General features: G+C 33.5%; 17 protein-coding genes across 21 annotated transcripts; 9 read left to right on the top strand and 8 right to left on the bottom strand.

Moving 5' to 3' along the window:
• Window positions 1–16,731: 16,731 nt before the first annotated feature.
• Window positions 16,732–18,078, top strand: LOC18604946 (strictosidine synthase-like). The gene is made up of 3 exons (XM_007037667.3): window positions 16,732–17,016; window positions 17,139–17,408; window positions 17,514–18,078. Exons 1-3 carry the CDS (start codon window positions 16,757–16,759, stop codon window positions 17,986–17,988), a joined length of 1,005 nt encoding a protein of 334 aa, XP_007037729.3. The 5' UTR covers window positions 16,732–16,756; the 3' UTR covers window positions 17,989–18,078.
• Window positions 18,079–23,808: 5,730 nt separating this feature from the next.
• Window positions 23,809–24,835, top strand: LOC148763763 (uncharacterized). The gene is made up of 2 exons (XM_088804615.1): window positions 23,809–24,168; window positions 24,254–24,835. The coding sequence occupies exons 1-2, from the start codon at window positions 23,809–23,811 to the stop codon at window positions 24,833–24,835; spliced, it is 942 nt and encodes a 313-aa protein (XP_088660741.1).
• Window positions 24,836–26,700: 1,865 nt separating this feature from the next.
• Window positions 26,701–28,041, top strand: LOC18604947 (protein STRICTOSIDINE SYNTHASE-LIKE 11-like). The gene is made up of 3 exons (XM_007037668.3): window positions 26,701–26,965; window positions 27,136–27,405; window positions 27,508–28,041. Exons 1-3 carry the CDS (start codon window positions 26,709–26,711, stop codon window positions 27,980–27,982), a joined length of 1,002 nt encoding a protein of 333 aa, XP_007037730.3. The 5' UTR covers window positions 26,701–26,708; the 3' UTR covers window positions 27,983–28,041.
• Window positions 28,042–29,708: 1,667 nt separating this feature from the next.
• On the bottom strand, window positions 29,709–33,433 carry MIS12 (minichromosome instability 12 (mis12)-like protein). The gene is made up of 7 exons (XM_018116924.2): window positions 33,137–33,433; window positions 32,980–33,037; window positions 32,417–32,536; window positions 31,560–31,655; window positions 31,311–31,449; window positions 30,115–30,252; window positions 29,709–30,016 (listed from the first exon to the last, which is right to left on the bottom strand). The coding sequence occupies exons 1-7, from the start codon at window positions 33,256–33,258 to the stop codon at window positions 29,955–29,957; spliced, it is 735 nt and encodes a 244-aa protein (XP_017972413.2). The 5' UTR covers window positions 33,259–33,433; the 3' UTR covers window positions 29,709–29,954.
• A 4,382-nt stretch (window positions 33,434–37,815) lies between these two features.
• Window positions 37,816–42,504, top strand: LOC18604949 (2-aminoethanethiol dioxygenase, putative (DUF1637)). Its single transcript, XM_007037670.3, has 5 exons — window positions 37,816–38,110; window positions 39,780–39,922; window positions 40,324–40,486; window positions 41,897–42,097; window positions 42,237–42,504. The coding sequence occupies exons 1-5, from the start codon at window positions 37,891–37,893 to the stop codon at window positions 42,356–42,358; spliced, it is 849 nt and encodes a 282-aa protein (XP_007037732.3). The 5' UTR covers window positions 37,816–37,890; the 3' UTR covers window positions 42,359–42,504.
• A 400-nt stretch (window positions 42,505–42,904) lies between these two features.
• Window positions 42,905–46,951, bottom strand: ENO1 (enolase 1). Its single transcript, XM_007037673.3, has 7 exons — window positions 46,345–46,951; window positions 45,903–46,210; window positions 45,453–45,607; window positions 45,051–45,368; window positions 44,063–44,209; window positions 43,910–43,960; window positions 42,905–43,280 (listed from the first exon to the last, which is right to left on the bottom strand). The coding sequence occupies exons 1-7, from the start codon at window positions 46,764–46,766 to the stop codon at window positions 43,215–43,217; spliced, it is 1,467 nt and encodes a 488-aa protein (XP_007037735.2). The 5' UTR covers window positions 46,767–46,951; the 3' UTR covers window positions 42,905–43,214.
• A 738-nt stretch (window positions 46,952–47,689) lies between these two features.
• LOC18604952 (tetraspanin-11-like) lies at window positions 47,690–49,364 on the top strand. The gene is made up of 2 exons (XM_007037676.3): window positions 47,690–48,716; window positions 48,859–49,364. The coding sequence occupies exons 1-2, from the start codon at window positions 48,216–48,218 to the stop codon at window positions 49,162–49,164; spliced, it is 807 nt and encodes a 268-aa protein (XP_007037738.1). The 5' UTR covers window positions 47,690–48,215; the 3' UTR covers window positions 49,165–49,364.
• A 3,317-nt stretch (window positions 49,365–52,681) lies between these two features.
• Window positions 52,682–55,125, top strand: LOC18604953 (tetraspanin-8-like). Its single transcript, XM_007037677.3, has 2 exons — window positions 52,682–53,380; window positions 54,744–55,125. The coding sequence occupies exons 1-2, from the start codon at window positions 52,877–52,879 to the stop codon at window positions 55,053–55,055; spliced, it is 816 nt and encodes a 271-aa protein (XP_007037739.3). The 5' UTR covers window positions 52,682–52,876; the 3' UTR covers window positions 55,056–55,125.
• A 4,541-nt stretch (window positions 55,126–59,666) lies between these two features.
• Window positions 59,667–65,920, bottom strand: CDF1 (cell growth defect factor-like protein (DUF3353)). The gene is made up of 5 exons (XM_007037678.3): window positions 65,758–65,920; window positions 65,528–65,622; window positions 60,799–61,181; window positions 60,069–60,145; window positions 59,667–59,949 (listed from the first exon to the last, which is right to left on the bottom strand). The coding sequence occupies exons 1-5, from the start codon at window positions 65,808–65,810 to the stop codon at window positions 59,799–59,801; spliced, it is 759 nt and encodes a 252-aa protein (XP_007037740.3). The 5' UTR covers window positions 65,811–65,920; the 3' UTR covers window positions 59,667–59,798.
• A 725-nt stretch (window positions 65,921–66,645) lies between these two features.
• On the bottom strand, window positions 66,646–77,995 carry AAE17 (acyl-activating enzyme 17). The gene is made up of 14 exons (XM_018118256.2): window positions 77,664–77,995; window positions 76,759–76,888; window positions 76,375–76,643; window positions 75,683–75,887; window positions 74,113–74,153; window positions 73,879–74,004; window positions 72,999–73,072; window positions 72,000–72,220; window positions 70,866–70,960; window positions 70,467–70,683; window positions 68,821–68,946; window positions 68,460–68,558; window positions 66,973–67,185; window positions 66,646–66,885 (listed from the first exon to the last, which is right to left on the bottom strand). The coding sequence occupies exons 1-14, from the start codon at window positions 77,915–77,917 to the stop codon at window positions 66,775–66,777; spliced, it is 2,181 nt and encodes a 726-aa protein (XP_017973745.2). The 5' UTR covers window positions 77,918–77,995; the 3' UTR covers window positions 66,646–66,774.
• A 2,069-nt stretch (window positions 77,996–80,064) lies between these two features.
• On the bottom strand, window positions 80,065–83,749 carry CAS (calcium sensing receptor). The gene is made up of 6 exons (XM_007037680.3): window positions 83,351–83,749; window positions 82,842–83,087; window positions 81,625–81,817; window positions 81,221–81,362; window positions 80,518–80,649; window positions 80,065–80,426 (listed from the first exon to the last, which is right to left on the bottom strand). The coding sequence occupies exons 1-6, from the start codon at window positions 83,603–83,605 to the stop codon at window positions 80,195–80,197; spliced, it is 1,200 nt and encodes a 399-aa protein (XP_007037742.3). The 5' UTR covers window positions 83,606–83,749; the 3' UTR covers window positions 80,065–80,194.
• A 477-nt stretch (window positions 83,750–84,226) lies between these two features.
• On the bottom strand, window positions 84,227–87,278 carry LOC18604957 (putative disease resistance protein At1g50180). The gene has a single exon (XM_018118055.2). The coding sequence runs from the start codon at window positions 87,131–87,133 to the stop codon at window positions 84,455–84,457; it is 2,679 nt and encodes an 892-aa protein (XP_017973544.2). The 5' UTR covers window positions 87,134–87,278; the 3' UTR covers window positions 84,227–84,454.
• A 1,369-nt stretch (window positions 87,279–88,647) lies between these two features.
• BUG22 (cilia/flagella-associated protein) lies at window positions 88,648–95,028 on the bottom strand. 2 transcript variants are annotated; one of them, XM_007037682.3, is made up of 5 exons: window positions 94,868–95,028; window positions 94,726–94,757; window positions 94,389–94,630; window positions 89,092–89,328; window positions 88,648–88,991 (listed from the first exon to the last, which is right to left on the bottom strand). In XM_007037682.3, the coding sequence occupies exons 1-5, from the start codon at window positions 94,918–94,920 to the stop codon at window positions 88,983–88,985; spliced, it is 573 nt and encodes a 190-aa protein (XP_007037744.1). In that variant the 5' UTR covers window positions 94,921–95,028; the 3' UTR covers window positions 88,648–88,982. The 2 variants fall into 2 exon arrangements, with proteins under 2 accessions (XP_007037744.1, XP_088661165.1); XM_088805039.1 differs by lacking the exon at window positions 88,648–88,991 and having other exon boundaries at window positions 89,131–89,328; window positions 94,385–94,630.
• Window positions 95,029–97,681: 2,653 nt separating this feature from the next.
• LOC18604959 (uncharacterized) lies at window positions 97,682–98,848 on the top strand. The gene has a single exon (XM_018117264.2). The coding sequence runs from the start codon at window positions 97,898–97,900 to the stop codon at window positions 98,702–98,704; it is 807 nt and encodes a 268-aa protein (XP_017972753.2). The 5' UTR covers window positions 97,682–97,897; the 3' UTR covers window positions 98,705–98,848.
• Window positions 98,849–107,908: 9,060 nt separating this feature from the next.
• Window positions 107,909–108,671, top strand: LOC18604961 (uncharacterized). Its single transcript, XM_007037686.3, has one exon. It carries the CDS (start codon window positions 107,911–107,913, stop codon window positions 108,421–108,423), a length of 513 nt encoding a protein of 170 aa, XP_007037748.3. The 5' UTR covers window positions 107,909–107,910; the 3' UTR covers window positions 108,424–108,671.
• Window positions 108,672–110,902: 2,231 nt separating this feature from the next.
• Window positions 110,903–111,827, top strand: LOC18604962 (EF hand calcium-binding protein family). Its single transcript, XM_007037687.3, has one exon. The coding sequence runs from the start codon at window positions 111,161–111,163 to the stop codon at window positions 111,644–111,646; it is 486 nt and encodes a 161-aa protein (XP_007037749.1). The 5' UTR covers window positions 110,903–111,160; the 3' UTR covers window positions 111,647–111,827.
• Window positions 111,828–112,881: 1,054 nt separating this feature from the next.
• Window positions 112,882–121,621, bottom strand: LOC18604963 (putative phospholipid-transporting ATPase 9). Of its 4 annotated transcripts, XM_007037689.3 has the most exons (13): window positions 121,346–121,620; window positions 120,129–120,507; window positions 119,920–120,005; window positions 117,832–119,183; window positions 117,549–117,659; window positions 116,850–117,126; window positions 116,530–116,618; window positions 116,333–116,441; window positions 115,269–115,478; window positions 114,786–114,911; window positions 114,583–114,681; window positions 113,976–114,167; window positions 112,882–113,803 (listed from the first exon to the last, which is right to left on the bottom strand). In XM_007037689.3, the coding sequence occupies exons 2-13, from the start codon at window positions 120,310–120,312 to the stop codon at window positions 113,174–113,176; spliced, it is 3,465 nt and encodes a 1,154-aa protein (XP_007037751.3). In that variant the 5' UTR covers window positions 120,313–120,507; window positions 121,346–121,620; the 3' UTR covers window positions 112,882–113,173. The 4 variants fall into 4 exon arrangements, with proteins under 4 accessions (XP_007037751.3, XP_007037752.3, XP_017973497.2 ...); XM_007037690.3 differs by having other exon boundaries at window positions 119,920–120,507; window positions 121,346–121,621; XM_018118008.2 differs by having other exon boundaries at window positions 119,920–120,507; window positions 121,215–121,347.
• Between the last annotated feature and the right edge of the window lie 2,801 nt (window positions 121,622–124,422).

Below are 124,422 nucleotides of genomic sequence, written 5' to 3' on the forward strand. Positions count from 1 at the left end.
TTTCCTCGCCATTCACTCACTTTTTTTTTTCGTTTTTTCACTTCACAACTGAAGATTGAATCAACCTTTCCAAAGTGAAAGGATTCATCAAGAATGTTTTCTTTCTTAATCAACCACTCAAATGAAGGTTCAGGAGACAACTCTTAAAAATAAAGGTTCCTTAGAAGCCTTCAAAGATCTAATATCAGAACAGCTTCTCATGGTCAACTCTTTTAAGAAACACTTTTGCTAAATGAGAAGGGAAAGAGGGCTATTTTTTAAAGCTAAGGTGTCTTGAAGGTATTGGGGAATCTTGTTTTTGGTCATCATGTCCCAGAATAAGATCAAGGATGATTTTGAAAGGTTTACATTTGGCATACAGTTGATAGAAATTTGAGAGGTTTTGGCATATTTGAGACTTTAACATAGTCTTGACATTTATTAACCACATTCAGAGTCTTTACAAGAATGCCTGATTTGCTTGATTTTTTTTAAAAAGTTTTGCAAAACAATCAATTATAACATTGGTCATTGCCTAGACAAAGATCATTGTATTTTGGTACCACATGATAAGGTTAATAAACCATCAAAACTTTGCTTCCTTTTGGACTCAAGTTCTTAAATATCTTTATTTGAATGGTCTGGGGGTCCAAAGTGCTTAAAGAAATGGTTAGAAAATGTTTGCAAGGACAAGATTGTTCCAAACAATAACCATCAATTCTTTCGAGATCATGTGCACATTTTATTGCCTAAAACCTTTTTTTCGTTTATGACCCTTCTTTCTTTATTTCTTTCTCTTTTTTTTTTGTTGTTTTTTTTAGTATTTGTTTTTGAATTTTTTTTTATTTTTATGATCTTGAAAACATGTTATAAAACCTTTATTGAATCAATTGTATCACATCATAAAACTTCAAAAATTTTCATTCAACAAAAACATTACTGCTTCAATTACAACTCTTAACAAGATCGTATTCATGCCATGCATCTAACTACAAAATAAAAACTCCGAATCATCCATTTTTCCTTGAGACTTGAGGCATTCTCAACTTCCTAACAAGAGCCCACTCTATGGCACGACCGATTTCAAACATTCCATAAGCTCAAGAGTCAAACTACTATCTTTGATGAGATTTTCAATTTTCTCTTTCAATTGCCTACACTTCTCTGTTGAGTGTCCAATTGCCCCCATGTGATAGTCATATTTAGCATTAGGGTCATAATTCTTTACCGATGGGTTTGCAAACTGTCTTCATTGGCACCAGGCTGAGGTATTGATTCTCAATTAGTATAGGCAAAAGTTTTGAGATTGGCATGGGCAATTAGCGAAGGTTGGGTTTTGGCAATGATTGAGGCATAAATGGAGGTGTGAGCACTTTTGGGTGAAAAATTGGTTGTGGACTCGATTGATAGGGATACAAGCTATGGGAAATATGATTCCGAGTGAGGTAGGAAGGTTGGTATGCAGGATGAAGATGGTATGGATTGATGCCCCATGGTTGCTCTTCACATGTGATAACTCGTGCCTCCCCTTTCCTTTTTTTTTTTGAGGCATTACAATTTTTCATGCTACTGACACTATTCTCTTCAATTTTACCCCTCTTAATTGCATTCTCAATCATCTCTCTTGAAATCACTATGTCAATGAAGGTCCTGGTAACATTTTCGATTAGCCTATCATGGTATGGTGGGGGTAGAGTACCAATAAAAAACATTGTTATTTCTTTTTCAGTGAGAAGTGGTTGAACCTGTGCAGCAACATTTCTCCATCTTTGAGCGTATTCCTTAAAACTCTTAATGTCTCTCTTTTCCATGTTCTACAAAGAAAACCTATCCGGGGCCATGTCCAAAACATGTTTATACTGAGCTACAAACGCCCGAGCAAGGTCCTTCCACGTATGGATTCAATTGCGATCCAGTTGGACGTACCGCTTTGCTACAACATCGGTGAGGCTGTCTTGGAAGCAGTGTATCAGGAGCTTGTCATCATGTGCATGTGCAGCCATCTTTTGACAATACATAGCGATATAAGCTTTTAGGCATTTGGTTCCATCATATTTCTCAAAATCTGGTACTTTGAACTTAGGTGGGATAATCACATCAGGTACCAAACACCAATCTATTGCATCAATAGAACCATAGATGTCCATCCCTTCAATAGCTTTAAGGTGCTCATCCAAAAGGTCATGCTTTTGTTGCATTTGCAATTCTTTCTTTAGCTCAGAAGATTCTCCTTTCAATTTTTCTTGCTTTTCAGGGTTATTTAAGTCAGGAGTAGGAGTTGGGTTAGAGAAATTTACCCCCGGAAGTGACACAGCTTGCCTTTTCAAGGGCAATTGGCTCTGTCTTTGCAAACCTGATGATCCTTCGAAAGACCTTTCCTCTTTACTAGTAATCATCTCCATTAACCTTTCCAACTGTTCCTTTATCTCGTCCTGACGTTTCTAGATCTTGTCCATTCGTCTTGACTGCTCATCTTCCATGATTTTAATTTGAGTCCACGTATCACACAAACAGCCAAATGATTTTCTCGAGCTTTTATCTTTTCACAAAATGGAAACAAATCAGATTGAGTGATTAGTTCTTCCTTACTAGAGATCTTCCTAAATGTACTCCTTCTTTATAAAAAACTTGGAAAAAGATTTTTTATTCCATGAGACCAATGACATTATTGCCTCTCCTTTCATTGTATGTAGCGAAGTCAAATGACAGTACTTACAAAAAAGTGAATGAATGATAAATGCATCGGTATCAAAATCAATGGATGTTTAAGTGCATGACAGGATGACTTATGAGTCAATAGATGATGAATGATTCAGGGCACCTTTTTTTTTTTTATGCATGATGAGATTACAACAAAATCTAAGTTGTGTAAAACATTTATTTTTCCATTAATCATTATTTTTCATCATTTTTCATTTTTGTTTTTGTATTTATTTTTATTTTTATTTTTATTTTTATATTTTTATTTTTATTTTTTTGAGAAATCCTCCTTGTTGTTATGAAACAAAATTCAGAATATGCTTAAATGGAATCTGAAAAGTCAATCATTGACACATTTGATCCAAATTGTGATAATTTTCTTACACCATTCAAGGAACATATTCATTTTCTGATAATTGTTCACTAACATAAATCCATTTTTTACAAACTTCAAAAGAGGTTAAGCATAACCATGACTAAACATTAAATGTCTTAAAACCCAAAAACTTTTACTCAAAAAGAAAAAGTCCCAATAAAGTCCACTTTTGCCAACTAGACGCCTATTTGGACACCTTATCACATTGCCCGACCATCTTTGCTGGATCAAACCACTTTGCATCTATCAATGTTTGCACCTTATGCTTGAATGCAGTACAATCTTCAATGGAATGTCCCATGACTCCTCCATGATAATCGCATATTGCATTTGGATTGTACCACTTTGGATATGGAGGTTTCAAGGGTTCTATAGGCATAGCAGCAACAAGGTGATCATGAACCAATTGGTGAAAAAGTTCTCCATAAGAAATGGGAATGGGATCATATTGCTTATGTTGTTTCTTTTTGGATTGTTTTTGGATGATACCTAGGCTAGGAGCAGGGGTGATAGGTGATGGTGTGAACAATTGGGCTCGAGGAGCTTACTGAGAAAGTGGTCGAAAGGTGCTTGGGCAAGGATGCAAACTTGGACGCAGACCAATGTTCATGGGTTGAAAAGTTGGTCGAAAAGTGGTAGGTTGGAAGTATGTGCTCGTTGGCAAACCACTATTTAAAGGTGGTGCAGGGCTTAGAGGTCCCATCTTGGATATTGAGCTCTTCAAATCCATCATCTGCATATTCAACTCGTCTATCCCTTTTATAACTTTTTCCAAACCCAGATCTTTGCTTAGGTCACTAAGTGAAATGTTCGCCCTATCAAGGACAAATTGGCCTTCCTTCAATGGTTGCTTGAGGAGTGGTTCAGCTTGAAGCGATTGGAATTCTTGAGGGTAAATCCCATTGGTTCTATTGAGACATTTAACCATTTCCATCAATTTGACAATCTGTTCTTTCATCTCTCGAAGATCATGTCCGAACTCTTCTTGATTGCGCTCTAGTGCACTTATCCTTGCTTCCAACTGATGTTCCATATCCTTTCAACCCCCCAAGATTCAAATCAAATAAATTAGAAAAGAATTTTGAAATTTGACTGAAACCTTTATAGATGTTTTCCATAGATGTGGATTTGTTCTATTTCCTTCAAACCTAATAAAACTGTGTGGTTCTTGATTATGGGAATAAATATGGCTAGAAATAAAGAAAAGATGAATATATGGATATGGATGCAAATATGTCATGTGTATGAATGCATGAAATGCAATGATGCTTTGATGAATGGATGAAATGATATGCAATGGAGTACCCCGAAAATGTAAGAAAATTTAAACACTGTACATGCAATGCAAGTACAATAAAAACTATTTTTTTTTAATCATGTAAAATGAGAAGTGGAAGATCTATTCAAAATTAATATCCTTGTGTCTTTTTTTTTACTCTTTATTCTTTCTTTTTCTTTTTTCTTTCTTTTTATTTTCATAATTTTTAAAGAACAAAAGAAATAAAAGAAAAGACTTTGTTTGTTTTCTTTTCCTTACTATTTTTCTCTTTCTTTTTTATTTCCATAATGTTATGCAAGAAATCAAAATAGAGAGACTGAGAAGTAATCATTCATGTGTTCCTATTTAAGGTTACCTCCTTCACAGTATGTTGGAATGGCTCAACCTAAAGGAAGGCTAGTCACAAGTTTCTATATGCTGAGTTTGGGTTACAAACGAAGTTAAAGGTTCCCAAATCGTTTCTCACTATCGTCCATGCGGACTAGTAAGGCACCCCCGTCCTCACCCATTACAGGCTTCGAACGGACTAGGTTCGATCTGAGTGGGAGTCTTCACTAGCTCGTGCAGAAGTTATCACCTCACGAGAGCGTAGCTACTAAACTCCTTCCTAACAAGGATAGAACCCGGGTAGAAGGTTCATGCATGAATGCAAAATGTGCTGTGTGTGTGAAGGAAGACATCGATTTTGGACCAATAATCTCACATCCCTCTATCCTAAATCCCCACAATTACTAGAAGCAATAAAGTACGAAATAAAAAAAATGCATCAAACAAAACATGCACAGCAAGTCATTAATACTAAGGAACATTGAATTATTTAAAGCCTTAGATAACCTATTATTATTTAATGGTTTGACACTCGACAGTCCCCAGTGGAGTCGCCAGCTGTCGTAAAATGCGGGTCCAGGAACCCAATAGCCAGACGAGAATGAAAACACTAAGAAACTAGGAGTTGCCACCAATCTTTTTTTACTAGGTGTGATTGGTCACCTATTGACTCGATTCTAATCGACGAAATCTTAATTAGATTTAAGCCCACCGAAAGAATCTTAAACTGGTCTACAGTTTTCTAGATCTAGGTTTGGGAGTACGGTTATGCCCGGAGAAGGATTAGCACCCCTGGGATGCCCGTTCCATGAACGGTACCATTTTTTTTAGATTATCCTATTAGGCTTGATTTTTAAGTTCACTATATTTCCTTAGTTATTATTCTCTTATTTTATCTCATATTTAACCTAAAATGGAATGCAAATGTGAGGAAAGATGAGATGCATGGCGTGAGATAAAAATGTTGGACGAATAACCTTTTATTGAGGACGTTCTCCCGAATCCGTCCATCATACTGGTGGGATCCGGGGTGTTCTCTCACCTAAGGAATTATCCGAAAAATTCACCTTCGCAAATTCGACAAATAAATCCCATCATAGGGGTTATCATACGTTTTTCTTTCAAAAATAATATTTTCATGAATAATGAAGCTAATACGAGCGAAAGCCTTTTATTAAAGATGTTTCTCCGAGCCCTCCCATCATACTGGTGGGACTTGGGGACATCTTTTCACCTAAGGAACTTTCTGAAAAATACTCACTTTCGCAAGATCCTCGAAAAATCTCATCATCGAGGCTTAAACTCGAAAACAAAAATATTTATGTGCAATGATATGCATGATGCAACAAAAATATATGTTATGTTTGTGAAATTAATTATTTTTTTTATTTTTTATTATTTATATATTTTTTATTCTTGACTAATTTTTTTTATATAATAAAATTTTATTTATTTAAAATAAAAATCTCAAAAACTCAGAATCGAGGCCCTTCCATCGTACTGGTGGAGCCTTAATTCGGATTCTGAACTTAGGGAAAATTAGCTTAGGATTACGACTTCTCGCGTCCCGACCAATCATCCCATCATCGGTATAATATAATGTTATCTTCAATACTTATATTATATATATATATGTTATTTCCTACTCTATTTTTAATAACCAAAACTTTTCTTATTTCTTTATACTTATTATATTATTATACTTTATTACATAAACATACCCCCTTTTTAAAAAAAAAAACACATAAGAAATTCCTAGGTTCATGTTCCATGAAATTTTTGAACCACAACGAATTATTCTAATTTAACTCCAGACCCTTCACTATTCCTTTCAACAGACTTTAGAAACAAGTCTCCAATGACACTCAGCAACTAATATATGCCACTCTAACCATAAAGTTATGAATTTATTATACTAAAAGTTAATAAACTGGAAAGTAATCCACCTTTCTTATGCTTCCTAGAAACAACTAGAGGACAATAGACTTCTTTACAAACTTTAAATGTTTTGTATTCACAAACACAATCAAGTTAACTTCTTTGTAATGTCGTTGACTTAAAAGTATCAATACTAAAAATATATATATATTTCTACAGTTTTTCTATTCATTTTTATTTTTTTATTTTTATCTCTTTGTTCTTAATATCCATACTATATATATATACACATATAATAAATCTTTCTATGTTTTCAATTTATTTTATTTCTATAAAAATCTTATTTTTATTTCTTTATTTTCCTAACTTTGCTAGACTCAAACATATATAAATCACATAAATAAACTCAAAATCTCAAACTCACAGATTAACCAAAAAGAAAAGAATTAAAACTTACCTAGAAATAGCTTGAGACTACTAGGCTTTAAAGACTTTCAAGCCTCCTTCTGTGTGCTACATGGATCTAGCCTTTTTCCTTTAATACACTTCCCAAGCCTCCATCTCTCCCTTTATTCTCTAAACAGCACTCTTTTACTCCACTTTTGCTTCTAAAACCAAAACGGTGTCGTTTGATAGAGAAACCTTAGTCAACAAACCCATTTTCCCATCTTCCTTTCTCTCTTCTTTTTCTCACTTTCTCTTTTTGTTTCTCTCTCTAGCCACTGATTCCCCTACTTTTCTCTAAGTTTTTCCTTCCTCACCTTCCTTTCACCGCAGATAAAGTCTAGATCGGTCAAAATAACTTTGATCTTCCTTCCTTTCGCTAGTCGTGCAGTCACCAAACCCCCACAATATTACTTTGCCAACCTTCTACCACCGAAATCCCTCACTAAAACCAAAAATAAAATTTAAAAAAATCCCTAAAAACTCAAACTAAAAAAGATCATTCAACCAAGCTACTATGTTTCTCTACTTTATCATTGTGTATTTTTTATGGGTTTTTTACTTGTTTTGGGGTTGATTCCGGCTGCTAAACTAAGGTTTCTTTTTTTGTGTTTGCTACTGTTGTTTTTTGATTTTTTGCTCCCGAATGCCCCCATTTTGTTGTGCTACAATGGGGTTTTTATACCCCATTCTTCATGCTTCATTCTGCAGGCTCTATTCCACTACACTGCCAGACGTAAATTTTTCGCGTCTGGCACTGTAGGGGTGCCTGGTACTGGCAAAGCGTCCGTGCCCTGCCAGTACTTTTTTTTTCTTTTTTTAATTTTTTTGTTTCGTGTCTAATTATTTAATTAATTAATTTTTAATTTTTTTATTTATCTAAGCAAAATTACAGTGTCTACAACCCTCCTTACCAAAATCTCCTCCACTCGGTGCTGTGATGGTGGCTTAGTGTTGATGGCAGCTCTTGTGGCTCGATTCTTGCTTGCATCTGTTGGATCTACATGGAACGGCTTCAAATTGCTGACATGAAGCACAGAATGTACCTTTATCCACTTGAGTGGATCGATCCTGTAAGAAGTCCTCCCCACCTTGGTTACAACTGGTATTAGACCTTCATACTTCTATATAAGTCTTCGATCTTTCTTCCTTAGGAATCAAAGTTGTTCGGGTACCAACTTCACAAGCACTAGGTCTCCCACCTTAAAGTGTTGTTCCCTTCAACCTCTATCTGCCCCTCTTCTTCATCCGGTTGGAGGCTTTCTCTAAATAAGCTTTAGTGATTTTAGTGTTTTATTTCCACTCCTTAGCAAAGTTGAATGCCTGTGGACTCTTCTCGCCATATGATTCCATTGAAGTATGAAGAAGTCTAGGTTGTTGTCTAGTGATGACCTCGAAAACGAGTTTATTGATGGTTGAGCTCTTCTGTGAGTTGAAACATAATTGAACTAGATCTAGTAGGTTGGGCCAATTCTTCCGATTCGCTTGTATAAAGTGTCGTAGGTATTCTTCCAATAAGCTATTGAAGCGTTCTATCTAACTATCTATTTGTGGGTGATAACTAGAAGATATGTTAAGTTCTAACCCCAATAGCTTGAACAGTTATTTTCAAAAAAAACTTGTAAACCTTGGATCTTTGTCGCTAATAATGCTCTTAGGAACACCCTAATATTTTACTACATGTTAAAAAAACGTGCGAGTTGTTTCTTTTACAGAGCTAAACTTTTACACTAGAATGAATGTTACATACTTGGAAAACTAGTCCACCACTACCAAGATTGCTGTCATATCTCCCACTTTAGGAAATCTTATAATAAAGTCTAAAAAAATACTTTCCCACGATTTGGTCGACACTGGTAGAGGTTTGAGCATTCTCTTCGATCTCTGTCTATTTACTTTGTCCTGTTGGCAAATAAGGCAAGTCTTCATATATTCCATCATATCTTGTTGCATATGAGGCCAATAGTAACCCTGTTTCAATAGTGCAACAGTCCGCTGCCAACCTGAATGTCCTACCTAAGAAGTGTCGTGACATTCCCGCTTTAATTTTTGCTTAAGCTCTTTCGCTCTTGGAACAAATATGCGTGGTCCCTTCATTAGTAGAAGTCCATTTTCCACCTAAAAGTATTTCGACTTTCTACTCTCCACCAACTTTCTAATGGCCATTACTTTGGGGGTTAATAAAAGTTCTTCTCAATTAGATTACAAATATCTATGGTCATTCTGCTGGTTGTCATTTTCGCGATCACCCTTTATCGTAACGTGCGAGTCCGAGAACCCGACAGCCAGACGCGCGTGAAATTTTATAACTAGGAGTCACCATCAATCTTTTTTACTAGGTGCGATTGGCCACCTATTGACTCGATTCTAATCGATGAAGCCTTAAATTAATTTTAAGCCCACCGAAAATAACCTTAAATTGGTCTACATTTTTCTAGATCTAAGTTCGGGAGTACGGTTACGCTCGGGGAAGGATTAGCACCTCCGGACGCCCGTTCCATGAACGGTACCATTTTTAGATTATCCTATTAGGCTTTAATTTTTTAAGTTCACTATATTTTCTTAGTTATTATTCTCTTATTTTATCTCCTATTTAACCTAAAATTGAATGAGAATGTGAGGAAAAATGAGATGCATGACGTGAGATAAAAATGTCGGACGAATAACCTTGTATTGAGGACGTTCTCTCAGATCCGCCCATCATACTAGTGGGATCCGGGGTGTTCTCTCACCTAAGGAATCATCCGAGAAATTTACCTTCGTAAATTCGACGAATAAATCCCATCATTGGGGTTATCGTACGTTTTTCTTTAAAAAATAATATTTTCATGAATAATGAACCTAATACGAGCAAACACCTTTTATTAAAGATGTTTCTCGAGCCCTCCTATCATACTGGTGGGACTCGGAGACACCTTCTCACTTAGGAAACTTTTTGAGAAATACCCGCCTTCGCAAGATCCTCGAAAGATCCTATCATCGGGGCTTAACTAGTAAACAAAAATACTTATATGCAATGATATGCATGATGCAATATATATATGCTATGCTAGTGCAATTAACTATTTTTATCATTATTACTTTCTAATTATTATTTCATATCATTTATTATTTTATTATTATATCTTTTATTTTATTTTTTTTATGTTTTATATTTTTTATTCTTTTTTTATATTAACTATCTTATATCATTTATTAACCTACTATATTTTATACCACAAAGTATTTGAATTTTAATTGCAAGTTATTTATTATTTTGAATTTTCCACCATTAACAGTTTTTGTTATTCATCTCTTTATTTCTTGTCATGGGTATTAATATTTTCACAAAATTTTATTATTATTATTATTATTATTATTATTATTATTATTATTATCTTTTGGACGGATTAAATATAGCATCTATTTTTTATATTTTTAATTTTTTTGTTTTTTAACTAATTTTTATGTAGTAAGATTTTATTTATTTTAAAATAAAAATCTTAAAATCGAGACCCTCCCATCATACTGGTTGAGCCTTAATTCGGATTTCGAACCTAGAAAAAATTAGCCCAAGATTGCAACGACTCGCATTTCGACTAATCATCCCATCATCGGTACATTTAAATGATATACCTATAGATAATACTATGATATTTTTTTGAAAGTCAATTTTCTAATGTTGATTCTCATGCCTATCTTATTATAATTATTTAACTAATTCTACCATTTTTAATACTTGACGTGATACTCTTCTTTTCTTCCTTTTCTTATTTTTATTTAACTAGTTACCTTAAAAACAAACTTTTTATTGTTCTAACATTTGCATCTTTGCATCTTTGCACACGCTAATTTCTCAAATTCAAAAATATTATTTGAAAATTTTATGTATTATACTAAAATGTTTTAATTTTGTTGCATATCATCAAATAATACAATAAACCCAATCCATTCAAAACACAATAAATTATAAAAGAAGCATGATTTTTACCTAGTTTGGAATTATATGATGACTCAAGTGGAACGTCACGGCCCACCGAACCTCTTTTACCAAACGCACCATGGGAAACTAGAAGAATGACTTTGGTCCCTTTTGAACGGCACCATTTGAAGCCCTTTCTCTACATGGGATAAAACTTCTTTCCTGCCCCCTTCGCTCTTCTTCTTTCTACTCTCTCAAAAGCCGCCATACTCCATTTCCTTTCTACTTAATCTTCCAACAAAATAACAGTTTTATTCTCCCTATTTGTACCGTCGGCCAGATTTCCTCTCTCTCACTCTCTTTCCTTTCGTAGGTCGCCCAAACCAACTCTTCCCTCACTGCCCAAATCGAGCTTCCTATTCTCAAAATCGATCTCTCTCTCTCGTTGCTCGAGTCAAGCTTTGGCCCCTTTGCCACCAGTTTTCCCCAGTTCTCTCTCTTTAGGGTTGCCCCAATCAGGCTTTACTCCTATCGCCGTCGACGTCTTAAAACCCAGCTCTCCCTTCTCTTTCTGGTGTCCTAAAACCCATCTCTCCCATCATTGCCCGGCGCTGGCCCTCTCTCACTACCCGACAACTTCAAACATTTTCTCACCCAAACTCTAACACCCCCTCCAGCAACACAAAAAAAACAAGGCTTGTCTATCCTCCAGTTACCAAAAACCCCAAAAATCAAAATCTCTCCCTAAAAAAAACCAAAAATCCCCCATAAAACACAGCTTCTCTCTTTCTCTCATTATGTATTTTTTTTTTTAGTATTTATTTTTTTTATTTTTAGATTGTGGTTGTTGGCTGCTTAGATTAGGGATTTTATCTGCAAGTTGCTAAGGATTTCTTAGGGTTTTTCTTCGATTGCTCTGTTCCCCCTTGATTTTTGGCTCTAGTGTCTCTTTTATACTCGATTTTGCAACCGAGTACCATTCCAGCCGGATGCCTTCTTCCCACTACTTTGCTAGACGCGAGTGTTTCGTGTCTGGCACTGTAGTAGTGCCTGGCTGGTACTGGCAGGGTGCATTCGCGCCTTGCCAGTATTCTTTTTTTTTTCCTTTTTTTTTATTTTGTTTCTAATTATTTAATTAATTAATTTTTAATTATTATTTTTTTGTTTGTCTAAGCAAAATTACAGTGTCTACACCCTTAGAGCTGCAATTTGGCCTTCCTATTAAAGGCATCTACCACACAGTTTGCTTTTTCAACTTTATGCTCGAATGAGAAATCAAACTCGATTAGGAACTCTTGTCATCTTGCCTACTTAGCTGTAAATTTTGGCTATGTGAAGAAGTGACTAATTGCCCATAAACAGTGAATCACTGCAAGTAGTACTTTTTCTTGTGTTGTATATCTCCTCTTAGTTACATTCAACTTCTGAAGAACACAACTAGGTGCCTTTCTTGTAGCAACACTCTTCCAAAGGTAAAATCTGATGCATCTGTCTGTACCTTGAAAGGCTTTACAATATCGAGGAGTGATAAAACAGGATCCGTCAGCATCATGTCCTTCAAACCTTCGAAGGCTTCATGGCATTATGGCGTCTAGCTCCACTTTTGTCCCTTTTTCAGCAATTCTGTCAGTGTTACTGTCCTTTTTGAATATCCTTCAATAAATCTCCTATAATAATTAGTTAGCCCTAAGAAAGAACGAAACTCAATTGTATTCTTGGGGTCATTCATTCTTTGATAGCCTTTACCTTCTACATATCCATTCAGATGTGCTCTTATTCAATTATGTGGGCAAGAAACCGAATTCAAGTTTGTGTGAATGCACATTTCTTCTTTTTTACATTTAACTGATTGTTGCTTAGCCTTTGGAAGACTTGCCGCAAATGCCATTGATGCTCCTCTAAGGTCGAATTATACACCACAATATCATCTAAGTAGATTACCACGAGCTAGTCTAGATAATTATGGAACACTTAATTCATCAGTGTGCAAAAAGTAGCAGAAGCATTGGTTAGTCCAAAAGACATAACAAGAAATTTAAATGTGCCATATTACTTTACGCAAGTGGTTTTCGGCTCATCTCCCTCAGCCACTTTTACTTGATGGTAATTCGATCTCAAATCTAATTTGGAGAAGTATTTTGCCCCACTTAGCTAGTCAAAGAGATCTGTTATAAGAGGGATGGGATATTTATTCTTAATTGTGACTTTATTCAAAGCCCGGTAATCCACGCACAATTGTAAACTCCCATCTTGCTTATTCTGAAAAAGTACTGGCGCTTCAAAAGGTACTTTTGATGGTAGGATAAATCTGGCTTGAATCAGCTTGTCTAATTATTTCTTTAGCTTCGCTAACTCTAGGGAAGCCATCCTGCATAGCCCTTTTGCGAGTGGCTTGACTCTGAAAGTAATTTTAACTCGTGATTGACAGCTCATCGAGGCGATAGGACCCTTGGTAGTTGTTTTGACATCATATCTTGAATTTTTTTCAAAATAAGTTTCACTTTTTCGAGTATTAGATTTGCGTTATCTTCACCTTTGTAGATGGGCATAGCCACGTAAGAAGGCTTAACTTTCTTGATCCCCTTCTTAAATTGTATAACTGATATCATCTTTTTCCCACTTTTAGGTAGAATTGTAGCCGGTACCACACATGGTCGTTCTCCAAAAAACATTAAACAACTTGTAGTATGGAAATGGATGGCTTGTGCTTTCGTCATAAAATCCAAGCCCAAGACAAAATCAAAGTCATCTATAGTGGCTACAGTCCAATTTGTCTTCCCTTTCCAAGAGCCAATCTTAATATTTACGTATTTGGCATTACCCATCATAGCTGAAGCTGACAAGTTAACTACTTTTATCTGTCTAAAGTCATTCTCAACTTTAAGACTGCTTTTCGTTGACTCTCCCAAGGTGATGAAAGTGTCTGAGGCCCCCGTGTCAAGTATGGCTTTGGTACTTTTTTTATTTAACAACACCTTTACATACATTAGACCTCTTTGGGTTCTTTTTCCATCTTTTCTAGTTATGCTTATAAGGCATTGAGGAAACGAATAGAACCCATTAGTGCTGGCTCTTCCTCGACTTCTTCAACTATAGTGTGGGGTGGGGGTGTCTCAACATTGACAGTGTATATCGCATTGAAAGCTACACGGTGAGGACAATCAACTATTCGATGAGGTTCTTTGCATAGAAAACAAGATATCGGGGGTTGTGGTTTAAAGTTCCATGGCTTGTTTGTTCTCGGTTGGGGTGAGTCTCTAGCAAGTGGTCTCCTATTGTCTCCCTTACTCGAGAGTCTGCTTACTCTTGAAAATTTTTCCCAATGTTTGAGATAGAGCTATTGGATTTGGATGGATGGTCTTTCTTTTTGTTAGAGTTTTCACTATAATCAGTAAGGCGTTTGGCAGTCGCCACCACAAAAGTCACATTCTGTACCTTCTGTTGTTGTAACTCCACCCTTGTCCATGGTTTTAAACCCTCAAGAAAATAAAACAGTCTATCTTTTTTGGTCATATCCCTGATATCTAGCATTAACGTAGAAAAGTTCCTCACAAATTCCTACATTGATCCCGATTGTGACAACTCCCGCAACTTTCGTCGCGCCATATACTCAACATTCTTAGGAAAAAATTGGTTCTTCAATTCCTACTTTAGGTTAGCCCAAGTGTTGATGTGGCACTCACCATTTATGAATTTGGAACGTCACCATAACTTCGTATCCGCAACATGATACATCGAAGCCATCGCCACTTTGTCCTCTTCTGACTCCGTACGCACAACTTGAAAATATTGCTCTATATCTAAAAGGAAGTTCTCCAACTCCTTAGCATCTCTGACCCTTTCATATTGCTTGGGTTTCGGCACTTTAACCCTTTTACCTTGATCTCTTAAACTTCCATTAGCATTACCTGTAGTAATAACTAAAAGAGTTACTTGAGCTTTTAATTCTTCAATCACGCCTTGGAGAGTGCTCAATGCATCCCTAGTCTCATCAATTAGGGAATTAATCATCTTGGACAGTTCTCGTTATATTGTCTCAATTTTATTTATTCACTCGCACGGAACCATCTTAGCTTTTACAGCGGCCTCTAACTCATCAATCTTTTGATGGTCTTCTGGTGCACTCTACGTGTTTACCATTTTTACTCTTTAGATCAGCACCTCTCGCTTGTGCTCTGATACCAACTGTCACGAGCTATGCTCTTTCACCTAAGTATGCAATAGTCCGTGCAGCACTCAAGTAGATGCTTCTATGCAAATCAGTTGATATTCAGTTATATCTAATCAAACATTAATAATAGTAACAAATCATACTGAGAAAATGCGCATCAAAATCATAAGGCATATCGAATGTCATATATGCAACCACTAAGTTATAAAACGAAAAAATATTTTATTAATATAAAAATAATTACAAAAGGGACTAAGACACATCATAGGACCATATCATCATATCACATCTACATATCACGTTAACATCAAATAACATTAAATAACAAGTCACATTTTGATTAAGTTAGTTGTAAGGGCTTATTTGGTTTAAAAGTATAAAAACTTATTTAATTAAAAAAATATAGTATAAAAGTTTAATTAAATGTAATAAAAATAAATTTTTTTTAAATAATTAGAAATTTTTTAGATATTATGCTAAAAAAATTAAAAATTTGAAAAATAAAGTTCAATAAAAATGAAAAAAACCAATTGGTACAAAATAGCCTTTCCATTTGTTATACAAACATAGTTTTATTATTAGTGTTATCTTATCTTAATAACATAACACTAATAAATTTCTCATAAAAAAAGTTAATGGTTTAATGTGGATGGTCTTAATTTGTTAATGTCACCTGTCACTAATAAATTTGTTTGATTTAATTTGATTTTTTGAATATAAAAAATTAATTTATTTTGATAAATAATTTTTCATTATAAATTTTTTTTTAAGACTTAACATGAGTTATTTCGTGCATAACACAAATTTCAAACTAAAAGAATTAACTTGAGTTATCTTGTGCATAACAGGAGTTTCAAACTAGTAGAATTTAAAAGTAGGAATTAAATTTTTTTTGAAGGGTTTAAAATTGGAACCACTTTAAACAAAATGAAAAAAACGAAAGAGAGAGATAATCAAGGATGTAAATTTATCACTTAGCATTTGAGGATTTTTAAAGTGAACTTAGAATAAATTATTATTTACTAATTAAATACAATAATTATTTCTAGACTAACGTGTTGTTTGATGAATTACAATTGAGTAACGATAACCCTTGCTTGATTTCGACTTTCTTCTGTTTATGTCTCTAGTTCACCGTTTAGATAAGCAATTAAGGTTGGAAAATAAAATAATGAAATCTAGGGATGGACAAGGGAAAGAATGTACTCTGTTTAATTTAATTTTTTGTAGTAAATTTTTTTTTAATTTTTAATTTAATTATTTTAAATACTTAATTAAATTAAATTTCAAAAAAATCTATCTCTGAATATTATTTTATTCATAGTTTTGAAAGAGGTTTTTTTTAAAAAAAAAATCAATAATGATTTATAAATAAAATATGGTCAAACTTTAAAAAATTAAGGGAAAAAAAAAGTCTAAACTCATGCACTAAATATCATTACGGTATGATACGGAACGATAGTAATTTATTTGATAGATTAGCAACATATAGGCGCAACCCCATTTCTATTCATTGGAAGTTGGCACAAGTTTAAAACCCCTTTAAATCAACGAAGGTACCCCACTACTTGTAATTAAGTTACAACGATGGCATGCTAGACATCGCACAATAGCCTTGCCAAAACTGCGTTACAAATTCCTTGTAAATTGCTCAGCTTATTTGCACCTGAAGGGAATATACCTCCTCCTTTCATTTCAAAAATGGCTACCAGCATCATGAGAGTCCATACTCTAGCAGCACCCCTCTTCTCTACTTTCATCTTCCTCCTTTGTTTTCCTTCAACGGTCCTTTCTGTTTCCTTCAGCAAAATTCAATTGCCACCAAATGCCACCGGCCCCGAGGCACTTGCCTTCGTTTCGGGAACCGGACAGTTCTGTACAGGTATAGCTGATGGTAGAATTCTGAAATATCAAGGGCCAACCACTGGTTTTGTAGACTTTGGATTTGCCGCACCTAACAGGTGATTTTCTTTTTACGTATCAAGCAAGCCATTTCATTTATTTTATTTTTGCTCTTTCTTTTCTTTAATGGAAAAGGAGCTAGTTTTTGCATATTGATAATCCATTTTTAACTGTAATTCAGGTCAAAGTCAGTGTGTGATGGCACGGACACCGCCAATCCAAAACCTGTTTGTGGGAGGCCATTGGGTTTGGCGTTGCACCATGCAACAAACAGGCTGTACGTTTGTGATGCTTTTTTCGGCTTCGGAGTGTTGGGTCCGAAGGGAGGACAGGTAACCATACTTTCCACCGGTGCAGATGGAGAACCTTTCCGTTTCTGCAATGCAGTGGATGTCCACCAAAGAACTGGAGATGTCTATTTCACAGATAGCAGTGCTGTCTACGATATAAGGTTCTTTTCTATGTCCTATCTGTTATCAGTTTTACCGATGTCTGATTGATGATATAAATAACGTGGACCAAACTAAAAGCAGGCATAGTTTCTCCAACCTTGCAGACAAATTGAAACAGCAATAAGTACTAACGATTCAACAGGGAGGTTGATGAAGTATGACTTCAAGACTGAGCAAGTGACAGTGTTGTTTAGGAATCTTTCCGGGGCAGCAGGGGTTGCAGTTGATGAGGAAGCCAAATTCGTCCTGGTTTCCGAGTTCATTATTAACAGGACTATAAAGATTTGGCTACAGGGTCCTAAAGCTAACAAATTTGAGATCATAAACTTACAGCCAATGCCGGATAACATCAAGAGGACTGCATCGGAAAATTTTTGGCTAGCGGCAGCAATGATAAAACAAGGCACACAATCACTTGTGCCTATAGGGCAAAGGATCAATGCATCTGGCACTGTTTTACAAACAGTGAATTTTGAGCGATGGTATGGAAATAAATCAATCAGTGAAGTTCAAGAGTTTAATGGTCTGCTCCACGTAGCATCACGGTTAGTGAATTTTATTGGAGTCTACAAGCATTAAAGTTTCCTGAAACTGTAGGTAATAAAAGCAAATGGCTGCAAATAAAAAGCTAGTTTGAAACGAAGGCTGGCTGCCCCTGCTTGTCTACCATGTAATAATGTACTAATTCTCTCTTCTGTGTTCGATTGGCAAGGTATTTAAATAATTGGTATTTGATGCAAAAAGAAAATCAAAGCACTTGAGTTGTTATTCATAGCATCCTAAGGGACAAGTTGAAACATTACAGGGTAAACTGACTGCGGAACAAATGATTCGAAGGTCTGATTTCAAACTTGAAATGTATAGTAATCAGGCTTTTTTCTTTTTTGCTGGAAAGAAACATAACCCTTTCAATGTGCTACACCAATTTTAATTCAAACTACGATGTAGCATCATGCCTTCCAAGTGATGCTCTATGGAAGTAACAATTTTTCTGAATCAGTGGTAACATTTTGCTTGGTAGGATATAAATTTTGAATCTTCATCTTAAGCAAGGTAACAATGAACACCCACTAGGCCGGCCAATCTATAAACTGTATTAAAGCAGAGGTTCAAACGGGGCATGAATATTGAAACCTTCTCCCACAAAATAGTTTTTCTCGTAGCAGTGCAAGGTTTTACCTGAGTTGTGTTTCTTTTTTCATTTACTTCATCAGAAAGAATATGGTTTAAAGGAGAAAAAAAAAAGAAATCCATCTTGCAGGATATATATAGTTTTTGAACTCCACTATAACCGTATGGTGCAACCTATAACCTCCAGTTGAGACCCCAATTCGATGAAGCAATTTTATCTGTAGTGTGAAGTATCTTGTGGAAGCTAGACTCGATCACAGCCCCAACTTGCCTCTGGTCATGAAACCTGACTCTACTTGAAAATTTGGGTCACGATTGATCTTTCAGAATTCAAACATGTCAACTAATAATGGTAACTTGGAGAAACGTTTTCTCGTTTGCCTTTCTGAATCCACTTAGTGCAGACCAAAACCCAGTAACTCATGTAAGAACCTTATATAACTATAGTTGAACAGTTAAACGCTCAACTGCCATCATCCTAATTCACATTTTAGAAACCGTAGCACAATTGCACCAACCCTTTATTACCACCAGCGTATGCCCTCTTAGACACAGGCAGCAAAATCAAATTTTTCCGACAAACCCTTCTTCGGCTTTAAACTTTCTTTCATAATTTGATATGCTTTTGTAATTTGAAATGGCTTTATTTGATACTTTTAGATATCTTTGTGAGTTACCTTTTAATTCTCTTATAAAATTGTAGTATTAGAAATGAAATTTGGTATATTAGATTATTTATATGGGATAAAAAAAAAATTTGTGACATTTTAAGTAATTAATATCATGTATGTAAAGGATGTTGGTTGAAATTATCCGAATTATCTCTTTTTGAAATTAGTTTTTGTGTCATGGATCCATATTCAACTTAAAAGGCATTCCTATTAGATGGAGAAAGGCAGCTCAAAATTCGTGCCCATTGCACACGAACTCTTTCACACATGAAGGAGAAAGATCCACTTTGATCAGAATCTATCTCGATTTTAATATCTTTCTTAAAACGTTTGACAAATTTTGATATCACTTGTTTCAGATTTATATTTTCAACTCAAAAACATATCTATTAAGTGGAGCAACAAAACCCTTACTGCATGTTTGGTTGGGGGAATGGCTATTCCCATGCCATTCCGTTTCCCTTGTTTGGTTGTCAAACAAGAGGGCGGAATAGGCATTCTGAGGAATAAAAATTCCTCAAATATGGCTTTGGGGTGGGAATGGCTAATACCCGCTCCCCCCCCCCCCCCCCGGTATTATCTATTCTTTGACCGGGGGAATAAGTTTAAATTATAATTTGACTATAATACCCTCAACTGTTTAATTAAATCACCACTTTATCCCTATAAAAACTATTTTTTCTCTCTCTTCCTCCTTCCCCCATCTTCTTCAGCAGATTCAACCTTCCCCGAAAATCATATTCTCTCTCAGCCGACCGTCTTCCTCTCCTCTATCAGCCACCCTTTCCCTGTGTTCATCTCCTCTCTCAGCCAGTCATCCTTCCTTCGTCTTCATCTCCTCTCTCAGCTGGTCATCTTCCTCTCTCTCAGCCGTGGGTCTTCCCCTCGCTCTCACTCGTGGGTCTGCCCCTCTTTCTCAGCCGCTCTCACCCGTGGGTCTGCCCCTCTCTCTCAGCCGCTCACCCGTGGGTCTACCCCTCTCTCTCAGCAACTCTCACCGGTGGGTCTGCCCCTCTCTCTCAGCCGCTCACCCGTGGGTCTGCCCCTCTCTCTCAGCTGCTCTCACCCGTAGGTCTGCCCCTCTCTCTCCATCGTCCATAGTGGAGGTAGTTGCTTCAAATCCTTCAGGCAACAACATTTCTATTTAATTGTTGTGATTTTGTGATTAATTGTAATTTATTGTTAGTAGATCTAAAATATGAAATGCTGATTTTGTGTTGTGATTTTGATGAATTTGAGAATTTAAAGTTCAAAACTAACTTTAATCAGTCTAAGGTTTTTCATTCCATGCTCACAAAATTTTAGTTCCAAGTACATCAAAGAGATTAAAACTTGGTTAAACTGAGGGCAGATTTACTAATTGAAACTCATATATAACTAGTTTAATTGGATAAATATACATCAGAAAAATTAATAATGAGCTAAATATTTTGGTTAGTAACCCATGCTTTTAAATTGAATAACTTATACAAGTTTAATTGGAGAAACTTTAGCCTTGTTTTACCAAAAAGAGTTTTGAACATGCAAGGATTGCCAACTTTGTGACTTTGGCAATCTGTTTACAAGTCATCAATGCAATACACAAATTGACTCAAGCCAATCCCACTTCTAACCTTTCACATTATGATTAATAATCGAAATTAATTTCTTTTCCTGTTTCGTTTTTCTTTCTCCTACAATTGTTTTGAATTACCTTTTGAAATTTAGATCAATAAGATATTGATACAATGTTGTGAATGGTTTTCATGTGATATCAAATATAATTAATTCTAATTCTTAATGATTGAAAATGGTTTAAGTAAAATCATACCAACTATGATGACTTTAAATTATTGATTAGTGATAAAAACATAATTACCTAGATAATATTAAAATATTAGGATAAAATATTATTTTAATAATAACTCATTGTAATGGGCGGGCACGGGTTGGGCTCAAGCTAGCTTAAAAATGGTAATATATGTGACGTGGTAGAACCTAATTAGCCACCTAAGGACAAAGTCTCAACGAGATTTCAATGTAGTGCTCTTACCATCATAGTTTACCAAAATTATACAATTTGATCAGGAACAAAAGGTAGAAATAAGTGAGTCACATGCATTTGTCTGCAGTAAATTTTGGGAGTATGGGAATGAATATATTGAAAAGATGATTATTCTCATTTATAAAAATGAAATTATGTACTTCTATAGAACAAACCCTGCAGGGACTCCTTAACTTTTCTATATTTTTCTCTCCAAAACTCCAACAACCCCATTGACATCAAATGCAAAAATATTCCCCAAAATTCAGAAGAGAAAAAGCCTCTGCTGCTGCCATATATGGACATCTCTTTCAATCTGAATCACTTTCCATACTCCCCATGGCCTTCAATCCTTTAGGTCTCTGCATAATGCCAAATCACATGAGTTAAAAAAGAATTAACTACATTTGCAGAATATATTGAAAACTGCAAATCAAATCTCAAAAATTATTGTAGAAATCAAAAGGAAGAGAGACCCAATCATGTACCTTCTTAGAGCTCTTCTTTTCCCTAACTTCAAACTTCTCTTTTATTATTTAATATCGATGGAACTAAAATTTTTATCTTAAATATTCTTACCTTATATATACATTTCCAAAATGATTATATTCATTATGTGATGATATCTTATATAGTTAGTTTGACTTTTTGTAATATTTGTGTTGGACTTTGCCAAAAGAATGTTGACTTAATAACGGTTGCCAAGTAGAAATGTCATTAACCCTCTTTTTCCCTGTCTGTCTCTCTAACCCAGCAATTATTAAATTTTACAATTTTTTCATATGGCTTACTTATGGGGCTGAAATGTGATTTTGATGTCACTTATTTTTTCTTTTACCATATGGCTTTAATATTTTTCTTAAATAATAAAATAGATTAGAATATTTATTTTTTGCAGTCATGGTTCGTTTGTATTTGAGAAGAGATGCGGAACGACGAAAAAGACTGTTAGCTATGTTTAAATTTTATATGGAGATTTGTCGTGCTGTTAGTTCATTCTTGACCTTATTGTCTGCAGCGTCGACTTTATGTACTTATAGGCCAAGAGTAAGATCTTATGCATTAGATTTTGCTACAAATCGAGAGTATGTGAGGCGACTTGTGTATGATAATGATATTTCATGTATTTCACAAATTAGGATGAATAGGGTTGCTTTTTTTAAATTATGTGAAATGTTAGAAAGTATTGGAAGGTTGAAGTCAACAAAGAACATGCTTGTAGATGAGCAAGTTGCAATATTCTTACATATTATTGCTCATCATGTTAAGAATCGAGTAATTAGTTTAAATTTTAGAAGGTCGGGTGAGTCAATTAGTCGGCACTTTCATAATGTTTTGGCTGCAGTCTTGAAATTGCAAGAACATTTGTTTAGAAAACCTGAGCCCATTCCAACAAACTCAACAGACAATCGGTGGAAGTGGTTTAAGGTAGATTATTGATCTTATAACTTTTTGTAATTATATATATACAAGACATTAATAAGTTTACTTATTAGTAATTCATTACATCCGATTTGTAGAATTGTTTAGGTGCTCTAGATGGGACATACATCAGAATTAAGGTGCCAAGTGCAGATAAACCTAGATATCGCACTCGTAAAGGGAATATTGCAACAAATATGTTAGGTGTATGTACACCTGACATGCAATTTGTCTTTGTTCTTCCCGGTTGGGAAGAGTCTGTAGCTGATGGCAGAGTTCTTCGAGATGCACTAAGGAGAAGAAATGGACTTAAAGTGCCTAATGGTAAGTTTTCCTATGATAATGGGAAGGTATTTCAAATTATGTACTATATGATTATTCTACTTAAATAAGGAAATAACTTATTTAGTTTGTTTTATATAGGTTGTTACTATCTAGTTGATGCGGGCTATACAAATTGTGAGGGCTTTCTTGCACCTTTTAGGGGTCAACGATACCATTTGAATGACTGGTGTCAAGGCCATGAACCAAGCAGTCCTGAAGAATTTTTTAATATGAAACATGCTGCTGCTCGCAATGTTATAGAGAGATGTTTTGGGTTATTGAAAATGAGATGGGGTATTCTTAGGAGTCCATCATTTTATCCGATTAGGATACATAATAAAATTATTATAGCTTGTTGTTTGCTTCATAATTTTATTAGGAGGGAGATGAGTTTTGACCCTATTGAAGTGGATTTAGGGGAATATGTTGAAACCAACATAGCAGTTGATGAGGATTTTATAAGTACTATTGATCTTACTGATGTTTGGGGTAATTTCAGAATGGAATTAGCAAATCAGATGTTCAATGAATGGCAAGCATCTAGGCAAAATGATGATTGACATTTGTTAGGCATATTGATACTGAAGGACTATTGTTGGGTTTCTTTCCTTTGCCAGTTCAAGTTGTACTTTTTTTTTAATTTGTTCTTAATGTGTTATTGTTTTGTCAATTGTTGTTGTTAATTGTGTTGTTTATATTGTACTTTTTATCATGTGAATAAAGTTTGAGTAGTTTTAATATATTATTGGATATATATATATATATATATATTTTTTACATTTTAATAATATTTTTTATAATTAAATATTTGGTGTATGGTAGAAAACAATGTCCACATCTTCAGCACGAGCTTCTCAAAGTTCAAAGGGAACCAAAAGAAAATGGAATCATCATGAAGATGTTGCACTTGTTACAGCTTTGATTGATTTGCACAATATAGGAAAATATAATGCTGACACTGGATTTAGAGGGGGTTATTTAATAGAACTTGAAAATATGTTTGCAACAAAATTACCAAATGCAAACTTGAAGGCGAAGCCCCACATAGAGTCTAGAATAAAGACTTTGAAAAAAGAATGGGCTATTATATATGATATGGTGCAAGGGACACATACTAGTCGATTTGGGTGGGATGATCAAAGAAACATGGTTGTTGCTGATAATCCAGTATGGGAAGCTTACATACAGGTACGTTTTTGAGTTTGGGTTATTTAATTATTTTTATATTAGTTTCTTACTAATAATATAACTAATAGTCTTTTTTTTTTATTAGAGTCATAAAGAGGCTGCCCCTTTTAGAAGAAAGAGTTTTCCCTTCTTCAATGAGCTGAGTATAATTTATGCAAGAGATCGTGCAACAGGGAAAGATGCACAAACTGCAGCAGATATCCTTGAAGAAATGCAGGACTATAATGATACAATCAATGAGAAAATTGAAGGTGAAAACCTAGCTGGATATAATTTTGAGGATGAGGATTTTTCCAATATTCAACCTCAAACTTCAGCTCCCAGAAGTGACACAACTTCAACAAGGAAGAGGAAAAGGCTAAATGAGGCGGGTGATCCCATCACATCTGAATCAATTATTACTGCTGCAACGATATTGGGTGAAAACATAAAAGAGGTTGGAATTGAGTTTAGCAGAAGTGTTGGGGCAGAGGTGAACATCCAACAAAAAGCTCAAGAGTTGGATGGGATTTTAAGTCAAGTAGAGGGATTGGCATCGATGGAAAGGGTTTTAGCTTCAATTAAACTTCCAGAATCTCCAACTCTTATGTTTGTGTTTTTTAGTATTGATCCTAATCGAAGACTTGAATGGCTGAGGACATTTCTTGCTGCCGTTGAGCTTGGATGAATCTAAAACTTTTTGTAAAGGTAAGTTCCAGAGATTGTAACTTTTGGGCACTTGTGCTTGATGTTGATATTAATTATGAGGTTCATTAACAAGTCAAAACCTTTTTGAATTGACAGTTATGTTAGTAGTTGTATAAGGGTGATATTATTGTAGCGACTTTATTTGTTTTATGCATGTTGTAAGTTAGTGTAATAGGATGAATATTCATCCATTAATTTCAAGGTCAGTGTATTTTTCTGAACTAGACATGATTTGTAGATTATATGTACTAATATTTTCATCTAAAAGGCATTTAGTATTACAAGGCTCTTTTAATATTTATAGCATCTCCATGCTAATATGCTTTAGTTAAAATGGTAAATTGTCATTTTCTTGCCAGATATGGAATGCAAATAATAAATTGAAAGACACGGTATTTCTCTATTTGCCATTTATGTTTCCTCAGCACCAAATGTTGGGTTCAAAAAAATGATTTTCTTCTCTTTTTAAAAGGGTTTATGAATTTGCATTTAATTTATCAAAAGACATAATTTATATTTTTTTTTAGAAAAAAATGATTCATAATATATGAAAATGATTCATAATATATGAAGAATTGGCTAAAAAAAAAATCTATACACAAATTTAATTGATTATGATAGATAAAATATAATATAATTAAATTATATTTTTAAATAATTATCTATTTATAAAAATATGTGATTAAATTATAATTATTTTTAGTAATTGGGAAAAAATATAATTATGATGGATAATTAACTTTTGGGATAAATGTGTATTTAAATGATAATAAGGATAATTTTATTTTTTTATAAAAATAATTGTTAATATGGTCAAGGGTATTTTTGTCTTTTTATCACCTATTCCTTTCTTATTCCAATCTTATTTCTACCAACCAAACACTGTGATATGTCATAATAGCAATTCTTGCTCTATTCCATTCACAATACCAAACAAAGTAATAACTATTTTATTCTATTCTCATTTTATTCTATTCCCACAGAATAGCAATTCTATTCTATTCCTGCCTATTCCGCGAACCAAACGTGCTGTTACTTATAAGATCTAGGTCTATATTATTTTTAACTAATATGAGATCGTGACACCTGCCTATATAAATAATCTTGCATCGTTATTTTGATTTCTTATGCTTGTTTAAACATCAGATCAACGAGTGAATGAAATATGACCACTTTTATTCATTTTCCTATGATATATACAAGTCGGGAGGAAGACAAAGCTGAAGCCGAGGCTCAAAAATGAGTTTGAGCTCGATTCTTCCAAACAAATGAGTCAAGTTCTCACTTTCAAAGTTTTTAAATACTATCTAAGCTCGGTATGAACAAGCTTGAATTCCATCAAAACTTAGAATAAGATAAAAGTTTTACATTGCTGTAGTTAGTTTATTTCGGCAGGGGTTGTCTATAGTCCTGAGTAGGCTTCTGTTTATGGGCCTAATTTGCACAGAGCCAAGAAATACTCGCACATCTTTCACTGGAATTATAAAAGAAAAATCGTTTTCAGAGAGCAAGACAATTAAACAAATGCAAAAGAATGCAAACAGTAAATCTTCACACGTTTTCCACTAGCCTAGCTAGCGAGTTTTCTCGAGGCTTTTCCATATTTCAGAGGACACCTTTTTTGGAATTGCAACGATATCCACGGCCTGTAACCACCCAAAATTCGTAGTAAATTAACGCCATACCAAGTACCGATGATTCTTGCTTGATTTCAGATTTTTCACTTGAATCTAGTGCTCAAGATCATCAGTTACAGTATTTCTCGATTTGGTTTGCCTTTGGCACCTGTTCTGGCGCTTATAAATACCGAGTAGCTAAACACAAGCATGGATAAATTTAGGTAAATGCATTTAATGAAAATGGCTTACATAATCAGCCTCAGAGAAGCAACCTTGTTCTCCATTTTCATATTTATATTCTGTTCTCCGTCAATGGTTCTTTCTCAGTTTTTCAGCTCAATTCAATTGCCACCAACAGCCAAAGGGCCCGAATCCTTTGCCTTCGAGCTTGGAACCGGACGCATTTATGTAGGTGTAGATGATGGTAGAATTCTGCAATATAACGGACCAGCCACTGGATTTGTGGACTTCGGATACACCAGTGGAACTAGGTGATTTCCTTGCACGAAATCACTTGTATAGCTAGCTAGCCATGTCTGCACCTGCAACTGTCTCAGAATTTTCATACCTAGCTAGGTCCCCTGGCTCCTTTTTCTGGTATATATTATTCATCTATTCCCTTTGTACTACTTGAGTATTCACCCTTTGAACGCTATTGAAGGTCCAAGGCAGTGTGTGACGGCGCTACTAATCCAGATTTGGGGCCAATCTGTGGAAGGCCAATGGGTTTGGGGTTTCATTACGCCTCGAGTCAGCTGTATGTTTGTGATGCCTATGTCGGCCTCGTGGCGTTAGATTCTAGAGGAGGACTAGCAAACCTAGTATCCAGCAGTGCAGATGGAGAGCCTTACCGCTTTTGCAATGGTTTAGATGTCCACCAACTATCCGGAAATGTTTTTTTCACGGACACCAGCACTGTCTATGATCTAAGGTTCTTTCACGTTCCATGCTATTATTTATTACATTTTGCAAAGTTATGTTGCATTATACGTAGTATATCGCTTAATTACACATACATATGTACATGTTGCAGAAATGCTTCAAAAGGATTGACCTCTAATGATTCGACAGGGAGGCTGTTAAGGTATGACCCTAATACTAAGCGAGTTACAGTGTTGCTAAAGAATCTTACGGGGCCAGCCGGGGCTGCAGTTAGCCAAGACGGAACATATGTCCTCATCTCTAACTTCAATAGTAACACAACTATGAGGTATTGGCTCCAAGGTCCTCGAGCCAACACCTATGACATCATAAGTACTCAGGCAAGGCCAAATAATATTCAGGGAACACTAGCAGGAGATTTTTGGCAGGCAGCAGCAATGGTAAAACAACCCACGCAGTCATTGGTGCCTCTAGGGCAAAGGATCAGTGGGCTAGGTATTGTTACTCGAACAGTAAACTTCGAACAATGGTATGGCAATAATTTAATCAGTGAAGTACAGGAGTTCGGTGGTGCATTATATGTAGCATCGCGCTATGTGAATTTTATTGGCGTCTATAGGTTTTAACCATGTCTTCGAACTGTATTTATAATGGCTGCAAAATTGAAGTCTCTGATGAGAGATGGCACCCCTACCATTAAATAAAGTTTTCGTTTTCATTATTATGTATCTTTGCTTACTCAGTATACTTAGATAAAACAATGGAAAAAAGAAAATGAAAGCAATTAAGTCTCTGCTCATAAGGCTCAGTTGAAGAAATTCACAGCTTCATACAGTAACCGCGTGCAGAGACAGAATGCAGATTGAGTTACAACTACAACTAATGATTATAATATGCATGAAGGTCCGATTTCAAAATTAAAATGCAAAACCAAGCTTAACTCATGCTGTTAAAAAAATGATGGAATAGGCTTGCATCATTTTGTCCATGGATGGAGACACCAATTTGAAAGTAATGTTCATGCCTTCCAACTGACGCCACTGTAGTAACTTGCAACCTAAGTAAAGGTGAACTAACTCATAATACCAAAATTTTACTCTTTGAACTCCCTGTACAGGTCAAGGTACGGTGTGATACATAGAATGATGGAATATTTCATTAGGATTTCATTTACACGCTGATCTAATGAATTTAATTAGCTAGGAAACTTATCAAACATCAATGGCTGAACCACTTCGAAAGCTGAAATAACCATCTTTACATAAAACAGTGCTCCTTTAATGCTCCTCTTTTAAAATCACCATGCACTTGATACTTATCATTTCAAGTAGACAATTAATCCAAGTAAAACAATGCCCTCCTAGCAATGTTTTTTGTTTTTTCTTTGTCCTTATAAGAAGGAAAAGAAATTTAAAAAGATTTTAGACTCCATTTAGTTGTTATTTCTGACACTTGGATTTTCTATTTGGTTTTTGTTTATAGAAATATTATCAAAAGCAAAATCATAATTAATTAAGCTTACTTTTTGTTGATACTTTTACTATTTACTATTTACTATCTGCCTTTTGTTTTTTATTCATTCTTATTCATTTGTTAAAAAAAAACAAATAGCAAAAATATCAACCAAATGAATCTTCATAATAAACAAATAATCAAAACTTAAAGCCAATAACGTAATTAATCAATATAAATGTAAACTATCATGCATTTTGTTTATATATTTTATGTATAATTTTTCAAAAATAGAGGGTGTTTTTATTAGTCTACATGAACTATGACAGGTTCTTTCTGTTATGGCCTTTCAATGAAGTTTTCTGTTGTGTTAGTTTTGACACCAGACCTTGCCGCAATAACTGGATTCAATTAGAAAGAAAATCGACTTTTGGATTTATTTTTTTGCATCCAATTTGGATGTTAACCATATTTACTCTGGTGGATAAATTTTAAGTAAGTTTCTTATAAAGTACCTCAAATAGCCAATAAAATCAAACCATGTATTAAAATTATTTAACTCAACATCAATTTTACTTTGAACTTATAATAACCCTTCAATGCTAATTTTCCAATTCCAATTAACATATGACACAATTTATTAAAAACTCAACAAACTCCATGCAAAGAACTCTAAGCCTTAATCCTATTCCAATAGTGATTGAAGGTGAGAATCACAAATGTATCCTTACGTCTGACCTATTCCTACTAGCTAGGCAGTTTACTAGGCTGAATTTTGGTAATTTAGGTTCAGTCAACATACCTCACTTGTATATAAATGTATGAAATGTAAAGGGCAAATTATAATCATCATCAACTTTTACATTTGCCCACTTTTCCTTCTTGATATAAGATGGTAACTTGAGACGTTTGGAACTGACTCTGGATTATAAACAAGCTTATCCAAATCAAATGAAAATGTAAATCTACTAGCTTACAATATCAGGAATGACTTTCAGCAAAAGGTAATGTAAACAGAAAGACAGCCAGACCAATAAGAGCAGCAAAAGTCTTTCACCAAAAAAAGAAACAAGAAGATGGGCATGAAGAGAGGCTTACACTTAACGGAAAAGCAATAACAAACTATGCAACAAGACTGATTACATATTACATCTTCTTCAGTTCTGCTAGAAATTCTTGAAGATCATCCAACTTCGCATTGGCGAGGCCTACACTTCAAACAAGAAAAATGCAAAACTTACTTCACAAGACAAGCAGAAATTAGTATAATCACTGTTCAGGTATATTGAATCAGCATAAGTTTTACCCTTCTCTTGATTCACAGTGAAGTAATCTGTAAGTGAATTGTATATCCTCTCTGCTCGTGCATGTTCCATTCTTTCCGCCTGTCTGGTCTTTAGCTTCTGCATTTTGACACGGAGTTCTGTTGCAGTTTGCACCATTTCTGCAGGAAGCATGGTTGGGAGTAACTATCATGATGAGCAGAATAATTAACTTAAAAAGGAGTGCTTCAAAAATATGAGCAGATGGTACCAATTACAAGTTCAACAATTAAGAAAAGCTGAGGCCTGAATATAGAAATGCTTCTATTGGGTAGCATTTATAATTAAAAATAGTAAGAGGAGATGGATGATATAGCACATTCAATTTTGAACCTCCTCTATGTGAAACTGAAATGAGGAATAGAGACACAGGAATGAAACCTGTCTTTGCAACAAAAGGTGTTACCAAGTTATTAGTTAAAACGCTTACAGCAATGTTTTCTTACCTAACTGAAGGTTCAGACCAGGCTTCAAAATAAAACTAATTCAAAAATTTGGCAATAGTAACTTGTGGGAGTGTTACAAGCTGCTTCAAACATTGATGCATAAAAGAAACTGAAAGAGCAGAAAACAATGTAGGGCCAATTTTAACTTGTCAGTGTCCTTCTGGGTAACAACTAACAAAGCAGTCCAGATAACTCAGTCAATCGCTAGATATTGAGAGCTCATTTGGTGCATAGGATGATATTGGATAGGAAAGTTTGTTATTTCAAGCAATATTTAACATTGTCTCTACTCTCTAGTCTTTAATAAATAAATAGATTGGATAGTTGGACTAGTTATCCTATGGATAGGGTTACATAACCCTAAGAGCAAAAGGATTAATTGAATCCTAATAGGAAAATGGAAACTAAGATAAGAGCAGTTTTATTATGCAAACCACCATGCACCAAAATAAGACAATGTAATCATCAATTTTGTCTTGTCCTATGCAATGTGCATCATACCATATAAAACCTGAATGTTTTAGATGTGCACATTGTTTTTCAGAACAGGAAGTAAAGAACAAAGAGAATATGATCAGAAAGGTTTTCTATACTAAGATCCTTGTTGTCCTATAATTTATATAATCTACAACGTCTAAAACAGAACCTCATTTCTTGTGCATGCAAAGACTATCTCAGTGGATTTAATGCATTACCATATTAAAGAATATAATTAAACAGGCTACTTAAATTACCTCGGAACATGTCACGTGCAGAGGTGTCTTCATATAACTGCAATGCCTCATTAATTAGTCCCGCGTAATGCCCACTTAAAGCTGACTGTCTTTCCAATTCCTTAAGTTCACTGTTCAACCTATCAGACTCTGCCCCAACCTAAGAAGGAAGTTTCTTTTAAACAGAGATCAATAGCAGAAAAAAATGAAAAAAGCAGAAGAAAAATTACACATAAATAAACATTCCAGCAATATAAAGGATTTTCTCACCAATGTAAGTTTATCCCTTAATGAATCCAACTCTGCATCCACATCTGGATCAGAGAGAGTATCTTGAACCATTGAACAACTACCAGGTAACTCATCCTAGAAAGAACAATAAATGAGAGTTCGCAGTTATAACTAAAATAAAGAAAATTTTAACAAAATTATAACTATACTAAAGCAAATTTTTAATAAGTTATGTATGTAGAGTGTTTCATCTGATATTTTTCTTCTAGACTTCTACATTTCTTTAGCACGTAGCAACTTGCTGATAATGCTTTTCTTCTAAAAGGCAATAATATTAATTACTATCACTGGATCTTCAGGACATGATCTTTTATCCTTTTCCCAACTTGCCAACAAAGTCAACTGATTTTCCTCTAGTAGTTGCCAATCCCACTAAGCCACATTACTGAGATTGCAAATTTCTACGATACCATTAAAGCAATGATCCCTAAATCTCCTAAGTGAAAATTTCAATGCTATCAATTAATATCCATTAATTCATCTATGCCATCTTTTTTATTATCACGACAGACAGTAACAAAATTTTACATACCTCAAAAGGTACTTCTAAAAATGCTCTCAAGCATCCTAAACTCCTCTAAAGATAATATCAGGCATTCTAAACTACTAAGCTCTCACTTCAAATGATAATTAGAATATCAGCTTTCTTTTCCATTTCTAATTTATAGTGTGAAGTGATTAGCTCTGTTATCTCTTTTGCCAACTGATTAGCCTCGATTTCATCTAGTACTCTATCTAACATTCTGTACTTTCTGTGCCATATAAGTTCCAGTGAATATCAAGTAATATATCCCAGCATGCAATAATAAAACCCATTACACAGAATAACAACCTACATTCTTGGATAAAGAAAAACCTTCAGGAACAGTGAAACAGTGGCGAAGACAGTACTTCTCCCACATAGCAAGCCGCTTATCCAAACTTGATTGGATCATATTGCGAATATAGTTGACACCCTAAAAATAAAAGCCAAAAACACCAGATAATTAGGGTGTAATTAGGAAAAGAGCCAAGTCTTTAGCTGCTACCATAACTAAACCAATCTCCCTCACCATTAGAAATAAGACAAAACTTACAAAAAAAAAAAAAAAACTCTTCAACTTTTTCCGGTATTTCCTAGCACCCCCATTAACTTTATATCATCGAGTCACCAATTTTAAACACTTAGCTTATTTTCATTCAAGGAACTTGAGAAAGACATGATTAATGAAAATTAAGACTTCTAAATTTTCAGTTTAATGCAAATTAATTTGTATAGCAACTACTATTAACAAAATTTTGAAAAACATAAAATATTTTTAAGCTAATCAATCAAAATTTCCAAAATTAAATAAGAACCCAGATAGAGTTCTGAGTAATAATAATTTTTTAAAAAAATGAAAAAAAAATTGCAGGTTACCTTGGTTAGATCTTGGGAGCGTTCGGTGCCTTCGATTTTCAAAAGTGTGGAAGCTTCTCTGCAAATTTCGCAAAATTTAAAAAAAAAAAAACCTTGTTTTAAGAGAAATCAAAGAAAAAAAAAAGGAAAAGACGAAGGGAAACTGAGAGAGAGATACTGGAGATAGAAATCGAAGCCATCGTTGAGGAGATCATCGACGGTGTTTAAAGCTTCGTTGATGAAAAGTTGGGGATTTAGATTCAGAGAATCGAAAATTGCTTCGCTTTCGCTGCCTTCCATTTTCGCAGTCCTCTCCTGAATCTTTTTTCTTACAAAAATGAAATGGCTCTTACTTCTTTGCTCTGTTTTTGTTTTTTTTTTTTTTAATTATAGAGTTCAAGATTATTTTCCACTCTAGATTTTCCCGCCAAATGACAATTGTGACAAAATGCATCCAGGTGTTAATGACTGAGTCAAGTCGAGTTCGAGTTTATTTAAAAATCTTGATAACGTTCTGTTTATGTATGTCTATTTTTACACAAATAAAAAAAATTAGCTCCTTGATGAACAACACCAAAATTATGACAATAGGTTAAATAGCATTTATCACATTTATTGATATATTTACCTATTAATTATTTTTATATTTTAAATTAATGATAATAAAAGATTTTTTAAAAAATGACATCAAAATTTGATGAAGATGTGTTATCTAATGATTACAAAATTATCCAATTTGACAAATGTATTTATACTAAGTTTCATAATGGTAAATGTGTCATCATTTGTCTATATGTGGATAACATGTTAATTTTTAGTACCAATTTAAAACAATTGAAAGACATAAAAAATATTTTGTTCAAGAATTTTGATATGAAAGATATGGGTGTGACAAATGTTATTCTTAGTATAAGAATAATGAAAGACAATAATAATTTAATATCGTCTCAATCTCATTACATTAAAAAGATTGTAATGAAGTATAATAAGTCAAATTATATGTCAATTTCTACACTTTATGGCTCTAATATAAGACTAGTACCCAACAAAGATAAGTCAATAGTACAAAACAAATATACAAGGGTGATTGGATGCCTAATGTATACTATAGTGCGTACAAGACCGAACATTGCTTTTGTGGTTGAAATGTTAAATTAATTTACAAGTAATCCAAGTAAAGAACATCGGTATGTTGTCCATAGAGTTCTAAGATATTAAAACAGCACAATGAATTATGATATTTATTATTTAGGTTTTCTTTTGGTTGTAGAAAGGTACAAAGATGCTAGTTGAAATTTAAATAGAACGAATCATACTTATACTATTAGTTAGATTTTTACAATTGGTGGGGTGTTGTTTCTTAGGGTTCTAAGAAAACAATCTTATCAAGCAAACTTCACCATTTCAGTTGAATTTATAACCTTAACATCTGCCATCCAATAAGCAAAATGGTTGAAAGATTTATTTTATGAAATTCCATTAAAACCTAAACCAGTAGCACCAATCTGACTACATTATGACAATGGAGAGACAATATCAAAGACATATAATCAAACATATAATGGTAAAGGTCGATATATTGAACTTCAACATAGCATTTTAAGATAAAGAATTAGTAATAGTATAGTCACTATAAGTTATGTGAGATCTTTTGAAAATTTAGCGAATTTATTTATCAAATGTCTAAAAAATGATTTGGTAATAAAAATCTTAAAAGAGATGGATCTCAAGTCTATTAACTAAATTTTCAATAATGGGAGCTCATCTCGACGCTTGTGGTTGACTTACAAATTTTGGGTACTAACTATTTTACCATATAGATGATTGCGAGCACTAATTTATATTTTTCATTTTGAGGTGTATAGTACTTGGTTCCTGTAACGTGTAAGGTAAGATTGAACAAAAATTATTAATAGACTCGGAACATGTATATGCTAAAATACTGTAATTACGAGGTACTTTTAACGGGGGCTAGTTATGTGAGTCAAAGCGTGACTGCTTCTAAGAGTTAAAGGCTTGACTTTGACAGCACAATGAATGGATGCAAAACACAAGGCCATGAAAACGAGTTGACAAAACTAGATACAAAATGAGCAAGAAAGCTTGTGTATATTTAATGGCCCAACTAATCAAATGAAAAATTGATAGTTCAATGCTTGGTCAACTACTCAATTTAGACTAAAACCAACTACATTCATTCATTGAAAGTTCAAATCTGTGAGATATCTTCGTTTTATGTACAAGATTTCCAAAGCTATTTGTATTGAAAATTTTGAAAATGATAGGGATTGTTGCTGTATTTTCAAAATAAAAAGTTATGGCATATAATGTGACAATTGAATTATAGGTGCATTTTTACGTGAATAATTATGTCACTTGGAAAAGTGACGAATTGAAAAAATACATCTAAATCCAAAAGTTATAAGACAATTGAAAAACACCACAGCTCAAGAATTCGAATATGAAAAGTTATTTTTTTCATATTGTAGCTCAAAAGTTATGTCTTATGGAATGAATAGTTATTTTTTCATAAAGTGATTATTAAAACAATATCTTTATCTAATAATTGTTTTGTAAAATGTAGATGTATCTTTAAGACAAAGAGGTATTCTGATGAAAGGGTTGTGTTATTGAAGAAGAAACACTTACAAACTTATATAAAAAACTTGTTGTTAACCATTTTGATACACTAAAAATAAATATGACAAGAGTAGAAAAATCAAGAGTAATATAAGTGTTATGTTTTGAAAATAAATACAACCGCTTGATTTCCCCATCATCTATCAAAAGAATTTAAATTCCTTATAATCTATTTGCTTTAGATTTTAGATTCTAAAACCGAACAACTTTGCAAACCCTTAGTTGTATCTAGGGATCGACTCTTGTAAAGTGTAAAGACAAAATTAAACGTTAACTTTATTGTATCTCTATGACTATTTACTTAATTCTCTTTTTACATATAGAATAACAAAAGTCAAAATAAATTTTAAAAATAATATTCATTAAAAAGCTCGTTTTAAAATAAATTTTACCGATTATTTGAATTCTATTTAAACCTCATTTGCATTAACACAAGCAATGAGTTCTTGAGCGAAATTGGCCTTAAAAATTTATGAATATCCAACAAAAGATTTCCACTTTTGATGATTATAGCTTGATCAGGAAGCTGCATCAATAACCACACAAACAAATAGAAAAATTAAAATTTTAACAAAGAAAAGTTCAATAATCCGTGCAATTGCGAGAATAAAGAGGTTAAAAGAAACTCCTTTCCCATAGATATAATTCACTTACTACTAAGTTAGAAAACTTTATGCGACGATTTCTTGCAAAATCTTTTTCTTATGGAAGCTAGTCGCTTTGGAAAAAGAGAGAGAAAGTAGATTGGTCATTGGTTATTCTTGTTTGCCTTGAGGAAAAGACCGCCTAATTTGGATGGACATGGGCGAAGCCTTAGATGGATCTTTTCTAAAATAAATGGGGCTCCGAGCCTCCTAATTAAACGCATGCTTGGGCTTCGGCGTATAATGCGTTGCAATCGCGCGTGGTGAATTTTTGAATGGGCTTTTCCATCCTTGCAGTCCATCAGTTTGGTTTAGGCTTTTTCAGTTCAGCCTAATTTGGAGTTTAATTTGCTTTAATTATAGAAAATTAAGAAAAAAGTTTTCTTCTTTAAGTTTTTTAGATTAATAACGACAAATAAAGAAGAAAATAAATCAGCCAAGTCACACAACTAAAGACATCACAATTTTTTCCTTTCTTTTTTGAGCGCTAGAGTAATAATCAATTAATTGAGGGAAGCTAACTTGAAAACTGAACAAAAATACACAAATTAATACATCTTTGAGAATTTATATAATGGATGGATCCATCTGCCAGGTACTAGAAATTAATATCAAAGTTGCTAATATATATAGTGTTTTGAGATTTAGTTACTCATAAACTTTAATCTTACATTTATTTATAAAATTTAACTAGTTAAGATTTATTTAAAGAATCATTTATTCTAACGACAATAATTCAATATAACTTAAAAAAAGGTTCCATTTCTTTTTTAACAAAGTAATTGAAATTGAAGACATAAATACAATATTCTTGCATGCCTATTATTACAAATTAACATTGGTGTTAAGGTTATTAATCATATCAAATATATAAAGTTTTTTTTAATAATTAAAAGAAAAGAAATTCGAATTCTATTCTTTAAATAAAAAATCACGTATCAATTAGTGAAGCAAATGCTCGAGTGCACATCAAATATATAAGTTAATTAAGTATACATTAGTTCTCTTATACTTGCATTTTTTTAAACAAATTTCATGTCAATTGAAACAATGATTAACAGAAGGAATTTTATCTTTTAAAAGATATATGAGTCACATGAAATTAATTGGCCAAAAAAAGTAGGAAATTGAAGATTTCTTAAATTCTTCATAAAAAATTATATTAAAGTCATTGCAAATAAATTAAAAATACATATTCGAACATTTGATTTGATGGAGACATAATTTAAAAAAAAATTTCAATATGTTTTATTAAACATAAAAAATAAATTAAAAGTACAAAAATAATATATTAGTACGAGTGAAAAGGGATTTTTTATATATAGTTGTTTTACATAAAGTACTCAACTTTTAAGGTCTTTTTATTTTTGGAAATGGGTGAGGTTAAAAGAATGATTTAGATGGGATTTTCTATACATAATTAGTCACTAATTATTTTCTAGCACGTCAATATCTTGGATTAAAAAATACCGACCCTTGACTTCGAATATTTCGAAACTCCTTGACATAATCACAACCACCGAAGTCATAACGTAGCCAGACAACACGAAGTCACGAATCAAGGCTGTCCAGTCCCCAAAGGTGCTACTATTACTTGATTATTCGCACTTTGCATTAATTCTCAAACACACTACCCAAAAATATCAAAATGTTTTCAAAATTCCAAAAGGCCACAGATAAGGCCATGGTATTTCTACAAAACAGAGCGCTTTCCACTCTTTATATTCCCAAGCAGAAACTACATATGGCTATGAACACAACTTCTCCTAAAGTGCAGCTTCTCTTTGATCTCTGCAAAAACACTTTTACACCATCAGGGTTGCCTTCTGCTTCTCCCCAACCCATCCGCAAACTCTGCTCTCTTCTGGGTAATTTTCACTATTTCCCTTTTTGATTTCCCTTCATAAAGTTTTGCATGTCAAGTTTGGGTTCAATTCTGCATTTGGGTTTTGCTTGACGTGATGTTTCATGTAAAGGTTTTGATTGGTTAATGATTAGGGGACTTCGAATGGAAAAAATTTGAATCTTGTGAATTTTCGAATTGTGGTGGATGCTTTGTGTACTTGTTTTTTCACTTATATCTTTAGCTGTAAATTGCCCTTTTTCTTTTGGCAGCTTATATGAAGGTTGAAAATGTGGGTTGTAATTTGATGAAACTATTGCTTGGTATGTGGTATAATGTCCTTTACTTGATGTTTCAATGAAAAAATTAGTCTTTTTTTTTTTTTCTCTAAAGCCACTCTTCTGAGGTTCTGGATTGATGTGACCCAAGTGCTTATATCAGACAAAGCAAGTTTTCTGGGAAAAAAATTATAGGTCTTTTTCTTTCAATATATTTTGTTTAAATAAAAGAAACTCATGCTCATTTTTTGTTTATTATTTATTAATAAGATAGAACTCGGGTATGTGGTTTAGTGACATTGAATAAGGTGGTCTTTAAGGGGGGAAAGATGTGTTCTTTGTTTGCATTAATGCAGCCAGATGAGCTGTGTAATTTGACAGGATATGAATCCTTATCCCGTTTACTACGTCATAATGGCTGTGCAGAGTGCAGCTTTCTTGAGCACAACTTACTACAATGATTGTTGAATAGAATTTTAATTTTTGTTGAGTTGGCAGTCCTTGATGGTAACAACCTTCACTCACTTAACCATGTAAATTGTGATGTGGACATGTTGCCGTGAGAGATTTTTTAACCTATGAACGTACTGGCTATGCCTATTTGTCAAGTGAAATGTTACTGGTTTTATTTTTCAATTAGTATAGGCTTTAGTTTATTTAGGAGCTCTTGCCCAGTTCAGTGGCAGCATTCTTCATTCACTAGCTTTAGAGCATGGGTTCAACTTCTGATAGTTTCCAATTTATACAGAGATGCTAAAGTGTAGGGCTATTCTAAGTTCACTCTTTCCTGGAGCTTATGTTGAGCTAGGTTTGTCTTGCTGTAATCCAAATTAGCAACATAGTAATTGAGAAATAATGTTTTATAAATGAATTATGCTATTTACTTTAATCAATTTTCAAATAACTACTAAAAGTGATGTTAGACATCTTATCAGGTTTTTGTGCTTATCCATTTTGGAATTTTTGTTATGCTTTGAGGTGCTTTATAGGAAGAGTATTACCATGTTAGAAATGTTAGAAAACTGCTGTTTCCAGTTAGCAGTGAGGTCGATGTAATTGCAAATTGACAAATATGAGGAAGGGCTGAGCTGTTATCCAGTATATAATTAATTTGGACTTGAATTTCTCCAAATGTGTTGATTTATGATGAAGTCAAAATGGGATTGGATCATATTATCCAACAGGTAATTAGCATTTCCAAAGTTATGAATTTTTGTTAACAATTCTAATTGGATTGCAACTTTTAAGGAATGATAATTTTTATTAATATCGTCATTACCAGATGCTTTTAGTCCTTTGCTACTTAATAGCTGAAAAACTGAAACACAAAGCATTTTTTTATTCACAGGAGTCAATAGTTTGTGATATATGCTACTTTTGTTTCCTGTTACATCACTCATATATACCATTTTACAGACACATTTGGGCCTGCTGATATTGGTCTTAAAGAGGAAAGTCCAGATGATGATCGAGGGCATGGATTTTTTGGACTGAATAGAGTGGCTCGATGGGCTCAACCAATAACATTTTTGGATATTTACGAATGTGATAGTTTTACGGTGAGCCCTATTATTAAATCTAATTTATACTTATGATTCCATGCTCCTCTCTTTAGAGTTTCATATGATCAATTCCCGTTGGAATAATTTTATATGTTCAGTGTTTACCATTTTAAGGCTATATGCAGATTTCTGTTGTGTCCATGAGCTTTTAATTCATCTGTTTCCATCATCATTGGTTACCTAGATCCAAAAGTTTAAAACTGTTTTTTCTTTTTTTTTTTTCCCTTTTCTATGAGTGGCCCTAGGCCTCTTTTGATGGTATTGATCATCCTACACCTCTAGTCCCTGCCTTTGAGCATCTGTGAACTCTGGTTAATTTAAAATCTGGCCAAAAAATTCACCCTCTTAAGGATGTAGTACTTTATTCCTAGTGATGGAACAAATGATGTTCTATGCAGATGTGTGTATTCTGCTTTCCTACTTCATCGGTTATTCCACTACATGACCATCCTGGGATGACTGTATTCAGCAAAGTTCTTTATGGCTCTATGCATGTGAAAGCTTATGACTGGGTTGAGCCTGTATGTATTAAGGAAAGCAGGGAGCCAGGTTATCCGCAAGGTTTGATTTTAATATACTTTCTATACATGACAGTTAATCTGACTTGCTGGCAATGAAGGGTAATGTTAGCTTTGGTTATTTTGAATAAATCTCCCATCACAACTACCAACCTTCATGAACTTCGTGGAAATGGAACATACAAAAATATTTATACCAGGGGATGGTAACTTGATCTCTGCAATAACTAGTGGTTGCTCTAATCAATCTCCAAATTTTTGTTTTTCTTTTTTTGATTTTCCTTTCTCAAATTCAGCTATGATATATAAAGGATGGAGATAAAGCTATGTTGTGTTTTCCTTTACTAGTATAATCAGCACTTCTTACCATTAGATTTGAACTACATTTTGTTCTAACCAGATGAAACTGTAAGTGTGCCTTTATCAGCACCGCACAATCCCAACATTTTTTTACTTTACCATTACCTTCTAGTGGCATTGTCTTCGAAGAGACAGATGATAAGGCTCGGTTGATATAAGAATGCCAGCAGCCATGCATTTCATTTACCTTTTTTCCCCAGGGCCATAAGAGTTTTTCAAATGTTTTTTAGACAGGATACTACTAGATAGCACATAACAAAAGTTCAATATCAATCATTTATACTCATTTGTAGGTATGCTTACATTTTTTTAAAAAAACTTTGGTACAAGAGTGACTACTACAACTCGAACCTAGGATCTCTATCCATATCCCACCCTATCCTTACCCCTTGAGCAAGCCCAAGGGGTATTTGTTGGTACTTACTGATTGTTGATAACTTGTTATAAAGTAATCCATAGATCTTATGATTTCATTTCTCAACTAATTGACCTGGGTTCTAAAGAAAGGGGGCTAATAAAGCAGCCATTTTATGGGTTAATAAATGGGCTAGGTTAGATGCCATTGGTCTCACCAGTCGCCATGATATTGACTGCACTAGGCCAATCCTCTGTCAGTTGGACGGTGATTGCTACATAGCCTGGTGATTTGCTTCCCTTAAAAATTTGTGGTCTTTGGTTTAAGTTTGACATGTTGATGGGATAAAAGAGAGCCTCCTATTAGGAGAGCAAACAAATACCAAGAAAAAAAATCAATTGTAAATCCCTATATAATAATAAACCATTGAATGTCATTCCAAATCTACATTAAAACTAAAAGGACTATGGGATTACCTTAAACAACATTCCCAATGGGCTTGGCTTCTCCACATTCTATTCGTATTGTAGCCCCTTCCCACTTCATTTTTGCCTTCATCATATTGTGCTTCTGTGGGAGAGATAGACCATTCTCTCTCTCTCTCTCTTGGGACAAGTAGTTCCTTTTTGAAGTTGGTAGAGAATATGATGCTTGATGGTTTTTTATTGATTCATGTCACCTCAATATGATTTTGTTTCTTTTAGGACAGAAACTTAATACAGAATATCTTTTTGGCAGTAAGGTTAGCCAGGTTGGCGGTTGATAAAGTTTCTACTGCACCATGTGGGACCTCTGTTTTGTACCCAAAAACTGGGGGGAATTTGCATTGTTTTACTGCAGTCACCCCTTGTGCTGTGCTTGATGTACTTGCTCCTCCTTATAGAGAAGATATAGGTCGTAAATGCACTTACTACATTGACTACCCATATTCCACCTTTGGTAAGTTAATCTTTGGTTACTGCACAATTTTTTCTCCTGTTGTCCTATGTTTCTTCATGGTATTGTTTAGCATATTTACCCTATGACCACCTTCTGCAAAGTTGTCAATTGTTAAAGAAACATATCACTGATTCTGCAGGAAATGGAACTGAGATAAGCAATGGAAAGGAAGAGGACTATGCATGGCTTGCAGAGATAGAAACACCAGATGATCTATATATGCGCGAGGGAGTATATGTTGGCCCAGCTATTCAGGTTTAGCTCTTGATATTGCTCTTTGGCATGATTTGTAGTGAATACCATGTTTGCTTATTCCTTTGTCTTGATCAATGTAAGCTTGAGAACGTTTTCATGACAGTTGATCATTATGGCCTTACCATATACAAATGAGAGTACTGATTCTATAAGCTCGATACATGGCTTTGCTCTTTGATGAGCAGAATACATATACTTGAAACCAAAAATGTTACATAAAATCATATAATCTGAAGTTTATAGTAGGTTGAATGTCCCTAAGTTTTTTGGTTACAGCAGTCTGGTCAATATAATTGGAAGCGTTTTTGTAATTCTATCCTAAGTACTTGGACTCTATTGCTGCGTGGTCTTTAATCAGAGAGTGATGGGTTAGCGTAAGAGGAATTGGGCAACTTTAGCATTATCCTTGACTGAGAAGATTCATAACTCTGCGAACAAAACTGTGTAACAAGCCTCAACCTTTTACAATCTAGTTAACTAAGTTGGAGCTTTGGGCAAAAGAAGATTATAAAAAAAAGACCCCAAAATGACATATATTTCATAGAGTAAGTCTGGTAAGAAAACAACTTTTCATTACAAGGCTTAGCAACATTACAGATGGTAGTGACCCGAATCAATGAAACACATTTAATCAAGTTCCTTTTGCACTCTAAACATAAACTTAAAGCAAAACTTGATTATTCAGATCCCAGAAATTGGAAACAACATAACATTTGATTATCCTAGTTGATCAAATTCGGTTTTTTCTTGAGGAGCTCATAGGGTCCCTGAAAAATTTCTTTAGGCCGCCTCAGTTCACTACAGCTCATAAAAACGTTTCTTGACACTAATTTAATGCAGAAATTTGTTCCAATAAGTTTCTCTAAGGAGATCTGAAAGCTTCACCAGCATAGCGAACATTTCCAAGTTCCTCTTCAATGCGAAGGAGCTGCAACCAGATTGGGGGAAAGTGAGATTATTCCTTCAAAACTAATTAACAATCACGGAAAGAGTAATGAGAGAGAGACAGGTAATCCCCATCAAAGTGATAAACCAATTAACAACAACATAATCCAGTGAACCAGGAATGGAGAGAGAGAGAGAGAGAGAGAGAGGGGGGGGGGGGGGGGGGTGTATGGAAAGCCATCCCTATGAGTTAAAGTGCAATCGTTCACAAACTTTTAACCATCTGTTTTCTTAGGCCAAATGCAGCTATGAAAGAAATAATCTCTGCCAAACCAAATCCATTTTAGATCAAATGGTCAGGAGATTATACAGTGCTCCCATCATCAATTTGGATCAACTAGAATGTTGGCAATATTCTCAGCCAAAAGAATTCAACTTATTTTGTGCAACACTGCAATGCTACAGTGTTATTAATATTAACTATAGTAGTTGTTAGTCTCTAGTGCAGGGTCATATCCCAAGGTCTGAATCCATTTTCTTCCCCTGGTCTTGTTCAATTATACAAAATCATTCAGCTCTCTGTTAGTCTATAAGATCCATGTCACAAAAGAGTGTGCCATAGGTATAAGAGTACACTAGATGAATAGAGGAGAAGAAAAGCTCCCAGATTACCTGATTGTATTTGGCCAATCTCTCACTTCTACAAGGAGCTCCAGTCTTGATCTATACAAAAGAACAACAATCATCACCTTCTAGCATTGAAAAAATAAAAGAATGCATTGCTGATAAAATGCTATTAGAGATTAAGGATTTCAAAGGATGTACCTGGCCGCTAGCCAAACCAACAGAAAGGTCAGCAATAAAGTTGTCCTCTGTTTCACCACTTCGGTGGCTGACCATCACTCCCCATCCTGCAGCTTTTGAGTCAAGTGCTGCTTGAATGGATTCAGTTACTGTGCCAATCTGGTTAACCTGTGATATATAGTAACAAAGAATGAGCTATGGCATATCTCCTCTTACATTAATACAAGCAAGGAAAAAACATTGTATGTTTGAATAGCAATCCCATGTAATCAACCAGGTGATAATGATCATGTACACTAATTAATTTACAAATGGGGGAAGAAGAAAAGTGAAGGGGAAGGGGAAGAGCAAAGAAAGAAACACTGCAACATGCACTATCTTTTCATGTACATTAATTTTCTGATGAAAAGAAAAATTTTTCAATTCTGTCAAAGAAGTCCCATTAAGAACCACTACCCTCTAAGCAGTCAAAGATGTTGGTCATAAATGATCTGATTACAATTAATGCACTCTGTATATTTTGTTTCTAATAGAATTTCACTAAATGGCATACCATCCCCTGCAACATGATAGAATTTTCGTTCATGGAACTCCAATGATCCAGTAAGATTAAACCCCTCAAGACATTGTATAGTACATTTGCAATTACCACAGCCTGCTACTACGTACTATATAGTGCAGCCAATTTTCTCCCAGTAAGTACAAGGTCATACCATATAGAGGTTGGACAGTTAGAATCTATGAGATATAGAAAATTATCATATAGTAATTTCAATTCTATTTATTAGTCACATCTTGATTTCAATAGCATATTCTTCAGTTAAATTCTATCAATAAAAATAACAATTACAAAGCATGCCACACTGATCCTCATTGTTAGGTTCTATTCTAATGAATATCAAATTGTTCAGTGGGCCAGAATAGCAGAACTGGACAAGGAAGAATTGTGTTAAAAGAACTAAGAGAAAATCCCGAGAAAGGATTGGATTGTGCTAGCATAGATGTTTACCTTAAGAAGCAAGGCATTGCAAGCCTTCTTTTGAATGGCTTCAGCTATTCTCTTTGGATTTGTGACTAACAAATCATCTCCAACAAGTTGGATATCGACAGAAGACTGTAGTGAAGACCATGAGCTCCAGTCATCTTGGTCAAATGGATCTTCAATAGACACGATAGGGAAGTCTTTGACAAACTCTTTGTAGAGTTCACCCAAGCTCTGAGCTGAGCGCACATAAGCTCCATCATTTGGTTGTTTCTTAAAGTTCAGGTCATATTTTCCATCCTTGGTGAAAAACTCTGAAGCTGCAACGTCCATTCCTATTTTGATCTGCAATTTTCAAATTTTTTTCAGGTCACTGTTAGCAGATGGCAAAACTATAAAAATAGAAAAGAACAATATTTTATCTCCTACCTTCCCAGTGTAACCAGCCTTCTGAATTGCATCCATTAGCAAAACCAATCCCTCCCTGTTGTCCTGAACATTAGGAGCAAATCCCCCTTCATCTCCAACATTACAAGCATCTTGTCCATATTTTGCTTTGATAATACCCTTTAGTGTGTGATAAACTGTATCCTCAAAAAGAAGAAAGTATTATCCACTTATGCAAAGACAGATTTTTTAATATGCTGAAGAAAATTCCAAGGTACAAATAAATGGCCATAAATCTAGAAATGGTAGAAATTTATTACAATTTCAAACTAATTGCAGTGAACATGAGTTCGGAAACCTAAAACATAATCCTATATGTGCAAAATAAGAGTCGAACTTGACATCCAAGTCCATATAAAATGAACAAAAGATTATCTAATGAAAGATAACTACATCAACAGACTAGCATAGATAAAGAGTTACTCAGCTAACCTTCACTTCCCATGCGAAGCGCCTCAGCAAAGGAGGTTGCACCAACTGGTAGTATCATAAATTCTTGCATAGCCAAATTATTTCCAGCATGACTTCCTCCATTGATTACATTAAATGCTGGAACCGGCATAACAAGCTCCTTTGTTCCTGATAATTCCTGAATATGCTTGTACAATGGCATCCCTTTAGCCCCGGCACCTGCTCTGCATACGCTCAATGACACTCCCAATATTGCATTAGCTCCAAGTTTTGACTTGTTTGGGGTCCCATCAATTTCCAGCATAACAGCATCTACATCCGCTTGATTTCTTTCCAAAGAGAAAGGCATTAACTTCAGTACTTAGAAAAACGAGGTTATTAAAGACATAAATCAAAGTCATTTATTCAGCTTATTACTTTTTCTATATGCATATTTTGCTTCTAAGAAAAGTATTAATTTTACCTAACATCAACGCCAATAAGCTTAGGACCCAAAACTTCATTGATGTTTTTAACGGCAAAGAGCACACCTTTGCCGCCATAGACGCTCTTGTCACCGTCTCTGAGCTCCAGCGCCTCATAGATCCCGGTAGAGGCGCCGCTAGGGACGGCTGATCGATAACGATCATCGGTGATCAAATCAACCTCGATCGTCGGATTGCCCCTGCTGTCAATAATCTGCCTAGCTTTGACTGATTTGACCTTGCATTCCTTTGACGCCGTCACAGTAACAGACGGGGCGGCTTTTACGGAGCACTGGATAGAAGCGGGCCGGTATTTTCGGAAAGGGTTAGCCACTGGGGCGGAAAATGCGGAAAGTTGCGAAAGAGAAGGCGGGGAAAGGAACGGTTTTTGAAGGAGATTAGTTTGGGTCGGTAAGGCCATGTTTGGTTAGAAGAGTGAAGCTAGGGGAAGGGGGAGTGTTTGGAAAGAAGGAAGTAAAGTGAAGGAAAGTTAGGGTTGAGAAGGGAATAGTAAATAGGGAAGGAAGGAACGTGGAGAAATCCGTCAAGTGGCGATGAAAGCAAGACAGTAGATAGCATGCAACTGTGCTCTGAGTAGGAGTTGCTTTACTTTTTCATTTTTTAATTTAAAATTAAAAAAAAAATGGTGAATAAAAATGTGTTTTTGTCTTGGTGGTTGGTGAAGGCAGACAGGGAACACGCTGAGACTTCGAGGTTAGTTACACTCGAAAATACTAGTTAGGTGTCAAGTGTGCATGAGGTTCAACTCTGTTCATAAGATTGTGGGTCCCGATCAGCGGTGGAAAATAGAAACGTGCAGCGGCCTTTTGGTTTATTCCCTTTTGGGTCTGTCTTTAGAGAACAGGAATGGGCTAAACACAAACCAAAGATGTTGTAGATGGCAACCAGGCAGTTCATCCTTTAGCTCTGTCCGGATATGGAAAACGACAATAGTAACTAAATTCGATCTTGTCTCAAACGTTCTGTGAGCGTCAATTTCTCTACAATTTGATCCGAGGAACGACCTCTCCAACTATCAAAACTTATAATTCCCTTTTCCTTGTATGTCATTACCAATGAAATTAAGAGATCCATACTACTCTTAGCAATGAAAATGAATACTAGATGTGGGATATATAACGATATCTCACAAGTTTTGGTTCCCTAAAAATAATTAATTAAGAAATGAACTACTAATTATTTATGATTATGATAATTCCATGTCAAGTCTTTCTTCTTGTTATTTTTATGAGGCAGAGGAGCCATCGACAGTATTAATTCCAGCATTATTCTTGTGATACGCGTTTTTATAAACGTCCAAGGTGTTAGAAGAGAGAGAGAGAGAGAGAGAGTAAATCTCATTGAATGTTCCATCCTTTATATTATGGATAACACATTGACCGGATCCAAATCGGAGAGCAGCAGCGGAGTGCCTGCTAACACATTGACCAGATCCAAATCGGAGAGCAGCAGCGGAGTGCCTGCCTATATTTGCAAATGAACCCCATAAAAGAGTAATCATTGCTGCTCAAATGCGAACCTGTCCATCACCTCAAGCCGCATGCGGCCGAGCTGAAATAGCATCCTCTGCCTGAACAACAACATAGAGAAGAAGCTTTCATGATTATATATAAGAAACCTACTTTTGCTGTGATTTTGATTTTCTTTGGTTTATAGAAGCGGTTACTGTTTTCCTCAAAAAACAAAAAAAAACTCATATTACCTGTATTTTGCTTCAATTATAGCTCCCACTGTAACAACACAGAGGAGAGAAACTAATTTCTTTCCATTTTTTTTTCTCCGTATATATGTAGCTAAAATCCTTCACCAAAGAAGCGTTGAACAAAAAAAAGAAGAGAAGAACCCAATAATGGTTCGCATTAGCAACGCCGTTTTCACCTTTATAAACATCTTCCCTTTCTTTCTAGGCGTCGTTGCCGTTGTTGCCTCCATCCACTTTCGCTTGCATGGCGGCAGCGTTTGCCAAAACGCCCTCCAAAACCCTTTACTGATAATAGGCCTCGTTTTATTCGCTGTATCGTTGCTAGCCTTTATTGGTTCTTGTTGCAGTAATGCCAATTCTGTCTTAACTGTTTACTCCATTTTGATGGTTCTGGTGATATTGGCTTTAACCGGTTTCACGCTTTTCGCGGTGGTGGTCACTAACAAGGGCGTGGCCAGGAGGATTTCCGGGCTAGGGTTCAGCGAGTACCGGCTCGGGGATTATTCGGGTTGGTTGCGTGACAACTTCGTGAACCACAATAACTGGGATCACACCCGGAGTTGTTTGATTGATTCCCATGTTTGTACGACTCTCCACAGCGGGGCAACCTTCTCGGATTTTATCAAGCAAAAGTTGTCCTCAATACAGGTATTTGAATTTTCTTGCCTCACATTAATCTTTCAATTCATTTCCTTTTTGAAACTTAAAATCTGATTATGTTTTAATCGTTAGGATGCCTCTGAAAATTTCAAATTAATCTTCTTTGTTTCTTCCTGTGTTTTTTTGAAAGTCCGGTTGCTGTAAGCCACCAATGTACTGCAAGTTTGTGTACAAGAACGCGACGTTCTGGATAATGCAGAAATCAGGGCCGGACGTGGAAGACAACGACTGCAGGGCATGGAGCAATGACCAACGGAAGCTGTGCTACAATTGCAAGTCTTGCAAGGGAGGTGTTTTGGCCAACATAAGGAAAGAGTGGAGACTTTTGGCTATTCTTAACATATGCATCCTTATATTAGTCCTCATCACCTTCAACATTGGTTGCAGCATTAGAAAAAACAGGAAAGCTGATGAGAAAAACTACACCGCTGCTTAGATAAATATAGAGCTTATCCTCTGAGTTTTCATCATTTTCCTCTTCATTTTTGCTTTCAATTTTGTTAAACCTCAGTAGGTCTAGAAACCCAGTCCTGAAATGGTGGACAAGTTAGACATCATCATTAGGTCTAGTATCTGAATTATAGCACATAGTTAATGTAGAGCTCCGAGTTCAATTCATTTGAAATTATCTTCAAATTTCCTTTATTTATTCTAGATTTTTTGTAAATAAAGAACCCCACATTAAAATATTAACTCTTTTATTTAAAAAAAAAATCATTAATTTATTGCTTAGATTTTTTTTTAAAAGAAGTCAAGTTATATATTAATCATTGAGGTACACTTATACCCATTATATCATATATCAATAAATCTCTAACATCTTAAAGGGATTAGAGTGTGTTACGAATTTTTCTTGTTTCATGGAGGTTTTATTTGTCATATACTCAGCTATTTTATAACCTTTCTTGAAAACATGACGTGTAACCACTGTCCATTGAGGTATCACTTGAATCAAATCTGCATTCGAGCAAGGATGAGATAAAGAAGTAGTTATAGCTTTGACAACTATCTTAGTATCAACTTGAGAGTCAACCTTTGTAAACACCCTATATGCTGGTCCCAGTTGAAATGCGAAGCCTCCTTTCCAGTCACCTTGCCTATCTTTAAGGCGCCACCCGCTGCTGATTTATGTAAAGAACGATTAGAAGCTCCGTCAACATTTAGAGCGATCCAATCGACCGCAGGTAAAAGCCAACCGATCAGTCGTTCCTCTTTGGGCAAATTTCCTCCCAAAGGATTATCCATACTAGCTGAATGGGAATGTTGTGCCCAGCTTTGAATTAAAACCAATCGGCACTCTGTAGGAATATTTTTATATTCATTTTCAAAGATGAAATAGTTCCTCCATTTCCAAAGGAGCCAACATATGTTATGCCAAAAACCATATTCCATGGAGCACCGTTTACCATGACTTTGTTATTGCTCAGATTATGGGACAGCCAATCTAATAAGGAGTTTACCTAAAACATACCTTGTAGATTTTGTGGAACCAGTCTAAGCCACTGTACATTAGGAGTGGGACAATCTCTCAAAGGATGCAACAAAGATTCCTCCTCTACTTAGCACTTTGGGCATGTGGCTCAACCAAACATTTCCTTCGAACTCTCTCTATATTTGTTAGAAGCTTATTGTGCAGGCAATGAAATATGAAAGTACGACCTGGTTCAGGACCATTCCACTTCCATGCCAGGTTCCAATGCCACTATTTGTTTATGCATTAATCTATGCCTGCCTTGTAAGGCCTCATGCGCTGAGGAGACTGTAAATAAACTCGAGGAGGATGGCGCCTAGTATGGTTTTCGGATAGCAGATTGAGCTCCTCAGGTGGTAATAAATTCACCACCCTGTCCATGTTCCAAACTCCATTCGAAAGAATAAACTCTCTAACACAACTATTATCCTCAATAGAGATTTCAGTAGAACGAGCTGCTTCGACTAAGGGACGATCATATAGCCACCTGTCTATCCAAAACCTTGTCGAAACACCATTTTGTTTGAATTTAGGCCAAAACCGACTAATTGCAGTTCAAAACCATCTCTAATAATATCGCATGACGTATTAATGGTTGAAGCAAAGCTTAGGATGGTATTTTTGCGCCCCTCTATTGTGACCAATTTCTCTTCAAAAATAAAAGAATTCCTCCACTTCCATAAATACCAGCAACTTATCCCAAAGATGATATCCCAAGGGATTTCATTCACCACTACGTTACAGTGAGATAAATTGAAGGAAAGCCAATCAACTAAGCTTGATTCATAGAAATGTCTATGATTTCCTTGAGGTAGAAGTCGCAGCCAAATGGCATGCAGTAGCAAATGGGCAATCTCGCAAAACATGAATTACAAACTCACCTTTTTGTCTACATAGCACACATCTCGAGTCATTTTATTCTCACAAAATAATCATTTTATCACGTGCATAAAATTAATTAAACTATATATCATACATTATGAGAAAGAGAATTTATCATTATATTAATTTAAATAAAAAATGTAAAAAAATATTTTTTAAAAGATATATATTGAATTATGAACAGTTATAAATCACAAGGGATTTAATTTATCCAAAAATTATGTTTATCTTTTTTTAAAAAATAAAGTTTTATCCAAACATATTGTTTCTATCCTTAACTTGAGAAAGATCACAAGTTTTGGTACATAGGTTCAATGTCTTGTACAGTAACAAGGCAGTCAGTTTAAAGTATATAGACATGAAATCAGGATTAAAAACTCATGCTAGCAGAAATAGTAGGATTGGATTAGGCTGGATTGCCTACCATTTTTGAAGTTCACTGATATTTACATCAAGGATTGCCTACTATTTTCGAAGCTCACTGACATTTACATCAAAGGAATATCCTTACTGCGTAGGATATAATCATCATCTACTTCTGCATAGAATATAATCATATACTTCTTTTTTTTTAGTGTGACGCCCCAGGTGAAATTAAAATATATATCAAACTTTTTTTACTTGTGCTTCTATTATTTATATATTTTGGTAGAAAATTTTGTTTTAAACATTAATACTAAACTTCCTACTATATATTAATAAACCTGAATAGAAAACAAAAAAAAAATCCAAAATTTCAACTCAATTAAGTCAAAATCAAACTGTCCCACCGCACGCAAAGGCCACCATTACTCACGTCGTTTCCAAACGCCTTCAAGGGTGAAAATCGTACATTTCTCACTAAATCGCATGATGTGCATGTTCCGGGCTTCCGCCACCTGGCAAAATCCCGACTTCAACAGACCCCACGAGATAAGAGATTACAAATCCTCCTAATTAGAATAAAACCGTAGAGTTCATTTCAAATTAGAAGATTAGTTTTATAAATGATTAACTTTAAAAATTTTGTATATAAGTTTAAAATCGTAGAAGACTTAAGCTGTTTTCATTATTTTAAGTTATATTTGTATGTTGTATGCAATGTTTATAACTTTTTTTTTTAATTTTTTAAAACTTGTTTAGAATAATGTATAAATGTTCTTAATTTATTTTTATTATTTGTTTTGTGGTTCAAAGAAAGGGAAGGAAATAATGGAAGGAAGAAAAAAAACTCTAAAAAGAGAGGAAGAAAGGGAGGAGGGGCACGTGAGATTTTAATTAAAAGAAACGGTCTTTGTTTTTAAAGAAAAATCTTGGAAATTGAGTAAAAAGAAAAAGAAATAAAATTGATTAAACTATTATTTTAAAATTAAAAAAAAATATTCAAACTATTTACGAGAAATGATTTTAAGATATAGATTTATTAAAAAGCATAGGAGAAAAATGTTAAAATATAAAAAAGGACACAGATACATGTTTTTCATTTAAGAGATAGTAAAATATAAAAAAAAAAGCAGCTAAGAGATATAAAATGACTATAATACCCTGTAAGTGAGTTATTATCTTTTAAATTGAAAAAAAAGAAAAACTGTTTTACAGACGTAACCACAAGAAACCAGAACAGAGATTTCCCTTTCTTCGCTGGTTGTTTCGATTTCTCTTTAGTATCAAAGAAACGGAAACATAACAGAACCGAAACCAAAACCCAAAACCAAATCCAATAGTTTCTTCTTCGTTTGTTTTGAAAGCAAACCTTTTGGAAATTCCCAGAAAATTAGAAAAAGAGAAGCCATTAATTGTTACTGCAATAACAATAATGGTTCGTGTTAGCAACTTCATCGTAGGGTTCGTGAACGTCTTGTTGCTGTTTCTAGGACTCGTTTCCTTGTCCTTTGGGGTTTACTTCGTCGTCCACGGGAGCAGTCATTGCGAGAAAGTTTTAACGGATCCGTTGCTTATACTGGGTGGCTTTCTGGTCGTGGTTTCTTTGCTGGGGTTGATCGGTTCTCTTTGCAAGAACAACTTTTGCATGTTTATTTACTTGGCCGTCATGTTTTTGCTGATACTTGGTCTCATCGCTTTCACTGTTTTCGTGTTTCTGGTTACCAATCCTGGTGCTGGGAAGGCGTTTTCTGACCGAGGGTATAAGGAGTACAAAACTGGGGATTTCTCTAATTGGTTGCAGAATCATTTTGTTAATGACAAGAACTGGAATCAAATTAGGAGTTGTTTGATTGAGGCCAAGGTTTGCAACAGTGCTGGAAATGATTTTAATTATAATGCCTTGCTTTTTTTCAAGAACACTCTCCCTAGAATACAGGTATTTCTTCTTATTTTTCTTCTGGTTAATTTCTTACTGATAAATTGATTCTTTTTTTTTTTCTTAATTTTTTGAAAAAAAAAAAGTGAGAGTCTCCACTTGCACTAGCATAACTTAGAGAATATCAATATTTCAAAAAATACGTGATAAGTACTAATTCGATTAGAAATATATATATATATATATGTATAATTATCAAATTTAAAATTGTATAGAATGATTTTTTAAATTATATACTGGCGCATCACATTTGTTTTTGAAGTTTTGATTTTGTTGCAATTATCACTTTGATGATTATCAATGGTAAATATTTAAAATTATCATTCTGACGATTATCATGGTGAATATTTAAACTCTATCTATTGAAGTAACTATCCTGTACATAGAGAATAATTTGTCTTTGCTGTGAATTATAGCGTACCATTTCCTGTACTATACTATTTGTGTGATGATTATCAAGGTGAATATTTAAATTCTATTTATTGAAGAAATTACTGTCCAGCACAGAGAATACTTTGTCTTTGCTGTGAATTGTAGCATTCCAACCTGTACGACTATTTGTGCTAAATTTCTCCTTCTTAATTAGGATAATTAGTGGAAAATGGCATTAATTGTGTTTTATTAGTGTGGTCGGTGCTGCCTATGAAAGCACTTAATTAGGACTAAATGCAAATATGATACGTTTTACACAAATTCTCATATTTTCCAGTTCTTTAATCAATTTTTATTGTGATGAATCATATCTGGAATTGTTACAAATTCTAGTAGATTTTTACAAGAGATTAATTTGTTTTTTGTTTGTCATCCAATAAATATATAGCTTTCTTAATTCTCCAGCTCTTAAAAGGACAGTATATAGTACTACATGGAGTGATCTCTTTTCTGATCATCCTTGATATTGAGAAGCAAGAGAGGCTTGTGGATTAGAGTACTTGCTTAATTAGGGTTTCTTTCTTAAAGTTACCTTTCTATTTGGACGTAGCTTCAAGCTTATATATATCGCTTGTTAATTTGTTGTTTTGGAGCAATATTTTGCTTTGGTTCAGTTTATTACGGTAAAAATACTGATTGCCTGTAGTAGAGAGCAAATAGTTTTAAGGGTTCTTTTAGAAAATCTGAAATCTTGTACCTAACAGATACTTATATTGTCCTGCCTGTTGTCGAAAGAGTAGGACTGTAATTCTGCCAATGATGAATTGTATGTTGAAAACCAAGAATTTGAATGCATTTTTTGGGTTTGAATCATCCAGGCAAAGTCAGTTCCATGTTAGCCTACTGCTAGATACCAATAATATTAGACAACAGAAACTTTGGTTTTTAGTTGTTCTGACTTTCTATTATATATGGCTTTAATTATGTGCAGGCTGGCTGCTGCAAGCCACCAACTCCCTGTGCATTCAGTCTGAAGAATGCAACATTCTGGGATGTGCCCAAGTCCGGTCCAGCCACAAAAGACCCTGACTGCTTAACGTGGAGCAACGACCAGCAGAAGCTATGCTTTGACTGCAACTCTTGCAAAGGAGGGGTTCTTGCCAACTTGAGGAAGGAGTGGAGGTCTTTGGCTATCATACACGTCATTCTTCTGGTGGTCCTCATTTTGGTATATTCTATTGGTTGCTGTGCCAGGAGGAGCAATCAGAGATCTAACAAGAAATACATGAGAGGCTTTGCTTGACCTTTCATGCTATACATGTATGTAATTACCGATTTGAACATTCATGTTCTTAATTTATTAGTTGTTTTTGCCTTGGACTTAATAACTTTATTCCAGATTATTGTTCCGTGACAGTGAATTTCTGTTTGTGTTAATTACTCAGTACGGTGTTTATGATTTTTATACTGCTGCTCCAGCGTGTTAGATTTCCTGGATTGGCCTCTTCACATAAATGAGTAGAAAAAGAATCAGGAATAACGTCCTATTCTTAGGATTTTAATCGGGGTGACATCACAATTTCATGTTTGATTTAAAGTATCATTATGTGAATCATCCTTCCCATGATCAATGTGATAATTCCCATTAAAAATTAAAGGTGAGAGGCTAGACTAAAGAGTTATAAATCATACTTCATTATACCATTCATAAATCTATCATTTTTCCTCTTTTTAAGTCCTACATTGTAGGACAATGATCCGTAGTGCATTAGAATTCTCTTAGCCATTGCCAGAAGAAGCGGGAGGAAATGGATCTTAAAAGTTCAAATTATGTAATTAATTTTTGTAATTTATCAAAACAGTTTACATATTTTTTAAAATTGACAATGTTAATTTAATGCATTAAAAATTTTCTAATGCGTATGTTGATATGGTATTTAGTTGTGTTGATGTGATAGGTTTTTTTTGTTAATATAACATTGAATTTTATAAATGACAATGATGATATAACATTTCACAAATGATGTAATAGTAGTATTGACATAACGTGACTAAGCACTGATGTGTATTTTATAAGTGCAAGTATAAAATTATCCCATGTGAGGTAAAAGTTTTAAATAAGATTGGACAAGAAACAAAAAAAAAAATATGAATAGGGTTTTAGGATTTAAGGAAAGAATGTTATGATACAAAGAAAAATTGAATTTCTATGCTCTATAATTTAAAACATTAAAATAATTATGAAATAAATATAAAAATTATATTGTCATTAATAAATTATTATATTCAATGTCATATCACCAAAAAAAATCAAGTCGACATAAATAACAAAAAATTTAAATATGATTAGTAATTGAATTGACATTGTTAACTTCAGAAAGTACAAAAACTTAGTTATTTTATAGAGACTAAATCTACTATTTTATTAAAATATAAAGACTAATTATATAATTTAACAATTGAAAAACAATTTTGTTTTGGTACATATGACCAGAAGGGTCCACAAAAAAAAAAAAGGAAATGGATAATAGAATTTTTTTTTTTGAGTTTATATTTGACCCATATATATGCTTTGAGGTTATCATATAATATCACTTGATTATAAAAAGTAAATTTAAATTTTTAAAGATTTTTAATTATTTTTTTAGTAAATAAAAACATATATATATATTTCTCTCTCTAACTCTCTCTCAACACTTCTTTTGTATTATTTTCAGTCTCTCTCTCTGTCAAAAATCTCGAATCTTTAATATTTTGCTCATCCAATATCTATTCTTTAGATTCCCCTCTGTGTATGGATACAATATCATGAAATCTCCAGAACACAAAAAAACAAACAGAAGAAGAAGAAGAAGAAGAAGAAGAAGAGGAGATCAGATGAGGAGTTGAGATGGACGAAAAAAATAGAAGAATAGAATGCCTTTGAGGTAGTTGGTGAGAGAAAACGAAAGAATTGCTATTATTTGATGATCTTTAGGTGAATAAAATATAAATTCATTTTTCTTTATACAAATGAAAAATTATATTTAGGACAATAATGGTTTGAGAAGAATTATAATTATTAATTATCACTACCGATTAAGAGGAAAAACAATAAATACTATCACTATTAATATTACTAAAAGCATTTATTATTTATTTAAAAGAATAAAAACAACAAATATTAGCTAAAGAAGTGGGAAGACAAAAAAATAAAAAAAAAACACTCTTTGGATAATTTTTTTGTTATTCTTGGAATAGTTCTAGGCATTATTGGAAAATATAACAATTTATAATAGTTTCAAGCATTACTATAAAAAATAAAAATTTTGTAACTTCACATATTTCAAAATTTAAATAATTAGTATTTAAATATTATGTTATTTTTATCATGTTATTATTTATTATTTTAAAAGATAAAATTTGAAAACTTAAAAATGTGCATTAAAAGTAAATTTATTAAAAAAAAGTAAAATATCTTCAATTCTTAACTTTTAATTATAATTTCATGCAGGTCTATTAATTTTCAAAAAAAATAATCTACTTCAAAAGAATATTTTTCACTAGACTCATAAATCCAGCCACTAATTTACCGGTAATATTTTCATTAGTGTGATGTCGTGATAATATTAAAAAAATAATTTTACTTTTTACCAATTTTAAAAATTACAATATTATATAAATTATAATTTTTTATTTTTTATTTTTTTATTAAAAAAAAACTATCCCTACCTATTCCCCTTAGGTTGAGGAGTGCCAAATCCGACTTTGGCCGAATCTCCCTCCCTCGAGTGCTCCCCAACGTGGTGTTCCTTGGAGAGCACCGATTAAGTGGTCTTCCAACATGGTGCTTCTTGGGGAGCACAGATCGAATGTTCCTTGAGAAATCCAACTAAATTTGAGCCAAATCCAACTATGGGGTGACGAGTCGGTATAGGAAATATTACCGACCAATTTAAAAAATAGTAAAAAAAATTTACATTTTAGACATTTCAATTTAAATATTAACACTGTTTAGCTATATGGAGCAAAATGTCTATTGAATCCGTGTGTAGTTATGATTTAAAATTAAAAAAGATAAAGTATTTTAGTTTAAAAAATATTTTCATATAAAAGGATAATATTGATAATTAATACTACATTCTTGATAAAGTACCTTCAAACTAATCTTATCAAGATTTTAATTAACACTGCTCCATATATATCAAATAATGCAATGTTATAATCTCAACAACCATATTCTCAATAATCGCATCTCAAATAAAAAATCAAATTAGGGATGCCAACGGATAGGGTATCCATTAATTTTGAGGTAATCGAACCCTAACTCAATTAAAAATCAAATACCCTAACCTTATTAACTATCCAAATAATTTGAAAATTACTACCCTAACCCTAATACATTTCTACTACCTTATAATTACCCTAACTCGTTTAAATATCCAATTAAATAAAAAAATTATTAAAATCTTCTTCATGGACACCAAATTACCCAATTAACTTTTCTAATCTCATAACTTTTCTTTATATTTATATGTTATATAAATAAAGGTATATATATATATAAACAAAGATTAATATCTTACATTCGAGCATTTGACTCATTGGTTAGTGCGTGATCTCCTGCTTAAAGAGTGAGGTTTGAATCCCCTCTGAATCCCCCTTTTCCCAATTATATAAAAAAAAAAACAAAGATATATATACTGTAATTAATAATTTTATGAGTTATAATTTTTGCAATGTTGATACAAAATAAAAAGTAAATATATTTATATTTAAAGTTCATATATATATATATACACACGCGCGCATACATAAAAAATATTTTAATATATAAAATAATAATTATATTCTTTATAAATTAACACAATATATAAACTATATATATTAAAAGACATTACAAGTTAATTAATAATAATAGTGTCATGAATTAATTTAATTAGTTATAAGAATTTGTTCTTAATTTCATGAAATTAAAAAAAAAAACATTTAGATTTCAAAACTATTCTAATCTCAAAAGCTTTATTTAAGTATATATATATATATTATAAGATTATATAAATAATGATATATATATTATAATTAATAATTTTATAAATCATAATTTTAGTAATGTTAACACAAAATAAAAAATAAATATATTTATATTAAAAGTATATATATAATAGTAATTATATGTCTTTATAATATAATATAATATTCAAATTATTTAAACATAGTTAACAATCTAATAATTTTTTAATTTAAATATATTAATATCATTATATTAATAATTAGAGTAATCATATTTTTCATATATTTTTTAGTTTTTAACAAAAAAATTTACTTGTAAAGTTGGTAAAAATTATAAAATTTTAATTTAATTATTAAAATAATAATAAAATATTTATAAATAGTAATCAGATTCGAATAACGGGTACCCAATGAGTGATACCCAAACCCGATTCAGATAGTGAAATCACTATTCGAACCCTACCCAAATCTGTTTATAGAATACCCTAACCCGGTGTAACAGGATAAAATACTCGCGGGTACCCTATAATAGGGTAACCGTTGACATCCCTAAACCAAATACTGGGCAAGAGGTAACTGGCATCTTCTCCTTCCCATAAGAATTGAAGCAAGAGAGAGAATGGGTATAAAATCCAGTTAAGTGGATCCGTTTGTTGCTAGGCTAGCAGAATCTCAGAGTGTTTTGAAGTGAGCACGTGTTGATTTACCAAAATAGGGATTCAGTTTGATTTCTTATGATATACATACCAGACGGAGCTATTTACATGTCAAGGAAAAATGTTTCCGGTGGCTTTATGCAACGAAGAGCGCCTGCACCATCTACATCTAGCATCAAAAGAAATTACAAGAGCACGCCAGAAATTGTCTTCAATGCCTTTGAAGAAGTTATCCATCCAAAAGCTACTTAGTTCACAGTAAATAATTGAATTGGAATAAGGCAGAATTTCAGATTTATGTCAGAAAATAAATGGGTGAACCCATAATTCCTGTTTGGAGATTTAAGGCAAAACGAAGTTCAATCTAGTTTTAAAACTTCAGGGCATATGGTTGGACTTCATTTGAGGAAAGTACATGCGAGAAACAAGAAAACATACGCTACTAATGATGTTAACAATTCCAGTGTCCATGTTGGGTGAATTAGAACTGTTGGGATCATTGGAACAAAGATGGAACCACATATCCACCCAGTCGCAAGAGCACCCAGTCTGCAATGCAACAATTGAGTGAAAATAGCAGATCAGATTAAGAAAGAGAAAATAGGTATGTACAAGTAACACATGAAATAGAGTACTGGAAAATTTAAGTTTCATCCACTATTGCTTACCCAATAATGAATGCCCGAGCCAAGCTCTTTGTCTTTTCATTAAGGAAATATATGCAGGCTGCCAAAGATACTGCTACCTGCATATACAACAAAAAACAAACATTTTTTCAGTATAATGAATAAAGAAAAGAATCAAATACATCCATAGAAATGTGCAATTTAGCATAAAAACCTGACTTATTGAAGTCCCTTTTATTTTGTTTATTTACTACCATCACTATTATTCTTTCAATTTTCTTTTCTGGCTGGGACCTTTGACAACTAGTCAACAAAGCCATGATAGAAAAAATCATTCATAGGTGCTATGCACCGAAGCTCAAGTGAAATAGAGAGAACCGATTCATATGGCAGTCTCATTTAGTTTTGGGAAGGGGGAGCAGAATGGTGTGAATTCAAGTGGAGGAATCCATAACAGACATGAATTGACTAGTCCTTACAAATATGCAGCTTTCTATAAAAGAAGAAAAATGTAAAACTTCTGAAAACAGGAAGGGATAACCACCAAACTTGAATCACATTTAAAACACTTTAAACAAGTAGATGAGACTTACATAGCAGAGCCACATTAAACAAGTAGATGACCTAAATGTGGGAGTGAAATGTTATGTTTTCCAGCACCACATTAAATGAGTAAAATTATCCTTTTACCTAGAGGTATGCAGCATTCATGCAAGGTTTCAAGTTGGTAATCATCACAATAAAGGTAATGAAGAAAAGAACTGTAACAAACCTGAAAAGCAGGTCCACCTTCAGCAGAATTCATTATACTCCAGCCACCCATGAAGGCAAATAGGAATAATCTTCTGAAAATAACTTCCACGGGAGGAAGTTCCACAAAATTGAGCAAGTTCTTAATCCAAGGTGGAGACTCCTCTACTTTCTTCTTTAGCCGACTTTTCAAGTTTATCTTTGTTTTCTTTCTATGCTGGAAGCTGGCCATAAGTAGTTTCTCAAATGCAGCTTCAATTGATTCTTCACTTCTCTCATGTCCTGCATATTGTTCCAAGAGAAAATTGCGTGCTGACCAAATTTCTTCCTCTGAAGCATAAGGACTAATACCAAGCCGTTTATAGGGATCCCAAACTCTGATTCGAGGAAAAGTTGGAGCATTACCTAACAAAGAAGGATAAAGCACATTAGAAAAACTATATTTGACAGAAGGCAGTCAAAAATAAAAGGGTAATTTAAAGGGAACTGCCACCTAAAGCAGATTTTATAAGCATATATACCTACATACATCTCTCTTGTCTCAGTATCTGTGTCTGTGTGTGCATCTATATATGTAACAGCAAACCTGACTATTTTAATTCATTTCAAATCATTTCAATGCCTCCAGCGATATGTTCAATTTGATCATTCTTCTGGCATAGGGGGAGTATTGCAGCAGAGAAGAAGATAAAATGAATAAAACCATGTAACAACCACAACTAAATAAATAGCATTTCAAAAGGAACACCAGGTCTAGCCACATAAGTTTGACTACTTAAACAAGTACTTTTCTTACGATGGTAGATGCTCAATTCTCAATATATAAGCCACATAGTTAACAAAAATCTGGTAGGGCCCAAATGAATCTCACTGTGTTTGTATTGCATATTTGAAAGGGAAGAAAGTAATAACTTTACGCTTTTAGCCTTTGAGCACATTATCTACAGAAAGAAAAAAAAACTAAAAAGCAAAAATATACTTCCCTCCTAATTTGACAATAACACTGATTCACTTGACAGGTCTTTGTTTCAAAACAATGTCCTCAGCATATTTGATGTAAAAAGTTTAGCCTTAGGACAATTCTTATATATAGAAATGTCTAAAACGGACAAAAGAAAAGGGAGAAATATACTTCTGGAAGGGACAGACTGATGCAGGCACATCAAGAATTTTATTTTATTTAGTATTTTCGTTAGCTTAGGATTTTATTTTCTTTATTTTGTTTAGTTTGAGATTCTTTTTCCTATTTTTATTAGAATTTTAGTACTTTAAGTCTTTATTTAGGATTAAGATTACTATTTGATTAGGATTTATCTTAGTTATTATAAATAGGTATTTTAGGTAGAAGATTATTATTATCTTTTGTTATTTTTGAATATTTATTCAAGAGGTTTATTTGAAAACCCAATTATCTTTCTATTGTTCCAACACAATCAACCCTATTCTAGCCCTAATTGTTGAGTTCTAATTGCCCTAAACCTTTCGGCTACATCAAATGGTATTAGAGCAAACGATCTTATTATCCTATAAGGATTTATGTTAGGAGACTATGGTTGGTCGAGGCAGAGGTTGAGGTAAAGGCAATCAGCCCCAACAAGCTGAGTTGGTAGAAATGCGGAGAATGATTGATGACTTGACCCGGGCTGAGCAAGCCTTACAGCGTCAGGAACCAGTGAAAGCCCGAATGGAGAATCCGGAAGGTGACCACAACCCCCTTGAGATTCACAATCTTGAGGATGATGATGAATTTGAGAACGAGAACCCCTTTCATGAAGATAGACCCGTAAATCAAGCGGCAAGAGTTGGATTGGAGGGTCGGTTATTACATGCTCTTAATTTAAATGGTGGAGGAATCAGGATTGAAGTAACTGATTTTCATGAAAAATTTCATGCGGAGGAATATTTGGATTGGGAAGCTAGTTGGGAAAATTACTTTGAATGGAAACCTATGACAGAAAATTGAAAAGTGTTATATGTAAAGTTGAAATGGAAGGGTACTGCACTTCAATAGTGGAAGAGAGTTGAAGAGCAACGTGCACGACAAGGTAAGCTTAAAATCAGCACTTGGGAGCACATGAAAAGCAAATTACGCAAGCAATTTTTACCTGCTGATTATACTATGGAATTATATGAAAGGTTTTATTGTTTGAAACAAAATAACATGACTGTTGAGGAGTATACATCGGAGTTCAATAACCTATCAATTCGGGTTGGGTTAGCTAAGAGTAATGAACAAATTACTTCTCGTTATCTCGCTGATTTAAATCATTCTATTAGAGACGAAATGGGAGTAGTTCGTTTATACAACATTGAAGATGCTCGTCAATATGCATTATCAGCAGAAAAACGAGTTTCACGTTATGATGCTAGAAAGCCCTTATATGACATTGATTGGCAAAACGATTTTGGAGCAAGACAAGTTTATCAAACATCCCAACAAAATTATTGAGAGGCTACTACACCCAATAAAACTAATGGGGGTGCAATCAATGTTGTAAAGAACGATAAAGGCAAGAGTATGATGCCTTATGGTGGACAAAACAGTTCTGATTTTTCTACAAATAAAGGAGGCAGTAATTCCCATGTTCGATGTTTTACTTGTGGGGAGAAGGGTGTCCACAGAGAAAGGTGAACTTAGTAGAATTTAGCGAGGAATTAAAACCCATTTATGATAAGTATGACAAGGAAATAGAGGAAATTGATGTGTATCCTGTACAAGGTGAGTCCTTGGTGGTACGAAGAGTGATGACTACAACAATCAATGAGGAAGAAGAAGATTGGAAGAGGCGAAGTATTTTTCGCACACATGTTGTTTGTGAGGGTAAAGTGTGTGATCTCGTTATTGATGGAGGAAGCGTGCAAAATATTATTTCAAAAGAGGCGGCAGACAAATTAAAGCTTCCTACAAGCAAACATCCTCATCCATACAAGATTAGGTGGATAAAGAAAGGACACGAAGTACCAGTAACTACTCAATGTTTGGTGAAATTCACTATGGGAGGTAGCTTGGATGATAAGGCCTTATGTGATATTGTGCCAATGGATGTTGGTCATATTCTTGTTGGTAAACCTTGGTTGTATGATCACGATAGGGAACATAAGACGAAGCCAAATACCTATTCTTTCTACAAGGATAACAAGAGGTATACTTTATATCCACTTAAAGAAGAGATTAAGAAATCAGCAACTTCAAGCCCTACAAACAGCAAGATCAGCAAAATCACTGGGTATTTATCTGTTGAAAATTTTGGAGCTGAAGGTGGTAACGAAAAGGAATTGAAACAAGTAAATCCAACCACCTATGAGGAGTGTATTAAGGCCAACTCGTCGAAGCCGAGTTTTTCTAACCCGAGGGGACTGATGCAGGCGCATCAAGAATTTTATTTTATTTAGTATTTTCGTTAGCTTAGGATTTTATTTTCTTTATTTTGTTTAGTTTGAGATTCTTTTTCCTAGTTTTATTAGAATTTTAGTACTTTAAGTCTTTATTTAGGATTAGGATTACTATTTGATTAGGATTTATCTTAGTTATTATAAATAGGTATCTTAGGTAGAAGATTATTATTATCATCTTTTGTTATTTTTGAATATTTATTCAAGAAGTTTATTTGAAAACTCAATTACCTTTCTATTGTTCCAACACAATCAATTCTATTCTAACCTTAATTGTTGAGTTCTAATTGCCCTAAACCTTTCGGCTACATCAGACAGACTCAGTTTGTTAAAATGTTTTGTACAGCTTACACTTTCCTCCCTTCATTTTCTTTTAGTTCAACCAAACAATTTCACAGTAATGTAATATTACCCTTTATTTTCCTCTCAGAAAAACTAGTGTTAAGTTATAATACAATACTCCTGTAACACAATTGATTTTTCTCAAAGTGTGGCAGCACCAGCAAAGGAGGTCATCGAATCATTACTTATATTCATAGCATTGGTAGTAGAGTTGTAGTTAAGAGCGTTTCAAGTCACAAGACATTTACAACAGAAGTGACAAAGCAGTGGCAGGAAGCAGGAAGCTGGAATCAAAAAGTGACCTAGTAATGACCATAGCAGCAACTTAAATAACTATGCAATGATTGCGGCACGAAGATCATAGCAACACAATGATGAAGCCAGTAATAGCAAAGGTAAAACCAACAGCGTATGCATCCTCTAATAAGTAAATACTCAATTCCCAGCTCCATCATTAGGTTAAATGGTTCTTCACACCATAAATAACATCAATAGTTAATATCCACATAACAGTCCCTCATTAGATAATGAAGCAAACCATGCATTGACAGGATATAACATTTTTCCCAAAAAAAAAAAATTCCTCTTCCTTCTTTTGGCTCATCTCAACAGGGAGCTGGGTTTTCAGCCAAAACATCTAACTTTAACATACAATAATAGTTACTAAACTAGCAGGCCTATTTCTACAGGCAGAAAGAAACCTTCAAATACTGATAAGAGCTATCAGATACGGACTACCACTCTATCAGCATAAGTTCAGGACATCATTTTCAAGAATCCTGCTGATAGATGGTTGGTATTTTCCATGCTCAGAATATTTTAAGTAATTTACTATCATATTTACTTCAAAACAAGACCAACTTTGAGCCACAGTGAGAAGATAAATATTAGCAGAACCTAAGCACCAAATAAAACTAATACAGCAACAGAACCTCTATATAAAAATTGAGAATTTGAACAAATTCAATAAGAATTCAGACACGTAAAGCCTTATTTAAGCAAAGAAGTAAAATTACCTCCATAAGGCATATCCACGGCACATCTAGCGATTTTATGTCTTCTAAAAGTTGGGAAATACGTTATCCCATTCTTTGTATTCTGATTTTGACGACTGTAAACATTAACCCAAAAAATAATTCAAAATAAAATTCAACAAAAAGACCTAAATCATTAAACCAAAAAATTTAATCTAACTTAATTATAAACAAATTATTAGCATAAAAAAAAGACGAAATTGAAGGCTTACAGTTTGTGGCCTAGGAGAAGAGTGGAAAGAGTAGGGTTGGAGATCGACGACATTAAAATTTTCTGTAATTATTTAATGAACTTTGGAGGAAGTGAGAGTGAGAAGTTCTCCAGCAAAGGAAATGTTGTTGCCTGGGGTTGCCGGAGGCAAGAGGAGGAGCAGTTTTTTCAGGATTTTGTGTTTTATAGGAGGACATGGGCAAGGCCAGAAGGGGGAAAAAGACAGCATAGGAAACCGAACCGGCTTATTGGTGGGGTTTGTTTCGGTTCAAGTTGTAAAATTTTCCCATTTACTTGTCTAAACTAGCCCAAAGTCCAGAGAAAGCCCAAAAGTGAACAACAAAGAGCCTAAAAAAATTACGAAAAAAAAAAGCCTTAAATTCACTTATTAAATTAAGATATGACAGGCAAAGATTTTATTATAAATAGTTTGTTTTTTATAAGATAAGTAAGGGTGATCGTCAAAATCCACTAGAACTCGAAATAAGTATTAAAAATCTTATTCAATCCATTTCAAATCCGAATATAAAGTACTTGAATCTTATGATCAAATATCTACCGACACTCGTATGAAGCTAAGCTGTTGACATTTGATTTGTGAATATTTTGACACTCTTAAAACAAATAATATATTCATCCACTACTAATTTTGAACTTCTCTCAAATTAAATGTCCTCTTTTCAATGGCACAAAATTGAAACGAAAATAAATTGCATAAACTAATTCAGATTTTCAAGTTGAAAGCATAGCAAATGAATAGGGGAATTGGTTTTGCCTCTACTCTATAGTTATGAAGACTGGCAATGGCATTTCTTTCTCTTATCTTTTCATTACAGGAATGAAAAGCTTAATTTTTTTTTAAAAAAAAAAAAAGAGCAAAGCACAGAAATGATGGCCGGTCAATGCCTTATTTTCCCAATAGGTATCAAAAGCTCATACATGATCCAAAAAAAAAAAAAGGAAAGGTCATATGATTGTATCTAAGCAACAGTCAGAAGTAATATTTTTTTTTCCCTAATTATAGTTTAGAATTTTGGTCAACTTGAGCCAACTGCTTCCTCAAAACCCTCCTCATAACCTTATTAGAAGCTGTCCTTGGAAGAGCTGAGAGGGCCACAACATGAGAAACCTACATATTTACAATGTAATAAGGAATCAGGGATAGATTGCCTCATGTTTTTAAACAGCAAACCAACTTGGTGCAGAGATCAATTACCCTAAACAAAGGATTCAGATTCTTCTGAACTGCTGAATTGAAAGATTTTCTCAATTGATTCAAGTCTGGCGTTGCGTTATCCGGATCCTTAAAGACAACTGCAATTACCAACCGCTCAGGGCCGCCATCTGCTGGTGGCACTCCAATGGCAGCTGTCTCAAGTACACTGCTATCAACTGCATTACAGATGCGTTCAATCTCAACCGAACTAACCTGCTCAATCAGAGTAAAATCAGTCAGCATTTATGCATCAAAATGCAAAGATGGGTAAGACATTTCTCTCCGAAAGTGTGAAGGAACTTCAATAGTCTCTCCCTAGCGAAAATTATTATAGCTACCTGATTAACTTAAATAATTATGTTCTTTGTTAGAGGTGAAAATTCTTATGAATCTAAGAAGATGCATGGCACATTCAATTCCATGTTTAAGCATATTTCATACTAAGCATAAGGCAGTAATCAAGGTGCGTCCCCTAGAAAGGTGAGGTACTCGACTTTTGACAGTTTCAATAACCATAAATGAAGCTTGTTAACACCCAATTTAACACAGATATTTTGCACCCTAGTTGTATATTCATATAAATAATTCCATACAGGATTCTAAAGTGTTTATCTATTGCTGACCATTTGATGATTGAAATGAGAAATTTGTTTATTACATAAATTTGATGTAGGTCAATATAATTATAATACAGGTTTGGGCAAACAAATATACCTGTACCTCTAGTTTCATAACTGAATGCTTACAAATACACTTTTGGTTATTCTACTAACTATTTCAAACTTTGACTGTTTGCATCTCCAATTTGAGACTTGAAAGCTGAAACTTGTTTCAAATTCAACCAAACTTCATTTTCCATACATTGAGTATAACTCGAAAAAGAAACTTGATCAAATCAAACTAAACTCAATGTGACTCGAGAATTATAGAACTAGATTCAAGCTTGAACGTGAGAATCTCATTCTTGTAAAATAAATTATTTATTTATATTTACATACACATATATATGCACACACAAACACACACCTAGACATATATATATATATATTGTGCATAAATATATACCAAAATTTAAATACTTAATGAAGCTGGGAAATAGCTCAAGTTTAGTATCAGAGTACTCAAACTCAACTCAAACTGTTATTCTAGCTCTGCAATAAACAAGTCTAGCTTGAAATACTAGCAAGTAAAGCTCAATTAACTCACAAAAATAGCTTCACTATTCATACCCCTACAATTAGTATTAAAATCATTATGTGCAGTATTATCATTGAAACAACTGTTAACCATGTTTCCAGAAGCCACAAATTATTTTTTTCACCTCAGTTATTTTCCTTCTTTCCTGAATTTGGTTTGCTAAGTGTTTTTTTTCATTATGCGAGGTACCTACAACATTGGTTACTCAGTGAAAAGAATGGGGATCTTCCTACAGGTGAAATACTTAAACCTCAAACCACAGATTATATTCCATAGTGTCAAACAAATACCTTGATACCCCCAATATTCATCGTATCATCAGCACGACCATGTGCATGATAGTATCCTCTAGAGGTGCGTTCAAAGACATCCCCATGCCTTCGAAGAATCTGCAAAGGTAAATTCATACACAAAGGTTTAACTTGCAGGAGAATATAATAAAATGAAGGTGGGAAGGAAAATTGGTTTTACCTTTGACATTTCAAAAATCCATAAATTAAATTAGATAATAATAAACAACAATCAGAGCATTTTCTCACTAAATGGGTCGGCCACTTTCAATCTTATTGTGCCATTAGACTACAATTTGAGTAACTTAGAGACAAGATAAATGCACCAAAAGAAAAATGACGTTGACAGCAAAAATCTCACCAATCCATTCCACGAAGGCATTTCTTTAAAGTAAACATCGTAGTGACTAGCATTTAGCAGTGTACTTGAAGAACCAAACATAAGAGGCCCAAGCGCCAATTCTCCCATCCCTGGTGCATCCTGAGGCTGTGATTAAAAGAGTTGAAGAAATTAGTTGCATTTGACTTTATAGTTGGGAGCATATATGTAAAAATAAGTCAATTAGAGAAAGGATTTTTTTCATGTGAAATTAGTTGGCTGTAATCAGGACTACTGGCATATCAATTTAGAAGACAGAGAATTGTTCAATTGAAAATAAGAGAGTAGAATACAGTGAAATTCCCAAACCCTATCAAAGTTTCAACCATATCCTTAACCTTTCTAATTTAAGCAATTTGAATCCTGAACCGTTAAGATGAGCCACCTGTTGTGCAGTGTTAACAAGAAGGATGGAAAGAACCACATAAGATCATGTGTCAGTCCCACAAGCACCAAATGGAAGCCACACTTTTCTCCTGTATCCCTCTCTCTCTCTTCGGAGACACTCTCTCTCTCTCTCTCTATAACCTCCACAGTCAAAAATAAAACTGTGCCCAAGATCTCTTCCACCAACAGTCAAACCCGCTGAAGCGCAGAAGCACTGGCAAAACCAACCCCTTGAATCACCATCACAAAAACATCATATAAAACCCTTCTATTCACCATTATAGAAACCTAAAACCCAATTACAAAAAACCATCAAAGGCAAAGCACCACCAGAATTACCAAAAAAGCATTGGTACGGTCAACCACCACTGGCCCAAACAATAGACAGCCACTGAAACCATAACAAACTACTGAAACCACCAACACCACCAAACCAAAACACCTCGATCAGGGACAAAGTTATCAGCGATAGGAAATGTCCATGTTATACTCACAGCACCATACAATCAACAAGTCAACAGATAAAGGAATCCATTGATGTTGTAACCTGGGGTTAGGGATTTCAAATCTAAGAGGAGAAGAGAAGGAGAAGAAGAAAGATGAGAAAAGGAAACTGAATGGAAAGGAAAGACAAGAAAAGAGACTGTCACCATCATGGTGACAAGTACTAAATGGAGGAGACAATGGTTATAGAGAAGAGGTAAGGTCTAAGAAAACAGAAACTGAAAAGACGAAAGAAAGGGGAGGAAAAAAAAGAAGAAGAAAGTACAGGTTGTTGCCACCATTAAAAAGCGTTGCTGTTGATGACATAAGTAGTTTGAGAGAGAGAAAGGAGATAGTTTTAAAAGAAAAATGGAGAACCAGAAGTCCATAAAGGAAGCTGACAAAGCACTTACATGGTTCTTTCTGTTTATCATGATGGTTGAGAGTATGGTGCCATGAACTTATCTTAAAAAAGTTAAAAGCTTAGGATTGTAATTGCTACAATTGACAGGTTCAGACCAAATCAAAACTTTCTTAGAAATAGAAGGTCTATTGGTGTAGTTATAAATTTTGCTATGGAAGGCAATAAGCATGTATAATTCTTAATTCCTCATAAAGTAATGCATTTGATACGAAAGAATGGGGTGGAGGGGAATGCATGATATGATTGCAAGCACAAGCCTACCAGAAATGTATAGTGTGACTATATATTGCAGTTTACTTGCTTACACATGAATGGGAATTGGGTTGGTCCTTACAATAAGATGGCCATCATCACCAAGAATAAACAAACGGCAACCCATAGCTGGTGTACTAAACGCAGCCAATGACTGGGGCTGTAGAAATGATCCAGAAACAAAACCACCACCAATTTCAGTGCCACCACAATATTCAATGATAGGTTTGTAGCAAGCTCTCCCCATCAGCCATAGGTATTCATCTACATTAGATGCTTCACCAGTGGAGCTGAAGCAACTGCCAGTTTCAGAAAAACAGCAAAGAAATCAGGAAAGAATCAATATTGGAATAAAATCCATAGCAGGTAAACTTTCTAATAGAAAAAACAAATCCTGATATAAGTGAATGTCTATATTCTCCCAAGTGATTTGATCATGCGAAGAACAAACAAGCTAGAGTAAAAATGAACTTACACTTACCGGATGGATGACCAATCATAGCCAGCTACACAGTTTGTACTTTTCCAAGCCCGGACAATGCTAGGGATGACACCAAGCATTGTCACTTTTGCATCCTAGACAAGTTTAGTGAACATAAATAAGTCCCCAGATGTATAAATATAAATTTCAGAACTCTATTTATTTCCAAGTCCATCTTCTACGTATGCATGTGTTTAATCCTCATCTATAAAGGGGATAGAAAAAATTTCCATGCATGAAACAAGCCAACTTCAATTTTAAAATAAAGGTGTACAGAATTTTTCACAGATAGCTGTTTGGAAGACAATAGACCTAACTATGGTTTGGCTTTGTTTTTTCCTAGGTGCAGTATGAGGAAGAATTTTAACCACTAATAATATCCAAAGGGAAAAAAGTCATCTCAAACATGCGTTTGTTGTGCAGAGCACCAGCTGAAATCAGTCATCATCTTCTTTTGAGCTATTCTTGAACAAGGCAGCCTTATTATTAGCCTTGCAATGTTAGGCATAACTTGGGTAGAGTCAGGCTCAATTTAAATGGAGCTATGAGCAACAAGGTTTAGACAGTCTTGTATAGGAATGGGAAATGTGATAGATTTGGTTCCTCCCTCTATATTTTAACAGTTGAAAAAGAGTTTTTGATGGGGAAGAATTAGCCATACAAAAAATTATGGGAAGTTGATTTCGTTTCATATATTTGGTCCAATGGGTAGAACTTCAGAGAAGTATGGGATATACTGATATTTTTTATCTTTTAATCTGTAAATAATAGCCTTTTGCTTGGCTTGGCACTCCCTTTGTGCCTCTTTACTGTTTTTTGTTTGTTCATCTATCCAGAAAAGAAAAAAAAATTAATATACATGCCATGATATCTTTAAGCAGATTGCGTCCATATCATTCAACTGGCTACTGTATCTTCTCTGTATAATAGTTTTTGGCCAAGGATGTCCAGCAGAAGAAGAAGCAGATTAATTGTAATTGAATGGTTTAACGAGAACTTCTACTGCATCAACTGCAGTTTGACATTTAATATGTAAAGATTCTATAAGCTGATTATATGAGTTGAGGTTTGTCATACTTTAGTTAAACAACAATGGAAAAATACCATGCTGACAACATTGACAAAAATTACTACCTGTACAAACTTGGCCAAGCCAGAACTGAGGGGAGACCCATTATAGAGCGCCATGGAAGCCCCATTTAACAATGAAGCATATACTAACCAAGGTCCCATCATCCATCCAAGGTTTGTAGGCCAAGCAACAATATCGCCACTGTGGATGTCCATGTGGCACCATGCATCTGCAGCAGCTTTTAAAGGAGTCACATGGGTCCATGGGATTGCCTTTGGCTCACCTACACAAGAAAACAAGCTCACTTAAGCCAGCTGATAGCAATTTTCTGACCTCTTCCAGATTAAGTTATGGAATATGAGTAGTGTGAAATAAACATAAATATTAACTTCTAGGTCTTATCCTTACTACTGTCCGTTGGTTTGACAACCTTGACATCAGACTAACACTATCAGTTGACCAAATTTCCACAATAATTTCAGTTCTTTGTCTTGATATGTGACCCTACTTTTGGGCCTTACCAGGTTATCAGTTGGCATGGGATTCTGCATTGAAAGCACCACATGTAGCCAAGGAACAACAAGGGCACCAGACAGAAAACGAAAAAAATCTCAGTGGCAAACACACAAAACTACCATGCCTGACAATATCTCAGGACATCACAGTAAGTTTTTCCTTCACTTCTCTCATACTGATCACCAAAAATATGCAATTAATTTCTTGAATCTAAGGGGTATACACCCACAAATAAAATACGTAGGTGAGATTGCTTTGAATGATCATCAAGCAAACACAAAAGAGTTACCATTAGTTACATTTAAGACACTGCACCAAGATATTTCTCATGCTAGGAGCCATCTGGAAATTTTCTATGACAGTACATTCAATATTTAACCAAAACTACATCCATTCCACCACGCAGGACTTACAAATTACACTATACCCATGTTTTTAGGCCACCAGTTATCATGAAATACATAGAAAATACCATTTTGTTTGTAAGAAAGGAATGACAAGAGATAAGAAAGATTTATGAGGTTAAGTTCCATTCTTGAAGTTACCTGTAGTTCCAGATGAGAAAAGAACATTTGTAAATGCTTCTACAGGTTGTTCCACTGCCTCAAACACATCTCCTCTGCAGTTTGAGTTTTTTTTTTTTTTTTAAAATGAAAAACAAAAGGAGGCAGATATAGCACAAGTATTAGAGTCTTGGTGAAATATTACATGCAATCAGATGAAAAAATTGCCAATCATGTGATTTTCTGATGAATACAACATGTTGCAATAATATCAACCACTTAACTAGCCAATAAGAAAACAGGGCCAGAAGTTGATCAATTTCATCTACTTTGTCTCAATAATACCAATTTTTATAATATCTCAAGTTTATGTCTTTTCCTAGGACATTACTTTGAGTGTTTCAGATATGTAGTTTCAGGAAAGCTACTAGAAAGAGTTGCTCATGAAGATTGTAGTTCAACATCCAAGCATGCCCATTGCTTAACAGCTATCTTGATTAGGAAGGCACACTGCATAACCATCCAAGCCCAACAAACATCTCCTTCATTCCAATTAGGAAAATTTTATAACACATAATCATTCCTACAGCAGGAATCGTATAAACCCAAACTGACAGTAAATATACAAGTTCTCTAACCATAAAGTAAATACCCTTACCACCATCATTCTGGCCATCCCTTCCAAAATGCCATGTCTTGGTTAATTAAAATAAAAAAAAGAAATCGTATCATTTCAGCTATGGAGAAATAATGAAAGGTATTGAATAGACAATCAATCAGATATGGCTTTGAAGCAAGCTATACAATCTTCAATATATTTTTCCTGAAGAAAAATGAAGGTCGAATATACAGAGCCATGGATGGCCATAGATATTAATCAACAAGATAGCAGTAGATTAGCCAGAAGTAACAGAATGCTTACTTGAGTTTTCTGACTCTTTCCAGAAAATCAGACCATGAAATATCACCATCACGCAACTTGGCGCTGCAACTAAAGCCTCTGGCTGGGATAACAATGGCCATAGGTGCCTCAGCTTCCACAACTCTACTGCAGAATGGAAGCTATACTGTTAGACAACTGCCATTAGAAACTAGAAATATGAATAAAGGAACACACTACCTTAAATAGTTGAGTTAAAAGTTTAAAGAATTTCACCTGTACAAAGGGATGCTTTTTTCACCGCGAATAATAAGATCCTGAGATAAAAGTGACAAAGGAATTAAAATGACAAGAGCAAGTAAATATACATGAGAGGGATGTGGAAAGACTAAAAAAGCGGCAAAAACATAAGGACTAAGACAAAGATGAGAGACTTACTAAAGGAAGATCCACAAAATAATATCAGATGAGATCGTGAAAAATTTCCAGACAAAATTGTGATGAAAATATGATTTAACAAGAGATAAAGACCAAAAAGTTTAAAACAAAAAGGAAAAAAAGAAGAAAATTGTTAACAAATATATTTGTTTATGTCAGTCCCATTTCCCACTACCCAATTTAAAGTTTTTTTTTCCTATAGCGCTACCTAGAGACCTTATTGAGGTCCTAAACTTGATTTCTCAGCAAATTTAAGACTAGTTGGTCATTTTCATTAAAATTAAGATCAATGAGATTTAGCCAGCATGTACACTGAAAGAGAGTTTTCTAGCTATCAAACTGGCTCAACAACCCCATTTACCAAAATCCATAAAAAATCTAGGACTGCTTTTCATCACTCTCTCTCTGTGTACAAAAGCCTCTTTTTATGGGAAGACATCATATAGCTTTCTAAAGCACCTTAGTCTGTTTAATTCATTAAAAATTTCTGAGAAAATGATATTCAAGAAAAAGGCCAAAAGAAAGAAACATAAAGTTGGAGATTTTCTTTGTTTAATTTAATGTCAAAAAAATAGAAAACTAAACTATTTATATATCAATAGATTAAAAAAAAACTTATTTTCCTTTTTATGTTTACTGTTTTTCTTCTTTTCAAAATTTCGTTCAAATTTTTTTCCTCAATATTTTCTGCAAGCCAAACATAACCTTAATAGGTTGAATGAAAAGATAAAAAACAAAAAGGAATTATTAATTTCTCTCACAATTTCTTTCATCAAATAACCACTCACCAAAAAGCATGTGCTCAATATAAATAAGTGAAAATCTAACATTTTGTTTTTCACAATAATATCTAACAAAATCAAATAACTGGGGAAATTTCACAAATGGTAATGCATGCCACTCAATGGCAAACAAAAATTTATGTTGTGGTCAAAGATAGCTCCTTAAACAATGCCTAGAATTTGAGCTCCTAGTCACATGAAAACCTTCAATGAGGTAACACATATATGCATGCCCATTCAGCAGAAGCTAGCACCTAACCATGATGGACATAATCTCTGACACAAATCATTTGAACTTTGGACAACTTTCGGATGCCTGAAAATGTTTCCCTGAACATCTAGTTAAAAATTATGATGGGGAGGAAGAAGGCATCTTTGTTCATGCTATTTACTATCTGAAATGGTAAGTTTACATCTAAAGATCATCTAAGTGAATATGCAATTTTCCATCCATAATAAAGCCCACAATGGAGGCCTCTGTTGTGTAGAACTCATTCGCAATAACAAAAGTCACGGAAGCATGAAAGAGCATAAACTCCTAAAGCACAAGTTGCTATTATTCAGAAGAAATTGTAAAGATATGAAACAAGGATTCACAGTCTGGTGAAAGGAAAAAGGACAACAACCTGAGTAAAAATGGCTTTTGCTTCTGATATTTTAAGCCTTGTTGATATTTCAAGAGGAGCAAAACTGTCAGCAATGGATACAACTATATAGCCTGCTAGAACAATTGCGAGGTAGATAATTACAGAGTAGACATTCATCGGCATATCAATTGCAATTGCAGATCCTCTCTCCAAGCCCAGAGCATTGAGAGCATGTGCAACTAACCTACAAATTAGAACAATAAAGGACTGCTGGTTAATATAATATCAAGAGTTGGAAGGGACTACCGGTTAATATGATATTAAAAGTTGGTCGAAGTACACAGAAGAAGCATTTCAATTACAATAACAAGACCTCTTCAGTTATCAAATTCAATAAGTCTGACTCCATATAACATTAAGAGCCTATTTGATCCACAGACCTACTAAGTAGAATCAATCAACCAATATTCAAAATCACACGCAGTAAGTGCATAATACAAAAAATAATTATTGAATTCATTGAAGGAGCACACCAATTTGGCTAAAAATCCTTCAAAACTACAAGACAACTCTAAGAATACTTCAATCAGTCATTCAGCCTTGGGAGGAATCTTCCTTTCAAGATATATGGAGAAGATTTCAAAACAAATTATGTAAACTGTAAAAAAAAAAAGAAAAAAAAAGGCATCTGTTGACAAACAACTGCATCTATAAGGTGAAGAGCAGCATACCAAACCTCCAGTTGCAATTCCTTAAGTGTCATGCTCTTCACAGGCAGATCATCATCTCCCTCATCACGCCATCTTATTACTATATCATCCAAACCTCTCTTACTATTAACAATCAAGCAGTTCTTTGCAGGGTTCACAAAAGCTCCAGGAAGCCATTTACCACCTGGATTCAATATGCGGCTTTCTTCAGATGTGCTCTCATGTAAGATACAATCAGGAGGTACCGAAAAATTTACACACATTTCATCCAATACAGTTTTCCAATAAACCTGGCATATCAAGATATAGGAAACAATATATGCTTAATAATAATCCAGTATTCAAATTGTCCAATACATTTATATATTTTAAAGAAATGTGACCTTGGAGCCATAACAGTTATACCTCGGGGTTTGAGACTGAAAATTCCTGAAGATGAGAGAAACTTGATATGGGATCCTTGTACTTGGAGCCCAAAAATTCTTTTCCATGCTTCTCCAACAGAAGGCCAACATTTGTTAACAGTGCACTCTCCCTATCCATATACAGATCAGCAAAATTAAGCATGATAACAGTATTAATAAAACAAAAAAAATATCAAAAGAATAAAAATCAGGAAACAAAGAAAAAAAAACAGATGCTGAAAAAATACATAAGCGTCAATGGCTGCTCAAATGACAATTTTGGTCAAACATTTTTATTCTAACATGTAAATAAAGGAGAAATTTTATTTAAACCCGCTCCATCATCTAGTTCAAGCTATTATAGGGTAGCCATTGGATTCGACAAGTTTCCATTCTTCAAGAAGAAAAAATATCAATTAATTAAAATGGACTATTGTGTTTCTCCTCGTACATTAAATTTTATACTTTACTCCATTCTATCTAAGAAATATAATTTTCACTGCAAATGAGTCTATTTTTTTTCTTTCATTTTTCTTCTCGGTGGATTTTGAAGCATTGCTTTTTGCAGTTGGAGTACAACTTACTCATTCAGTTGACAGTTACAAAAAACTATTGATTCTATTTAAATCCAAACCTATTGAGCTTTTTTGCTGTTTGCATACAAAATTGAATTGAATCATTAGAAAATTGAACTCATTAATTTTCATGATTGCCAGTATGCACCAAGGTAGCCGTGTTATTAAAATTTTTTCCACTTCTTTTTATTTATTCATGCACTTTCAGCTAAACAAATAGGATTATAATTTTCTCTTTTTCTTTTTCTTATATTTACTTTATTTGCAAAAGCATAAGCAATAACTTGAAGATCAAAGTAAAGTGAAAAAGAGAAAAAAGGAGAATCCTTACGGATCGGGCATCCAAGCAGGCGGGTCGGGGCCGAAGTCTTTGTAGCAACCATAGTACATCATCTGATGAAGAGAGAAAGGGAGATTAGGAGTAAGGACATGTTTGGAAATTCTATTCCAACTCTCCGGCGTGGCAGCTCCATAACCATCAACGATCTCCGTGACCTTTCGGTAAATTTCTTCTGCCAGTTGAGACGATATCCCCGACGCTTCGATATCATTAACGGTGACGGAATCCAAAGATTTGTACACCATTTTTGCTTTGTTTTTTGAACTCAAAAGTGAAGGAAAGAGTGAGATTTTTATAGCATGTTTGGTTGGCCATTCCCTTTTATTCTCAAGAAATTTTTATTTTTTTGTTTGGTTGAAAAATGATCTAAAAATAGCCCATTTCTATGAAATGACTATTCTTCAAAATCTTTCCAAATCAAGAAATAGTTAATAAAAAATAAATTTAAAAATTAATAAAGATAAAAATATCCTTTACAAATTTAAAAATTTACAATTTTATTAATATAAAATATTATTTTTCTCTCTCTCTTCTTTCTCTCACTTAATTTCAATTTTTAATAAAATATTAATATTAAATTATAAATAAAATATTAATATTTAAATTATCAATTATTAATAAAATAAATTATAAATTATTCCTATTTAAAAACAAAATAAATTAAAAATAAATAAACATAATATTATTTAAATTAGATAAATAATATTAATAATTAAATCATCAATTATTAATATTTAAATAAATTACCAATTATTAATATTTAAAAAATAAAATAAAAAATTAATCATAATAAAATTTAAATTAAATAAAATATTAATATTTAAATTATCTATTATTCATATTTTAAATAAATAATCAATTATTAATTTTTAAAAATAAAATAAAATAAAATAATTGATCATCATAATGTTTAAATTAAATAAAATGTTAATATTTTAAAATATAAATAAATATTAATATTGAAATTATCAATTATTAATATTTTAAATAAATTATTAATTATTAATATTTTAAAAATAAAATAAAATAAAAATTAATCATAATAATATTTAAATTAAATAAATGTTAATATTTAAATAATTAATTATTAATATTTTAATTAAATTCTAGATTATTAATATTTAAAAAATCTAATAAAAATAAAATATCACATAAATAATAAAAGGTGTTTTTATCTTTTTATTTTCTATTCCTTTCTTATTCCAAAATTATTGTTAGTAACCAAACACTACAATAAGTCATAATAATTATTCATGTTCTATTCCCTTTATCATACCAAATTAAGTAATAATTATTTTATTTTATTCCTACTTCATTCTATTCCCACATAATAACTATTCTATTCCATTCCTCTCTATTCCGCCAACCAAACGTACCATTAGTGAATAAACTGATAAGGCTGATTTTGCTTTGAAAGTTTTTGACGTATACTCCTAAAACGACGTCTTTTTCAAATTTTGTTCCTTCCTCTGATAATTTACTTTGCTTAGTCACCTGTCTTTTATTTTTAATTTTTTATATAAGGTAGAGTGGTTGAAATGTCTGATGTGGTAGTTGCTGGCAAGCTAATCGTCAATTTGTCTATATAATTAGTAATAATTTGATTATTTGGTAACTCACAACTAACTAATAATTACAATATATTGTTTAATGATTGTAATTTAGACAACCATTGTTGTAAAGTTCCAATATTATATATATATATACATATATATTAAATTTTGTTCCACTTTTTAATGTTTTGAGTACTATAAAACATGATAGAAGTGTGTAAATAGTCTATTTAATTTATTTGATAAAATATTTTTTTTAAGTTGAATTAATTTAATTAATTATATATTAACCTAACAGATTGAATAATTTAAGAAAATGGATAAATGTATATTAGATTAGAATCATTCGATGAAAATTCAAATGAAAGGAAACTATGAAGAAATTTAGGGTTTGGTTTGTATTCCCTTATTATCCTCGTCAAATTTAAAAAATTTTTTAAAAATAATTGTTTAAAATTACTTCAATAAAATAAAAATAATCTTTTACTATTAAATTGGATAAACTGTCCATTTATATGGGTTAATCACAATAACATGATTAACTTGATTAATTAAATATTTTAAAGGTATTAACTAAGTTTAACACATTTAACGAAACATGATAAGATTAAATCCAAAATTACTCTTCCTTAATTGTTGTTTTTGTTTGTTTTCTCAAAATCTCAAGAAACATTAAATCTATAATTTCAAGCGTTTGAGTCCAAAATCGTGTAGGATTAATTAAAATCTGTATACGTTCCAGATCTCTTTACTCCTTTATATCATGCTTTGGAGTTTCTCCAATGTGTTTCAGAGAAAAAATAATTAGTATTTTTTTCATTGGGGCAATAGATGAAAAATGAGAAGAAAGAAGATGTAACATTAATGAAAGAATTACAAGAGATTATTCCAAAGAGAGATCTCTGATCTAAAGCAAAGAATGCACATTCAAGCATTTCTTTTCTACTTTTTTGACAAGGCAAAAAATGATTATTCTGCGCCAGGAAGGAACTTTGTGCTGGCTGTACCAATACGTTTGACAGCTGAAGGGATAACCCGGGATGGTGACACAACCTCCACCAAAGAGAAGTTGTACGTATCTGTTCCTAGTGAACTCTGTAGCCAACCTCTGCTTCCCGAAAACCCATCAGCTACCACACAGCAGTTGTTAAATCCCAGACTTTTTAATGTTCTCGCAGTTATTTTTGCTGAATCACAGTAGCTGAACATTCAAAGATTCGAAAAAGGTTAATTGCAATACCAGATTTTTTAATGCATTGGCACAATGAGATAGGAAGGGAATAAGAACTCACGAGTCCAAGATGACGATGTTTGAACCTTTGTTCACTTTCTTGAGATGAGCAATCTTCAAGGCTGCAATCTCAGCTTCCACTTTCTTTGCATTTCTCACTAGTCCTCTTAATTTGCTTGGCAACTCTTCCAAACTAAATATACGGAAGCAGTTATGAATAAGCAAATGCAGCTTTAGATGGTAATAGGACCGCAAGCAAAGAGGACAAATGACACAATAGCTCAGTGTGGGTACAATTCTGAGTGTTTACTGACAAATATTAGGCAGCAGATGTCTGCTGTGATCAAATAGAACCATAGAATTTAATACATTTTATTACCAAAATATTTCCTTCTCAAAAGCATTTTCAGCTTAGTTTCACACCACATATTTTCAAACATTTTAAGGGTCAGGCCAACAATTTTGACTGTGCTCTTTTATTTTATCATAATGCTTTAAAGAAAAGAAAGTTTAAGAAAACTTTTCTTCTAAGCTGCAGAAGTGCTATTTATCCAATTAGCCACATTGGATCTCTGCTTCAGCATTCAATTACCAGTTAAGCAACCAGTCAGAATAACTGATGAGTTGGTGAGAAACAGAGAAGCAAGACATGATAAAATCGTAGAATTTAGTAGAAAAGCACTACTGCACTATGGTTTTTTAGTTCTTTACTGTCAATTTACCACAAAACTAAATATACTCATCGAAGCCAAATATTTACTTACGGGATTGCAAACATCCTCTTTTTAGCACTAGAGGGGAGGCGAGGAACACCAGCCCTGTCCTTGTCCTTGTCTGATCGAATATCAATCATAATGTAATTTTGCATAGATATTAAATCAAGGGCTTGAGCAGGAGTAAGATCACCTAAGGAACAACAGAGAGGCAACATGTCAGCTGCATTCTATAACATTAAGTTCCCATGAAACATACCAAAAGAGGCTAAAATTTGAAGAAATTCATGCCACAGAACCAGAATTCTGTTATTTTCCCAGATTTTAAGCAAAATTTAGTTTACATATAGAGAAACCTATAATCTTTTTTCTTCTTTCTCTGTCTTCTTTGAAGTACTCTGCAAAAAGAATTCATGCTTTGAAGCTAATTTATATCAGAAAACAGCAACAATCACCTTTGTAACCACGAAGACCATACGAGATGGCAGACCAGATGGGAGGAAAGAGGAGGTATGCAACAAATAATGCTCCAGCAGTTCCTACAATTGTTATGGGGTCGGAGGATGTGATGGTTTCAAAAGTTGAAGAAGCTAAAGGCTTGGCTGCATCAATAACCTTTGTAGTTTGTTTTGCAGCATCAGCCACTGTCTGCAACCAAAATCATTGCATGACTTTTACAGACACTATCTTTAAGTAAACCCAGCACTACAAATAAACAGATATGATCAAAGAAAATACTTTAGCAACCTGTCTTGCATTACAAGAACATAGTACATTTACAGATTCCAGAAAATCAAGCCTGTGAATGACTCAGCATTTTAGCTAGAATTTGCTTATGCATTATGTGGGCACCATTGGACTAACAACTTGAAATTCAGATGAGATCTAAATAAGCAAATGTCATAGTTTCATGCACATTAAAGATATCAGCAGTGCTTCTGAATGCAACAACAAGCTCACTTAAATTCTACATAAAAAATTGCACGATTGAAACACAAGTTTTTCATTATTATCAGTCTGCCACGAATAAAAGATTGAAAAAATTTTCCAAAAACAGTTTACTGGGCTCCAACCCTCCATATTTATCACATGCACAGCCAAGGATAATGACATGGGTAGGTCCTTACACCATTTCACAAGCACATTTAGCAAAATCTTCTTTGAACGGGACAGCATCCTAAACCACTTTTAACTATAGTATTCCTTAAATAAATCTTCTTCCAAATCCTATACAAAGCCCAGTATGCTTATCCAAATTTCAGATCGGTTTCCAGCCCGATTCAAGTCATGCTCAAGGGAAGGTGAAGAGTGATAAAATCCTCACTAACTTAATTTCGAATTCAATGGAAACACTGCAATTGGAAAACCAAAACAAATTTCTAATTTAACATTTCAGTGCGTGATTAGCATTCTAACGAACTCCAAAAACAACATTTAATCCAATGGCATGGTGGGTGTCCACAGCTGGGTAACGAAATTAAGCATTACATTCAACTCTTCCACCTAAATCAAAATGCAGTTTTACTTTCAACAATGAAAAACAGGGCTCATTTTATAAAACAAATGAAGTTGAAAATCTGAATATCATGGAACGGAAGAAAATTTTCATTCTCCTCTTTTTCGACTCCTTTTTACTTTTGATATGCAATTGAATGAGGAGTTAGAGGTGAACCTTAGCAGCACTGAGAACTGGCTCAGTATCAAGGCCGGTGCTTTGAATTACTTCTTGGGCTTTCTTCGAAGCCTCAGATATTGCTGGAGAAGCAGCCTTCAATGCCTCTTCTCCAGCTTTTTGTGCAATAGGCATCCCTGCATCTATGGCTGGCTTCAATGCTTTCCCTACAATATCAAGAAATTGCTGTACAGTATCAAAGGCAGTTGAACCTGCTTCTTGAACCTGATTCAATGTTTTCTCCACCTGTAAAGAAGAAGCAAATTTTGAACAAAAATGGATGTTACTTATGACTACTGAATAAGACAACTTCATTATTGCTTGATTACGATTTTGGCAGCAGCACTATGCTTTTGACAGTTATTTAAGAAATGGGTATAAACTGAATTATGGGGGAAAAAAGGGAAACAACTTTTGCTTATCTATATAAGAGTGGGAAACACCTGTTTTCATTTCAAGAATTCTAATTTAATGTCTAAAAATAAATGCAATCTACTTTGACTTCTTACTTCAGTGAGAGATGAGACTATCTGTTCTTTGCTAAGGCTGACAGCTTTGGCCTCATGGGGAGGTGAAAATAGAGCCAATAGAGAGATAGCTGTTGATGTTGGCAGTGACAGAGAGATGGGTTTAAATTGGGGTTTCAAAGAAACTTTGCTTGTCGATGACGCTCCCGATGGTGAAGGAGAAGAAGGGGAAGAAGAAAGAGGAGGAAGAGAAAGTCTTGCAGTGGCTGAAACTCGGACTGTCATCTGCACTGCCATTTTCTCTTTGCCACCAGTGAATGTGAGAGAAAGACAGAGACGCAGGTACTTGTGTGTTGGTCTATCTTTGGTTGTTTCTGTGTGAGGCTGAGGCAGACAGGCAGTTGAATGTCTGGTTCATGAGTTGTCTGATCGAGGATTGTGTGATGAGAAATAGAAGGTTGAGAAATGAGAACTGAGGGGAAGATGGTGGCCAATAAATGCGGCTATGTCGTTGGGCCCCATCATATCCTACGTGACATTGCAAAGATTTCACTGGAGCCACCAGAGCCTCTCCAACATGGCATGGCATGGCATGCACTTTGACTGCTTTATTATACATTTTTAGAATTTTTTGGCATAAGAGATTGAACCCAGGGCTTGTTGTAGATTGGTTAATGCTTGTTGCTGTTGGATATTTGCCATAGGGGTTCCAGGTTCACATGGTGAAAATTTTGGATTCAAATTTTGGGAAGGACAGAATAAGATTAACCAGATTGAGATGGAAGAAAATTGCATCTCGCTTAGGCAAAGAACAAAATGAAAATTGAAGAAAGTTGGCAGTGCTACGAAAAATGGTCATTTCTTTGTCACATTTTTAAGTTTTTTGTTGATCATCATCATCTGAATCACCTTCATTGGTTTATTGCCACAAAAGGAGAAATGTTCTTTGAAAATAGAATGGATTTTGTGTCTTTGAAGAGTGTTTTCTAGTTGGTTTATGTTCTCTATACATACCAACTGTCATCATTCTTACAATGTTTTCAAAGAAATTTAGAAGAAAAAGGAAAACAATGATAATGATAGTGACTAAGAAGAGAATAGCCTTGGAAAGCTGAAGCTGTAGCCATTTTTGGAGAAACCGTCTTCTTACACTGGAAGCACATGTTCAATTCTGTACCAATTCTCTCCCTTGCGATCCCGAGCCCTCATCTCAAAATCATGTGGCAGGTAGCCTAGTTTCAAATTGCTGAGAGTAGTCACTGGCCATAATCCTCTTGGAACAATCCTCAATAGCTTACACTCAACAATGTGTAACTCCTTGAGATTGGCCATTGCGCCTTCCTCTATCCTCCATGCCCCCACTGAGTAAAGGAAAGACAACTTCAAGAATTGGAGTTGAGGGAACCCCCCACTAGAGCATACCATTCGCTTTCCCACATATGCAGAGTGCTTTAATTTTAAAACTCTCAAACTTGGTAGCTTCTCCAGCGTTACCATGGGGTCTTCCATCAAGAAAGAACCATGTAATGTTAGTTCAGTAAGGTTTGGTGGAAAATCTTGGACGTCAAACAACTTGTGCATGAGCCCTCCCAAATATAATTTGTTGAGACGGATGTGACTTGAAAAGTCCATAGATCCTGGAATGGTAACCATTGTGACGTCCTCCCTTCTAGTTCTTGCATCTAGCTTCAAGCTTTGGAGCCCTTTGGAGTTGAAAATCCATCTCCTAAAAGCTTCTTCTTGCAGAGTAAAATGTCCTACTAAGCTCAAGTGTCTTAAGGTGGTTAATTTGTCCAAGCCTAGCTCGACAGAACTAGTTTGTCCAATACAGAGGCCCTGCAATGTTTGGAGACTAAATAGACAAACATCCTTAGGTGGCTTCACTACCATCTCTCTGATCTTATTGAAGAACAAATGTCTCAATTCCGGTAGCTTCCAAACAGAAACAGGAATTGGATCAACCAGTGTTGATCTTAAATCCAGTGTTTGCAAGTTCAAAAGCCTGCATATTGATGAAGGAAGCCGCTTCAACCAAGTTCCTTCCAAGCCCAGGTATCTCAAATGAATGAGGTTCCCAACATCAGAGTCAAGTAGACCAATGTGAACACTTTCCAAACCAAGAACTCGCAAGAGTTTAAATTTTTTCAAGTCCTTCAATATTGGTTCATTCTGATCAAAAACCAACAAAGAACGGATTCTTGAACTATCTCTAGCTTTAGGAGTGATCCCAGAGCTTGTAGAGAGCCTACGAGGCCTTGTTAGAAAGCAATCCTTGACATCTCCATGGATGATATCAAAAAATCGATCTTCCTTAGCTTTCTTTATGGCCAGTTCTCTCAAAAGATCATGTATGCGAATTGCTTTAATCCTTCCATTAAATTTCTTTGCAGCAATTTGAACCATGCTCCTCCCCACTAATTCTTCCAAGTAATCCTCAGCTACATCTTCCAATGGTTCTTGGCCTCTAGGCTGCACAAATCCTTCTGCCACCCATAACAGATTCAAACTTCTAACAGAAATCTCAAAATCTTCAGGGAAGAGACCAAAATAAAGAAAACAAGGTTTCAAGTAGTAAGGTAAATCATGATAACTTAGTGCTAAAATATCTATGCAATGTGTTGGATCTTGAAGTAGCTGCCAATGTGCACTTTGCAGAACTTTGAGCCATTCTTCATAGGTTGCTTCTCTTCTTGACAACTGACCTCCTAGAACTACAATTGCAAGAGGTAATCCCCTGCATTTCTTCACAATTTGTTTTCCTAGCTCCTCAGTCCAAGCAGGTAAACTTGTCATGGCATTCCATTCCAGGCATATCTTCTTGGACAACAATTTCCAGCTATCTTCATCACTAAGAAGGCACAGTTCATGTGGTCGGCTTCGTGGATCAGCATGCAAAGCAACATCTCTGAATCTAGTAGTGAAAATTATTCTACTTCCATTCTTGGTATCTGGAAAGACTGGTTTTAAATCATCCCAAGCTTCTTTATTCCATATATCATCAAAAACTACAATAAATCTTCTTTGCTCCAGAAAACTTGACAACTCTTCTTCCATTTCCTCTCTGTGCATCCTTTCTAATTCCGCCTTTCCAAGCCCCATAACCCTCCTACACAAATCTCTCAATATGTCTCCAGCTTTGTATTCTTGAGAGACATAAATCCAAGCACAACAATCAAAATACTTGTTGATATTGCTACTACCATAAATTTTCTTAGCAAGAGTGGTCTTACCTAGACCAGCCATGCCAATGATTGAAATAATAGAGAGCCTTAATTCCCCATTCATTAGCTGATCTTCTAGAATCTTTATGTCCTCGTCTGTACCAACAGTTTCCTCTTCAGAAGAGTGAGGGTATGATCGTCTCCTTTCCCGAAGAGAGTTGACTGCAAAACTAGTCCCTTCTACCCTTTTACCAATATTTTCAATTCCATAAGTTGACCTACCATTGCTAATATCATGAATTTTCAGCTTGATCCTGCTTATTTGCTTGCTAAGCTTATAACGTGCAACCAGTTCATTCAAGAAAAAAGGGTACCTGTTGAAGAGCCTGATTGGCGCTTTCTCTTTCTGCCGCATCATTTTGAGGATGTAGCTATCGATGACATCTGCTGCATCATAAGCAACTTCTCGTATGTCTGCCACCCAGTTTCTAACTCGCTCATCACCATCTTGTTTTGCATCTGCATCCTTAAGAAAGCATAACATTATCCTTAATTCTCCCTGAATCCATTCAACTTGGTCCCGTACTCTTGCCAAGGAAACAGCTTCATCCACCATTTGACTAGCAATGTTTTCAATGACTAAGGAAACAATGTGTTCAGCCATTTGTTGTTCTTCTTCGTTCCAGGGTTTCTCAGCCTGCTCGGTTACTTGGCAGAAGGAAGCAGAGGACTATAGATTAAGAGCTTATCAAATGTTTCAGGGAGGCACTATGTTTCAAAGTTGACCAGAATTATTTGATCAATCACCCAACACCAGAAATTTTAAGTTTAAAGTCTATATATTAAATATATTATTACAAATATTTAACACCACAAGTCCACAACCAATGGTTTTAATACACATAACAACAGATCTACAATTTCTCCTCTAACCACGTGGAGGGCATAAGAAAAAAGAGAAAAAAGAAAAAAAAAAAGTAGAAAGAGAAAAATAAATAAATAGAAAGAGGCCCTTGTGCAACACACGGGCCATAGGCTAGTGATACTAACATAAAACTTTCAGCTCCTTCAACATTATTTATTTTATCATTTCTATACGTCAACTTGATTAAGAAATAAGAAGGCAAAGATCATATCTGCTGAATAGTCATAAAGGCAAAGTGGATCATTAAGTCATAACTGCTTTCTGTTATTCCTTCACTTGAATTTTTTTTTGTTTTATCATATCTACAGTCCCTACGGATTAGAGCCATCATTCTTGACTGGAAATTTTTGTTGTGTGAACGGAAAGTCTGGTGACAACACCATACCGACATGTAAGCTCCCACATGAGGAAAGATTATGCATATGTTGTGGCAGAATTTGTTGATCAATCCAGTCAATTATCGTTGTAGAAATATGCAGATAGTATATAGTTTGTGTTAAATAAAGAGACTCAAATTAGATCATAGTGATCATAGGCATTGAATACAGGCATAGTTTATCAGAATAACATCGTAAACAAGTAAGCTGAAAGTGGAGATAATGACCTGAGAGACATACTGAAATAAAATGGAAGTTTGAACAAGAATCTATGTGAAAATGGATAGCTACCATCTTATGCAAGTTTTTCCAACTATGCCTTGTTCCCCAATAAATCTAGAAATCTGTTGACAAGTGTGTTTTTTTATGAATTAGATATAGCAGAGTCTAGTAGAAGAGTCAGGAGGAAGATCAACTTCAACAACTAACAGCTCTGACTAAGTGTTTTAGGTCAGAAAATTTTATACAGCAGATCCCCTTTTACAATGTAGATGAACCTGCTAATTAGATTCTCATGACGCAAATCTAGACTTGTCTGGATTGAAGCCTAAAAATACCAAGCTTCAAAAATGGGTTTGTCCTAATTCATAGTTCACGCACCAAGAAAGATACATCACTGCACATAACACTCAAAAGAAGCCTCAATGTACAGTTTATAATTTTTTTTTTCATATTAATTTCCAGCAAGACTTGTGCATGCATTTCAAATAAATGCTTTCACTATCACTAAAAATTCATCTTTACACGAAAAATAACCACGCAGAATGCCAGGGAATTAATGAAATATCCAAACATTTGTGTGAATAAGTTCACCAGGAATCAAATAAGAAGGCTAAAATAAAGTGCTTTTGTGCTCTAATTTGAATCCAAACTGCATTTTGAGTTTCAACAAAACTAACATTTCATATTGCATTTGAGATGCCAATGCACTTATAAGAACTTTAAGTACCAATTTCCAACCCTCAGTTGACATAGTTAAAGTAAAGATCCACAATTATGAAGTGCAAAGGCTAACACTTTCCTCAATATAAAAACCTACTTAAATTCCGTTTCGTAACACCATTGACAAGAATTGGTTAATTCTATTGCTATTATAACAACCATACACACAAGATTAAACTGGATGAATAATATAGGATGGTAACAAGTTATTAAATCTCGAAGCACAGAAAATTGGAAATTAGGGCTTCAGAGTGCTCCAATGAAAATTTTCAAGCCTTCTGCAATAGCCAAAAAAGGGATATGCATGAGTATTAAAGATACCATAACACACATATAAGCCTTGACTTTGAAGTTGGTGAAATTACAAATCATTCTTACCTGCATTGGAAGATACAGTTTAAATTCTGGTGGGAGTTCCTCTTCAGAGTACAAGCGATCAGAGAAATATATCCTCCGAACGCGGCAATTTGCATGGACCTGAACTCGCAGAGTCTCAACATAGTTGGTGCCATAGGCCCTCCGGGTATAATCAGCCAGATTCAATTGAATTTGATTCCAACCCTCATCCAATCTCAGCGGCATAGTACAAATGTATGGCTTTACTCGAGTGACAGCCTAGAAATTCAAATAATGTTGAGAAAACATCTAAGTAAAACAACAATCCGCAATATCTACTTTTCAATTCAACAAAACAACAGCTTCAGTACTTAATAAGGAAGCAGATTTTTCAGAGATTAAGCTCCAAAAGGGTAGCTACACCCACCAACCTTATAATACATGAGCAGCACCAACAATGATGATTACCAGTCAATACTATGCTAACCAAAGACCTATTAAGTTATCATGAAATTTACACTCTATGGCAGGGAAAGAGAAAAAAACAGCTGTCTTATATTAGTACGTTAATAGCGTCCATCCATCCTTCATTATCATAGTGTCTAATGGCCCATTCTCTACCAAGAGTGCTTGGCATATAGTTCGTCATAAAAGACCAATTGAGGATTTTATTTGAGTTGGCTGTAGAGTTATTCATGGATGGATACCAGATGATATGCAGCTTAAAACTAAAGGGTTCCAATTGGCATCCAAATGCCAAGGGCGCAACTCAAAGGAATCACTCTTTCATATTATGTGGCAATGTCCGAAGGCTAAAGAGGTTTGGCATTTCTTTTCCCATTTGTTCCAAATTCATATTGTTCAACCCCATAATATTTTGCAGGTAGTAACGGCATGGAGTTATTATGGTGATTACATTAAGAAGGGCCATATTCGGGTTTTGATGCCTATCTTCATATGCTGGTTTTTGCGGGTTGAAAGGAATGGTGCAAAACATGAAAACCTTGGTATGAACCCTCATGGGATCATATGGAGAACAATGAAGATATTAACACAATTGCATCAAGGAAACTTAATGCAAAAATGGAAGTGAAAGGGTGATGTTCAATTAGCCAAATTGCAGAAACTCTCTTTCCCAATAAAAGCACCAAAACACCCTCAGATTATTAGATGGTTGAAACCTGCACTCAATGAACTCAAATTGAATGTCGATGGCAGCAGCAAGGATAATGCTCAAAGGGCAGCAGGAGGAGGAGTTGTGCGAGATAATGCAGGTAACCTTGTATTTGGTTTTTCAGAAAACTTTGGTCCTCTAAATTCAATCTAAACTGAGCTCCTAGCACTTCCAAGGGGTCTGCGCTCATGTAGAGATTATAATATGCATCAGTTATGGATGGAAATGGATGCTAAGGTGATTGTGAATTTCATAGTAAAGGAGGACTACGGTTCACATGAAATTAGATACACGTTAGCTGGTCTTGTTTAAAAAACTTCTCCTTTAGAATTTCTCATATTCGCCAAGAGGGTAACCAAGCTGCAAACTTCTTATCAAATAGAGGTTATCTTCATCAAGGCTTGCAAATATTCAACAATGCATGTAACACCCCGTACCCTCGTTTAAAAGTCAATCAAACCCTATCGATGAAACGAAGGGTCACTTGACGTAAATTTAAATACCAAAGAACGGTGACTGATGAAAAAAATATTTTAAAATAAAATAATATTTTATGAATAAAATAATATTAAAATATTAATATTTTATTTATTATTGACATTAGTCAAAAAGGAGGGTAATATGACTAATCTAATTGGGGGAGAAGAACTAAGTAAAGATTTTGAAAAAGAACAACGTTAGTGGGGCCCGCATGTCTTTATTAAATAAAACTAACGTGGGTAAGTATATATTTAAATATTATGGTGATACCGCAATAAAGTGTAAACTTTATATTTTATTTGTACACGTGTAAGGGAAAAAAATATAAGAAAATTTTAGTTTAAGAAATGTTAGAAGAATCCAATTATAAAAGATGAAAGGTTGGAGGGTTACACAATAAATAAAAAAAAATTTAAAAACTTATGTGTAAATTTTAATATTTGAAGTTAAATAGAAATTCACTAACCAAGGAAGGTTAAATTATGTGGAATATGAGATATACATGTGAAATTTATTATTACATGTAAACTATGGTATGCAAAAAGAAAAAGTTAGTAAGGGACATATGAGACTCTCACCATGTGAAGTAAAAGAAGGAATAAAACTAAAATTTATTTACATGTAATGTGATTGGTGGTCAAATGAAGAAAGAAGATGGTGAGTTGCATATAATTTGAATAGGTCAAAGAATGACTAAATAAAATATGAAGTAAATGTAATGCATGGAATAAAGAAATCAAGGAAAAAGAATGGCAATGCAAGGTGACGGGTGGAAAGGTGATAAAGCCTTTTTGCTTTGAAATTTTATCATATAAAATACAAGAAAAAGATGTCAAAAAGCCATTAAGTCTTGGGCAATCCGCTCATGCAAAGAAAGTAAAGAGAAGAAAAGAAATCAAGAAAAAAGAACAGTTAAGAAAGGTGGTGGGTGAAAGGTTCAAAAACTTTTTGATTTGCAATTTTAACCACATGACAAAAATAAGCAAATTGTCAAAATAACCAATCTTTAACAAGCCGCTAATGAGAGAAAAAAAAAATTGAGTGGTGAGGCATTTGGGAGAATCCACTCACAATCATTTAGCATAAACAATCAAGGATCAAGCCACAATTGTCTTACCTTTTCTCAATAATTCAATTTGATCCAAAACCAAGAAATCTGAAGCTCTTTGGTAACAAAATCTCACATTCCTTGTGATTCACCAACATGCACAGTTTTCTTTTGCCGCCACAAACATTTTCAGACAATTACTAACTCATTTTCTAAAGAAATCACAACTAAAAATCAAAATTCTACTTACCTTCCTTAACGTTTTCTTCTTACTCCTTTCTTTTTCCTTTCTTCCTTTCTTCTTCCTTTCTCCTTTCTTTCTTTCCTCCCTTTTTCCTTTTTTCCTTTATTCCTTTCTCCTTGCTTCCTCGCCGATTTTATCTTTTTTTCTTTCCAAGGTGCGATTTTCTCATGGCAAAAATGTTTGCCGTTCTTGGTGTGGGTGAATTCTCCCAAATGCCTCACCACTCAATTTTCTTCCTTTTCTTCTCTCATGGGCAGCTTGTCAAAGATTGATTATTTTGTCAATTTCCTTATTCCTTTCATGTGGTTAAAATTGCAAGTCAAAAAACTTTTGAACCTTTGACCTGTCACTTTTCTTGACTATTCTTTTTCTTTGATTTCTTTTCTTTTCTCTTCACTTTCTTTGCATGGGCGGATTGCCCAAGACTTAATGGCTTTTTTATATCTTTTTCTTGTATTTTATATGATAAAATTCCAAAACAAAAAGACTTTACCCATTTTCCACCCGTCACCTTGCATTGCCATTCTTTTTCTTTGATTTTTTTATTCCATGCACTACATTTATTTCATATTTTATTTAGTCATTCTTTGACCCATTTTAATCACATGCAACTCACTTTCTTCTTTCTTCATTTGACCACCAATGCACCAATCACATTACATGCAAATAAATTTTGGTCTTATTCTTTCTTTTACTTCACATGGTGCGGTCTCACATGTCCCTCACTAACTTTTCCTTTTTGCACACTATAGTTTACATGTAATAATAAATTTCACATGTATATCTCATATTTCACATAATCTAACCTTCCTTGCTTAGTAAATTCCCATTTAACTTCAAATATTAAAATTTACACATAAATCCTCAAACTTTTCTTTATTTACCGTGTGATCCTCCAAACTTTCATCCTTTACAATTGGTTCCTTCCAATATTTCTTAACCTCCAATTCCTATCTATTTCCCTTCCCTTACACGTGTACAAACAAAAAATAAAATTTATACTTCACTACAGTATCACCATAATATTTAAATATATTCTTACCCACACTAACTTTATTTAATAAAGACACGTGAGCCTCACTAATATCGTTTTTCTTCAAAATCCTTCCTTACTTCTTCTCCCCCACTTAGATTAGTCATATAACCCTCCTTTCTGACTAATGTCAGTAATAACTAAAATATTAATATTTTAATATTATTTTATTCTAAAATATTCTTTTCACCCGTCACTACTCTTTGATACTTAAATTTACGTCAAGTGACTCTTCGTCTCATCAATAGGGCTTTATTGACTTCTAAACGAGGGTACAAGGTGTTACAGTGCAAAAGGTGAATTGCGGGGTATTCTTAGACTTGATAGATTAAATCTACCTTATGTTAGATTTAATAATGTGTATGGGAGTAGTACTCCTGATTTATTTCTTGCTTAATTCTCCTAATTTTCAAGTATTCATTTTCAACATGTAAAAGGAAAAAGTAATTCCTCTAAGTATTCTTCACTCTTTAGTATACTTCTGGAGGTAAGGTATATGTCCCCTCCCTTATGTACCCGTTAATTGGAATTAATAAAACTTTTACAGGGTGGCTGGCCCTGAGAGCTTTTTCCAGCCATTAAAATAAAAGAAAAATAGGAGACTACCCCAGATGAAAAGAACAGAATGACAATTTCCAACTCAACAAGAAGTAAAAGGGCATTAATCAACAGAACATCAACACCAAACTTCTTTCCATCCCAACACCATACATGCCTGTCAGAATGATAGAAAGAGAGCACGTACTGATGGCTTCGAAACAGCAAACTTCGTTAATCATCCTGTGTTTCCTAACCAAATTCATATTGATAGAAAGAGGCCACATATTGATCTCATATAATTGATACAAATAGGAAAAGAGGCCACATATTGATCTCATATAATTGATACAAATAGGAAAAACATTAATGGGATCTAAACACGAAAATTATCCAAGCCATATACATGTCAAGAAAATGAGTAATATATTGAGTAGGATCTACACACCCAACTATCTTTTTATCACCAAATGCATATCAACCGCTAAAACTAGGGCACGTATTGATAGAAAAACAACATAATCTACAGACTAATGCTACTTGCCCACCAAATTATCCCAACTATTTGCACTCCCAAAGACGGGCATATAATTATTAGATAAATTTCAATAATGAAGTCTACTAACTCATGGGCGGCTCCTTAAACTCATGACTATAACATTAGCGTTAGACCAATATATAATTACCACATCAACTGAGACAAATAGCTTAGACAAAAGTGTTGCACCAGATAGCATTTTCTCTTATCCACAAATCTAAAATACATTTAAATCCTCCATAACCAAAGAATACATATATTAGAAAAATTAGCAGACTTACATACTTGGAAGTTAGAAGCACGAAAACGACGTCGGACATTCTTATCATCGAGAATTTGAATCTCAAAAGTGAAATATTTCTTCAAGTTCTTGACAATCATAACCAAGAAGGGAAGCTTAATGCCAAGCGTTGCAGCAGGGTCAACAGGGCAAGTGATGTACGTTGATTGAACATTTGATCCAATTATTTCCAACACATTCGATTGAATATCTTCATCATGTGGTCGTTTTACATGCCCATTTACAACTGCAAAACAATTCCCAACAACAAAATAGAGCTAACAATTTAGCTAAACCTATAAACCATTCAATTTAAAAGGCTTGTTCTATAATTTTACTGACCTTCTTTATCCCAAATTTGCAGAGGTTTGCTCCTGTACAAAAATCCCAAAAAAAAAACAAAGTTGAATACATAATAATACCAACGGAGCCAAAAAAAGGGGTAAAATATAAGCAAAAAGAAAGAGAAATTAATAAAACGTACCCGAGGCTGTATAAAATGGAGAGAAACCCAGATTGAAAGGTGTTTTTGAACATCTTCCAAGGTTTCGCCGTAGGAAAAAGGGCCTTTAGAGAAGGAAGTAAAGGTTTTTCTCCGATATCAAAAGCCCTACAGATTAAACGGTCCACGTCAATGACCAAATACTTGTACTAATTTGCTTAAAGAATTGAGTGCTTATGTAGACATATATATTTAATTAACATTCCACGGAAATAGTGCAAAGGACTTATTTGTTAGAAATAAAAACTATTTGTATTCTTTTCTAAGGATATAAAAATTTTGACACTTTAATATATTTAACATTAAAATAAAAAAAATACATATAATTTTGAGATGTTCAAAAAGGATAAATAAATTAAAAATGGAAAAAATATATATTTATATATTTAAAATTAAAGCATAATAAAATAATTCATCCATAATTACTCAATTTAAATTTAAATAATTAAACGAGAGAGACATCTTGTTATGGATATCTATTTGATACATGTATGAATCCAAAAAAATACTAAATTGACAAAGTGAAAGTCTACAAATATGCTTTATATCATCATAAGTATTCCACATGTGTATTTGGTTAATAGTAATAGTTGGTATGTAATGTCTTGTTATATTGTAAGAGTAAATCTTCTCTTTTACAAAGATGTTTAAAAATATTCATAAATTATTGACAAATTTTGAAATAAATTTTTATTTTTTATTAATTTTTTTATTTTTATTTTGAATTAAATAAACATTATAACTAACAATTTACTAATTGATATTATTCGAATTGCTATTTGTCATTTTATGATTATATGGTACAGATGTGACGTTGATGTCGAAAGTGAAAATATCGCATGGTTATAACATCATGTCACATTAACATGTTAAATTATTATTAATTATAATATGTCAATATATCACAATAACATTACGTGACATATAATAATAAGTGATAATTTGATTAATAATAATTAATTAACTATTATTCATAAAAAAGTTTTTGATTGAAAATAGAATTGTAAAGATTTGATTGAACATAATAAAAAAATTAAAAATTTTAAAAATAATTTAAAAGTTTTTTAGATATTATATAGATTTTTTTTGTAGAATGATAGGGACGGATTGTTTTTTATTAGGTGATGTAAAGTGTGGACTTGTTGGGCTTTGAGATCAACTTCTCTGAGCCCACCTTCCAAAAACTGTCCTAATTCATGGTCTCCCCCAAAACTGGAAAAGCATTATATACAAAAGTAAGTTTTATATTACTTAAAACAGTATAATTTCCTTTTTATAGCATCTTCTTCATATTAACTTTCCGAGCAAGACTTAGGAGCCATCTCAACCAGATGCATTTCACCATCATAAACTTTACATAAATAAAATACTATAATGTTGGTGAATTAAAGTAAACATTATATGTAGAGGTTCTTCCCATGTGTTTTAATCTGTACCTGCACAAAACAACAAATGAACCCATGGTTTGGAGAGTAGAAGATCTCCCTAAGGCTGAACAATCCAACAAGGAAAAACTAAATGACCCTTCATATATGTATATCATCTATACCTGAAAATGGCAGTAAAGAGTAGAAAAAAAGAAAAGAAATTAAAAGGAGTGAAAGGTAAAAATAGAATAAGTTGAGAAGGAATCCAACAAGAAAGCTAAAAAAGGTCCTTCTGATGTATTTGCAGTGCACAAGAAGAGTTATAGCTTTTGAAAAGCAAAATGAGCTACAAAGGATATGGCATGTTCTTTAAGACCAAGGCAAAGACACCCATTATCAGACAAAATACCAAACATTAGTTTTTAGTTTTGAGGTACAGAAAAGGGGTTGATGTTGGAAAGAAAACGTGGGGGGGGCTCTGTTTGGTTTGGCACTTTTTGAGGTGTGAGTTTTGTTTGTAGGTTGTTGGATGTATGCTACTAAGGGTATTAATTAGGGTAAAAATCTGATTTAAATCCGGTATTATATAAGCAATAAAACATCTGCTTATGTCAGTTCTTTGGCCTTTTGGAGTTTTCTGCCAACTACTTGAGCTCTAGTGTTCCACTTCAAATTCTCACCTTAGTCGGCCATCCTCAAATTACTAATAATATTATTCTCCAGAGAGAGAGAGAGAGAGAGAGAGACATCAGATCCTTGTCATATGGTAGATATCAGAGAATTACAGTTATAACCCTTCTGATTTCATGCATTGATAGATAGAAATTTAAGATAAACTTGATGTGATTAACAATGGAACCAGTTCACACAAACTGCCCTATCAAATCAATTGGCCCCGTGCATTTAGCTGACATGAGAGAAGATTTCCTTGAACTTGAAATAGATGCTTTGTTACGGGATCTGTCAGTCTCTTCAAGACAACCATCTCAACCCTTTCCTCATAGCTAAAAGATCAAAGATCTTCCATTTAAGAGACATGAACTGACGACCAAGTGAATAGCCACAAAAGTCCAAGAGTTTTAGAAAGAAGACTGGCATTGATCTAAGACAGGAGCAGTACATATATGTCGCTACCCTATCTAGCTTCACTTATTCAAATTGTTGTTGCACCATATGATTCATGAAAATCATAAGGGGGATATAATACTTCACACATAAGAACAAGGACTTCTTAATTTGGTTTTCTCATTTTCTTTTTCAGGGTATCTTTGTCCATGTATTGATCTACTAAATTTGTTTCCTTCCAATGTATCTTTGTCCTAATCGTAAGATTTATATATCTAACCTACCAAATATACAAGTCCAGAAGGATGCCAACAATCCAGAAAGTTCAATGATGCCTGATATACCTTTCATTCATATCCCTCCAAGTAGCAGTCAGAATTATATATGAATGCCTATTTCTACTGAACTTTATCAGCAAATTAATTCTCTATCCATCATCTTGCTAACCTAATTCAAATAGAGGCTGCTTGTTATTTAGCTATGATGGTAGGAATCTAGTGCTGCACTTATACTTTTTCTCATTATTTATTTATTATTATTATTTTTATCACAAACATCAAACCCAAAGCAGACAATCAACATGACGGTATCCCAAAATCATTCTATTAAGTCTCCATTATTCCACAATATCATAGCAGTTCCTCCTCAGTTTTGCTCAACCATAACCCTTTCTCCTCCTATCATGGACAGCATGGATAGCTCAAGAACCATACCGTCTCATCAATCTCAAAGCCCTTGCAAAAACCATATCTCAATTCCACTTGAAACAGAAAACTTTCATGAAGATAGTGAGAAAAGAGGCAAGAAGCTTACAAAAAGAGGAAACAACGACAATACTGGGAGGAGATACCTTGGAGTGAGACAAAGGCCGTCAGGTAGATGGGTGGCTGAGATCAAGGACTCTTCACAGAAGCTAAGGCTATGGCTAGGGACTTTTGATAGAGCAGAAGAGGCTGCCTTGGCTTATGATAGCGCAGCAAGGCTTTTGCGAGGAAGGAATGCAAAGACCAACTTTCAGTATCATGGGGTAATGAATACCTATGAAGAGAACTGCAATCTACTAGGAAAGAATCCAAGGCTTTATCAACTTCTTCAGCTAACAATCACGAAGAACCATGCAAGGTCAACATTTCTCAAATCCATTGGTACTGTTCCTTGGCAAAATCAAAACATAGGAAACAAAGTCGACCCTGTCGATTTTGATCCGCTTGTTGAGGAAACTATATTTTGTTCTCCGACTCCAGATCAGGATGAGGGTAGTAATAACAATCTTTCCCAGCTCTCACTTGGCAGTTCTAAGGTTTATTCTTCTGTTGTTGTAGCTCCTTCCTTTTGTGCTTCTCTAGATCAAGGAGGAGGAGAGGGAAAAAATTGTCAAGATGCCTAATAACTCAAATCGCAGGTCTTCGTTTTTCTTTTTTTTGGTTCTTTTTCATGCAAATCAGTTTACTATTAGCTCTGTGCGTATGAAGACATGTCATGTTGTAAATTGATGCTGTTCAATTATTCAATACATATTCATGTTTGATTAGTACTTCTAAGGGAAAAAGTTTATGCTTTTTCCTTTTTAAATAAGAAAATTAATTACATCAATGAGGAGAAGAGATAAATTTGTCAAGAATCAAGATGCTCTTACAATAGCTTGAATCAGTACTGTCTGCAGATGATCAGTTGAGGATTGGCTTTGCGTAAACAAAGACTACTTTTTGATGTTGTAAATTTTATTATGACTTGACCCATTTCCATTAGTGTTTGATTTCTAGTTCTGGGCTCTACTTAATCATCACATATTCTTGATCAATTCTTGTTATCTTGTCTATGATTTAGCACACAAAATTAATGGAGTTTGTTCTGGCAACGAAATTCTTATATTCCAAGCTTATATATGTATCTGAGCTCTCGTTTGAATCTGACATATGCATGCTTAAGAATGCTTGGAGGAAATTATATAAACCTTTATGTTGGCTGCTTTCAAGACTTATCAGTGGTATAATTGAACATGTAGAAAGAGAGCCGGTTGCTTCCCATGCTACTTGTTGCTGAATTACAACAATATTTTAATACCAAATAACTGTTATATAGCTATATATATATATATATATATATATATATATATATATATATATATATCATGTAAATGTCATGCCTACTACATAATTCAATCTACAAATCATTTCCTCTTTTTTTTTTCTTTGGTATGGTCTTAATATTAACATTTCCTAATAGTCTAGAGATTTCTTCATTCATTTGAACAAGGGCAGCACACTTGAAACAATGATACTCTCATAAAAGGTCGAGCCATGGTACTACTTTACAGACAGACACTTTGATTTTTTTTTCCAAGCAAGAAAGAAACAAAATAAATAAATAAATATTACAATAAAGTACAAACATGAATGACGTATGATGTAAGAAATCATTCCTAAATTATTGTAATGTTGGGCAATGTACAAAATCTTTTGTCGTCATTTATATTAAGGTGTTGGTTATTATATATAAAATAGTATCAAGTGCTGGTCTTGCATATTCCTTTGAAAGATCAGCTGGTGATTCATTGCTATTGCCATTGGCGGTGATTTGGATTTCTAATCACGCCATCCCGTCTTTATTTTATTTTATTTTGACTGGAAATTAAAATAAATGGAAGCTACCATTGATAGGTTTAGGGGAGCTATAGGTACCATGGTTGCAACAGTCAGGCAAATGAAATCATTTTCATTGGAGGTACCTAATCAAGTCACGACATTGAAGCCGCCATTCGCCAGCTTCCCTGCCATCACGTTCTCTGTCAGCTGAGTTTTGATCCAGGGGACACCATTTTTCTTAAAACCAGCATACGAGTTTTCTGCAGCCTTTGTTTTGGAGCCAATGTTGTTCTAAATCTGCCTCACATCTTATATGGGTAAGTTCGTACCTAACATGTTTACCATCTAGGCCTTTATGTGTTAGGTTTAAACCCAAAATAAAAAGAGAAAAACGACACTTGCGGACCAAGGGCCATTCTGGCCCAAATTGGTCGAACCAAAGTCCCAAACTCAAGCTTAGACAGATGGCACCCCGAGAGGAGTCAAAATCCCATCACCTTGCCCCACAACCAGAACAAACAAAAAAGAGAGACTACAGCGTAGTAACAAAGGAATCACGAAGCTGAAAGAAAATTCAGTTTACTAAACCTGAAAAGAGAAAATTCCATTAGAATGACAAGCAAACATCGAGTACAATAGGTGCAACAATTTTCAACCTAACAACAAAGAATAGGATACAAAACAACAGAATATCCTCAGCTTGCTTATGCTCCCCCTGGATTCTTTCCTTCTCTTTTGGAGCTCATATTTATGCTCCCATAACCCAACCTTTTTTGTTGGAACCCCTAGTCACTAGAAGACTAAAGAGAGAATTTAACTTGATTTTATTTCCACTAAAGCTTTTGGTTGATGGGATTTGATACCAGATTCCGTTTGTTCACATGAAAATAGCAGATTCTTTCACAACTTGCTACCTGTGAAACCGTAATTATCCCTCACTTTCATGCAGCAATGACGACGGTTTGTCCCCCCACTTGGAAACTTCATTTCAAAGGATAACTTTTTTTACAAAGAAAGAAACTTTTAACTACCTCTACCTGCTCAGAGAAAATGACACATAAATGGCCGCACTTAATTCCTATTTACTACCATGTAAAGTCCCACACAACTGCAGAACAAAAATATACATATACAAAAAAGGGTACACTATCCCTTCTACTTTCTTCAGTTAAAATGGTGAATCTTCAACCATCATCTGTAACCGAGACCGAAGTACATGGGGGCCTTACCGGCGTTGAGACCATAGGCAGAATCTCATCTCATGTCATACCAATTTCAGTCATCAACAGAATCTTTACAACATTATGAGCTTCCAGAATTGCCCACACCAACTAATGATCTAAACATTGCTAATCCAAAAAATTCCTTGATGAATGCAACTAAAATGAACAATCAAACAAATCGACACAGCATGCTTTCCATTCATATTCAAAATAACATAAATGACAAAACATTTAAAGGAAGCTCCATTTCTCTCTATCTTTCTTAAGAACCTTAACAATAAATAACATGCCAAAAAGCATTATGGATTACTCATTACTGGTACAAATTCAAGCAGAAAGAAAACAATGTCTAGCTCTCAAAATGGTTCAACCTTGCTCAACATAATGACTAACAAAGCACTAAAATATCAAGAGTAAACATGCATCCATGCACAATGTTTTTAACTCTAGATTTATCACATATGAAAACAATATAATCCGGAATTTATTTAAACAAATAAATTATAATTGAAAGAAGATCAAGAACATTATCCAAATAATTTCCATAAGAAGAATCGTAGCATAAACGATTGGGAAAAAAAAGTATAATATTTCAGATGCAATCTTAAAAATAACATAATCAACACAAATTTCAGAAACAAATTACCACTTAGCAAGCAAATCGAAAGGCATTGAATGCATTTCAAAATCTCACACCAAATTTTGGCAATACATTCATTTGTCAAGGAGCTCATTCACCATTCATTTACTTCCTACTACACAGTACACATAAATAAAAACATCAATCATAATTAGTAAAAGTAAAAAAAAAATAGTAATAAAACAGCTTTGATCAGTAGCCCGGTTGGCTCCACAACCGGGAAACGATAAGGAAGTTCCTTTTGGCTTCACTGCAACCACCTAACATTAGGCCATTATTTGTTAATAAAATTTTTTTAAAAAACAAAAAAAAAAAAGACATTTTAAGGTAATTCATACTACAAAATAATAGAAAAATAAAAATGACCCAGATAGTGATTCTTTCTTCTTATATTATGATTTATAATTTTGTTTAAAATTTCTCAGCAACCAACGAGCAGAGAAATTATAAATAACTCTCATTAATTTAAAAAAAAATTGTTGCTTTTGCTTTAAAAATATATATATTACATAAAAGAAAGAAGAAATTAAAGAGAGAGGTAAGGCTCTGGATGCAGAGGTTTATCGATCGATTCATGTATTTGTGTTATTCTCACAACAAAATTCCCAGGAAGAGATCGATGAACCGCTGCCTCCAGTGTCGTTAACCCTTTTTCCTTTTTATTTCCCAGTAGTCACACTAAATCTTTCACTTCTCACATAAAAAATAAAAAAACAAACGTCGAATTCCACAGATCTGTACAAATTCAACCAAAACAAAAACCTTCCAATGTATTGTGTATATACAAATCTATAAAAGTAGAATTCAAGGATGAAAAAGAAAAAAAAAAGAATTGAACCAGGAAAAAATCTAAATGCAGTGTCGCCGTTGCCGCACGCTTCTCTCTCGCTCTCTTTAATTTCCCTTTTTTTTTTTAATTTGATTTTCTTTTTCTCTCCTAAGTGACAGACGAACAGTGACTTTTTCCCTTTTTTTTCCTTTTGGGAATTTTTTTTTTCTTTTATTAGTATTTTTTTCAGTTAACAAGGGGAGAGTTTTTCGTAAATTGACGGTTTTAACCCTGTTGGTAGTGACTTTAATCATTGGAGTGCGGTGGGCGAATGAGGGAAGGGCTTCAAGGGAGGGACCACTTAAAAAGCAATAATACTAACAAATTTGGATAATGACGTGTCTTATTATGGGTTGCTCTTCTTTTTATAAAGAACAAAATAGGTTTGCCCTTTCTTCTTTTCCCTGAAAACTTTAATCTCGTTTTTCTTTTCTTCTTTCTCGTACCGAGTCAAAGTTGTACACGTGTTTGGTTCCTGTCATTTGTCCTGGCATACGGCGCAGAGGAAAATGGCTGGATGTTATCTTCCACAAAAGGAAACTTTTCATAAAATTTTTTTAATAAAATCACAGTTGCGAAAATACTAAATAAATTCCCTAATTATTTCAAAACCTTTCTCCTTCTCTCATTAAATTAAAATAAATTTAACGTATAAAAAAAATAAAATGAGTTTAAAATAAAAAAAATTCAATTTCAATTATAAATTAAAAAAGTAAAAAGATAATTCGTTTTGTGCTCACCACATATTTAAAGTAATTGACATGAGATGCCCATTGCATAATAATAACACAATGATGCTTGTAGAAATACAAAAAAACTTTAAGATATAGGTATGTAACATTTTTATTATAAATTAAAGTATAATGGTATTAATATATAAATTTAAAATCTTAATATATGGCATTTCAACAACTGGAGATTACATTTTTAGAACTACAATTTATGGATTTGACCTCTGTGTAGAAAATATAAGAGAAGTCAGTTATGAATGAGTTTATCCAAATTTTATAATGCTAACACCAAATAAGGAGAACATAGAAGAGGGTATTGTTTGGAAGATAAGGAAAAGACCTATGTTACAATCAAATGTAAAATGCTGAAAATTTTGAGAGCTTGTCAAAGGAATTGAGACCCAAGGAAGAAATTTGTAGATTTCAACAAGCTGTTGTGCCCACGTGATGCTGCAGGGCATTATTAATTTAAGTATTTAATTATTCATTGTTGCACTAATTGACAAAATAATTATAAATTATAAATAGTTAATATTTTAAATTTAAAAATTAAATTAAAATCTTAATTATATGTTTTTTATATTTTAATATTTTAAATGAAATATAAATTATTAATATTTTGTAAATTAAAATAAATAATCATATTAACATTTAAATAATAATTTATCAATAATTTAATAAATATTTTAATTTAAAAATAACTATTATAGTAAATAATATTTTTATCATTTATCACTTATTCCTTAATTATTTTTAAAACTATTTCTGTCAATCAAATATTAAAATAATTTATAATAGTAATTATTATCCTATTCCATTCTCATAAATCAAATTACATAATAATTATTTATTTTTTATTCTATTATTACAAAATAATTATTTTATTTTCACTTTATTTCTTCCTGTGAACCATGTACACTTTAATCTCACATTCCCATAACCAAGAATAGAATTGAAAGAGTTAAGATTTGGAGGGAAAAAGGTCCAGAACCTACATTTGCTGTTTTCTAAATGCTAGTGTAGCCATAAATTTCTTACGGAAAAGTGACCAATAAAAATTCATAAAGTAAAAATTTTACCTAAAATGGTCAATGAACTCGGACTCATAAATAATTATTCGTTTAAAAAGTCTTAAATTTTACTTTCAAACTTGGTTTTCTTTCCCGAGTCAAGAAAAATAATAATTGCATGTTTGCTTTATGAAATGAAATAAAATAATTAATTCATAAAAATATAATATAATAATTATTTTGTAATTTGATTCGATACATGAAATAAAGTAAGAATTATTATTATGGCACATTTTAATGCTTGATCAACATAAATAACTTTGAAATAAGCAATAAATAAATGCAAAGGGACTCTTGTTAGGTAGTTTAATATTATATATATAAAAAATTATTCGAGTATTAGAATTCTCTAAGTAATTATCATAGAGTTTATTATTTTTTATTCATGATTAATCATATGTTTCCCTAATAAAGGAAAATAAATAAAATCAATCTTTTTTTGGGTTAAATTTTGTAACCATAGAAAATTTTCATATATACAATAATTTTGAATAAAACATTACTCCTTCTATCTATTTTTTTTTATTTGTCTATACTTTTTAAATAATCCCAACTATTCGTCCAAGCAAAACAACAAATGCACTTGAGCGATTAAATTTACCCTTCTTCTTTTTTTTTTTTTTTTGTTTACTGTTAGTTAGCATCAATGCACAAATTCTAAAAAAAGTAACAAAAAAATTGTAAAAACAATGAGACATAATATCTAAAAAAACTCATGAATTATTTAAGAAAATTTAAATAAATTTTTATTTTTTAATTACATTTAATCAAGTCTTTTATATTTTTATTTTATATCAAATAAGCCATAATGGTTAATAGTTGATTAGCCAAAAATTAATCAAAATATTATTTTTCATTTTGTATAATATGGTGCTGACACGATATGTTGACATATTGTAATAAATAATGACGTAAAATGTTAGTGTGATATGATAATATAATTACATAACATTTTCACCTTTTATGTTAACGTTATGTGGATATAAAATGATAAGTGATATTTTGATTAATAACAATTAGTCAGCTGTTAATCATAAAAGTTTATTTGATCTAAAATACAACATACTCTTTATAAATTAATACTCGATAAATTAATGATCTCAATTAAATAATATTTTTGATCTGTCCCGACTTAAGACCAATGTGATAAATTAATAATTCAATAAATTTATACGATAATACATTTTTAAAAAATATAGAGGTCCCACTTAATATATACATTAATAATCTTTTTATACATCAAAATTATATATATATATATAAAACTTAATTAGGAGGCTTTTGTAAAATACGAGTCTAATGTTATTTTCTCTTGAAATTGATGTTTCTTTATACCTCATTTTTAACTTTTCCTAATACATTAAGAAACATTGATGTAGTTTCATATTGCCAGAGAAAACTATTTGTAATACAAGTATATTAAATTCAATGTTTTGAAAAAAAATAAAGAAAATCTTAATCAATTAATTTTTATTAATTTATTGATTAAATAATATTTTGATTAATTAATAAATTTTAATAATATAAAATAATTAATTTATAAAAATTTAATTGTAAAAGTATAAAAATTTGATTAAATGTAATAAAAAAATAAATATATATTTAAAATTTTTAAATAATTTAAGAATTTTTTTCAAACATTATATAATAAAAACAATATGACTGGAAGCAATTAATGCGAAAACCAATTGCTCAATGATTCACGAATTCCAAAAACAAAAACATGAAGGGTAGAAATGGAACTTAATAATTTTATTTGAGTGAAAAATATGGACATAAAAACTTCTTTAAAGTTTTTGAAAGTTTAATTTAAAGGATGGAGCGGGAGGGAAAAAATAAACCTCTAATTTTTTTTTCATTTTTTAAAAATAAATTATTATTTTTTTATATACTCAATTTTTATATTATAAGTTGAACCTAAAAAGATTTTTCTCTTAGTAATAAAAAGATGTCACTTGAATCATGTAATTTTTTTTCTTATTCTTTATCACATGTGCCAAAAGTGTTAGATACTTTCGAACTTATCAATTATTCATGTGTGTTAATATAATGGTTTATCTCAGTCAAAATAATAAAATAAAAACTTATTTACGTATAACAAAAGAATATAAGTTTTGTGAGAAAAAAATTTTTAAAAATAAACAAATTACATTTTATATATTATGATAATTTTTAAAATTACTCAAAAACATTTTTGTCCACTAAATTTTTTTACTTTATTCCTTACCTTTTGTCCACTAAATATCAAGGGACTAGGTATTAGTTATTCCTCTTTTCCCTGAATAGTCATTTCAAAAAATGATCATTCTTTTTAATCGAATAAAACATTAAAAAAAGATTAAGAATAGAAAAAGAATGATCATTCCATTCTCCCAACCAAACATAAAATCCGTTTGGTTTATAGAACATTTGGTTCATAGAAAATTGGTGGTGGTAACATGATATCGGTGTTAATGTGCTGCAAATATTGGCTGTGAAATATTGATTTGGGTATGATTTTTTTTGTTTTATCTTTAAAATAGATAGAAAAACATAAACTTTATTGTACAACCAAACAAAACATAAAATTTCATTTTACTTTGCTTTAATTTGTTTTCCCCCAATTTAATTTCCTTAATATTTTCTTTACTTCAATTTTTTCATAAATCAAACGGGACCTAATTATCAGCAAAATTTGGGTGAATGAAAAGAGTTACCAAATGTTAGTTTATTAATGATAATGAAGATTTTATAATTCAATAAATATGAAAAATGATTCTCTTGATAAAGAGAAAATTGTTATGAAATAAATCTTAAGAGAATAATTATAAAAAAAATATAAGAGAAAGTATTTAGAGGGAGTAAAAAGATCTTATTCAAGTGTGTATTTTACAAATGAAGTGAGACGACTATTTATAAGCCAACAACCCTTGAATTATAATCATAATCTAATTCTATCTAAGGATTCAAATCAGATTACATTTCTTATTTCTTACTTGTTGGGTTGTTTGATTTGATTTGTACTTATTGAGTTTTAATATAATGGACATTCACACATATATTGATAAAAAAATAATGATATAATAGGAGGAAGATTTTTGTGTTGTAATTTTTAAGTATTTATGTTTATAAATATTGATAAAATTTCCAAACACCAAAATATATTTTTCAGAGTGATATCCAAACACAAAAAAAAAAAAAAAACCTTTCTTTTCAAAAAGAAATATTTTCTTTTAGGAAATCAGTTTCTGATTACCAAAGGGACACTTGGGATAAAATAATTTACATGCATGTCCTATATAAATTAAAAGAAATAATGGGATTTGAAATGTATTAATTTAAATCCTTGGAAGAAAAGTTAGAAACGAGAAGCTAAGATATCAAGGGGAGTGACTTTTAGCGCTGGAGACCTTGGAGCATCTTTTAATGGTTTCAGAGCTTTCTGACGAGGCAAAGAAGCACGCAAAGCACGCAAAAATTATCTTTTTAAGGCCTTTCCATGTTGGCTTCCACTTACTGATCTTTCACTCTTCTTTATGGCCGGTTTAAAGCCTTCAAAAGAGCATCGCCCGCTTCTCTTCTCACTTTTTTTTTTATCTTGGTCGACAAATCCATTTGGTGGCTTGCTACTTGTATATATAGATGGCCTTCTATTCATAGTTATTACTTCCTTAATCACAAAGAAGATGGAATCCGCTATTTCGTCATTACCACAGGGGCAGCAGCAGCAACAAGGAGATATGGGGAGCAGCCAAGGAGCAGCAGCGGCGAGCAGTTCGTCATCGTCAGCAGGTTCTATAGGGCCGTTCTTCGCGGTTATCTCGATTCTCACATTTCTTGCAATAGTTTCTTGCGTGGTGGGAAGAATTTGTGTCCGACGTCGGACGGCAGCGCCAGTTACACCGTTGGATACTATCAAGCATGGAAGCTGCTTGGGATGGTTGAAGCGAAAGTGTCGACATTGTATGGCTGGCGAGGTGGAGGTGGGAGCCAAGGTCATGTCTTTTGGGGAAGAAACAAATAACCATGCCCATTCCCCTGAAGTTTGAAATTTAAGGAAGCATTGCTCGTATTTTTTTTTAGATTTGAGAGAAATGAATTCAAACCATACTCTTTAAAAAAGAAATTATATATCAATTAATGAATTAAATGTTTGAATGTAATATTGTTCATATTTAGTTTCATATATTTGCCTAAATCATTGTAACACATGCACATGATATTTTTTCTTTTACGCACTAAATAAACATAAATAAAAGAAAGAAAGAAAGAAGGGCGTGATCATGATTTTGGTTAAGTTATAATCCTTTTTACCTTGGTTCTTCTTCTTTTAACTTTGGAGGTTTTAGATCTGGTAAGACGAAGCATATAGTAACACTTTGTTTCCTAATGTATAATATCCATGAATTGATTACGGGAAACAAAGGATGCTTAGATTTGATTTGATACAATGAATACTGTATGCACATTCAATATACATTATTGGAGCTTCAATACCTTATTAATTATTCAATTTGAATAATGTGTTCAGATTAAAGATTACTAACATGTATATTTATTTTAAATCAAATAGATTTTCATAATTAAGTATTGATTAATTGTCATTAATAAAAACATCACTTGTTATTTTATGTCATCACATAATGTTGACATGATATGTTATATGTCACAACAAAGATTGTGCATGGTGCCTTACAATGCAATCACCTTACAGAGAATGTAATTACAAGAAATATGATTATAATTATTGGTATATTAAAAAGGGTGTGATTAAAATATTGAAATAATAACTTTGTAGTGTTTGATTTACAAAATGTAATATTAATTTTCAAAATTATCCTATATATTAAATTGCAAGTTTAATATACTTGTATATTATTTTATTGTAAATTTTTATATGATATAATTTTTTAAATAAATTTTCCAACAAATAACCAAGCATCGTGCAAATTCATTTTAATATTAATTAGAAAATAACCTTTTATTTGTTAGCATTTTTGAAATTTTTAAAACATTAAAAATGGAAACAATTCTCTTTAGAAAAAAATTTAAAAAATAAAAACCAAAAGATATTTTTTGAAAAAAATGACAGTAAAAAGGAAATATTTTTTATTTTTAAAAGTTTATTAAAAATTACATAGAGGAAATAATTTTTATAATTTTAAAAAATTATGAGTATAAAAAGAATATCTTCTATTTTGTCAAAAATTCTAAATATATTTTTTATTTTATAGATTTTCAAATCTTTTGTAATTTCTTAAAAATAGTGATTATTTCTATTTTTAATTGTTCTAAAATAGAAATTATTTTTAGGTTTTTTAAATTTTTTAGAATTTTTAAAAATTAAAAAATTATTTTTATGTTGTTCAAAATTTATAGATTTTTTTTCAAAATTTAAAAATAGTTTTTATTTTTTAAAGTGATAAAAATTAGATTTTAAAATTTTATTGATTGAAGTAGGGTAAAAATGTCAAATCAAATTAGATAACATTGCAAACTAAGTTATAATATGAGATTATATTCGTTTTTCAATATAATCATATTACATCCATTGCTTGTAGTATGATTGCATTACAATTTTACATTAACTTGATTTATTTCAGAACAAATATTACAATGTAATTTAATTACACACATTACAAGTAATGTGATTATATATCTTTGATATCAAATGCTATCAAATTGTGACATGATCACATATTGATGTAATAAGATGACATGATAACTTGACGTTTTACTCTTCTTAATTAAGAATCAATTAGATAATTCTTAATTTATTATTGGTATTGTGCAAATAATCCAAACAAATTAATTTCCCAACTTTTTATGCAAATAGATTCAATAATATATATATATATATATATATATGTGTGTGTGTGTATGTGAAAGATAAAATCTTAATTAAAAAGTTTTGGCCCATAACTTATGAAGAATAAATTAATTGTTCCTCTTGTAGGAGGGCCGAGAACCACCGACGTTGAATATTGCCTGTAAACAAATCCAACACACTTGAGTTGTTGCAGCCTCTGAAGGGTAACATGTTTGGTTGACAATCACAGCGAAGCTTGTCTACCCTCATTTTGCAGTTTCTCAAATAATACATAAATCAATAAAATCACTTCCATAATTAGCTTGTTGATTTACGTACATTTCCAAAATATAAAACATCTTTCCAAATGTAATCACCTTTTAGCAACCAAAATCAAACTAATAATAATTTCCAAATTAATTTAATTATCATAAAATACTTTCTTTTTTCTAAATTCAATTTGGAAACCCTTTTTTTTTTGGGTTTCCTGGTATTAATTAGTGAAAGATATTCTCATGAATTAATCTTTGTTAACACTGCGTAATGATTACCCTGCAATGCATTTTAGTTTAAAAAAAAAAAAAACAAACAAGGCAATGAGGAGGTTTCCTTGGTAACTCCCATGAAAGGAAAGACTAAAGAATCTTAACCTTCCATGTGTGTGTAAGTATAACAAAGCGAAACAAATCCACCGACAACACGCTTTCTATTTATAATGCCACCCCAACATCAAATCTAAACCTCACACTCTTAACCATCCCTCCCCGAAAATACCAAAAACCAAAACATTTCTTTCATTTCCTCCTTGCCTATCCCTTCTTCTGCTCCATAGCTGCCGGGTGGGCCGCGGCCACCTGCCTTATCATGACCATAAACTACCATTAAGACGTTAACATTCATTCTCTTACTAACATTAGTTTTCTAGTACTTTTTGGTTTTGTGGTGCGTTTCATGTGCTAGGAACATTTACATTCAAAATGGTGTCATTACGAGTTGATCAAATCAATCAATTAAAGGACATATTCGCAAGGTTTGACATGGATGCGGATGGCAGCCTGACCATTCTAGAGCTTGCGGCGCTGCTAAGATCGCTAGGACTCAAGCCATCCGGCGATCAAATTCATGTTCTGCTAGCCAACATGGACTCTAATGGCAATGGTGCGGTGGAGTTTGATGAACTAGTCAATGCCATATTGCCTGACATGAATGAACAGATATTGGTAAACCAAGAGCAACTCAGGGAGGTTTTTCATTTGTTTGATCGTGATGGCAATGGCTACATCACCGCGGCGGAGCTAGCTGGCTGCATGGCCAAAATGGGACAATCGTTGACATATAGAGAGCTGACGGAGATGATCAAAGAGGCTGATACCGATGGGGATGGTGTCATTAGCTTCAATGAATTTTCTTCTGTAATGGCAAAGTCAGCCTTGGACTTTCTAGGCATTACTTTGTCATGTTAGGTTATATATAATTTATTCTTTCTTTCTTTGTTTTTATTGGTGTAAACATTACCGGGAATGTCGATGAATCTTATGTGAATTATTAATAATTAAGGCTCTGAATATGGTCATTCTGTATCTAACTTTGTCTTCAATTTCATCTATCTGTACAGATTGGAGGAAGAACTTGCTACCAGCCATTGTATATATATATATGTTGATTCCAAAGTTTAATAGATTCAGGTTGGCTCTATGTATTATGTCAAAATAACTTTTTTGTTGGGGTTTTTCTGATGAATCTATATATTTAATCAAGCTGAGTGCATTCATCTGTTAATATTTTCTTTAGATGTTTCTATGTGTTCTTGAAGATTGAGCTTATCTAAAACGATAAACCAGATAAATGAGCAAGAAAAATGGTTCATATTGGTTTTCTGTAAATTACTACTAAGATTAAAGACCTCAAGAGACAACTAAGAAATTAAGATCATGTAGTAAAACCACATGGCTTTTAGCACAATGATAAAGGAATCTTCATCAACTATATTGTATGCTTTGTAATGCAGAGAATTCGATTAGTTTTTCAAAGGAGAGTTGTCCTGTTTTAACGAACCAGAAATCCTCAGCTCTGCCAGAAAAAGCTGGTTCTTATCGATGTCTGTTTTTATAGTAGCAGTCTAGATTAATAGGCGGTATATAATCCAGAAAATCTTGGCATTGTCCTTAGCCTCATGACAGAAAGATGTCATGTAAAAGCATCCGGATAATGTTTATAATCAGCTTGGGAAAGATCAATGGCAAGATTAGAGTAATATCTGCACTTCCAAGTTAAATGTGAAAGCTAAGGTATGCAATGAAGGTGTGTAACTCATGCTATGTGACAAAGACCATTTAAGGTAACCAGCTACCCCTAGAGAAGGAAATTTATATTTGATCCTGCAGAAATATGGATACAGACACGGAACAGGATCTAGTACCAACAGTCAATTCTTCCGCCTTTTTAACTTTTTCTTCATTTTGCTTGCTGTAAACATGAAAACATTCAACTCTATATATACTTTTTCCCCTCTTACTATCTTTAGAAATGTACTGCAAACAACAAAAGAGCCGGACAACAGGGTTGGGTACTGACCTCCAAAATGCTGGAGGCCGATTCTGTCAGGGGAATGGCAAAAAGAAGAGAGAAGAATTAATGGTGTTGAAATAGGTTTCTGAGAATCATGCAGGACAACATGAATACTGTCATCAAGAACAAATTCAAAATTAATTAACTTTTATTTCTATATCCTTACATCTTATCATACAAATTACAACTTTAGCGGAAAAACGTGATATGGGCTCATAGAAATAAATAAAAGAAGATGGTTCTAACTGAAAAGGTTGGATACAAGGCTGCATCGGTTGGGTTCATAGGACTATCTTAGGGACATAACTTTCTTGTCAAGAAATGCAACTATCTCGATGTTAAATTATGTACATTAGAAGAAACCTAGCAGCACAAGTAATATACAACTATCTTGCGGTAGAAACTAGTGAAGAGGATAATCATCAATGATCCCCAGCTCTCTCTTTAAAGCTTTTTGATTTTGCTTCAAAACGTGCAGTATAACCTACTGTTGTGGGACGTAGTGATCTCTGCCTTACCATATGACAGTACTCAGGGTCATCGCTTTGCCCATCAGATCTTATCCACTGTATCATCTGATGATACAAGGGGAAAAACCGCATTTGAATGGCAGAGTAAGTGAAATATGGGAGAAGTGAGCATATCAGCACAAGGAGTGTGAGAAGCCAATACAATCCAGATGGTGCACAGGCTTCAACAAAGACCTGGTAGGCGGTAGTTGATATGTCTGGGTCCATGGCTCCATAAGCCATGAGGAATATATACCAGAATATAATGCCGCCCCAGATGAAGAGATGTTGTATATATGTAAAATAAGTGATGGATAGTGCCATTTGGCAGTTAACTACCCAGACCATACATGTATACATGGTAGCGCCAAGGATCTCCAATCCAACAACTTCCCCACCTTTGCGAAAGGCTTGATGCTGCATTGCTCGGATGCAGAAGAAGAAGATTATGGTAGCACTTAGCACTCCATTAAATGCCCAGCCAAGGATTCTAAGCCAGCTGAATAGGACATTCTGTATGCCTTCTTGATATAATAGAGGAAACTGCAACATTAAGTATAAGAGAAATGAGATATTATCATCACGGTGGCATTTTCTCTCCAGTATAGAATTTTAAAAGTATGTTAGTTTTCTACTTCAATCAACGAAGCTTAATAATGCCATTCAAGAATCTATCACTTTGTGGGCAAAAGAAAACCATTTATACGAGAGATACCTTCAGACACAAACGGGAAGAGATGTCCTGGTCAAAAACTCCCAGAGCAATCACAGGAAGTGATGTGAAGAAGACATTATAGAGAGACAGATACCAATCGTTGTACACAGCTTGCCCCGAGAAAGATGCATATATCTCATAGAAGAAGATAGTGAAACCAAATGCAATATTCTTGTAAAAGAAATAGCATATCTGCAAAAGAGTGCAATCATCTCAGTTTAACTGGTTGATATTGGATGCTTGAAAAAGAGCATTAATCAGGTTTCTGACATTTGATTATCATGGCTAAACAAAAGGGTTAAGAAAAGGTTTAATTTTTCTACCATAGATTAAAAACCAAATCGATTTTCAGACCAAAGAAAAAAGAAACACAATGCGACTCATAGTTTCAACTGCTAGGAATTTAATACTTCAACAGTACAAGAATCATATTGGTCAAATCCCTATTCATTTTAAACTGTTGTTCCTGATTTAACTCAAACATCTTCCGAATTTGTAGTGATATCAAAATTCCAAATTTAGCTTTGTGATAAAAACATTGGTCATCTCAATTCCAGGTTAGATTGAGAACACTTCAAGATTAACATCTCAGAATTACTTATATTACCATTGATGAGATCCGTCTATAACACCAATGTCCATGCACAAGAAGCAAGCGCTCCAAAAAGCGGAACTGGGCAATTGCTATATCACTTGACATCACAGCCTGAAAATTTGAGAAGTGGGTATTAGAAAGGAGAAGGAGAAAGCATCAAGCAAAACAAATCAATGCACCGGCTTTACACATGAAGCAATCTATTTAGCATTTACCTGCATTCCTTCCACACCACTGATACCAACTCCGATATCAGCTTCTTGAAGCATACCAACATCATTTGCTCCATCACCAATTGCTAGAGTTGTACTGCCCGTTTTACTTTTAACCAGTCTTGTAACCTGCATTTTTTTTTCAGATAATTAGTTTGAGTTCTCCTTGGAATTGCTAGAAGCAAGCAAGAGCTCGGATGATGTTCTTAGTTACAAAAATAAGTACTTGATAGTCAAGTTGATGTGGGACAAATTTCATCATTCATTTAAAACTGACTTAATTTTTAAAGATTCCAGAAGTACTATAAACAGGCTAGTAGCTCTTGAAACCTCAGTTCAACACTTTCTTCTGTCAGCATATGTTATCCCAAAGGATAACATGCACAACTTACACCACTTTTTGGTCACCATAGAAACAAAATCAAATGGAAATTTTTGCATTAAAAGAATATATTTTATGCACCATTGAAAGATAATCTAACTTACTAGTGCCTTCTGTTTAGGAGATGAACGACAGCAAATAACTGATGCACAGCCAATGGCAAGTTCTAGGAAAATGTCTCTGACATCATCGTCCAGAGCATAAGTTAGTGACTTCCCATCAACAATTAAAGCCAATGCCTCAGAATTTTCACTTGATAAAGTAAGCAACTGCTTCCCTTCAGCTATCTGCTGGAGAACGCCTGCCTTAAATGCCTAGAAAATCAAAAAGATCTCATCAAGCTGACAAGCATACTCAAAAGTTGGACTAGATTTGATAAGAAACCACTTTATACTGGTTACCAAGAAGTTGTCAAGATATGTAACTATAAAATCCTACTTTTGTTCTGGGGCAAAAATGAATCTCAAAAACTGTTGAAGGGAGCAAAATCTTTCTTAAATTATTTTAATTTATGCCACTCACGTAGTTCCTATGTGCTATAATTGAGCCTATCCAGAATGTAAGGCATGTGAGAGTTTTTTTTTCATAAAAAAAAGAATTAAAGCAGAAAAACACCTCAAGTAAAGCTCGAGTTAATCTTAACCCTCAGTAATGAGGAGGATGTCACTGTCAACTGCACAACTTTACCAAAAAGCCTAAAGCTGAGATTTGTCATGAGGTTTCACATTAAGCATTCGATGGGATAAAATGGACAAAATAAACTGGCGGAGAAAAAGGTCCATAATGCTTTTGTATATGTCGATATAGTTGAAGAGGAAGATTTGAAAAGAGTTGAGTTTTCCCATTTGTCCACAAATTAGGAAACTTTTGTTGCAACGGTTAGTTCATATTACAAAAATAAATGGAAGGATTTAATCTGAATATAAAAAAAGAAAGCTACTGAGAATTTTTTAGTTGACATGCTATCGCAGTCCAAAACGGTAAGAAAATCTGGAAATATAATAAATGCAAAATATGTTTTTGTTTACTGGACTTAAATTGAACATTCTCAGTGACAAGCATGGTTAAAAGGAGCAATTTGTCAAATGCCGTAATGCCTAATCTCCTTAAAAGCAGATAAACTTAAAAGGAAGGAGAAATAAAGCCATCAGTTGAAGTTAGAGTTTACCGCTGCAACAGCAGATTTGTCCCCTGCTTTCTCCAATGCCTTGTTTTCTGGAGTCTCTGAATTTATTACTATTTGCTTCATTCCTTGTCTAAGCAAACTACAGGCAAAGCTGCAAAATTCAACATGAAAGTTTGAAAAGTCAGCACATTAAAGTTTACATCAGATTTTATGGTAAGTATTGGCAACACTCATTATACCCAATATTTATTGCCGTCTCCATCTTATCTCCTGTCAAAACCCATAGTTTGATCCCAGCTTGTGCAAGTTTGTCAATGCATTCAGGAACCTATCCAGAAGAAAAGGTGAAATACTCAATAGAAAGCCTTAGAGTTGATCTTAAAAGTGATTCAATCCTCCAGTATTCGAGCATGAAATGAAAAATGAATTAGAACAAGTCATATTTGTTGCCTTTGTTTGTAATGATAGTTATTTCTACGTTCATAGGGAGAATAAACAAAAGCTGAGGGTTATTTTGCTGTGTGGTGATAATGCTTTCATTAAATGCCATTAAACCCACCCCATTTTGAAGTTTGTCTTCAACAGCTGTAGCACCAAGAAGAATCAAATCCATCTCAATCTTTTCTGCCACTTCCTCAATCATTTCTTCACGATCTCCACTCACTAAGTTCTTGGCTTCTGTGAATTGCTCATTGAACTCAGCATATTCTTCCTCATCTATTTCACGGTATGCAAGTACCAAAGTCCTCAAACCAGCATCAGCATATTCATCAATGTGCTCCTTGGTTTGCTCTGCAAATTCTCGTCCATTCTTTGCAAGTCTTTCAAACATGACACTGCTTGTTTGGAGAACGAAGATGTACTTAATGTAATCTGTTTTCAAGCATTTGTATTCTGGAAAGAACTACTAAGCAACGTAATTTAGCCAGTCAAGATATACACAATTGCCCTTCCCTTAGTTATGACAGAAAAATATTCATTTTTACGCAGAGATAGAATGAGGTCTCCAGTTGTTTCTTTTTTGGTGCTAGAGGTCAACCCTTCCCACCCCATTTGCCACTCATCTAAAAGCGAAATGGATAAAAAAAAAAAAAAAGATGCAAACAGAGTTGAAAAGCCATTGCAGGAGCCATGTCACTCACTGCTAACTTGTATGGTCAGTTTGTCACCAATGTAATGCCTCACAACTCAAAATTTTGCTATGTTCATTATTATCACTTGCTCCGAATAATAGTAAGTTCTGTTTCAGATTACAAACCTGTCGGCACCTTTACAAAGTAGTAGCAGCTTTCCCTCCTCATTCCTCACAATCACAGACATCCGCTTTCTTGAGCTACTAAACTCCAAGATGTTCAATAGGTTATAAGATCTGCAAAAGAGAAAAAAATGTTCCATCATGTTGAATACATATATGAAAATACCATTAGCTACTAATACCTAAATTGAAATGATAAAGCCTATGCATTCTGCCACAGCTAAAGTTGACTACGAAGGAGGGCCTCGGAATATTTTATTAACTATTGACCATTAAAGATTTTGACCTTTCAACTTTTTTGCCAGAGACTGGATCTAACTCGTATAATGAAATGCTTGTTTGTGTCCTCTCATAAAACTCAAATCCCAGTTCTCTAGCTGCAACCACAAATGCTGCCTCATCAGGTGATTCGGCTTCATAAGAAATTCTTCCAGTTCCTTCATCCACTTCAGGTATTGCAGTATGGCAGATAGCCAATAGTCGTAAGAACTTATGGATTACATCTGCACGAGTTTCATTTGGCCAATTACCATTAGTGATTCTTTCATCCACAAAGTTAAACCCTTTGACGGATGGCTTCTCTTCCTTAAACTTCTCTACTTGGCCCTCTACCTCTGTTGCCTCTTGAGCCAAAGGTGAACCCTTCCTCCAGGCCAGAGCTCTCTCAACTTCAGTAATTCCATGGCCATAAGATATTCCAGCTACAGAACATTTGATAAATTCCATAGAGTTGCAAGTCAAAGTTCCTGTTTTATCAGAAAGTATGGTATCAACCTGGCCAAGTTCTTCATTTAGATTTGAGGTTCGAGCACGCGCAGGCTTGTCTGCTTCCTCATAGTACATGTGCAGATCTTGGTTGATGAAAATGCTCTGGAGAACTTTGACAATTTCGATGGATACATACAAGGAAATGGGAATCAAATATGAATACAACATGAGGGCTGTCAAAAATTGCAAAATTGCTGCAACTGCTGCTCTTTTTGGGTTATAATAAATTGTAGTCTTATCTGGTCTAAGGTACCATCTTGTCATTCTTCCATTTTCCAGGTCCTCCCTGGTTGCTATCCCAAAGAAAATTGACCCAATAATGGACAGCACAACCAGGACAGCAAACAGAAAGTACACAATCTTATCCATCCTCTTCTCAATCTTGCTTCTCTTTGAAGGAGGTGCTGTTGAATTTTGAATAACCTTTGTGTCATGGCCTGTGAAGATAACAGCACCAAAAATATAATCCGTGTTTCGTAATTTGGAGTCCCTAAGTAGAAGCTGCTGGGGGGATAGAGGATGCTGTTCTTCTCCAAGTTCCAAACTGCCAACAAAGGAGTACAAATTTGAATTTGGATCTTCACATCTAATGACAGCCTTGAAGTTTTGAAAGCTTGATTCCTCATGCATGCTTGAAGTTGCTTCCAATGCTTGTTTTAGTTTCAAATTGGTTTCTCCATCAAGGTTTGTTGTTTCAACATAGCAAATAGCTTCGTCGTAACTTGATGAGAGCAAAATAAGATCAGCAGGAAAGAATTCATCCTTTTCCACCTTGACTATATCTCCAACTTTCAAATCCATCCATTTAGTATGTTCAAAAATACCATCACCTTGATGCATCTTAACTTTCCTGTTATTCACCTCAATGTCCTGCAAGGTCATCAACAACTACTTTACGAACCCAAGAAACAAAGACTAATCAAACTAGAGTAAAAAGATATAAACACAAGAATGGCAGTCAAAAAAGAGAGATATGAAGCTTAAAGGAATAGCATCAACTCCACACACTAAAGAGAAAAAAAATATAAACATACCTGTAGCATTCTATACACAGTTTTAATAGGGACTGTGCACCACCACTTTTGATGTGAAGTAGCAATTAATGGGACTTAACTACTTTCACATATGCAACATATTTGAATTGACTAAGGACAAAGAACACATAAATTAACTGGTTAAAACTAACCCATCAGATACATAGAGCTACTGCATCTAAACAGACAGACCTCTGCAATCCCTTACCCCCTACCCCCACCTTTTGCTTGGTCTCTTCTGCAAGATAACCACTATACACAACCTCCGATCAAGCCTGTTAAGTAGTAGAACCTGACAAGTATATTTTCTCAAAAATCGTTTCCCTGAACTAACAAACTTTGTGACAATATATTCCCTAATCCTAACATTTGCAGACCCGAAAATTAAGAAATCTACCATACATTTCCCATAATTCATAGAAAAATCACAAATTTTAATTGCAATTATGATTATGATTAGGAAAATTAGTTTGAAAAACTGTTCACAGCCGAATATACACTTGTCACATCATAATCAGAAACAGAATAGTACTAAACTATAAATGTGACATGTCAGCCAGCATCAATGTTACCTGCTTTTTTCGCCTCCAATCTTCGACAACCTCCTTTCCCATGGTAGCTCCAATTACAACAACTAATGGAAGAACATTACTCACAGCTGAGTAAGGAGAGAGTGGGGTGAAGGACAATATTGCACAGATAAGAAAATAAAAATTGGCAACCCTCCTGAACTGCTCAAACAACGATTTTGGGAAGAAGGTTGCAAGCGTATACTTTGTACCTCTGACATAATTATCACCATAGTTGAGGAGACCTGCCTCAAAGCATTCAGGGTCATTGCAATACACTACCCTTGAGAAACCAGGCCCTCCAATCAATGAGTGCTCCCCTTTGAAAGATGCTTTCCCACAAGAAAAGGCATGTATTCTGCTAAAATGCTGCTTCTTTCTCCTGCCACCAGCCATTCTACGCAAATATGAATCTAATCGCACTGATTCAAACACATAGACACCACCAAAACCAAGAAACTTCTTTTTTCTTCAGGAGCTGCAGATTCTGACAAAGAACTGAAGTTCTCAAAAGATGCTTTCAAGTTTCAACACCAAATGATATTATAAACAAGATTCTCCAAAACCAGCTGCACATGAGATCCCGGAAAGCTGCCAAAGCAGGAATCAATCAGACCAGATCTTTAGGCCACAATTTCTATTTATGAACAGGCAAAGAAAGAAAAAAATGGAAAATTAAGGTAGTAAACACCAGGAAAAGCAAAAGCAAAAGCAGATTAACCACTATCAGAATTCTATATGTATTGAAGCTCTATTTAGAATAATTAACTCCCATAAAAACCAAAAAAAAAAAAAAACTTTAAGCCACTAAAATGATAAGAAAAAGAATTCCCATTTCATAAATGAATATTCCATGAAGGGACAAAAAAAGGGATTGAGAAGCAAGTTTTGTTTCTGCAACATACATTGTCTCTTTCTTTTTTTATTTCAATTTTTGGTAGAAATTGTGGACCGGGCAGCCATGTCTCAACTTTGACTTTCAGCTAGAAGAAACAAACCAAAGGCGTGCAGTTTGTTTTACCCATCCAATCTCATTTAGTTCAACTCAACTACTTCATTACAACTCATTTAAAACCCAAAAAATTAATAATAATAATAATAATAATAGTAACAAACTAATATGATACAAAGACAATAACACCAACCCAGATAGAACCAAATCAGATAAAAATGGAAACAAAACGGCTTTTGATCCAAAGTTTTTAAAGATACCCAAAAGTGTCAAACTGATTTAACAAGCTTTCACTAAATCCTGAAACACTATAATTATAGCAATTATTTGAAGGAGTAGTGCTGACCAAGGCTTCTAGAAAGTCAATGAGAAAAAAAAGGCGCTGCAAGAGAACGTGAAATGGAAGAAGAAGAAGCTTTTACAAACAAAATACAAAGAACGGAACTTTTGAGAAGGGTTCTAAGCTGAGAACATTACTTCATTCATATTTTCTGGGATCTTCCTTTCTGTGCGGGCAACTGGAAGTTAGATAAGAAGCAGACAAAACAAAGAAAGATAAAAAGAAAAGTGGGATTTTTTTTGTCTTCAGGTGATGTAAAGAGAAAGAAAGAGAGAGAGAGGATTTAGCTGTGAATCTACAAGTGAGGGAAGGGCATTGACAGATGTGAGCTAAGATTAATTTAAGGATGTCAGAGAAGTGAAAATTTCTTCTTTTTTTTTCTTTTTTATTTTTGGGTTTAAAAGACAGTTGAGAGAGAGAGAGATTTGGTACGCAAAATGTTCAAAATTGGATTAGCATAGTGGCGTGCTGAGTGCTGACGGCATGGGATGAGGCTGCGTGTAAGAATGGTCAAACCACACCATTCACCAATCACATGCTCTAATTATTTTTTGGCTCTTTTTTTTTTTTCATTTTCTCATTTCTTTAAACAACAAGAAAATTGGGTTTCCCATTGTCTTATTATTATCCAACTTTTTTTAAAAAAATTAAGTATTGAATTTATCATTACTCAATGTCCTAGTATTTAAGTACAGGGAAACAAATTGGTTTTTTTTTTTTAATTTCAAAAGCTGAATATATTAAGTTTTAAGTTAAGTAGAATTCTAATTTTTATTCAATTACAATTTTTTTATGCATAATATTAAATAATTATATAATTTTAAACTTCTTTTTTCTTATGAATCTTAATCTCATTTTAATTTAAATTTTTATTATATTTTAAATTTTCAATAATAGAGTAACGGTTTCATTCCAAAAACACAAACAGAAAATTGAATTACATAAATTTTTATATTTTTTTATTATTTGATTTTTTTTAATTTTATCTTTATTACTTCTTAGGTGATTTTCGCAAACTTTACATGGAATAGAACAAGAAAGTAAATGTGGTTGAGGTAGTTGGTCCTAAACCCTTTGGTAGGTTTCAAAATTTGAAAGGTGATTATTGGAGCAGCTGTGAGCATTTCAGCAGCTTGAAAGAGTAGGTAATGGCCTCCATATTTTGCCCTTTTCTCCTTCCTTCGCTCTCAGAATCTGCCAAATGCAAATACCAAAATCATGTCCTCAATATTAGGCCGGCGCTTGATACTAATTAAGTAATGTTATTCCACCAAATGTCCATCAATTAGAGCAAGTGCTTCATTATCAGATTGGATTTGAAAAGCCATCAGATTTTGCTTCAACGCTTGAGAGTTTTGTTTTGTTTTTTTTTTTGCTAAATAATTATAACCAAGGGATTGGAGGAGGGGAGTTGGGCGCAGCCAGATTGACTAATTTTACATGTGCCACGTGGCAAAAACCCATATGATTAGAATTGGAAAGCAATTTTGGGGTTTTCTGGTTGTGCCCATCCAGATTTATCATTGTATAATTTAGGAAAGCTGTACTTTTTATATTTATAATAATACATATGCACCAACCTAACTCCAATATTTTTTATATTAATTGAACCATTCCATATTTAGTGAAATCATAGTAATGCTTTTTACTTAATGATAGCATTAGATTGCATATGAATATAAGACATACTGTTTGAAAAAGTTTTTACATTATTTAAAAAAATTTAAATAAATTTTTATTCTTCTATTGTATTTAATTAAATTGTTATATTTTTATTTTAAGTTAAATAGATTTTTATAATTAATAATTAATTAATTGAAATTAGTAAAAATATAACTTATTATTTTATATTCACATGAGGGTAAAAAATACTATATGATCTATCAAAATATCATGTTATTATTATTTATGTTATGTAATATTTATGAATTTATTATTTATTATTTTCATATCATTTACAAACAACATCTATTCGTTAATAAAAAAGTAAGTTGAATACCTGATATTGAACAATGAAAGGGAAGTATTACTTTAATTAGAGTTGATGATCTATACTGTTGTTAATTGTTGTCTCATGGTTGTGTTAGTAAACCAAAGGTGGGGAAATAATTACAATTGAACTTTGCATTCCCAAACATAATTTAATGTGAAAAGAAACCAAAGGATGCCTAAACATTGGACCTAAATTTTGCCTAAATTCCATACCAAAAAGTGGCCAAAACTATTTCAATGCAATTGTTTCTATATATCTAGAAACAAGGGCTACCCGACATCTAAAAATAGTAAGATAAGCAATTAATGTGAGAGGAACAACAGAGTTAAGGGCAAATAAAAGTAGGTAAAAGGAACTGATTAAAAATAAAAAACAAATTTTCCTATTAAAAACCATTATAGCCGACAGAGAAATTTTGGAGCTGTTGAATCTATCCTTGCAATTTACAACCAAGAAAATAAAATAAAATGCAATACATAAATGAAATTATCTCAAAACCCTTTGAATATCTACCAGTCAAAAGGCCAAATATTCATTTAAGAAATTGGATTAAAATTATCAATGGAAAGACAAATTTACCGAAGTTTGGTATTCAAGACATACAAAATGAACCATAGCTAAGAAATGAATTCTTCAATTTTCATTTTTTGACTTTGGCTAGTTGCTTGGGTTATTCTCAAATGAAGGAAACCTAAACCCAAAAAAATTAGCTTGCATACCACTACTCCCACCTCTCGCTTTGACCACGATGAGAGCTCTTGTATTCTCACCCCTTTTTTTCTTTGTATTATTTCAACACCAAAATCAAAATGGATTTTGTTATGATCCCACTGTAGATTTGATATTTCAAAGAGAAACAGAGAGATTGAATTGCTTTCCAAGAAAAGAAAAGAAAATTCTAGAAAATTAGGGACCAAGAAAAGATGGAGAGAGAGAAGTGAAAATGATAATTCTTAGGCGTGACCCATCCACGACCCTGCCCCTCCATCAATAGGTGTATAAGGCATCTTAATGAGGAGTACAATTAAGTTTTAAAAAACATAATAATTAGAAGAAAAAAAAAAATGTGAGAAACGGTCATGCATAACATCATCATGGATTATGAGTTTGACTGAGAAAAGAATAAACTTAAAGACAGGTGATTCATTCATTAGACTTTATAAAAAGTCTCTGAATCTACTTGTTTTTTTTTTTTATTATTATTGGCTTTTTCATTCCCAC

Source organism: Theobroma cacao, chromosome 3, assembly GCF_053813885.1.
Source record: "Theobroma cacao isolate CCN51 chromosome 3, ASM5381388v1, whole genome shotgun sequence".
NCBI lineage: Eukaryota > Viridiplantae > Streptophyta > Magnoliopsida > Malvales > Malvaceae > Theobroma > Theobroma cacao.

Excerpts from the sequence above, each read along its gene's own strand:
- LOC18604946 (XM_007037667.3), top strand. The coding sequence starts at position 16,757 with ATGGCTACCAGCATCATGAGAGTCCATACTCTAGCAGCACCCCTCTTC. Across the intron at positions 17,017-17,138 it reads GGATTTGCCGCACCTAACAG|GTCAAAGTCAGTGTGTGATG; the intron begins GTGATTTTCTTT and ends ACTGTAATTCAG. Across the intron at positions 17,409-17,513 it reads AGTGCTGTCTACGATATAAG|ACAAATTGAAACAGCAATAA; the intron begins GTTCTTTTCTAT and ends CCAACCTTGCAG.
- LOC148763763 (XM_088804615.1), top strand. The coding sequence starts at position 23,809 with ATGTCCACATCTTCAGCACGAGCTTCTCAAAGTTCAAAGGGAACCAAA. Across the intron at positions 24,169-24,253 it reads TATGGGAAGCTTACATACAG|AGTCATAAAGAGGCTGCCCC; the intron begins GTACGTTTTTGA and ends TTTTTTTATTAG.
- LOC18604947 (XM_007037668.3), top strand. The coding sequence starts at position 26,709 with ATGAAAATGGCTTACATAATCAGCCTCAGAGAAGCAACCTTGTTCTCC. Across the intron at positions 26,966-27,135 it reads GGATACACCAGTGGAACTAG|GTCCAAGGCAGTGTGTGACG; the intron begins GTGATTTCCTTG and ends ACGCTATTGAAG. Across the intron at positions 27,406-27,507 it reads AGCACTGTCTATGATCTAAG|AAATGCTTCAAAAGGATTGA; the intron begins GTTCTTTCACGT and ends TACATGTTGCAG.
- MIS12 (XM_018116924.2), bottom strand. The coding sequence starts at position 33,258 with ATGGAAGGCAGCGAAAGCGAAGCAATTTTCGATTCTCTGAATCTAAAT. Across the intron at positions 33,038-33,136 it reads GGCTTCGATTTCTATCTCCA|AGAAGCTTCCACACTTTTGA; the intron begins GTATCTCTCTCT and ends CGAAATTTGCAG. Across the intron at positions 31,656-32,416 it reads GTTTTTCTTTATCCAAGAAT|GATGAGTTACCTGGTAGTTG; the intron begins GTAGGTTGTTAT and ends TGTTCTTTCTAG.
- LOC18604949 (XM_007037670.3), top strand. The coding sequence starts at position 37,891 with ATGTTTTCAAAATTCCAAAAGGCCACAGATAAGGCCATGGTATTTCTA. Across the intron at positions 39,923-40,323 it reads ACGAATGTGATAGTTTTACG|ATGTGTGTATTCTGCTTTCC; the intron begins GTGAGCCCTATT and ends TGTTCTATGCAG. Across the intron at positions 42,098-42,236 it reads CTACCCATATTCCACCTTTG|GAAATGGAACTGAGATAAGC; the intron begins GTAAGTTAATCT and ends CTGATTCTGCAG.
- ENO1 (XM_007037673.3), bottom strand. The coding sequence starts at position 46,766 with ATGGCCTTACCGACCCAAACTAATCTCCTTCAAAAACCGTTCCTTTCC. Across the intron at positions 46,211-46,344 it reads CTTATTGGCGTTGATGTTAG|AAATCAAGCGGATGTAGATG; the intron begins GTAAAATTAATA and ends CTCTTTGGAAAG. Across the intron at positions 43,281-43,909 it reads GATTGGCCAAATACAATCAG|CTCCTTCGCATTGAAGAGGA; the intron begins GTAATCTGGGAG and ends ATCTGGTTGCAG.
- LOC18604952 (XM_007037676.3), top strand. The coding sequence starts at position 48,216 with ATGGTTCGCATTAGCAACGCCGTTTTCACCTTTATAAACATCTTCCCT. Across the intron at positions 48,717-48,858 it reads AAAAGTTGTCCTCAATACAG|TCCGGTTGCTGTAAGCCACC; the intron begins GTATTTGAATTT and ends TTTTTTTGAAAG.
- LOC18604953 (XM_007037677.3), top strand. The coding sequence starts at position 52,877 with ATGGTTCGTGTTAGCAACTTCATCGTAGGGTTCGTGAACGTCTTGTTG. Across the intron at positions 53,381-54,743 it reads ACACTCTCCCTAGAATACAG|GCTGGCTGCTGCAAGCCACC; the intron begins GTATTTCTTCTT and ends AATTATGTGCAG.
- CDF1 (XM_007037678.3), bottom strand. The coding sequence starts at position 65,810 with ATGTCGTCGATCTCCAACCCTACTCTTTCCACTCTTCTCCTAGGCCAC. Across the intron at positions 61,182-65,527 it reads CGTGGATATGCCTTATGGAG|GTAATGCTCCAACTTTTCCT; the intron begins GTAATTTTACTT and ends CTTCTTTGTTAG. Across the intron at positions 59,950-60,068 it reads GCTCGGGCATTCATTATTGG|ACTGGGTGCTCTTGCGACTG; the intron begins GTAAGCAATAGT and ends GTTGCATTGCAG.
- AAE17 (XM_018118256.2), bottom strand. The coding sequence starts at position 77,917 with ATGGTGTACAAATCTTTGGATTCCGTCACCGTTAATGATATCGAAGCG. Across the intron at positions 73,073-73,878 it reads GAAAGAGTCAGAAAACTCAA|AGGAGATGTGTTTGAGGCAG; the intron begins GTAAGCATTCTG and ends CTCAAACTGCAG. Across the intron at positions 68,559-68,820 it reads TGCCTTCGTGGAATGGATTG|ATTCTTCGAAGGCATGGGGA; the intron begins GTGAGATTTTTG and ends TTACCTTTGCAG.
- CAS (XM_007037680.3), bottom strand. The coding sequence starts at position 83,605 with ATGGCAGTGCAGATGACAGTCCGAGTTTCAGCCACTGCAAGACTTTCT. Across the intron at positions 83,088-83,350 it reads TAGTCTCATCTCTCACTGAA|GTGGAGAAAACATTGAATCA; the intron begins GTAAGAAGTCAA and ends TCTTCTTTACAG. Across the intron at positions 80,427-80,517 it reads AACATCGTCATCTTGGACTC|CTACTGTGATTCAGCAAAAA; the intron begins GTGAGTTCTTAT and ends TTGAATGTTCAG.
- LOC18604957 (XM_018118055.2), bottom strand. The coding sequence starts at position 87,133 with ATGGCTGAACACATTGTTTCCTTAGTCATTGAAAACATTGCTAGTCAA.
- BUG22 (XM_007037682.3), bottom strand. The coding sequence starts at position 94,920 with ATGTTCAAAAACACCTTTCAATCTGGGTTTCTCTCCATTTTATACAGC. Across the intron at positions 94,758-94,867 it reads TCCATTTTATACAGCCTCGG|GAGCAAACCTCTGCAAATTT; the intron begins GTACGTTTTATT and ends ATTTTTGTACAG. Across the intron at positions 94,631-94,725 it reads GCAAATTTGGGATAAAGAAG|TTGTAAATGGGCATGTAAAA; the intron begins GTCAGTAAAATT and ends ATTGTTTTGCAG.
- LOC18604959 (XM_018117264.2), top strand. The coding sequence starts at position 97,898 with ATGACGGTATCCCAAAATCATTCTATTAAGTCTCCATTATTCCACAAT.
- LOC18604961 (XM_007037686.3), top strand. The coding sequence starts at position 107,911 with ATGGCCGGTTTAAAGCCTTCAAAAGAGCATCGCCCGCTTCTCTTCTCA.
- LOC18604962 (XM_007037687.3), top strand. The coding sequence starts at position 111,161 with ATGGTGTCATTACGAGTTGATCAAATCAATCAATTAAAGGACATATTC.
- LOC18604963 (XM_007037690.3), bottom strand. The coding sequence starts at position 120,312 with ATGGCTGGTGGCAGGAGAAAGAAGCAGCATTTTAGCAGAATACATGCC. Across the intron at positions 116,442-116,529 it reads GAGACGGCAATAAATATTGG|CTTTGCCTGTAGTTTGCTTA; the intron begins GTATAATGAGTG and ends TGAATTTTGCAG. Across the intron at positions 113,804-113,975 it reads CTTCCCGTTTGTGTCTGAAG|TTTCCTCTATTATATCAAGA; the intron begins GTATCTCTCGTA and ends TTAATGTTGCAG.